Here is a 108,420-nt window from a genome sequence, read left to right on the forward strand (position 1 = left end):
CCTTCAGCATCAGTCCTTCCAATGAATATTCAGAGTTGACTTCCTTTAGGATTGACTGATTTGATGTCCTGGCTGTCCAAGGGACTCTCAAGAGCCTTCTCCAGCACCACAGTTTAAAATGTGGTAACATGCATAATTTTTGAAAAGTTCTTATCAATGAATAAAGACAAAACACTCAAATAGTAAAATGGACATAGGATCTGATTAGGCAATTCCACACACACACAAAATCAAAAGCTCCATTAAAGACTGGAACTATTTGATTTAGGACCCTAAAAGAGTCCAGTATACAGCAGTCAGTCTAATTGAAGGAACACACAAACACATGCAAACATTAACTTACAAAATAATATTCAATCTTACTCTTGAAAGAAATGCAAAAAAAAAAAAAAAAAACGAGAGAGATTTTTAAAGCATTAAGTTGGCAAAGACTAGGATGATTCGGCAATATTCATGTTGGTGAGAGCAGTGGAAAAGCCACTGAAAACTTTACCTTTCTGATGGGTAAATCATCTAGAATACACACATATTTGACCCACCAATTTCACATGCAGGAATTTATCCTAAAGAGATAATGGGGGGACTTTGCTGGTGGTCCAGTTGCTAAGACTCTGCAGTCCCATCTCAGAGGGCCCAAGTTCAATCTCTGGTCAGGGAACTAGATCCCACGTACTACAACTAAAAGACCCTGCATGCCACAACTAAGGCCTGGTGCAGTCAAATAAATAAATATATTTTTTAAAGGGATAATGGGAAGAGAGGGGTGAGTTTAAGAATAGCTATATAAAGATATTCACTACTGGGATGGTTATTTTTCTGTCCCAGCTTAATTGGGCCACTGGGTACCCAGCTATTTGGTTAAACATATTTCTGGGTGTCATGAGGATGTTTCTGGATATGACTGCCATTTGAATCAGTAGACTGGGTAAAGTAGATGGTCCTTCCTAATGTTTCATCCAGTCCCTAAAAGGTCTGATAGAATAAAAGGATGAGCAAGAGAAAAGCTACTCTCTCTGCCTATGGCCTGCCTGCCTGCTGGTTCTCAGGCATTCCACAGGATTTCTTGGGATTTCTCAGCCTCTATAATCACATGAGCCAATTCTTTATAAAAATTTTTCCATGTGCGTGTCCCCTTGTTCTGTTTCTGTGGAGTTGTTCAGTCACCCAGTCATGTCTGACTCTTTGCAACTCTTTGCGAAAACTGCAGCACGCCAGGTTTCCCTGTACTTCATCATCTCCCAGAGTTTGCTCAAATTCATGAACATTGAGTTGATGATGTCATCCAACCATTTCATCTTCTATTATCCCCCTCCTGCCTTCAATCTTTCTTAGCATCAGGGTCTTTTCCAATGAGTCGATTCTTCTCATCAGATGCCCAAAGTATTGTAGCTTCAGCTTCAGCATCAGTCCTTCCAGTGAATATTCAGGGTTGATTTCCCTTAGGATTGACTGGTTTTCTGAAGAACCCTAACCAATATAAGTACAGTATTAGCAATACAAATGAAAAATGAGGAAAGAATGGGTATCCTCATCAAAAAGTGGTAAATAATTTTTTATCAAATGGACTACTTGAGAACTGTTTACAGAAATGATGAGATTAACATGAACTGACATGGAAAGATGTCCCCAAAATATTGAATTTTTTTTAAGGAGCTCACTGGACAGTATGTCCACTGTGATTTCACTGATATAAAATTGTGTATCACATACAAGAGTGTGTGTGTTTATGTGTGAAATGGGACAGGATGTTCAGTAAAAAGCAATTTATCTCTGGGTGACTGCATTTTGGATGATTTTTACCCTCTTCAAATTCTGTATTATTTGTATTTTTCTTCAATAAACTCTATCAGGAAAATCAATAAAGCCAGTCTCTTCCATTAAAAAAAAATCATGGTGCAAGAAAAGAGAGAGATGGCTGTACTGGGAGGAGAATTTGGGTAAAAGGAGAATTTGCAGTAGTTGTTATTTTACAGCAGGAGAAATGAGAATGGTGTCGGGGGAAAGAACCAGAAGGGGATGAAAGACTGAGCGCCGCAGACCAAGCAGGTTGAGTGTGTCCAGGGGATGAGCTGGTTCCTACCCTCCGGCAAGGCAGATAAGAGCCTACAAATGTAAAAATAATTCCCGATGAGTGACACCGGAGCTGACTAAAGCAGAGGAACGCTGCCAATGGCAGGGATCTGGAAAGTAATGCAGGAGAAGATGCTGCCACTTCCAAGGTGGGTCAGGTTTCTCAGCGCAGACAGATGGGAGGAAAAGCAATACCCGCTCAGGGACTGTCAGGCTTGTCAGATCAACAGGGTAGAATCTGGGGTTCAAGGAGCAGCGGGCGATAAGACTAGGAAATTAATGTGGCGCTCGCGGTAAAGAGGCTTTGAAGAGGCTGAGAGTCGGGACCATAATGCCGGGGGTATTGTAGGCAGCACAGTGACCCCACTCCTAACAATGTCCAGACATACAAATCCAGCCGCTGCTTGTGGGATTTGCAGATTGAAGGAACTTGACCACGGAGGCAGGGAACACCCAGTGAAAAGGTTAACGGGCCAGAGATGTGAGCTAATGTTGTGAATTAAAATGGTAGCAACAGAAGTAGAGAGCGACATGAAAAGCACGGCGGAAGGCGTCTACACGCGGTATGAACCATGCAGCATTAAAAACCACAGGAAGCCCAAACAGGACAAGGCTGACCTGATTCTATGAAGCTCTGCCGTTAACCATGTTGCATTTAGAATTTTACTCAAATCTCACATTTTATAAACAGATGTTTCCTCCTCTACTTCTGTAACTTATTTCTGTGCTGAATATAAGACAGTGAGGCAGGAATAGGGCACAGTTCTCCTAAAGGAAATCTGAAACCTGAGAGACGGCCTTAGAGCTGAATTTACAATAATCACTACCCGTGAGGGAAAAAATAAATTGACCCAGAACTGGGAGGTGTTGGGGGGTATGTGTGTGGAGGAATTGAAGGGATGGAGGTGGGGAACAGTGAGACCAAGGGAGGAAGAATCAAGAAGAAACATGTCTGTAACACAAATTTTTATGCTATGCCTTGGAAATTTTCAGAAAGTACTACTAAAAAATTCTAAATACAGCTTAAGTGACCAGAGAAACATTATAAAACCCCTTAGGTTGGCTAGAAAAAGTCATAGCCACTCAGAAAAATGAAAATAAAAAATTTAATTCTAAGCAAGCTTCACATTCAACCATCAAAATAGAACATATTTATCATGCTTAAATAAATAACATCTCAATATTTATAAATAACATTGGTACGAACACAATTTTTGCTCTGCTAATTTAAACAGATTTTATACATTTCCTCATAGTCTGTTCTCACTTTTAAATAAAAGATTATAGGTAATACAAAATATTTCATTAAACTTTGACTGAAAAAAAAAAATCCAGACAGGTAAGATAGGCACCCTCTTCACCAGGTAAAATGTGAATTTTTAGACTCCCTGATCAGAACTTCAAAAGTCTTCTGAGAGTGAAAGGGTAAACTATTTTAAAAAATCATCTGTCAATCCTAAAGCCATACACGTGTGGCATGAGTCACCTAGGGGTTTTCAGAAGGCTTTTCTGCCATCAGCGATGTCTCCTCAGATGGCTGGTGGGGGCGGGGTGGGGTACTTGTGGTGGTGAGGGGAGAGCTTAGGAAGTAAAGAATACGGAAGAAGAGACACACTGCCTTGGGAACTCTATCGGGGCAACAGAAATTTTTACAGCTATTTTAAATTCCAAAATATGTTTGAAGGTATGAGTAAAGTTTCAAACTAAGGGAATTTCCAGGTTTTGCAAAAATATATACTTCCCGCTCAAGCCTCAGAAAGCTACAGGGATGAGGCCTCCAACAAGCTTTCAGAAGTTATACCCACAGGAGGCCTGAGCAGCAATGATCTGCCCTACACAGAGAGAGCTCTTGCTCACCCATTCATCTTTGGCAACTGTTCCAATCTTTTGAAGAATCCACCTTTCAAGTTACTTGGTTATTTGTATACTAAGCATTACAACCTCAGCTCTAGAATCACAAAAATCTGTGGGCCTTCCATCTCAACTTTTGATCTTTCCACACAGCAAGTTCTTTGATAAACACGGCATAAGCACTGTGGCTGACTCTATAAGAGTTTAAAATACCAAGACAGCATCTGGTAATAGTTGAGGAATCCATTAAGATATCACAAGTATAATGCTCACTTCCACACACATATAACTAAAATTGGAATACAGAGATTAGCATGGCCCCCACGCAAGGATGATAAGCAAATTCTTAAGCAGTCCATATTTTGGGGGGGGATTAGCAGATACAAGCTACTATATGTATAAAAGAGATAAACAACAAGGTCCTACTATATAACAAATGGAAGTATATTGAGTATCCTGTAATAAATCATAATGGAAATAAATGTGAAAAAGAATATATGTGTGTGTATATATATTCAGATATATACATATATATCTGAATCATTGGGCTGTACACCAGAAACTAACATATAACATTGTAAATCAACTACATACTTCAATTAAAAAAAAAATCACAGATAAAACACGAAACAGGATTCACAATACCTAATAAGAATGAATGAAGTAATTTCACTCACAAAGCAAACTCCAAATCAACTCACCAGCAAGTGTCTGGTATATTCAGAAGGGAAAAATAAAAAGACTTGCCAATTGTGTTTATAAATAATATACCTTGTATATGATAATATAAATATCAACTGATTATAGTTTTTCTCTTAGAGATCTCATGGATGAAGCTTAATTGACTAACCTTAGAGTATCATATTGATTAATAAAGTTGTTGAAACTTTACCTCTTGGGAAAAAATATTTTAATAAAGCCAATCAATAGCTTTTTAACATAAAGATCTCTTACAAATTGAAACTATACAAGAAAGTGAATACTTTCCCCAAAAAAAGAATTGTCAAGGAATACAAAGGCATTTCACATACACAGAGAAGAAAAATAAACACAAGAGCTAAAAACATATACAAATGTTCAGTTTTCTTCATAATCAAACAATGAAGATATAATTCTTACCTATAAAATTGAAACTAAAATAAAAAATTAAGAGGGAATTAATTCTGGTGGTCCAGTGGTTAGGACTTCAAGTTTCCATTGCCTGGAGCAAGTATTTGATCCCTGGTCAAGGAATTAAGATCTCATAAGCCACAATGCAGCCAAAAAACAAATTTAGAATAATCCCTAATGACAAGAGGACAAGAAAACAAACTCTCACACATCACTAGTGAACATTTCTGGAGGGCAATTTGGCAATATGTGTCAAAAGCCTTAAAAATAAAAACAAATGCCTTTTGAATCAGCAATTTCATTTCTCTTCAAGGAAAATAATGAGATGAGGGAGTTCCCTGGTTAGCCTAACAAACAGTTGGTATTCCAGGCTTTCACTGCCATGGGCCCAGATTCAATCTCTGGTCAGAGAACTGAGATCCCAAAAGCTGCACGGCACAGCCAAATAAAAAAAGAGTGAGATTAACATACAAAAATGTTTATCAAAGCATTTCATGTAAAAGCGACAATCTGGAAGCCACCAGATTCAATGTAGTTCTCTTTTAGATATAATGATGTTAAAGCGAAGTGAAGTGAAGTCGCTCAGTCGTGTCCAACTCTTTGCGACCCCGTGGACTGTAGTCTATCAGGCTCCTCCGTCCATGGGATTTTCCAGGCAAGAGTGCTGGAGTGGATTGCCATTTCCTTCTCCAGGGGATCTTCCCAACCCAAGAATCGAACCTGGGTCTCCCGCATTGCAGGCAGACGCTTTACCGTCTGAGCCACCAGGGAAGCTCTGATGTTAAAAAGTATGGGCAAATGCTCGTGATATATTATTAAAGGGAAAAGTTACAGATAACATTGAAAGTATGATCTTAATGTTGTCTACAAAAAACATATAAGGGTATGTACCAATTCAGTTCAGTTCAGTTGCTCAGTTGCGTCCAACTCTTTGCGACCCCATGAATCGCAGCACGCCAGGCCTCCCTGTCCATCACCATCTCCTGGAGTTCACTCAAACTCACGTTCCATCAAGTCAGTGATGCCATCCAGCCATCTCATCCTCTGTCATCCCCTTCTCCTCCTGCCCCCAATTCCTCCCAGCATCAGAGTCTTTTCCAATGAGTCAACTCTTCGCATGAGGTGGCCAAAGTATTGGAGTTTCAGCTTTAGCATCATTCCTTCCAAAGAACACTCAGGGCTGATCTCCTTCAGAATGGACTGGTTGGATCTCCAATAGGTGGAAGGATTGAAGACTTATCTCTTTTTCTGCTAATTTTTACACTATCTACTTTTCTTTTTTGTCTGTGCAGCATGGCTTGTACGACCTTAGTTCCCCGATCAGGGATTAAACCTGGGCCCTTGGCAGCAAAAGCGTGGAGTCCTAATCACTCGACCACCAGGGAAGTCCCACTATCTACTTTTCCAATGAATATGTATTAGTGTTGCTGGCTAAGTACTTTACCCATAACAAAACAGTAAAGTGGATATTATTATTATTCTCAATTTACATATGAGGAAACTGAGGCACACAGAGGTTACATCACTTGTCTAAGATCACACAACTAGTACATCATAAAACCAGGATTTGTCCTAAATTGCCCTAGCTCCAGAGTATGATCTCTTAACCACTTTGCAATGACACACCTTTAAAAAGTAATTTCAAGTAAAATGTCAGATAATCTTTAATTACATGCACTACCAATTCTTAAAGAAAGAGGATATCTTTGTGGGCCAGAATTTTCAGAGCATATTGGGAGACAGGTGGTGAGGCTGGATGTTCTCTCCTGTCTCACCAGGTTGTCCCTTCTTTTTTCAGGTTTTCACTAAAGATTATCTGAAAAGTCACCTACAGTATTTACTCCTGTATCACCATTCTCCCTACCCTCAACACACACCCACACACACATACACACCCACACACACACACACACACACCCCTTGGCTTTTAGGAATAGGAAAGAAATTTTCAAGGAACTGTCATGGTCTGGGAAGGGAGGAGAAGAGTGGTACCAAAGTTTGAGATTTTAAGAATGCTGTGTATATGCGAGTGCACGTGTGTGTGTGTGTGTGTGTGTGCGTGTGTGTGCATGTGTGTGTGTAGCCCACCAGGCTCCTCTGTCCCTGGGATTCTCCAGGCAAGAATACTGGAGTGGGTTGCCATTTCCTTCTCCAGGGGATCTTCTTCCCAACCCAGGGATCAAACAGGCATCTCCTGCATCTCCTGCACTGGCAGGCAGATTCTTTTCCACTGAACCGCTTAGGAGGCCTCCAGGTCTCCTGGGTCCCCCCAAAAAACTCCTAGAGGTCTTATAACAGAGTAGGACTTTGCAGTGGGGGCAGGAAGGCCTTCCCATATACAAAAGCCCTTCTGAATCCCGTCTCTCATTTGTAGAAAAGCTGTAGTCTCCCAGGCCTCCCTGAGTCACGAAAGAGCAGGATTAAGCAATTAATGATTAAGATAAGAGAGTCACAGAATCTTCAGTTCCTCCCTGAAGGACATAGATAACAGTGTCTGAGGCACATTCCTCAGTTGCTTTGCGTATACTATAACTGCCACCAGAGGGAAAAAACTAACCATGGGATGACCAGACTGTAGCCATGACCTCAGTTGCTCTGTCTTGGGCAGTACTGAGTCTGTGGCTTGCACAATTCCAAGAACAGGCCTCAAGGAAACAGGAGCACATCAACCCTAGGGTTGAGGATAAACTGTGCTTAAAATGATCACGGTGACGCTGATTAGACTACTGCAGGACCAGTTTAGAGATGATCATCGTTGTTGACTATGCTGTTCTGCAAGTATTTGGCACCCTCACTGTCAGTGAGCCCACCAAAATTCTCCTTTAAAAACTTTTGACTTCTAACTGACAACTGGGAGGTGATATGGGGGAATGCAAGTCCATCATCTCCCCAGGTGCTGGCTTCCTAAATAAAGCCTCTTTTTTCACCAGCCTTGTCTCTCCAACATTGACTCCAGAGCAACAAGCAAGCTGAACCAGAGTTTGGTCCGGGCTCTGGCTAGTAACAGTCTACCTAGACATATTAACTCACAATCCAGCATAAAATAAAGTATTTTTCATTTCCCTCATAAACAAAAATGTATACTAATTTTCCCCTAAGGAAGTTACAAAGTCGGTTAGATTGAAGCGATGTCAATTCTTGGAAAGGTGTTGTTAAAATGCAAAAGACTCGGACTTCCCTGGTGGGCCAGTGGTAGGACACTGTATTTCCCCTGCAGAGGGTACAGGTTTGATCCCTCGTCCGGGAACTAAGATCCAAGGGCTGCATTCACGGTCTAAACATAGGAAAAAATATTTTTTTAATTAAAACACAAAAGACGCATGACAAACAATGGTGCGTCACGTGTGCATAGGCAAGATTAAAGGACTATTTCCTGTGCATCGTGTGACATTCTTGCTCTGGCCTCCAAACAAAAGCTCGACAGATATAAGTGCTCGTAGATAATATTCTGAGCCATATAGGACACACTGAGATTTCTGTAAGGGTGCACGGATGATCAAGTTGCAAAGGACTAAAGAAAAGTTTTCTGTGTGTCGGAAGAAAAAATATTACTAATCAATATAAAGCAAGCTCCAGCCATCTGTTGTTCTAAATTAGACACTCGGTCAGGTTACAAAGAAGTGAAGTTCTGCCAATGAAAGTAGGAATTTGGACTACTAGATAAAATATCACCACTAGTGATGAAATTACCTTACTAAAGAACAATGACAGCTTTTTAACTTCAGGGATCAATAATGGTTCTCCTCAGTTACAGTTCATAAAGGAGTATTTTATTCTGCTATCCCAAAGCTTATTAAAGATGAGCCACTATTACTAGAGGACTGTGATTTTACACCTAACATAAATTAGATTGACCCATATCTCCAGTAGTATGTCACTCAGTCGTGTCTGACTCTTTGCAACCCCATGGACTGTAGCCTACCAGGCTCCTCCCTCTGTGGGATTCTCCAGGCAAAAGTACTGGTGTGGGTTGTTATTTCCTTCTCCAGGGGATCTTCCCGACCCAGGGATCAAACCAAGGTCTCCCGCATTCCAGGCAGACGCTTTACCCTCTGAGCCACCAGGGAACCCCAGTATGTAGATACATATTATCAAACATTTGTTTTGCAAAAGTGAACCTAAAAAAGATTGCCTTACCAAGGAATGAGACTAGTTAATATGAGCTCCTTCAGTTATAAAGATTTATCCAAAAACAATTCGTATGAAACCCCAAAGACCTCAAATAACAAAAGCAATCTTGAGCAAAAAGAACAAAGCTAGAGGCGTCCCTGGTGGTCCAGTGGTTAAAAATCTGCCTTGCAATGCAAGGGGCACCAGTCTGATCCCTGGTAGTGGAAGATGTGATATGCCTCAGGGCAACTAAAAGCCCGGGCCACCACAACTACTAAGCCCTCCTGCCCAGAACCCATGCTCTGCATCAAGAGAAACTCCTGCTCACTGCAACTGGAGAAAAGCGATGGATAGCGATGAAGACCCAGCGAAGCCAAAAATAAATCATAAATAAAAGAATAGAATATTTTTTTAAAAGGGCAAGAGATAAAAAGTGTTGGCAAGTATGCAAAGAAAAAGGGACCCCTGTACATTACTGGTGGGAATGTAAATAGCGACAGTCACTATGCAAAACTGTACAGAGGTGCCTCAAAAAAATAAAAATAGAACTATCATACGATCCAGCGATCCCACTTCTGTGTATACATCTGAAAGAAACAAAATCAGTATCTCCAAAAGATATTTGTACTCCCATAATCACTGCAGCATTATTCACCATAGCCAAAGTATGCGAGCAACCTAAGTGTCCACTAATGGATAAATGGTTAAAGAAAAGACACACAACACACAGTGGAATAAATTTCAGCCTTGAAAAAGGAGGAAATCTTGTTATTTGCAACAGCATTAATGAACCTGGAGGGCATTATGCTAAGTGAAATAAGCCAGAAAGAGAAACACAAATACTGCGTGATCTCACTTGTGCATGGAATCTTAAAATTTTTTAAATTATAAATAAATAGATAAATAGCCAAACTCCTGGGACAAGAGGTTGCCAGGAGGTAGAGAGTGAAAGCAATAATGAGAGGTCAGTAAAAGGGTACAAACTTTCAGTTATAAGATGAATAAAGTCTGTGGATCAAATAATGTACATGGTGACTATGGTTGATAACACGTATAACTGAAATTCACTGAGTAATAGGACTTAAACGTTCTCACACATACAAAACATGTAAGGTGATGGATATGGTAATCCTTTCACAGTGTCTATGTATATCAAATCATGATGGTGTACACTTTAAATATCTTACCAAAAAAATAAAGTACAATTTTGTCAATTATACCTCAACGAAGCTAAAGGAAAAAAAAGAAAAAAGATGGAGGTGGAGGTAGACAAAATGCCTCATAATGTTAATACTGGTTTCTGATTGAAGAAAGCTTCCTGAATCACAATATCGTACACCTAAAGCTAATGAAATATTGTAAAACAACTATATTTCAATTAAAAAAGAAAAGAAAAACATAATTTAATCATTTTTACCTTTCTTGGCAGAAAAAAAGAAAGCTTATGAAACACCTCCCCTATCTCCTCTCCCAACAAAGACCCCACTAACATGAGAGAAAGAGAATAAAGATAAGCCACATTAAAGAACAGAACATGGGTGTGTACTGAGTCACTTCAGTTGAGTCCAACTCTTTGCGACCCTATGGACTGTAGTCCAGCAGGCTCCTCTGTCCAAGGGAGTCTCCAGGCAAGAATACTGGAGTGGGTTGCCATGCCCTCCTCCAGGGGATCTTCCTGACCCTGGGATTGAACTCGCCTCTTTTACATCTCCTGCACTGCAGGTGGGTTCTCTACGAGGAGCACCAGCTGGAAGGTCAGGAATAGAACATGGAGTGGCCAAAAGCAAAGGAGAGATTTCCACAGATACGGAAGTCGGAAAGCCAGGGGAAAAGCAGTGACCGCTGTATCGGGGGATGGGGAAGACGCCTCAGCTTGGTGTTTACAGAGGGGGACACTTGTTGAGGTTTGGGACTTAGAACCACTTGGTACTGGAGTGGACACAAACACAAATTGGGGAGAAACTGAAAGACCACATACAGTTGTATGTGGCTAGCGGTGGCGCATTCGCTCTGATTCATGATGACCTCTGTCTCAACCATTTTAGTACTAAAACCTAAGCACATCCACAGACGCACTCAGGGGAATCATTCCCAGGCTGAGGTGAGGGCAGAGAGAAGATGCGCACGTCCTGGCCAGGCCCCGCCCACGAGCTCTCACCAATGGGCAGTGAGCGCAGTACTGGGCTTTCTCTACCAGCCGCCCCTTTTACTCCGCTAAGGTTTCTTTCCGCCTTTATTTCATGTCCAGTTAAACAGTTTTGACCCAAAATGGCTTACAGATATATGTAAGTGATGACAGTCAAGGTGCTGCAAAAGTGCCTGAGGCATCGTGGAGAAGGCAAAGAATGAAATTCAAGACCAGCACGTAGTCAGGAGCTGGTGGAGATATCTCTTACATATCACAGGGAAGGGTAGATGGTGTCTGCAAGAATTTGTGACTTCAGGAGCATCCTGCCAAGAACGTATCCAAATGAATTATGCATGACCACCCTGTTTATAGGGTTCACTGGTGGCTCAGATGGTAAGGGAGTCTACCTGTAGCACAGGAGACCCAGGGTCAATCCCTGAGTTGGGAAGATCCCCTGGAGAAGGAAATGGCAACCCCCTCCAGAATTCTTGCCTGGAAAATCCTATGGGTGGAAGAGCCTGGTGTGCTACAGTCCATGGGATTGCAAAGAGTCGGACACAACTGAGCCACTTCACTTTACACTTGACTTTACCCTGTTCATGCTGATTCATTTAGCCCTGACATTTCTCAACTGCATGTTGAGCTGAAAGGGTGGGTCATGATTACAAAGAGTCAATGCCCCAACTCCAGGTACTGTCAAACATCGACTCTCACAAGATGGGATACAAGGAGTTTCCTTCAAATTTTCTCACTTTTTATGAAATATTCGACACATATAAAAGATTATATATTTACTATATATAAGGAATGAAGATCATAATAAAACTCATTTCCTAATTTTAAAAATAGGATACAACCAATGACAATATTCTTTATGCTCCACTCCAAGTATATCCCTAAAGTGTAAGCACTATTTGAATATTGTGCTTTGTTTTTTTTTTGCCTTTATGATGGTTTTGCCACATAATGTATATAGATTGCCACTAAATGTATATAAAAAAACAACCTGAATTAGTATCCTTGGAGATTAAAGAAAGTATTATAGAAGAGGCTAAAATGAAAAAATAATTAAAGAACATAAGAGATTTCTTGGAAATAAAACTACTATTGACAAAAAGCATTTTTTAATTCAATAGAAGGAATGAAAGTAAGGTTTAAAAATCTACCAAGAAATACAACCAAAAGACAGAGACAGAAATAGAGACAAAAGAGTTAAGCAAAAAGAGTCTCAATTCAATAGGTCTTCTCCATATCAGAAGTTTTAAAAAAGAAAACAGGTTAAGAAGAAAGGTGAATTATCAAAGAAATGATGGAAGAAAATTTCCCAGAAGTGAAGGGCATGAGTCTCTGTATTGAATGGGACAAGCACTCAGCACAATGAATAGAAAAAACCAATTACATCAAGTGATTGACATTTCAAAATTATCCAGATTCATTAGCTGGAGAAGAAAGTGAAGTGAAAGTCTCAGTCCTGTCCGATTCTTTGTGACCCCATGGACTATAGAGTCCATGGAATTCTCCAGGCCAGAATACTGGAGTGGATAGCCATTCCCTTCTCTAGGGGATCTTCCCAACCCAGGGATCAAACCCAGGTTTCCTGCACTGCAGGCAGATTCTTTACCAGCTGAGCCACCAGAGAAGCCGAGATAGAGAAGAAAAGATCATTTTAAAAAGATAATAAGATCCATTTCTTTTTTCTCTTCTTCCACACCCCTCTGGAATGGATTTGATATATATCAAACTTATAACCATTTGAATGCGCAAAAGCAGGTGTCCAATCAATTACACTAAAAGCTTCAAGTAAAGGTTAGAAGTAAACAAGGTGCAATTTATTGCTAATGTTAAGTAGTGGGATTTGGTGAGTTTATACAGCACTAAAATAAAGTTAGAAGCTATAGCTATAAATAAAAGCTAGTCTTGGAAGGGATCAATGTTCTTCACTTTTCTAGTCCTGTTTCCCACAAGTTGAAAGACCTTATGCTTATATTTTGTGAAGCAAGATACTGAAAACTAAAAACTCATCTTGGTGATCAATACATTGAGTGCCTGTGTACTTTTCTGTGTTTTAAAACATCTCTACAAATAATTAAAAGGTTCAAATAACAAAAGATCAAACGGAAGAGTCTGTTGTAGGAATTGCCCAAAGACTACCTTTTTTTGTTTGATTCAACAGACCTTACTCTATCTCTAAATCAAAATGCTGCATATGAAATAGGAAAGACAGAACACAGACGTGTGAAGCCCACTCCAATCAGGACTTCAGAGTACTGGTATTTCATAAGCAATTTAGTCATCATAATGAGTCTCTGTGGTTCTATATCCTACAAATGCTTTTAGCCTTTACCGGGCAGTCAGTTCACTCCAGGTCTTTACCTGGTAGCACAGAGACATCTTTGTTACTAAGGCAGGCAGACATAAGCCAACAGGGAGCTTGTATTACGTGTCTAGAAAGAACTGTTCATTATTCACCCATCTCTGCCACAGATAAATTTCAATAACCTTGATTCTGCAAAACAGCCTGATCCCAAATGAACACAAACACTGCAAACTTCTTTCACTGTATTTTTGAAACTAGCAACCAATTACTTCTAATGAGCCTGTAGAGTGAGGTGGAATACACATATATTAGTTCTTAGTTTTATTTTTATGATATTAATTGTATGGAACAGAGTGTGACAACTACTCAATTTATCAGACAAACTTCCAGGGGTATAAAGATTCAATAACATTATTTCTAACACTGTACTCACAAGAGTTTATATTGGATACTGCTCTCATTTCTGCAACTGTGTGAAGTCCTGTATGAGAGTCAAACTATAACACCTTAAGGTGCTTAGACTATTATCCTATTTTAACAATGTTCCTAATTTTTCTTTATGAAAAAACCCAAAACATCTTTATTTAACAAATACTGAATTACAAGTGAATATGGGTTATTAAAAAACTTTTAATCCCATGTGGTATTTATACAATGGAATATTACTCAACAATAAAAAAGAATGTAAGGTTGTAACTGTTGCTCCTTGACCTGTGTACAGGTTTCTCAGGAGACAGGTAAGGTGGTCTGGTACTCCTGTCTCTTTAAGGATTTTCCACAGTTTCTTATGATCCACACAGTCAAAGGCTTTCGAGTAGAGTAGCCAATGAAGCAGATATTTTCTGGAATTCCCTTATTTTCTCTATGATCCAACAAATGTTGGATCTTGGTTCATACACTGTTGAAGCCTAGCTTGAAGGATTTTGAGCATAACCTTACTAGCATGCAAAATGAGTGCAATTGTATGGTAGTTTAAACATTCTTTGGCACTGCCCTTTTTTCTTTGGGATTGGAATGAAAACTGATCTTTTCCAGTCCTGTGGCCAATGCTGAGTTTTCTAAATTTGCTGACATATTGAGTACAGCACTTTAACAGTATTATCTTTTAAGATTTTAAATAGCTCAGCTACAATTCCATCACTTACACTTGCTTCATTCGTTGTGATGCTTCCTAAAGCCCACTTGACTTCACACTCCAGGATGTCTGTCTATAGGTAAGTGACCACACCATCATGGCTATCCAGGTCATTAAGACCTTTTCTGTATCGTTCTCCTATGTATTCTTACCTCTTCTTAATTTCTTCTGCTTCTATTAGGTCCTTACTGTTTCTGTCCTTTATTGTGCCCATCCTTGAGTGAAATGTTCCCTTGGTATCTTCTAAATTTCTTGAAGAGATCTCTAGTCTTTCCCATTCTGTTGTTTTCCTCTATTTCTTTGCATTGTTCACTTAAGAAGGCTTTCTTATCTCTCCTTGCTCTTCTCTGGAACTCTGCATTCAGTTGGGCATATCTTTCCCTTTCTCCTTTGCCTTTCACTTCTCTTCTTTCCTCAGCTATTCGTAAAATTTAAAGCATTAGCATTGGCTTTACATCTGGATATAAGTTGATTCAATAAAGCCACGAATCTCATACTTCATACCACAAAATCACTTAGGTAACTATATATCGTTCTACAAACAGCACATAATAAAAACTATAGCACAAATTTATAACCTTTCATAAGTCATTTCATCTCACCAACTTTATTATCTGCTATCAACTGATACACTCTCCACACTACTCACCTTCACCCGGGTTCAACTTGTTTTCTCTTCTTTATATAGTCTTCCTGCTTCTTAGCACATGTTCTTCTGTCATTTCTAGTAAAATCTCCTACTTCACATAAAGGCTTATGTGGTATCTGAAATGCCCACATTTTAGAATTTAGGATCCATCAATTAAGATAAGTATCTCAGGGGGCTTTCCAAGTGGTCTGATGGTTAAGACTCCATGCTGCCAATATAGGGGGCCAGGGTTCCCCCTGGTCAGGGATCTAAGATCCCACAGGCCGCACATGGTGGCCAAAAGATTAAAAAGTTAAAAAAAAAATTTTTTTAAGACCAGTATCTCAAAGGCATGATTAAGTTGAAGAAAAATCTACTAATAGATGTATTTGGATAATGGTTTTAGACAAACATAAAGATAACAAAATGTTATCTTGAAAACTCTTAAAAATATTAACTCATTAAGTGCAAAGTAGGCATTTAGTAATGTTTAACTTTGATGACATGCCTTGTAAGATATGCAAGCATTTGAAAGATACTGATTTGCAAACTGATTTGCAGGTTTCCCAAAAGGATGACATTTATTATCCATCCAACTTATGGCAGCCAGTCCCCAAGATCCATACCTCCTATATTCACGCCCTTGTGGAATCCTCAACAATGAATCAAGACTGGATCCATGTGACCCATAGAACATGGAGAAGATGAGAATCCACTGCAGCTTCTATCTAAATCTCTTGGATTGCTCACTCAGGGGGACATCAGCTGCCATGCTGTGAGGACATTCAAGCAGCCACACAGCAAGAACTGAGGGCTCCCACCAACATGCCATCCCCAACATGCCAGCATCTTGGGCATGACCGAGTGAGCGAGCATCTTAAAGTAGATCCTCCTTGCACTCGGATGACCATAGCCCCAGCTAAATCTGTCTGCAGTCTTACTGAGAGACCAGAGTCAGAACTTCTTGGCTGAATCACTCTCTAATTCCTGACTGACAGACTTTGAGAGACAATAAATAACTACTGCTGTTTTAAGCTGCCAGGTTTTAGGGTGATTTGTTATACAGCCTTAGTAACTAGAATATAACCTAGGCCTAATCTTCAATGCTGTCCTTCATGAGTGATCCTGACTCTTGATGAAAATGTATGTGATTATGGTTCATGATTTATGTAACCAGCAGTCAAGAAGCCCATAAGATAAGTAGTAAAGATTCTGATAGATAGGCAGTAAAGAAAAGAAAGGAGTAGAATATGTGATGGGCTGAATTGTGTTCCCCACAAAATTCATATGAAGCTCTAACTCCCCATACTAAGGAGGTGGCTGCAATTGGAGACACAAACTTTAACAAGGTAACTAGGTTAAAACAAGGCCATGGAGGCAGGCCCTAATAGGGCACCATTGGGTAGGACACCTAGGACTGGTGTCCTTATAAGAAAACAAAGAAACACCAGGAGTTCACATGGACAGAAAAAAAAATATGTGAAGACACAGCAAGAAGGCAGCCATCTGCAAGCCAAAGAGAGAGGCCTCAGGGGACACCAGATCTGCAAATACCTTGATCTGAGACATCCAGCCTCCAGACTGTGAGAAAAGAAATCTCTGTTGTTTAAGATACTCAGCCTCTGGTGCTTTGTTATGGCAGCCCTGACAAACTAATACAGAGGGGAAGCTGAAGGTGTTAGTCGCTCAGCCATGTCTGACTCTTTTGCAGCCCCATGGACTATAGCCTGCCAGGTTCCTCTGTCCATGGAATTCTCCAGGCAAGAATACTGGAGTGGGTTGCCATTCCCTTCTCCAGGGATCTTCTGGACCCAGGGATCAAAACTGGGTCTCTCACATTGTGGGCAGACTCTCTACCGTCTGAACCACCAGGGAAGCCCCCCAGAGGAGAAACCCATGGATTAAAAAGAAAAAAAGACTTAAGAGAACATAAGAAAAGCATTTTAAGGAACAATACTAAATCATAGTACTTAAAGTTGTACACTTGGACAACAGAGGTACAAAAAAGCACAAGGAAGTGATTACTATAACAAATAATCCAGGCAGCCTACACATGTAAAGTGTAGGCTGCCTATATATTCTAACATGCACTATTTCAGGTCCCACAGATTAAATTATACCAGTCCTCCAACAACAAGGTTCCAATCTCACTAGCCACTGTATATTAACTTTGAAAAACTACATGAGGTACCAATTTCACTAACAGCTCTCCAGTCTACAAATCACTCTGTAATTAACAGAAGTGCATCACAATTGGTGACCAACTGCATCACATCCTTCCAAGTCTGCCAGTGATCAGTCACTGGTCACTTGTTACTCAGTTCACACAGACAACAAACCATGTAACAGTGTGTCTCCTTGTCTCCCAGTGAAAAGTCCACCTAATAGCTTACCAAAATGAACAAGTAAAAGAGGGAATTAGCCAACAAAGAAGAAAGTGAAGCCAAGAAATGAAAAGAGGTAACATCGGAAGTGAAATTTGAATGGAATAGGACAGAGACACAAAATAAATGGCTGACCATGGTAAGTTGACACAGCTACCACCTGAAGACTTCAGGTGTGGAGCCAGAGGAACTCAAAGAAGGGCACTGATCACCATAAATTAGGAAAGTGTGGAGATGAAAGGATGAAGAAATGACGCTGCAAAAACTTCACATGAACGGAACTCCTGCAAACACTTCACGACACTGAAAGCGCAAAGGATAAAATACTAGAAACTGATCCAAACTTCGACAAGAGCATGAACGTTAATCAAGGCATAGAAAAGATGCTTGTTGTAGATGCAAACTAATATACAGAGGATGGATAAACAAGATCCTACTGTAGAGCACAGGGAGCTATGTACAATATCCTGTGCTAAGCCATAATGGAAAAGAATATGGAAAAGAATGTATACACATATATACATGTGTATATAGGGCTTCCCTGGAGAAGGCAATGGCACCCCACTCCAGTACACTTGCCTGGAAAATCCCATGGACAGAGGAGCCTGGTAGGCTGCAGTCCATGGGGTCGCTAAGAGTCAGACACGACTGAGTGACTTTACTTTCACTTTTCACTTTCATGCATTGGAGAAGGCAATGGCAACCCACTCCAGTGTTCTTGCATGGAGAATCCCAGGGATGGAGGAGCCTGGTGGGCTGCCGTCTATGGGGTCGCACAGAGTCAGACACAACTGAAGTGACTTAGCAGCAGCAGAAGCAGCATAGGGCTTCCCAGTAGCTCAGACAGTAAAGAATCTGCCTGCAATGCCGGAAACCTGGGTTTAATCCCTGGGTTGGAAAGATCCCCTGGAGAAGGGAATGGCTACCCATTCCAGTATTCTTGCCTGGAGAATCCCATGGACAGAGGAGTCTGTATATGTTTGCATGTATAACTGAGTTCCTTTGCTGTAGGAGAAATTAACACAACATTGTAAATAAACTATACATCAATAAAATAAATTCTGAAAAGTTGCCTGTTCTGTATCATAAGTTATAGGATGGGAAAAGGCAAACCAAACTACCCTTGATAAGATTTTACAAAGAAAATAAAAGTCTAATATTCAATGTTGCTAATGTTTTAAGTTACAGTTTACCAAACTTTGGTATTTTAAAATTTCCCTATACAACTGTAACAGACAGTAAAATAGTTTTTAATGTTTTGGCCAAACATTTAAAGGTCCTGCTAAAATCAAAATTTTCCCCACTGATTATTAAGATAGCCTATCAGGGTTTCCTTGGTGGCTCAGATGGTAAAGAATCTGCCTACAATGCAGGAAACCCAGCTTTGATCCCTGGGTTAGGAAGATCCCCTGGAGAAGGAAATGGCAACCCACTCCAGTATTCTTGCCTGGAGAATCCCTTGGACAGAGGAGTGTGGAGGGCTATGGTCCATGGGATTGCAAAGAGTCAGACACGACTGAGCAAATAATACTAGGGATCAGGGTTTCAGCATGCTCTATTTTCTTTATAGCACCACAGCTCAGGCAAGATGGCCTGTAGTTAATTTGGAAGGAGAGAGGGAGTTATGATTGAGATGCAGCCCAAGGAGGGGCTCCTGGGGTGACTTGCAAAGTTTGACTTCCTGACTAGAGTGGCTCTTGTAAAGGTATTTGGCTTATAATAATTTATTAAGGTGAAAAATGGTTTTGTGACTCAAACCCATAGGGGCAGGGGACTAGTGAATGAGGACCCATCTGAAGCACTGGGCCATTGGTCACCTTTCTAAAAGAAAAGAAAAAAAAAAGCCACAGAAGTAAGAAAGTGACTTGGCAGAAGGCACAAAGGCTTTGGTCAGATGTGAAACTGGAACCTAAGTGTCCTGGCAGCCAGGTCACACTCTTCTCTTTAAAGCCTGCCAGTCTCCCACGAAGCAGACTTCTCCTGAAGGGCATCTGTACTGTCCATTCCCAGGAGAAGTCATTCAGCCAGGCATGAATGTGAAGGCCTGGGGCTTTAAGATACATCACCTAATGCTAATCAAAAAGAAAAAGACAAATCCGTAGGAAGGCGGAAAGTCACTGACCTTAACATTTTTCTTCCTGAGTTATTGTTTAGGTAGAGATTAGGCTTTGCAGAGAACAGTAACACAGTTTGGCCTCCCTAATCCTAGGGCAACAATACACTCAAACTTAATGAATGCCATTTATTCTGTGGGGCTGAGACAGTGCTGCTGTGGATTTAGGTGTCTGGTTGTTGTTTAGTCACTAAGTCATGTCTGACTCTTTTGCAACCCCATGGACCATAGCCCACCAGGCTCCTGTATCCATAGGATTTCTCAGGCAAGAATACTGGAGTGGGTTACCATTTCCTTCTCTAGGGGATCTTCCCGACCCAAGGACTGAACCTGTGTCTCCTGCATTGGCAGGCAAGTTCTTTACCAATAAGCCCCATGGTATCTGGTTAGGTTATAATCAATACTTGGTCGTTCCTTTTATTTTTTTTTAATTAAACAAAAATTTTTTATTTTATATTGGAGTATAGTTGATTAACAATGATGTGTTAGTTACAGGTGTAGAGCACAGTCATTCAGTTATACCTGTACAAGCATCCATTCTTTTTCATCTTTCCTTTTAGATTGATTACTATAACATAGAATTTTCCCCCTCATTTAAATACCCTAACAGCCTCTGACATTTCTTTTTTCATGCAAAATCCATCATGGCTTTTATCGGCTTACTGATTTGGGGAACATGTTTTCTCTCCACTGTATGCACAACTTTCATTTTGAATAACAAAAAGTATGCCTTATATAACTGAGATATCAACCTCCATCCAGTTTAGCTGGCTAGTAAATTCAGAGCAAATACTCCAAGTCTCTTTAAGATTTACCTGCTTACCCTCAAAGTTAATGTCTCTGACACTAGGAATTCCAAAGGCAGGGGGAGAGAGAGGCGTAATTAGAAAGTGCACAGACATCCTGGGACAAAATCTGGTAGAGTATTTCAAGTTCTATTTTTAGATGCACAAAAGCATGGTCACTTTTAACACAGCCAGTCAGTTATAACCACAGTGTTAGTGTTTATGAGTCATTAAATACCAAGGGAAGCATTTAAATTTGTGAATTCTGGATTTAAAAAGACAGAAATGCACTAAGCATCAAGACGGTTAGCTTTTAGTATATCAGAATAATCCATTTTTAAAGACGGAAGCCTTATTTTTTTTTTTTCAAAATGGCCTTTTCTCAAGAGCTTAGTAATAGGAAGGAAAGAAATTCTGGTATGGAGAGATAAACCTGCTGCATCTTTTGCAGGGAAGAAAAGGAATGATCTAACATCATTTTAATAAAAATAGAAGGTGGTTATTTACTTCGCAACCTTTTGAGAATCTTATTCCTCTACGGTATTCCTACGTTCTGGGCAGTGCTAGGCTCCCTTAAAGAGGGTATATTTTGAATGATTAGTAATTCTGATCATATAGTAAATATCCCAAGTCTAAGGGAACTCATTATTGAAAGGAATCCTTTGATAATCTTACATAGGATTCTTTAAATCCTTATTAGCATATGTTTTTGAGGTGTTTCCCAAGACATCTCCCAACAGGAAGGTATCTAATTAGTTGCAAGTGCCTCATTGGATGATAAAGTGTTTACTTTTCTTACATTTCAAAGTACAAAATACCCTGGCTTACATCCAATCAACCATCCAGGATTTATTTCAGCAGGGTAGCAAAGATGGAAAATGTTTCAAGGCACCTGACCCTCAGTTTTAAAACTGCTTTTGAACAGCAACACAGCTCCACTCATATTAAATATTGATAGTGTGAGGTTCTTCGATTCCTCAAGTTTTCATTTTTCTAGTTTTTGTTTCTGGAGGTTTTTTTTGAGGGGGGGGTTCCTCACTTTTTTCCCTATGGTATAAAAACCCAACAGGTGCCAGGGGATTTTGCTATTATTCATGACTGGCTTTACAGCTCTTTACTGTACTAAGTTTTTGAACAGCAAATGGAGGAAAACAAAGGCTTCAGTGAGCAAGCCATTCATTAAGTATCAGGTAACCTAGGACAATACATTCTGGAGATTAAGGAAATTATAAATAATTAAATAAGCATCCATTCCTAAAGCGCCTATAAAACACCTGCACTTAGATTCTTCCTCTCATGGTAACCTCTTCTGCTACTAACTTTTATTTTGATTTTAAAAAGAGACAGCTAACCCAGGGATTTAATGCTAATTTTAGCTTTAATTTGTTCCCTTTTAGCATCAAGAGGCATACGGAGCTCCAATGTAAACCAGTCACTTTTTCTGAAGCCCCAGTGCCAACGTCCCTATCATTATTTCTATTTGGAAGCAAGGCACCAGATGGCTGTATAGGTGCGGTCAGGCAGTGAATGATTTGATTTCTATGATAAGCCAACGGCCGGGTCTCTCTGCACGTGTTCAGAATGCTGATGACTAATGCCACTGGGCATTCCCCTCTCGGTTCCAAGCTCACCTATCTAGCAGGCAAGGCTTCAGTTCTGGGGTGAGTCAAGAAGCATATTTGTAGCTACCAGAGAAACTATTTTTAGGGAACCAAAGACAAGTTGCCACAAGGGTCTTAGTTACTCAAGGTCCTCCATCAAAATCTGGGGTGCTTGTTACGCCTGCATCTCCCTGGATCTGCTCAATCAGGACCCTGAGGAATCAGGGTGGACATCATTGAACCGTAATAGAGTTCCCAGATGATTCTTACGCATGGTGAGCTGGAAACGGATTGATCTAAAGACTGGAAGACAGACTGGCAGATTGCTAACTAGAAGATCAATTGAGTAACTTACGTGAGATCACTTAAAATCTACTTTAGATTCTCGATAGGTAGGTTTTATTATCCCCACTATGATGGTAAACTGTGGGCCAGAGATTAAGTAAATCCTAACTAGGATTCCCTTCTCCAGGGGATCTTCCCAACCCAGAGATGGAACCCAGGTCTCCTGCATTGCAAGAAACTTCACAGTCTGAGCCACCAGGAGAGTCTAGCAGAGTCACCTCAAACCAAGTTATACTGATTTTTTAAATATTTTATTTTTACTTATTTATTTATTTGGCTGCTTGGGTCTTAGTTGTGGCATGCAGGATCTTCTAGCTATCCTTAGTGGTGACATAGGAAGTCTTAATAGCAACGTGTGGGATCTAGTTCCCCGACCAAGAATGGAACCAAGTTCTCCTCCATTGGGAGTTAAAGGTCTTAGCCACTGGACCACGCGGGAAGTCCCCCAAATTATACTAATTTAAGTCTAGTGAAAGGGTTAGCAAACTTTCTGTAAAGGGATAGTAAATAAATACATTACATGTTGCGGGACATGCGGTCTCTACGACAATTACTCAACTCTGCCAGTATAGTATGAAAGCAGCCACAAACGGGATGGAAATCAAGGGTTTGGCTATGTTCTAAAAACTTTACAAAACAAGGAGTGGGCTAGACTTGGCCCATGGCTATAGTTGGCTGACCTTTGGTCTCAGTTCAGTTCAGTTCAGTTGCTCAGTTGTGTCCGACTCTTTGCGACCCCACGAATCGCAGCACGCCAGGCCTCCCTGTCCATCACCATCTCCCGGAGTTCACTCAAGCTCAGGTCCATTCAGTCGGTGATGCCATCCAGCCATCTCATCCTCTGTCGTCCCCTTCTCCTCCTGCCCTCAATCCCTCCCAGCATCAGAGTCTTTTCCAATGAGTCAACTCTTCGCATGAGGTGGCCAAAGTACTGGAGTTTCAGCTTTAGCATCATTCCTTCCAAAGAAATCCCAGGGCTGATCTCCTTCAGAATGGACTCGTTGGATCTCCTTACAACTTTAGTTTCCATTATATTTTCACACTGCTTATTTACATCAAGCCAAATGCCAGGCTGTAAGAATCACAAGCTGGAATCAAGATTGCCGGGAAAAATATCAACAACCTCAGATATGCAGATGACACCACTCTCATGGCAGAAAGTGAAGAGGAACTAAAGAGACTCTTGATGAGGGTGAAAGAGGAGAGTGAAAAAGCTGCTTAAAACTCAACATTCAAAAAACTAAGGTCATGGCATCTGGTCCCATCACTTCATGGCAAATAGAAGGGGGAAAAGCGGAAGTAGGGACAGATTTTATTTTCTTGGGCTTCAAAATCACTGTGGACAGTAACTACAGTCATGAAATTAAAAGACACTTGCTCCTTGGAAGGAAAGCTATGACAAACTTAGTGTATTAAAAAGCAAAGACATCACCTTGCTGACAAAGGTCTGTATAATCAAAACTATGGTTTTTCCACTTACTACTAGTCATGTATGGATATGAGAGTTGGGCCATAAACAAAGCTGAGTGCTGAAGAATTGATGCTTTCAAATTGTGGTTCTGGAGAAGACTTTTGAGAGTCCCTTGGACTGTAAGGAGATCAAACCAATTAATCCTAAAGAAAATCAACCCTGAATATTCATTGGAAGGACTGATCCTTTGGCTACCTGATGCGAAGAGCTGACTCACTGGAAAAGACCCTGATGCTGGGAAAGACTGAAGGCAAAAGAAGAGGATGGCAGAGGATGAGATGAACTCAACCAACTCAATGGAGATGAATTTGAGCAAACGCCAGGGTATAGTGGAGGACAGAGAAGCCTGGTGTGCAGTCCATGGGGTTCCAAAGAACCAGACATGATTTAGTGACTGAATAACAAAGAGCAAATAAGTAAAAGCTGCACTTAATTTATGACTGTGTAATATAGCACATGGTGAAGACTGCTTTTTTTTTTGGAAGAGGAAAATTTTCATACTTGCCTATTGCCAGCAGCTGGAAGTAAATTATTACAAGAACATTCATGAACCCAGTGAGACATGCATATTCTTGTTCTTGGCTAATCTTCCTCTGTTCCATCTTTCTCAACTGTGCGATTCTCTAGGGAGTTGGATGGCTCTGAATAAATAAAATACACTTCATTCCCTAATAAATGTATGAAACTAGATGGTTTAATCCTATTTCTATTTACTCAAGAATTATGACAAAATTGTTTCCTGTAGGAAGGTCTCACCCACACCTTATACTACAAAGACATAACACTTTATGTATAGCTATTTGGAAAGTGAGAAGTAAATCATATGAAGCAGTTACACTGAACTGACCAGTTAAAAGACTAGCATATTAATATAAAAGATGGCTACTTAGCCATCAAAGAGCTCTATTCCCCTTTTAAATTAAATCACTATTGGTCAGAAGCAGCTGTCCACCCAGGCACATATATTTCCCAGCCTCCATAAATTGAAGTGGGGATTTGAACTGGTTCTGGCCAATGGAATGTAAGTAGAAGTAATGTTTTTACCTGCTGGTGGAGGGAGTTATTCTGGTATGCCTTTCCCACCTTCTCTTCACCCCTGTAGTGAACTGGAAATCACCTTGTTCATGACGGTATAATAAGATGGAAGGACCCTTTATCTGCGAATCACTTGAAGAAGTGCTAACCAGGAGAGCTGCTGAACCAGGTATAACCTATTTGGACTTCGGGTGAGATGGAAGTAAACTTTTACTAGCTTAAGCCACTGAGATTTGGAAACATTTGTTACAGCAGTTAGCCTACTCTAACAGAATATACTTGAGTTGAATAAATGAGTCAAGTCACAATTTATTGAAGGATTTCTAAGACGAATGCAAAGATTAAAGAATCACATGTATAAGAAAAACTTGCAAGTTACAGTTTTTCCCATTTGTGCAATCCATTTATATGAGTTACTAACCAGTCTGAGCTCATTTTCCTAGGCCCCCGGCTCGGGGTGCCTTCCTTCCCCATGTTGGGACACCTCACTTCTGACTTCGCCTTCTCGCCCCCGCCGGGCGGTGGAGGCGATTGGCCCGGAGGGCCAGAGCCGGGCTGGGTTGATCCTCGGAAGTGGATGAGCTTCCTAGGGCCTCCTGGTGGGCAGGGGATCGGACCGGGGGGTTGTGCCCGGCGCCGAGGTGTGGCGACTTCCCCCGTGCCCCTCGCCCTACGACTTGTGCGGAGGGATGGCCTACTGTGCGCCGCAGGTTGGAGTGGGGCCGGTGCCCCCAGGCAGCCTGGAGACCCCTCAGCCAGAGGGCGAGGCGGGAGCCGGGGTGGAGAGCAACTCCGAGGGGGCCTCCCCGGACCCCTGTGCCGCCCCCGCAGGAGCCGCGAAGCTGGACAAGGAGAAGCTGGAGCCGAACCCTGAGGAGTCCCAGGACATCAAAGCTCTTCAGAAAGACCTTGAACAATTTGCCAAGCTCCTAAAGCAGAAGAGGATCACTCTAGGATATACCCAGGCCGATGTGGGGCTCACCCTGGGGGTTCTGTTTGGAAAGGTGTTCAGCCAAACGACTATCTGCCGTTTTGAGGCTTTGCAGCTCAGTTTCAAGAACATGTGTAAGCTGCAGCCCCTGCTGCAGAAGTGGGTGGAGGAAGCCGACAACAACGAGAATCTGCAGGAGATAGGCAAGGCAGAGACCCTTGTGCAGGCCCGAAAGAGAAAGCGGAGTATTGAGAACGGAGTGAGAGGCAACCTGGAGAGCATGTTCCTGCAGTGCCCGAAGCCCACCCTGCAGCAAATTAGCCACATCGCCCAGCAGCTCGGGCTGGAGAAGGACGTGGTCCGAGTGTGGTTCTGCAACCGCCGCCAGAAGGGCAAACAATCGAGCAGTGACTACTCCCAACGCAAGGATTTTGAGACTGCTGGGTCTCCTTTCGCAGGGGGACCCGTATCCTTTCCTCTGGCGCCAGGGCCCCATTTTGGTACCCCAGGCTACGGGGGCCCTCATTTCACTACACTGTACTCTTCGGTCCCATTCCCTGAGGGTGAGGGCGTTTCCCTCGGTGTCTGTCACCGCTCTGGGTTCTCCTATGCATTTAAACTGAGGTGCCTGCTCACCCCAGGAATGGGGGGCAGAGGAAGGGGAGAGGTAGGGAGAGAACCCTGGGGTTTGTACCAGGGCTTTGGGATTAAGTTTTTCATTCACTAAGAAAGGAATTGGGAACACAGTGGGTGTGGGGGCAGGGAGTTTGGGGAAACTGGTTGGAGGGAAGGTGAAGTTCAGTGATGCTCTTGACTTTAATCCCCACATCACTCATCACTTTGTTCTTAAATAAAGAAACCTGGGACCTAAAAAAAAAAAAAAAAAAAACCAGTCTGAATGACTAGGGAGTTCTATTTATTAAATAAATTCTGATACCTAACATCTTTTATAACAATGCATCATTGCAATAGCTCACCTAAACCACTGGATACTCCATAAGGTAGACTGTATTGTATGATACGTTTATTATACATTTGTAACACAAAGTGTAAACCAGAAAACAATCTGAAATTAAATTTGCATGCTCCAGGGCAGAATCTACTGAACCTCAGTCATTCAGAACCACTTCCTGAGTTTTCCATAGCTGTGTACCTCAAGTATTATTTTCTTCCTATTTTTCCAGCATCACTGACTCAATGGATATGAGTTTGAGCAAATTCTGGGAGACTGTGAAGGACAGCGAAGCCTGCTGCTGCTGCTGCTGCTAAGTCACTTCAGTCATGTCCGACTCTGTGTGACCGCATAGACAGCAGCCCACCGGGCTCCTCTGGTGCGCTGTAATTCATGAGGTCACAAAGAGTCAGACATGACTTAGCAACTGAACAATAACAACTTCTCCAGAGAGTCTGAGTCCCGCTCAGTCCCACTCAGTTCCACTTCTGCCCACTGGAGACTTGAAGATGGTTTACTCTGGGGCTACTTGAGGATCCTGGACTTTGTAGGACACAGGAGAGAATGGCTGGAGACTCAGGGAAAAGAACTATTTAGGCTTCTCCCAGGTTTGACCAGAAAGAAAGCCTCTGGAGCCTGGTAAGGGGAAAAATACACCAGAAAACTGAAAGGGGCTGACACCCAAGTGAAAAAGCTTGTTATGGGGTGGGAAGAGCTCTATTAATTAGATTTAAATTATATTTTCTTGTAGTGCTTACTATTTTGGGGTTAGGGAATCATTTGAGAATATAACGAAAGTTGTGGAATGTTTCCCCTTTCATATATACAAATGAGCATTAACTGCTCACACCTAAATTCTGGAAGCTGTTAGAGCCTTTGCAGTCCATCAGTCCTGAACCTCAGGTTAAGAATCCCTAGTTCCTTGTTGTTGTTTAGTCTCTAAGTCATGTTCAACTCTTTGCAACCCTATGGACTCTTACCTGCCAGGCCCCTCTCTCCATGGAATTCTCCAGGCAACTGGAATGAGTTGCCATTTCCTTCTCCAGGGAATCTTCCCGACCCAGGGATTAAACCCAGGTCTCCTGAATTGGTAAATAGATACTTTACTGCTGAGCCATCAGGGAAGCCCAGGAATCCCTATTATAGTGGGAGATTTAAAAGCTTCTCCTCAGGTTGATACAGCAATCTACTAATAAATAACGCAGACTCTTCCCTATGCAAGAGAGAACACAGCTATTCCTTCATCTCTTCTCCTATGACTGGGGATAAGGAGGAGGAAGGAAAGAGAGGTAATGTCACTCTCAGGCTCTCCTGGCTATCCTGCACTGTCCCTAACCTCTATGCCTTGGTGTGGTACAGCAGTGGGGCACCATCAGTGGGATATTTGTTTCTTTGTTTCTTTTTTAAACTTTATTTTGAGAGAATTCTCTGGTGGTCCAAGGTTAGGACTCTGTGTTTCCACGGCAACAGGCACCGTTCTATCCCTGGTCAGGGAACTAAAATCCTGCATGCTGGGTGGCATAGCCAAAAAAAAAGAAAATAGAAGAAAACCCTTATTTTGAAACAATATTACTTTCTCACATAAGTTGCAAAAAAAAATAGTACATGAACCTCAAAGACATGACAGTAAGTAAAATAAGCCACACACAAAAGAAAAAACACTGTATGATTCCACTTATATAATGCATCTAGAGTAGTCAAATTGACAGAGGAAGAAAGTAGAACAGTGGTTACCAGGTGTCTGGGGGAGATGAGATTGGGGAATTATTGTTAAGTGGATACCCAGTTTCAGTTCAGGATGATGAAAGTCTCTAGAGACTGATAGTGGTGATGGTTACACAACAATGAGAATGAAACTGATGCCACTGAACTGCATATTTAAAATACTATTGAAATGGTGAGTTTTATGTCAACATTCAGAAAATGAAGATCATGGCATCTGGTCCCATCACTTCATGGGAAATAGATGGGGAAACAGTGGAAACAGTGTCAGACTTTATTTTGGGGGGCTCCAAAATCACCATAGATGGTGACTGCAGCCATGAAATTAAAAGATGCTTACTCCTTGGAAGAAAAGTTATGACCAACCTAGATAGCATGTTGAAAAGCAGAGACATTACTTTGCCAACAAAGGTCCGTCTAGTCAAGGCTATGGTTTTTCCAGTGGTCATGTATGGATGTGAGAGTTGGACTGTGAAGAAAGCTAGCGCCGAAGATGCTTTTGAACTGTGGTGTTGGAGAAGACTGTTGAGAGTCCCTTGGACTGCAAGGAGATCCAACCAGTCCATTCTAAAGGAGATCAGCCCTGGGTGTTCTTTGGAAGGAATGATGCTGAAGCTGAAACTCCAGTACTTTGGCCACCTCATGCAAAGAGTTGACTCATTGGAAAAGACTCTGATGCTGGGAGGGATTGGGGGCAGGAGGAAAAGGGGACGACAGAGGATGAGATGGCTGGACGGCATCACCAATTCGATGGACATGAGTCTGAGTGAACTCTGGGAGATGGTGATGGACAGGGAAGCCTGGCGTGCTGCAATTCATGGGGTCGCAGAGTCAGACACAACTGAGCAACTGAACTGAACTGATGTCATGTACATCACAATAAAAAATAGTACAGAGAGTGCCCATGTACCCTATCTCCCAACAGTAATGTCTTACATAGTGACGTCGCTCAGCCATGTCTGACTCTTTGCGACTCTGTGGACTGTAAGCCTGCCACACTCCGTCTAAGGGATTTTCCAGGCAAGAATACTAGAGTGGGTTGCCATTTCCTTCTCCAACTGTCTTACATAACCAGAGTACAATTATCAAAACAAGGAAATGGGCATTGGTGTAATACTATTAACTACAGAACTTACTTGGATTTCACTTTTCCCATGAGCTCAGGGTATGTGTGTGTGTGTGCATGTGTGTGTGTAGTTCTATGAATTTTATCACATTACATAACTATCACCATAGTCAGAGTACAAAACTGTATCAAACCTCCACTTTACAGATTAGGAAACTGAGGCAGTTTGACAATTAAGTAAACTGTCAAAAATTTTACAACCAATAGGTGCCAGAACCAGGCATCTTACCCAGTAAGATCAGCTCTGAAGTGCATGCCTCTTAATCAAAGGTTAACCAAAACTGTAAATACAGGGCATAACTAGGATACTCAAATGCATCCATATATGTGTATTCAAGAAGTCTGTTCTGTGGTACTTGAATATTTTAGACTATATATGGCATAATACAAAATAGTACACAATGCATTTCAGCATTGTACCTAAACTGGGTCAAATCCAGAATTTCATGCTGGGACTTACTATTCACTTAGTATTTTCTAGCTAAAAAGTAACTTTAAAGACTGGCATGAGACATGTTACCCTGACAAAGGAAGAGAAAAAATTTAGCTTTGTGAAAAACCTGAACTGAAATTTTCCAAGTCAAATTGTTCATGATTTGGTTTATTTTTATCCTCAATAATAAATTCAAATCACTACCATTTAACCATGATAAAATAGGCCCATCTCATGTTATTACATTTTTACCTCCTATTAAGCAAATATTTTAGTTACTAGAATATCTAAGTAGTTCCACTATGGGAACAAAGTTTTTTTTTAAATACATATGATTAACACTGAATTTTCTTGTGTGATTTTACAGCTTTTTATGAATACCTGATATGTTTATTTTTATGATCATAAACTGAATATATGTTCATTTTAAGAAGTCTAAAATTTCTGTAAAGATGCAAAGGGGGGAAAAACCCAATACTTCCCAAAATTGTCACCTGGAGGCAATTTCCTTGTATATCAAATTTCTGTGGGACTTGCCCAGAGTTAAAATAAAATGCTGACATTTTCAAAAACTGAAAACTCTAATTTACAGAAATAAGAGTATAAATTTTCTGACCTTGGAATCAGGTTTTAAAATAGTATGGTATTTTGGGTTTATATTCCCGAGTGTGAATACAGGCATGAACAGTCTGAAAGGACTTAACACAGTAAGCGACTGGAGCTCATAATAAAAGAAGCCCTCAGGTTACGTCAAATTAACAGTCTCATTAGTTCTCTCTGCTCCACAGATCATCAGTTCAATCCAACGGCATCTACCTTCAGAAGTGTGGAAGAAAAAGAATGTTGATTTTACCCTGTGAATATGAATAATTCACAGAACCATACATTTTTTAAAGCAATATTTTGGTCTAGTCCCCTCAGTGAAGAGAAAACTGAGGCTCTCAGAAACTGTCTAGAGCTCTACAGTGAGCTGGCAGCCTGGACCACACCATATTCCCTGATGTCCTTCCATCCTCCCCAAGGCCCCGGACATGCCCCTCCACCCAACTCAACAAGATGATGGAGAGCAAGATTCCTAGAGCTGACGTGGGAAACTAAGAGAGAGCTAAGTTCTATTTTCACCTCTTATCTACTTAATATCTGTAAGGAAAATTGACCTTATTCTTTTGTATTTATTCCTTTTAGAAACATTACTCAAAGCATATGTCCTTTACCAAAAATCAACAACAACAAAAAAACCTTGCTAATTTTTTAGTTATTAATACTAGTTTAGTTTAGTTTTTAGGCCTGGCGTGCTGTGATTCATGTGGTCGCAAAGAGTCGGACACGACTGAGCGACTGAACTGAACTGAACTGAGTTTACTTTGGACTACTTTTCCACTTTTTATCAATAAACTCCCAAATTTAAATTAAATCTTTTCATCCTTACATACCTCTTCCTAATTGTATATGAAGATATTAAGATTTCCCAGATGGTCAACAGACACATGAAAAGATGCTCAACATTGCTAATCATCAGGGAAATGCAAATCAAAACCACAATGAGATATCATCCCATGCCTGTCAGAATGGCGATCATCAAAAAGAAAACAAATAGCAAATGTTGGCAAGGATGTGGAGGAAAGGGAACCCTTGTACACTGCTGATAGGAATATAAATTGGTACAGTCAGTATGGAAAACAGTATAGAGGTTTCCCAAAAAGCTAACAATCGAACTACGGTGTGACTCAGCAATTCTACTCTTGGGTATTTATCTGAAAGACACAAAAAACTAATTCAAAAAGACACATGTACCCCAATGCTCATAGCAGCCTTATTTACAACGGCTGTCAAGACACAGAAGCAACCTGTGTCCATCAGCAGATGAATGGACAAAGAAGATGTGCAACACACATACACACATACACAATGGCATATTATTTGGTCATAAAAAAGATGGAATTTTGTCATTTGCAGCAACATGGATGAACATGGAGGACGTTATGCTAAGTGAAATAAGTCAGGTAGAGAAAGACAAATACTGTATGATAATCACTTAGATGTGGAATCTAAAAAATACAACAAACTAGTGACTAAAAGTCGGACACGACTGAGCGACTTCCCTTTCACTTTTCACTTTCATGCACTGGAGAAGGAAATGGCAACCCGCTCCAGTCTTCTTGCCTGGAGCATCCCAGGGACTGGGGAGCCTGGTGGGCTGCCATCTATGGGGTCGCAGAGTCGGACACGACTGAAGCGAGTTAGCAGCAGCAGCAGTGACTAAAACAAACAAAAAAGAAGCAGACTCACAGATACAGAGAACAAACTAGTGGTTACCAGTGGGGACCGGCAAGTGGGGAACGGAGAGGCAGTATAGAGGGAGGGGACTCAGAAGTACAAACTATGAGGTAAAACATAAGCTACAAGAATGTATTGTATAACATGGGAAATATGGCCAACATAATAACTATATAATAATTATAATAACTTTAAATAATTTTTATAATTATTATAATATATAATTTATAATATATTATAATATATAATTATTTTATAATTATTATAATAAGTATAATAACTGGCCTTCCCTGGTAGCTCTGTCAGTAAAGAATCTGCCTGCAGTGCAGGAGACCCGGGTTGATTCCTGAGTTGGGAAGAGCCCCTGGAGAAGGAAATGGCAACCCACTCCAGTATTCTTGCTTGGAAAATCTCATGGACAGAGGAGCCTGGTGGGCTACAGTCCATGGGGTTGCAAGAGTTGGACATGACTTAGCAACTAAATCACCATCACCATGAATGGATAAAAACCTTTTAAAAAAAGTAAAGCATTTCCTAAAGCACTTTGTGGCTAATATCAGATTCTAATAGTTAAATTGATGCTCAAACTTTCTGACTCTCAATTTTCTTTTTTTTAAAAATAATTTTATTTATTTTTGGTTATGAAGGTCTTCGTTGTTGCCTGTTGCTTTCCCTAGCTGTGGCACATGAGCTTAGTTGCTCCTTGGCTCAATTTTCTTTTAAGTAAGAGTTGCAGGCAAAAGGAAGGAAGCAATTCATTCTAACCCACATTTCAATATCTACAATGTAGTTTTATACTTTATACCCTAAAACCATAAGACACTGAGTATTATCTATGAAAATCATGAATCACTATGTTGTATACCTGAAACTAACATAATATTGTTAAGTCAGCCATAAACATTTTTTAAAAAAGATGTTCAGTATTAAATATAATCTGCCTAACCAAGGTAAGATATGAAATTGTTATTTTTTTTAAAAGGGAGCAATATGTTAAAGAAAAATAATGCTGATAATCTATAGATAGGCATGAAATGGAAAAACAGAATAATCAGTTCAGAAGAATCAAATAGTTTCCCACACACACAAACATACCCAAATTTTATAGAGGGGGAAAAAACCCTCAACATGATAAACCAAAACAAACAGAAAAAAAAATTTTAAGGTCAATTTGGAAGTATCACCTGCGCTTCTGTACAGGCTTCCCAATGGTAAATGACTGAAGAACGCAACAATAATAATCTACAACTACACTAAGGAAACATTACTATGATGAATGTATTTTTGAGCGTATTCTTCAAAGTTGTTAAAATATCACCCGGTCCTAGCTTAGAGTTGGGGTCTGGACAAGGAAAGGACAAGGGAAGAAAGTTCTATTTCTTAAAAGGAACTATGACAGCCATCTGTGACATCGTTATCCAAGTCAGCCTTTCCTTGGAAGACTAACAAATATCTCTTATTGATAGGCATTATCATGGGATGCTCTGCAATTTAATAAAAACCATATCATCTGGGCTTCCCTGGTGGCTCAGTGGTAAAGAATCCGCCTGCCAATGCAGGAGACATGGGTTCGAATCCGTAATCCAGGAAGATCCCACCTGCCACAGAGCAACTAATCTGGTGTGCCAGAACTATTAAACCTGTGCTCTAGAGCCCAGGAGCCGCAATACGGAGCCCAAATGCTATAACTAACTAATGAAGCCAGAAGCCCTAGAGCCCGTGCTCAGAAACAAGAAAAGCCGCTGCAATGAGGAAGCTGTGCGCTGCAACTAGAAATTAGCCCAGCATGCCACAAGAAAAGCCCTGTGAGCAGCAATGAAGACCCAGCAGAGCCAAAAATAAATAAATACAATGAAAAAAAAATATGTATCATCTGAAAAGATTATCTGCCTCTCTGTGCTAAAAGTACACACAGAAATTAAATCCTATTTGAAACATTTCCCAGCCTATCACCTATGTTCAAACTTCCCAAGACATAAGACAACCACACCCCCTTTGCTGCTAAGTCGCTTCGGTCGCATTCGACTGTGCAACCCCATAGACGGAAGCCCACCAGGCTCCCCTGTCCCTGGGATTCTCCAGGCAAGAACACTGGAGTGGGTTGCCATTTCCTGCTCCAATGCATGAAAGAGAAAAGTGGAAGTGAAGTCGCTCAGTCATGTCCGACTCCTAGCGATCCCATGGACTGCAGCCCACCAGGCTCCTCCATCAGTGCACTAATATAGGCTCAGTCCAAACCAGGGCTCATGGTGGTCACTGAAAATGAGTATTCCAAAGATGGTCTAAATAAAATCAAAGATCATCACAATAGTAAATCAGAATTTTCTGTTTGAAAAAACAATAAATCATCCTATAATGTAAACTAGTTACATCATAGTTTATTTGCTAACAGAGGTTTCGAGCACCCACTATTGTTAAATATGGGCAGCGACATATACCCATCACTGGACACTGATTTGGTACTATTTATAATAACAACCAGGCTTCCCAGGTGGCGCTAGTAATAAAGAACTCGCCTTCCAATGCAGGAGACCTAAGAGACGCGGGTTCCCTGGGTCAGGAAGATCCCCTGGAGGAGGACATGGTAACCCAATCCAGTATTCTCGCCTGGAGAATCCCATGGACAGAGGAGCCTCGTGGTCTACAATCCATAGGGTCACAAGAGTCAGACACCCTTAAAGCGACTTAACACTCACATACATAATAAAAACCATTAAAACAGCTACTATTTCTTGAGACTCCATTGTGTTCCAGGTCTTTAAAAGGTGGTTTTATGTACATTATCTAGTTTAATTCTCTTAAAGCGTCTTATGAGGAAGGCTCTAGCCAACTCTATTTCATATAGGAGAAAACCAAGATGCAGCCCACTGCACACAGAAGCTATAGTGTGTGTTAGGTCGCTCTTCTGATTTTCAAGGCAAGAATCCTGGATTAGGTCACCATGCACTCCCCTAGGGGATCTTCCTGACCCAGGGATCGAACCCAAGTCTGTCGGCATCGCCTGCAGGGCAGGCAGATTCTTTACCCACTGAGCCACCTGGGAAACCCACACAGAAGCTTAACCTGGGGCTTTTTCAGACAGACACCTTCCTTAGTTAACTGGTTTCTCCTGGGTGGCGGGTTTTATCTTAGACCAACAATTCCTCAACTGTTCACCAAGGCACTGGGAGTGCTGTAGCAAATTCACAGGGACAACTCAGGATTTCTGAAAATTTCAAGGGAAACACAGTGTACTCAACACGCTGGACGTTGAACCTACAGGCTGGTGGAGTTCACAGTTTCCAAATCAGATCCTATCACATTCCTACCAATGACACTGTAACTCTGCAAAGCATGGGTTTTCAGTGGTTGCTGTGATAAAAAGTGAGTGCTGCAGAAAAATTAATGTGGGACAGGAAATGAGACTGTGATCCAATCAGATCCCAAGTGTGTGTGTGTGTGTGTGTGTGTGTGTGTGTACACACACATCCCATCTGAAACTGGTTATTTAAGAATGATATAAATTTTTTTCTCTTAGTTTATGTGTGTCATTTTTCTTCAAACAGCTTCTATGTTGTTAGGATATAAATACTTATTACGTTATTTCAACCTAACTACTTACTAGCTACCAAAAACTAGGGGCACTGTGAAAAAATTACTGAGATACAAAGGGCACCATGAACCAAGTTTAGGAATCTCGTGATTAACCAAGAAGTGACTGAATGTGTACAATTCACAGAGGAGAGCTGTGAGTCAACCCAAAGAAATAAAAAGTCCCGAACACAAACATCACAACCAGAAAAAGAAGAATTTAGGTTAAAACCTTTTTTAAAGGTCACTTTCAGTTGGCTTAATCCTTCAAATCCCAATACAATGTCCTCTGGATAATTGGTATTTTTTTTAAAGACTTCTAAAACACAGGCGTGCAAATTACTGTTTTTCCAATTCTTAGAGACTCAAGCAAAGCTTTCAAAATTATAGCCTCCAAGCTATGTTTGAAGAGACTGGGCCTCCCCCATACAGACAGAACACACCCGCGGAGCCTTGCCAACGAAACCAGGGGGCAAAGCGTGACAGAGAGACTGCTCACCCCAGCACTTTGATACTTTCAGCTTTTTTGTGGTTTGCATCTTACTCTCAATATCCTGCTTTTAAGTTCTACAGGCTCCAGGTTCCTGTGAAAATGGTTATTTAGAAACTTGCCTTCCACAGAGTTTCTCATATCAGATATTAAGTGTGAAAAGCAATGGGGAAATAGACACAAAAGCCAGACTAGTGGTTCCTCTGGGAGATAAAAGAGAAGCGGAATGCCATGGGGAGGAGTGCTCGGGGCTGCAGGTTTCTAAGGATGCTCTGGCTCTTCAGCTACCTGGGTGTGTCTTCTGGTCTTATTTTTTAATTTGCACTTCTCCATTTGTTGCTTTCTGGAATGCACGCTATAGTTCACAGTGGCGGCCCCAGAATTTCAGCATATGCGTGCCCTGGGAGCTGGATGTGTGCCTTGTCTCTAAGCAGAGTTGTCTCTAAGCAAACTGTCTGCTTTTACTTGGATTATGTACTTATCTGGAGAGGCTGATGGGTCTGAGTGAGAAGCGAAGGTTAATTTTTGGTGCCCCTACTGAACCAGGAGTTAACAAATTGGTATTTTGTTATCACCTTTGGTTTATATCTCCCAATGTGCCATCAGTTGTTTTCCTGGGTTGTTATTCCCTTCCACCCTTCTTCCTCTCTCCCCTCATTTATGACCTAGAGTGCAGAAAACTCTTCTAATTAGAATGCTTAATTTTTTAAAAAATTCTTCATTTACAATATATTAAGCAGCTGCTAAGGATGATGGAAGATAAACAGGTGTAGTCAGCAGGTAGGACACCAGGAGAACCAAGGTTGCTATTGCTATTTTAAGGATGGGACCCCCTCTCCCCAGAGACCATCAGTACACTGTGGGACCACCATGGCCCCAGGTGTGTTTGTATTCATTGCCCAAGTTCTTCCCACTAACATTGGCCTAGTAGATGTTACCTAAACGTGAAATGACTATCCTCATCCACAGGCTCACAGAAAGGACGCCCACCGTTCCAAGAGCTCTATGCCAAGCTTTTCACTCACATTTAATTTCTACAACAGTACTACCAGGCTATGTACAAATACACCCAGTTTACCTGAGGCTTAAAAAAGTGAATTTTTCAAAGTCACACAACCTAACAAGACTCATCAAGACTCAGTCTCATAAACCCAAAGGGAACTTCATCCACCACCACTAACACCATCTCATCACGCTTTAGGGAAAACATGCTTGACCCGCTTTAGGAAATTGAAGCCCCTCTCTGGTAACAAGTAATAGACGCCACTTCCCCTCCCCCTCCTCAAATCTACCGGAAGCACCACACCGAAATTTCCAAGACAAGTGTCTGGGAACTGATGTCTCAATTCAGACCAAACAACGTGCTCGCTTCCTCGAGCTCTGGGACATGCCACTTGCTAACTCTTTACAGAGCTTAATTCCGGCCAGAACGGAGCTCCTCCGGGCAGAATAGCCCCCACGGTCCGGAGCCTGCGCCCCTTTGCGGTCCTCGAAGGGGTGAGGGAAGGGACCAGACTGCAGGCACGTCCCAGCCAAGTCCGGTCACTCCGAAGCCGACCGCAGGCCCGGGGACGGCGGGGGCCGCTGGCCACCAGAGGAGACCCTCCTCTTACGCCCCAAGACTGCCGGGTCTCCGCGTCCGGAATACCTGGGGACCCCTGTTCCCCTCACACACACACCCCGACCACCACCACCACTTTCTACAAACTCTTTCAGCTCACTGGAGCAAGAGGAAGGGGACGTACAAAGGCAAGAAAGCTCTCTGCCCCCTCCCCCAAGTTCTATATTCTAGGGAAGCAAATGAAGGAAAGCGACAAGGGAGGTGCCCGGGGGAGGACCTTCCCCCCTCCCAACCTCAGGCGACGGCTTCCCCGGAGGCCGCAAGAAAGGCGGCATCGCGCTGGGTCTGGGACTCTGCCCTAAACAGACAGCGATCTGGGGGAGCCCCCACCCGCGACATCGTCCTCCCCGGATCAGAGCCCCCACACACACACCGGGAGGAGGGGGCGCCGGCCCTTGGAGAAAGAGAGGTCTGGAAAGGACCCGGCGAGGTCACACAGTACCTTTCTCTCCGCGCCGCAGGGTCCGATGCTGACGACAGGGTGGGAGGCGAGGGGATTCGGTGGGCACGGGTTCTCGCTGGCTCCGGCGGCCCCTGGGCCTCGGCGCCGCCCAGCGCCGCCGCCTCCTGCCGCCGCTCGCCGGGCTGCGCTCGCCGCTCCGCAGGTTACCTGTGGCCGAGTCGCCTCGCCCGCCGCCCGCTCGGCCCTCCGCCCCGCCCGCCCGCGCTCCGAGGCTGGGGCCGCAGCGCCCCGCAGCGGCCGGTTCGGGCGCGGCGGCGGCCCGGGGCGAGGTGGGGCCCCCCAGCCCTCCCGCCGGCCTCGCTCTGCAGCCAGCTCCCTGCCCCGCCGCCGCGCCTTCGGCGCCTGCCGAGAGGCCTCCTTATCAAGAGGGAGAGAAGCCAGGGCATGCAATTGGATGAGGTTTTCCGAGCCTAGGTTGCCAGGTTTGTTAGGAGGGAGAGGGGATTCGGGAGGAGAAACCATCCTTCAACCTGTGGCCAAGTGTGTATTTCAGTGTATTCGTAGTTCACTTAGCTGAGATGTCTCAACGGAAGCTAGACAACAATGATGAAAGATCCAGATTCATTAGAAAGCTGAAGAGAAGAAAGGAAGCCTTTATTCCAAACAACTTGTCGGTTAGTAGCTTGTCGGAAGCATCTTTTAATGAAATAGGAAGCACTGAATGGTCCAGCCTCCTATATTCAAACCATGCTTTACACACTATTAACTCGGTCTGTTTTTGTCTGTTTTTCAGTTACTTCTTCCGTGTCTAGAAGAGTTCCCTGAACACAGCGAGCGCTCAATAAATTTTTGTTGAATGAATCTATGAATGAGTAGGAAGGATCTCATTCAACCTTTTGAAGAAGTGTGACAGGTATCTACTCTCTGAACACAGGGAGATGGAGAGGGAGGTAAAACCCCAGGATGGAGTTTCCGGCTTACCTGAGCTTAATTTTAACCGGATTTTTTTCGTATTCCCTCTGAAATAGACCTGGGGAAAAGAAACGTGGTGATCTCCTACGTTTTCTTAAGATATGTGTCTCCCTCTCTCCTTCAGGGAACATCAATCAGAATGAATCTAAAAAGTACTGCGCACACCAGGTAAGAGTAAGTGCCTGATTTTCTTCCAACTTCCGAACTTCCCCAATCCCAAAGTCATAACTAGAATATTACTCGGCAGGATGTGAAATCTCTTCTGAGTGTCCTTTGGCCTTCTTCAGATTTGTCCCCATCCCTGTCATTCCCCATTATGAGCTATTAGAAGAATACATTACTTTTCCTTGCCAATCAGCTCTGAATTTCTCTCCAGGTAGGTCACCAGTAAGGGCTAGGTGATCCCCCAAGGTCAAAGTACCCATTACCTTTCAGTGTGATTGTTTCTTTCTTACACTTTTCCAAATTAAAGGCTTTTCCAAGCTAGTCCGTTGAATAAACATCCAGAGATACAGAGTGCTCCATTCCTCCAGGAGGCTTTTATGAGATCACCACAGAGTAGAGATGAGATGGAGTTTGAAGTTGCATTCCTGGGCAGTCAGAGCAATCGCACATTAATCCTGCTGAAAGGAACAGAAGCCAGTCTGTAAGACGTTCGAATGCTCCTGGGAGCTGACTGGTCTGCAGTTCTTCCCAGACCTTCAGTTCAGTTCAGTCACTCAGTCGGATCCAAATCTTTGTGACCCCATGAGTCGCAGCGCGCCAGGCCTCCCTGTCTATCACCAACTCTCGGAGTTCACTTAATTAATGGGAATCCTTGGCAGAGGGACCTCATGAGAGCCAAAGCAGACAGTGGGTGAGCTGTTTGGAGATCATGCTTTCTTGTTTCCAAGTCAACACACGGTCTTTGGGCATCTCATGAAAGGAGAATCCTAAAGCTCCCTGTGTGTGAGGAAGGCTAGCAGCCTGCAACTTTGTTCTGCCTCTCTGTCCAGTTCCATCACAGCCAACCTCACACATCCACCTCACTACCTTCTCCTTCTGCTTCATGAGGCAAAGTTTGGCTCTACCAATGATAGCTTTTACTACTCTGTTAGAATATTGTTCTTGTTCAGTTGCTAAGTCGTGTGCTACTCTTTGCAACCTCATGGACTGCTTCAGACCACTATTCTGCCTTCCATTCCTGAAACTGCCCTTGCTAAGGCTTCCCACTCAAGAAAATTTATAAATGCCCCCTCTACAATCATACTCTCTTTGTCTTCCAAAGGAAACGGCCATCCATAATTCTGTGTTAATAATTCTCTTACCACAAATATATGCAGCCCTAAATACTACACTATTCAGTTTTGCCTATTTTTGAACTTTTTTCTAAGTGGAATCATTCGTCACCATTCCAGTTCAGCTTGCTTTTTTTCACTTAGCATTCTGTTTCTGAGATTCAACTCTTCAGTTCCTCTGTTATGTGGTATTTCATTGAGAGAAGATATCATAGTTTATTTGCTCAGGTTACTTTCAGACAGTGTGTTGGACATTGTCCCAGTTTTTACTTTTGCACACAGTGTTGCTATGAACATTCCTAAATATTTCTTCTGAGGTATGTGTGCAAGAGTTTTTAAAATACATATTTGGGAGTGGAATTGTTGGGTCTTAAGGTACAAGTATGTTCAAATTTACATCCTAGGTAATGGCAATGGTTTTCTAACTCAGTTGTACCAATTTTAATTCATGCAGTGAGGTATGAAAGCCCCCCGACTCTACATCTCTGCCAGTGCTTGTTTTTCCTGTAGGTGTGAAATGATTTCTTACTGTGATTTGTGTTTCAAATACAAATTTGTAAATCAAATACTGTGATTTGCATTTCTCCAATTATAGGTATAATTGTTCATCTTTAATGTTTACTAACTATTCTTGTTTTCTCTTTTGTTAATTTCTCATGTCTTTTGCCCTAATTTATGGGTGTTGAGAAATCCTTCTTGGCTCCAAGGATATAAAAACATTCTCCCATATTTTCTTCTGAAAGTTGTAAAGTTTTGCCGTTCACATTCCATCTGAAATTCAATTTCTCCTCTCATTCACAGTGCCAGAGCTATCTTATAATGGTTTCCAAATATCTATGGGTCAGTTTTAGGTGCTCTGTTTTGTTACATTTCCTATCCCTATGCTGGTCACATACATCCTGAAAAACCTATGTGTTTTTTATATTGGAATATAATTGCTTTACAATATTGTGTTACTTTCTGCTGTACAACGAAGTGAATCAGCTATGTGTACACACATATCTCCTCCCTGTCAAGCCTCCCTCCCACCCCTCTCCATCCCACCCCTCTAGGTCATCACAGAGCACTGAGCTGAGCTTCTTGTGTTATGCAGCGGCTTCCCACTATCGATCTGTTTTATGCGGGGTAGTAAATATATGTCAGTGCCACTCTCCTAGCTTGTCCCACCCTCCCCTTCTCCACCTTGTGTCCACATGTCTGTTCCTATGTCTCTGTTTCTATTCCTGCTCTCCTAATAGGTTTGTGTGAACCATTTTTCTAGATTTCATATATATGTGTTAATATACGATATCTGTTTTTGTGACTTACTTCACTCTGCTAATGACAGACTCTAGGTCTAACCATATCTCTACAAATGACCCAGTTTCATTCCTTTCTGTGGCCGAGTAATATTCTGTTGTATCTATGTACCACATCTTCTTTATTCATCTTACGTTTGCACACAGACCCTGAGTTTTGAATTCATAGCAAACGGGTTCCAGCAGCTCAGGTCCCTTTCCATTGCTTCCCACAAAGTATGCCTCTCTGGATGGAGAAGGCTGAAACTTCAGTGGAACCTAAATACCCTTTTCTTTGGCTTCCTTCTTTTTCTGATCATTTTCCTTCACATATTTCAAGAAGCTATCTCAACTCGTGGGTTGCATAATATGTTCAATACATACATTAATTCTATTGGCAAGAATCTTGCCATTAACCTGTTTGTTTACAATACCAGTTTTGCCATTGAGAACCTTTGCGGGGACATTCCCTTTTTGAACAAGGTTCATTCTCTTGATGTCTACAACATCATCTTTCTTGTAGATTCGCATGGCTGTGGCCAAAGGAATGACTTCCGTCTTCTAAAAGGTATACAAAAAGATGCCTCGCCTCTTTCCCTTTGGATTGGTCATTTTGGTCAATACTGGAAGCTGAAAGTCTGCACATCTTTTCATGTGCTTATTTGGCACCCCTGCCTCTTTGGTGAAACATCTCTTCATGTCTTTTGCATATTCCTAATTGGAATATTTTTTACTGTTGAGTTTTGAAAATTCTTTACATATTCTAGACGTTTAGTCCCATGTCAGGTATGTGGTTTCTGAATATTTTACTCCACTGGTTCTCTTAACAGACTCTTTGCTGAGAAAAAGTTTTTAATTTTGTATTTTTTCCTTTATAGATAGTACATGCTTTTAGTGCCACAATCCTGTTGTCTTTTTTCCTATCTTATGAGGCAATTAAACACTTACAGTACCCTGTGGAAGAGGAGTGATGGTAGTGGGCATCCTTCTGAGTTTCTGATCTTAAGCTACTGGTTATCTGATTTGTCTCTCTTGCTCACTTTCAGTTATGAAGGTAAAGGGACTGTGTTTATCAGTTTAAAAGTGTTTGGCTGCAAGAAAGAGCATGCTTGTCTAGAGCAGTTTAAACATGTAAAAACTTACATAATAAAATATCCGGGCCTAGATTCTTTATTATGCTACTATACCACCTCATTACTGGCTTTTGTTTTTGGCTTGACATCTAAGCAGGAAAAAGGGACAGCGCTTCCCATTGTGTTTTAATTTGGGAACAAACTCTTCTCAGCTGCGCCTTAAATTTATTTCTCCTTACATGTCATTGATCACAACTGGATCCCAGAAATGAGGAGGTGATTATTATACCCAGGGTAAACAATCATGATTCAGCCTCTGTGCCTGGGCTTCTTTCAGTGGCTGTGTTGATACTCAAGAGCACTTAGGGATATCAAACTAAAGGACAAAATGGTAGGGGATTATGCCACCCACAATCTCTGCCTGACATTTGTTTGACTTTGTATTCCCTGTGCCTGGCCACGTGAAGCAAATAGTAGGTGTATTTGGAAGTTTCTGTTGATCTTATCTCCTTTTGCTCAGAACTGCCTCCCCACTCATGAAGGTAGGCCTTTGCAGCCACAAGCTACGCCCTCCGCCCTAATGGGTTGGACCATTCACTCAGCATATTTGTTGAAACTGGACCACCACCGGGCTACCATATTACACAGAAAATACAATGTAAATGGTGTACCTAGAGATTCTGACTGCTGTGTTAGGTGCTGAGAACAAAACAGCACAAGCAGTGGTCCTGAGGTCTAGTGTCCTCAATCAAATGCTAAATTATAGCTGAGATATGTGCCCTGAAGGAGTAGCAGTATATAGTATTCTTTGGAAGGAATGATGCTAAAGCTGAAACTCCAGTACTTTGGCCACTTCATGCGAAGAGTTGACTCATTGGAAAAGACTCTGATGCTGGGAGGGATTGAGGGCAGGAGGAGAAGGGGACGACAGAGGATGAGATGGTTGGATGGCATCTCCGACTCGATGGACGTGAGTTTGAGTGAACTCCGGGAGATGGTGATGGACAGGGAGGCCTGGTGTGCTGAGATTCATGGGGTCACAAAGAGTCGGACACAACTGAGCAACTGAACTGAACTGAACTGAACTGAAAGTATGATTGGGCCATTAGGAGTGGACCACTGGCCCAAACTCAATAAGATGTTTTTATATATATGTATAAGGAGATTCTATTAATCATTATGATAAAGATCAACTACCCAGTAGAAAAATGAGTGTATGACCATGGGTAAATCATGTAATCAATTTCCCAACTTATAAAACTTTGACAGTCAAGCACCTCTTTTCTTGTTTGTTTGTCTTAATTAATTTATTTTTTATTGAAGGATAATTGGTTTACAGAGTTTTGTTGTTTTCTGTCAAAACTCAACATGAATCAGCCATAGGTATACATATATCCCCTTACTTTTGAACCTCCCTCCAATTTCCTTCCCCATCCCACCCCTCTAGGTTGATACAGAGCCCCTGTTTGAGTTTCCTGATCCATACAGCAAATTTCCATTGAATTCTGTGCACACCTTGCTGCATATAGGACCTTAGTTCCTTGACCAGGGATCAAACCCATACCCCTGCATTGGAAGGCAGAGTCTTACCCACTAGACTGCGGGGAAGTCCCCCAACCAGATTTTCTTGCCTAGGAATCAAAGATAATAGTTAAAACTTATATAGTGCTCACCTTTAAAGGCAAGGCTTCCCTGGTAGCTCAGACAGTAAAGAATCTTCCTGCAATACGGGAGACCTAGGTTCGATCCCTGGGTTGGGAAGATCCTCTGGAGGAGGGCATGGCAGCCCACTCTAGTATTCTTGCTTGGAGAATCCCCATGGACAGAGGAGCCTGGTGGGCTAAAGTCCATGGGGTTGCAAAGAGTCAGACAGGATTGAGCAACTAAGCACAATCCTATTGAGGTATATAACATTAACAACAGTTGCGAGATGAGGAAATCAAGGCACAGAGAGGTTAAGTTTCTTGATCCAAGTCACACAGCTGGTTAGTGTTGGAGCCAGGATTCAAACCTGGATAGTCTAGCTCCAGAACCTGAGCCCACTATCACTGGGCCTGAAAGGTGAGGCAGCCATCTCCTGCCATCTGGTGGGAGAAGCACAGAAAGCCAGTTTTCATGTAGAGAGACAACAGAGGACAGAAAGTAAAACCCAAGTTCCCTTTCAAACGAAGCTTTATCTCCTGAAATATCCTGAGACGTGTTTCCTGGGATCCTCTGAATATGGCATAACTTCTGAATTCACCAATACACTATGTACAGCATTGTGATTCAAAATTTTTATAGTTTATACACCATGTAAAGTTATTACAAAATATTCATTCGCTCTGTTCCCTGTGCTATATAATATATCCTTGTAATTTATGTATTTTATATGTAGTATTAATAGTTTGTACCTCTTAATCCCGTGCTCCATCTTGCCCCTCCCCCATTCCTCGCCCCAGTAACCACTAGTTTGTTCTCTGTATCTGTGAGTCTGTTTCTGGTTTGTTATACTCATTCATTTATTTTTTGGATTCCACATGTAAGTGATGTTATACAATATTTGTCTTTGGATTGATACTGTTTGGGACTTTCTAATTCCCAGACTTGGATATCTATTTCCTGTCCCAGGTTAGGAAAGTTTTTTGCTCTTTTTATTCAAATATGTTCTCTCCCTTTTCTCTTTCTCTCTCCTCCTTCTGGGACCCCTATAATGAGAGTATTAACATACTTGATGTTGTCCCAGAAGTCTCTTGAGCTGTCTTCATTTCTTTTTATCCTTTTTTTTTTTGGTTCAGCTTCAGTGATTTCTACTACTCTATCTTCCAGCTCACCAATATGTTCCTCTGTGTTATCTATACTACTACTGATTCATTCTGATTTTTTTTTTCTGGCCTCGCCTCATAGCATGTGGGATCTTAGTTCCTCGATCAGGGACTGAACCCAGCCCAGCCCCCCTGCAGTGGAAGCTGGGCGTCTTAACTACTAGACTGCCAGGGAAGTCTCCCTTCTAATGTATTTTTCATTTCAGTTATTATATTTTTCATCTCTTGTGCTTCTCTTTTATTTTCTAACTCTTTGTTAAAATCTGACTTCTCACTCTGTCCATCCATTCTCCTCCCGAGTTCTTGCATAATCTTTAACATCATTACCTTGAACTCTTTCTCAGGTAGATCGCCTATCTCCACTTCACTTATGTTCTCCTTCTGGGGTTTTAACTTGTTCCTTCATTTGGAACATGTTCTCTATTGCCTCATTCTGCCTAATTTGCTGGTTTTACTTCTACGTACCTTCTAGGTTGGTTTTGTTTCCTGACCTTGGAGAACTGGCCCTTTTAGGAGATGTCTTATGTGTCCAAGCAGTGCACTCCCCTCTGGCCACCAGGCTACATGGTCTAGGGATTCCCCCTTTGTGGTGGGCTGATTACTAGGGGCGGTCTGGTAGGCATGGCTGGCTTCCAGTCTGCTTGATGGTCAGGCCCTGCCTTAGATAGGGTCTGGCTCGTGAACTGGCTGGAGAACCCCAGTAAGTCTTGGGGCTAATGCAGGCACACCGATGGCAAAGTTGGATTCTGGGATGGGTGGTTGTGGGGCTAGTAATCCCAAATTTAGTGCTGGTGGGAGGGGCCAGTTCCTGACCTGGGTGCTAGCACGTCCCAAAGCTGGTGCTGGCCACTGGTTAAGTAGGGCTGAATCCTGGAGTGGCTGGCTAAGGAGTCGGGTATCTCAGAGCTGATACTAGCCTGATGGTGAGTGAGCTAGTGCCAGCTCACCCAGGGCTAGTGCCAGCTCCTGGGTGGGTAGCACCAGCTCCCAGATGCTCTGGCTGTGGAGCCCTGGGAGGTCCCAAAGCTGGTGTCAGCCCACAGGAGATGGTCCTGGATCCCAGGACCCTGGATTGGGGACCCAAGGTGTCCCAGAGCTGGAGCTGGCCTGCTGGTGGGCAAGGCTAGAGTCTGGAGTCCAGGTGTCCTGGGGCTGGTGTGTTGGCCATGTCCTGACGAGGCAGGCTGTGGGACTGTGGTCCTAGGCCTTATGTCCACACTCTGGTGGATGGGGTTGGGGTCTAGGAAATCCCAGGACTGGTTCTCACCTACTGAGGGGGTGAAGCTGGGCCCCAGGGATAGTGCCAGCCCACCAGCAAGCCAATCCAGGTCCTGGGGTCTCTAGCTACAGGGCTCAGGGGTCCCAGAGCTAGTATTGGACTGCTGGTAGGTTGGCCGGGTCCTGCCATGGCAGGCTGCAGGACTCTGGTGTTCCTGGGTCTTTGTCCGCCCACCAGTGAGTGCAGCCAGGACTGGGAGTCTCTGGCTGCAGGGCCCTGAGAGTCCCAGGTTGAGCTCCTGTGACTGGTGTATGGGGCCAGGACCTGGGTCCTCTGTTGGACAGGACCATGTCCAGGGAAGCTGTGGGTTCAGGGGCTCTTAAGGCAACCTGACCGCTGGTGGCCAGGGACACAGCCTCAGGTAGTTGCTGGGCGTAACATCCCAGTACTGGTGCCTCAGGCTAATGACTGGGGACTGGTAGAGTGCTGAGGCTAATAAACTAGAGGGAGGAGTCCAAAATTTCTTGCCAGCACTAACATCCACATGGTAGAATGAGCACCCCAAAACGCCTGCAACCAGGGTCTGTGTTCCCAGAATGAGTTCTAGTTTCCTCCTGCCTCTCTGGGAGACTCTCCAACATTGGCAAGTGGGTCTGACCCTGCCTCCTTTCAGATTACTGCTCCTGCGCTGGGTCCCAGAGCAGGTGAAACTTTATGTGTGCGCTTTAAGAGTGGAGTCTGTATTTTCCAGAGCCCTCTGGGTCTCCCAAAAGTAAACACCACTGGCCTTCAAAGCCATACTTTCTGGGGCCTCATCTTTCCCATGCAGGACTCTCAGGCTGGGGAGACTGATGCGCCTCAGTTCCCTCTTCCCTTGAGGAGACCCTCTGCAGTTGTAATTGCTCTCCCGTCTGTGGGTTGCTCACCCAAGGGTACGGGTCTCCACTGTACTGCAACTCCACCCCTCCTACCTGCCTTGTGATTCCTCCTTTGTATCTTATGGAAGGTCTTTTCTGGCAGGTTCTGGTGTTTCTCATCAACATTGTCTCTTTGAATACTTGTAATTTTGGTGTGTCCTTCAGAGGAGGAGGCCTTACAAATAGCTGTGAAAAGAAGAGAAGCGCAAAGCAAAGGAGAAAAGGAAAGATATACTCATTTGAATGCAGAGTTCCAAAGAATAGCAAGTAGAGATAAGAAAGCCTTCCTCAGTGATCAATGCAAAGAAATACAGAAAAACAATAGAATGGGAAAGACTAGAGATCTTTTCAAGAAAATTAGAGATACCAAGGGAACATTTCACGCAAAGTGAGTGAAAGTGAAGTCGCTCAGTCATGTCCGACTCTTTGTGACCCTGTGGACTGTAGCCCTCCAGGCTCCTCCATCCATGGGATTCTCCAGGCAAGAACACTGGAGTGGGTTGCCATTTCCTTCTCCAGGGGATCTTCCCAACCCAGGGATCGAACCCAGGTCTCGTGCATTGCAGGCAGACGCTTTAACCGCAAAGATGTGCTCAATAAAGGACAGAAATGGTATGGACCTAACAGAAGCAGAAGATATTAAGAAGAGGTGGCAAGAATACACAGAAGAACTGTACAAAGCAGATCTTCACAACCCAGATAAACACAATGGTGTGATCACTCACATTCACCTAGAGCCAGACATCCTGGAATGTGAAGTCAAATGGGCCTTATGAAGCATTACTATGAACAAAGCTAGTGGAGGTGATGGAATTCCAGTTGAGCTATTTCAAATCCTAAAAGATGATGCTGTGAAAGTGCTGCACTCAATATGCCAGCAAATTTGGAAAACTCAGCAGTGAGTGGAAAAGGTCAGTTTTCATTCCAATCCCAAAGAAAGGCAATGCCAAAGAATGCTCAAACTACTGCACAATTGCACTCATCTCACACGCTAGTAAAGTAATGCTCAAAATTCTCCAAGCCAGGCTTCAGCAATATGTGAACTATGAAATTCCAGATGTTCAAGCTGGTTTTAGAAAAGGCAGAGGAACCAGAGATCAAATTGCCAGCATCCGCTGGATCATGGAAAAAGCAAAAGAGTTCCAGAAAAACATCTATTTCTGCTTTATTAACTATGCCAAAGCCTTTGACTGTGTGGATCACAATAAACTGTGGAAAATTCTGAAGGAGATGGGAATACCAGACCACCTGACCTGCCTCTTGAGAAACCTGTATTCAGGTCAGGAAGCAACAGTTAGAACTGGACATGGAACAACAGACTGGTTCCAAATAGGAAAAGGAGTACGTCAAGGCTGTATATTGTCACTCTGCTTATTTAACTTATATGCAGAGGACATCACGAGAAATGCTGGGCTGGAAGAAATACAAGCTGGAATCAAGATTGCCAGGAGAAATATCAATCACCTCAGATATGCAGATGACACCACCCTTATGGCAAAAGTGAAGAAGAACTAAAGAGGCTCTTGATGAAAGTGAAAGAGGAGAGTGAAAAAGTTGGCTTAAAGCTCAACATTCAGAAAACTGAGATCATGGCATCCGGTCCCATCACTTCATGGGAAATAGAAGGGAAACAGTGGAAACAGTGTCAGACTTTATTTTGGGGGGCTCCAAAATTACTGCAGACGGTGATTGCAGCCATGAAGTTAAAAGACACTTACTCCTTGGAAGGAAAGTTATGACCAACCTAGACAACATATTAAAAAGCAGAGACATTCTTTGTCCACAAAGGTCTGTCTAGTCAAGGCTATGGTTTTTCCAGTGGTAATGTATGGATGTGAGAGTTGGACTATAAAGAAACCTGAGCGTGGAAGAATTGATGCTTTTGAACTGTGGTGTTGGAGAAGACTCTTGAGAATCCCTTGGACTGCAAGGAGATCCAACCAGTCCATTCTAAAGAAGATCAGTCCTGGGTGTTCATTGAACAGACTGATTTTGAAGCTGAAACTCCAATACTTTGGCCACCTGATACAAAGAGCTGACTCATTTGAAAAGATCGTGATGCTGAGAAAGATTGAGGGCAGGAGGGAAAGGGGACGACAGAGGATGAGATGGTTGGAAGGCATCACCAACTCAATGGACATGGGTTTGGGTAGACTCTGGCAGTTGGTGATGGATAGGGAGGCCTGGTGTGCTGTGGTTCATGGGGTCGCAAAGAGTCAGACATGACTGAGCGACTGAACTGAACTGAACTAAGAGGAGGTGAGCTCAGGGTCTTCCTACTCCACCATCCTGGAGACTCCTTCATTCTTGAGGATTTTAAATAAGGTCATTTGTCTTGGAGAATTTGCTTGTGTGTATCATTGCAGTTAGGGTAACTGTCCCAGCGAAGGAAGGGGTTGTCAAATCCAAACTGATCTACAAACATGGAGCTGTTAGAACCTCTGTTTGGCTGACTCTACTGTCCAGAGCTTTCTACTCTCATGTTATGGCACCATTGATGTCAGAAGCTTATCCTTAAAAGTCCATATGAATAGAAAGTTAACTTTTTATGGAAGTCGATATGTAGCCATTCTGTCTCACTAGTTTGGAACTTTTACAAATGTCATCTTTAGTTCATTCATGGCTTGTAGTTGGAAAAATTCATGGTTTATACCAAAGGCAACATGATAAACATCCAAAAAATGGCCAAAATTACAAGATTAAGGTAGCTTTCCCTGTGTCAATATAGGGTAACTAGAATGTTAGAAATCAGGGACCTTCATTCACCTCCCATCCCTCAATCCTGCTCCTATCTGGGTCTTAACTTTTTTGATAAATGGCACTACCATACATCTAGTTACTCAAATCAAATATCTGGTAGTAATCATTTCACTGAACATTCATGTTAATTAGGCTTTCAATAAATTCTGATCTATTCTATCTCCAAATTTATATAAAATTTATCTACTTCTTTCATTTTCCACTTCTCTATTCATTTCATTTATGAACTGCTAAAGTGATCTGTTATTTATGTTTCCATCCTGAAATCTACAATCCATTTTTCCCACATCAGCCAGAATATGTACATCAGTTATTGGCTGCTGTGTAACAAACCAACCCATGTGTTAATAGCTTTAAAAAAACCAATTATTTTTATCAATATTTGCTCATGATTATGTGGGTTGCCTGACATGGTTCAGTCAGAATAACAAGCCTGTGTTTCATGCAGAGTGAGCTGAACTTGCTCATGTGGCTGCAACTGGGGCTAGAGAATCTAGGAGGGTGTCACCACATGCCTGGCCCCTCAGACGGATGGCTGGAATGCTGGGGCCTCTTTACTCCTGTGCTCTGGCATCTTTCAGGGCCTGTCTGCCATGGGCCTCTCCAGGAAGCTAGCCGGGACTTCTTTTCAAAGGGGCTCAAGGCACCAAGCAAGTGAAAAAGAGAAGTAATATGGTCCTTTATGGCCCCATCTCAGATGTCGCACAGTGTCACTCTCACTTTTGCTGCATTCTATTGGTTAAGGCAAGCCACAGAGCCTGCCCACACTTCAAAAGAGGGAAAACAGGCGGGAGGGGTGGCAGAGTCACATTTGCAGAGGGTATGTGGGATGACAGGAGAAGGCGATGGCACCCCACTCCAGTACTCTTGCCTGGAAAATCCCATGGATGGAGGAGCCTGGTGGGCTGCAGTCCATGGGGTCGCTAAGAGTCAGACACGACTGAGCAACTTCCCTTTCACTTTTCACTTTCATGCACTGGAGAAGGAAATGGCAACCCACTCCAGTGTTCTTGCCTGGAGAACCCCAGGGACGGGGGAGCCTGGTGGGCTGCCGTCTGTCTATGGGTTCACACAGAGTCGGACAGGTCTGAAGTGACTTAGCAGTAGCTTAGCATGTGGGATGACATGATGGTTGTGGCCATCTTTGGAAACAATCTACCAGCGTGAACGTTTAGAAAGGTAAACCATGCATTTCACCTCCCTTCTGAAAACTCTTCAGTGCTTCTGTGGCACTTGGAATAAAATCTAAACTCTTTATCCTGGTGGAAAAGACTACCTGTTTCTCAGCCTACCGCCCTCCTCCTCTCTCATCACATTGACATTTTGTCCCTCCAATACCAAACACTTTCACTTCTCCTTGGTTTTTCCAACCGTGGAGATACCTTCCAGGGGAACACGCTCCACTCTGACTTTCACTTTGCTCTCTGTCTCTTTTTCGTGGTCATCTCAAATGTCAGCTTCTTTATTTATTTATTTAAAATTTGGCTCTGCCTGGCCTTATTAGCCACACATGGTATCTTTGATGTTGCATGTAGGAAACTCTTAGTTATGGCACATGGGATCTAGTTCCCTGACCAAAGATCAAACCTGGACTCCCTGCATTGGGAACTCAGAGTCTTAGCTACTGGACCACCAGGGAAGTCACCATCTCTGAAAAGTCTTCTCTGGTAACCCCATCTAAATCAGGCTGCTGCTTTCATCCCCAGTTCCTCTCTTGCCTCTCTCTGTTTACCTCCTTCGAAGTACAGCCCTAAAAGTATAATTGTCTTTATGTTCATTAAAAAAATATTTGTAGACTATTAAAAGAGATGAAGTTATCAAGTAGAAATCTCTATAATGGCTACAAATATGTTTGCACATTAAAGCAGTGTGTTTCTCTCTGTGGAGGAAAGCCAAGAGACTCTGGGTGGGGTGGGAGGAGAGACTAACATTTCACTGGATATTCTTTTATGCTGTTTGACTATTTACCATGTGCATGTTCATATAATATCAAAACATTACTTTAATAAAATATAATTTTATAATATATTTTATAAAATATAATAAAAAATAATGGTTTGCCTCAGTGGAAATGATTTATAACAATTGCATCAGAGAATCAGCTGTCTTAGGAGAACCAGAGACTCTGAGGTATCCTCTTGAAAAATTTGGCTTTCATAGATAAGCAGGAGTCCAGCAAGATTCTATAGATGGGTCTTTCCTTTGCTTCAAGAGAGAATTAATGGCTTTAAATACCTATTTTAAAAGAAAGCCTGAAAAGCTTTCAACATGTAAACCCCAGGAACCAGGCGCAATGCCATCAGATGCCTCAGAATACCCTAAGATGCAGGCTGCCTGTTGCATATAATTGCTTGCCCTATTCAGGACTGCAATTATTCTGCCTAAATTGTACGGGTCTCTTTTAAATAGCTCTTATGTTCCTTGTCACAAGGCATCTAACCGGTAACAGCAAAATAATTCACTAAAATAAGGGCACAAACTTCTGGCCTTTAAAATTCAAATTTTAAACAAAAATAACATTTAGATGTTTATACTTTAACTCAGCATATAAACCAGATAGGGAACAAAATCATTTGCTGTTGGTGTTCCTAATAAAAGGTCTGATGATGGTCAACAATTTTATTATGACAAGTAATTTACTAATGAAGCTTTTCAATTTTTCTTTTTTTCCTTCCTTTCAGTGAATTCTGTAAATTAACGGCCTGAAACGACAGACTCATTCTTGAGTGTCTATGTGTGTCTTGCGTCTTTACCTAGAAGACTGGGAGCCAGCTCTTCCCCTTTCTCCTTTTCAGTTTCAGGCCATAATGTAACTGACTTTAGCTTTAGGTTGTTAAATAGGAATAAGATCTAGTGGCCTGCTGCATTCCAAAATAGTATCACCATCTACTTCATGTGGTACCTTGGGAAAATTTTTCTTATCTGTAAATTAAGAACAATAATATTACTTAAAGGGAATATTTTGAAGGTCATGTTATTTTGGAAGAGTGCCTCTTATTCATGGAAAACAATAAATATTAGTTGGAAAATTTTGGCAAAAGACAAAGCTCCTCTTTCATGATGCTATAAAGTTAAAGAGTTTTTTAGAAAAGGTTAGCAAAAATGTGTGCTAAGTTGCTTCAGTCATGTCCTACTCTCAGCAACGCTATGGACTGTAGCCCACCAGGCTCCTCTGTCCATGGGATTCTCCAGCCAAGAACACTGGAGTGGGCTGCCGTTTCCTCTTCCAGGGGATCTTCCCATCCCAGGGATCAAACCCACGTCTCTTGCATCTCCTGCATTGGCAAGTGCGTTGTTTACCACCGGTGCCACCTGGAAAGCCCTAGAAAAAATAGAATAAGCATTTAATAATCATTATACTATAGTCCCTTCACATCTTCAGGCAGTCCTGAAGGGATGAAGACCTGAGGGGCATCATCTCTTGCGTGATGCACTCACGCTCAGCCTCGTAGCGCCCTTGGAGTGCATACTTCATATTTTACCTCACTGTGGCATTTCCCAGAGCTCAGATTAAGTAGAAAAATGTGACTTCTGCTTCTTCCTGAAATTTCTCTCCAAAACATGCCAGGTCTGTGCAGAGACTATTGTGTAACTTCCTCCCTTCTTTTCTTTCATTCATTTCATAAACATTTATTAAGTACCTATCAAGTATATGGCAACCTGCCATGGTTACATACAGCAGCAAAAACTATGAGTACCTTCAGAGACAAATCCTCACATTCCTGAGAACGCTCTCCCGGGGAGACAGCACGGAGCCTGAGCTCCCAGCCAGAGTGATGAAGGCGGTAGCCTATTCACTGAGGAGATCCCACACGGAGTGTCTCAAAGGCTTTCAGTGTTTAGTGTCTTTCATTAAAAAAAAAAAATCTTTTGGTGGTGCTGTGCTGCATGTGGGATCTTATTCCCTGACCAGTGACTGAACGTGCACTCCTCTCTGCATTGAAAGGTCGGAAGCTCAACTTGACCACCGGGAAGTCCCAGTGTCTTTCCATTTTTATTTAAATTCTGAAAGAAACCATACATACTTACTTTAACAATTTAAAAACTTCTAAGATATTTTTCAACCTATTTCTTTTTTTAATTCATTTTTTATTGAAGGATAATTGCTTTTCAGAATTTTGTTGTTTTCTGTCAAACCTCAACATGAATCAGCCATAGGTATACAATATCACCTCCCTTCTGAACCTCCCTCCCATCTCCTTCCCCATCCCACCCCTCTAGGTTGATACAGAGCCCTTGTTTGAGTTTCCTGAGCCATACAGCAAATTCCCATTTGCTAGCTATTTTACATATGGTAATAAAAGTTTCCATGTTACCCTTTCCTCAACCTGTTTCTTATTTGAAAGCTGACAGTATTGAAATAAGAAAAGCAATAAAGATTTTTCCTGTTCTGTTTGCTCAAACTTCATCAATACTGTACATTTCTGAAGCAACAGTGAATCTGTTTGTTTATTTATTTGTGGCTGCGCCGGGTCTTTGATGCCACGTGCAGGCTTTCTCTAGTTTCAGGGAGCAGGGGCTACTCTGCCATTAGGCATGAGGGCTCAGTAGCTGTGGCACACGGGTTTAGTTGCTCCAAGGCATGTAGATCTTCCCCGACCAGGGATTGAACTTGCACCCCCCACATTGGTAGGCAGATTCTTAACCACTGGACCACCAGGGAAATTCCAGGACAGTGAATTTGAATCTCTTAAACCTTTATATATGGACATCAGTTTGAGTAAACTCCTGGAGTTGGTGATGGACAGGGAGGCCTGGCGTGCTGCGATTCATGGGGTTGCAAAGAGTCGGACATGACTGAGCGACTGAACTGAACTGAACTGAAACCTTTATATGACTCTTATCTACCTTTGGGTGGAGCATAAATGAGAATTTGACTTTTGATTTTTTTTCACTTTTCACTTTCATGCATTGGAGAAGGAAATGGCAACCCACTCCAGTGTTCTTGCCTGGAGAATCCCAGGGATGGGGGAGCCTGGTGGGCTGCCGTCTATGGGGTCACACAGAGTCGGACATGACTGAAGCGACTTAGCAGCAGCAGCAGCAGCAAGAAAGTTCTAATTCTCAAATGTTCTATTGAGAATAGTGCTCCAATCTACTGCTAGTGTTCTGTAAACCCCTCTTGCAGGATCTCTCCCTTGAGGGAAGGGAGAGGACCCTCAGGTATCTTGTTCTTTCTAGGTCTCAGGCAAAGAAGGGCTTTTGGCTTAGGAATTGTCCTGACTGAACCCCTGGGTCCCCAGGGCACACACACTCAGCAACCAGCCCAAAGGATGTCCTACCTGTCTGGACCAAGCCAGACCTTGGACTGGCTTCTGGACTTGTAGAGCCTTCTGCAGTTTGAATCAGGCCAGCTTAACAGTTCCTCTGGCTGGTGATTTGTTCTGGGATAACTGGAAGTCTTAAACCCAGTCTGTAAAAGCCTTCCTCCCAGGTACAGAGGAAGATGTGAATTAAACAGAGTGGATGAAAATAGACTAGGAAAATTGCCCCTAAATAATTTTCTCTGATAAGAGAAAATAGAGCCTGCTTGTGCTGGGTATACTTCTTGCCCTCACCTCACCACTTGAACCCACTGTCTGCCCTCCCTACCCTATCTCTGTGTCCTGGACTAGGTTCCAGGCTCTCCAGCCCTCTGATATCCAGTTGGCTTTGGCCAATGGAAAGCTCTTGGAGGAGATTGGAGAATGGGATGGGAGAGAGGTCAGGGTACTCCTTCCCATTGCTGCTAAGTTGCTTCAGTTGTGTCTGACTCTGTGCGATCGCATGGACAGCAGCCCACCAGACTCCTCTGTCCCTGGGATTCTCTAGGCAAGTATACTGGAGTGGGTTGCCATTTCCTTCTCCAATGCATGCAGGCATGCTGAGTCGCTTCAGTTGTGTCCGACTCTGTGCAACCCCATGGACAGCAGCCCACCAGGCTCCTCTGTCCAAGGGATTCTCTAGGCAAGAATACTGGAGTGGGCTGCCATTGCCTTCTCTGGCTTCTTCCCATTGCTGTCCCCTTAACACAGTGTGGCTCCGGCAGGGGCTGCTTCCTCATCAGCTATAGCTCCTGTTTGGTGTCTCTTGTCCAGGACTCTTCTGTTACACCTACTAGTTTAGGGGTGATAATCTCTTCTCACTGTTACTAATCCCTGTGTGGATTCCTAAACTCTGTCCACATCCTAGTAAATTGTCCCTTTTAATTTAAAAAGCCTTTTAAATTAAAATATTTGCCTGTGCCATCTATTTTTCCCCTGGGAAGGACTTTGAAACAGCCATACATGTTTCATACATACTGCCTCCACCTGGAAAATCCCAGGACCTTTCCCAATTAGAAGCAGCCACCTCGTAGAAGGTGTAACCACATCCACCTATAGTTACTACAAAATCCAGGACAGGAGCCGTGAATTGGTAGACTGGGATTTCTTCCAGGGCAGGAACACTGTGCTGAGCCTGCATGGCGGCCCCCACCCTCACCGCTGAGCCCAGGTCCCTAGCATAGAGTAGGTCCTCCATCCGAATTCCCTACAGAGGCAGCACCCGGAGGCCCTCAGAGCCTCCAGCCTCAGCTCTCTTCCTCCTCTTCTCTCTCACACCACCTGCTGAACTGCTGGCACCTGTGGGATCTGGGTCACCCTGCTGGCCAGCCGGTTTCCTTCTCCTTGTGTTTGACAGAAGGAAGTTCATCCACGTGATTTTTTGCAGTATCCAGAAAGGGGGGGGGGGGGGGGGCGGGTACAGTTTGTCCTGTGGTGAAAAGCTTGCAGAGGAATGCAGGTTTTAGTCTTAGCCCCACACTGCTGCTATTCCTATGCGAGAATTGTCTCCCCTCGCCACTTAACCCCTTCTCTCTCCCCCCTCAAAAAAAACCTTGAAACATTTTATTTTGGATTTGGAATTACACCCTATGCAACAATGAGATAGGAGGAGATGGCTATGAATAGCCTCTTAGTGTATCATACACCTGAGACCTTCCCCCAAACGCTGCAGAGGAATTATTCAGGCTAGTCATCCACGAGGCATGTTATTTTTTCAGAAATGTTTATAGCTGGGTAGGCCTGCTTAGTGACTACAGTAGGTACGTTTTCTCTGCGGGAAGCACTTTGAACCGCAAATGCGCACTAAAAGGCAATTGCCATGGAGACAGCGCCTCCTCTGCGGTGCATTTCTCCCGAGTTTTCTTCTTGGGGCGCTTCAGCATCCGCGGGGTGGGGTGGTCTAGGCATGCGGGTCTGAGAGGTGTCTCGGGCGCAGCAGCCTTGGGCGGGGGGAGCCCGCTTGGGACTGGAACCCTCGCCCAGGAGTGAAAACTGGAGAAGGCCGCCCAAGGTGGGGTGTGTGTGTCGAGGTGGGCGGGGAGAGGTCCTCCGGCTGTGCGGGCCGCCGGCTCCCCTGCCTGTGCGTGGACCACGTGCAGGAGGGGCGCTTGGGGGCCCCGGGCGCGCAGCCGCGGTGGGTGACTGCGCCGGGTCCCGGGGCCCCGAGTACCCGGCGTGTGTGTGTGCGCTTCTGGGCGGGTGGAGGGCCCCGCGCCGCCTTGCTCCCCCTTGAGTGTGTGTGCGCGGCCTCGGCCCAGCGCCCCAACGATCGGTGCCTGCACCGGGGCAAGCGCGCTCGCGCCCGTGCGGGGTGTGAGTGTGTGTGTGTGTGTGTGTTGTGTGTGTGTGACTGTGTGTCAGGTGACTTGGGTCACGCAGTCTCTCTCTCCCTCCTCGGGGGAGGAACTGCCGCGCTCCGGCTGACTCCTCCGCCGGCGGGCGGGAGAGCGGGCGGGGCGAGGCGGGGCGGGGCAGGGGGCTCCGGGCGCGCTGGGAACCGCGGGACCCAGACCTGGACCCGACCGCCGCGGGGGGAAGCGCGGTCCCCGTCTCCGCCCACGGACCTCGGGACAAAACCTCATTTAGAAATAGGTTGCTAACCGCAGGCCAGGAGGTTTGGCCGAACCCCCACCACCAGGGACCCCCGTCGTCCCCGGGACGGCCGGCCGTGGGCGCGATGAGCCAGGTGCTGGGGAAGCCGCAGCCGGAGGAGGAGGAGGACGACGAGGAGGAGGATGAGCTGGTGGGGCTAGCGGACTACGGAGACGGGCCCGACTCCTCGGACGCCGAGCCGGACAGCGGGGCGGAGGAGGGAGGTGAGCGTCGGGTCCCCGGCTCGGCCCCCCGCCGGGAGGCCCTCCGCCGGCACTCCCGCCGGGCCGGGCGCGCGGGCCGCGGACTTGGAGGGGATCCAGGAGAGCGGAGTTTCGCGGTTGAGGTCGGGAGGGGCGCCGGAGGAGCTGTCGCGAGCTGCAAAATGGGGGAGCCCGGGTGCAGGCAGCGGCGGGGGGACCGGGATCGGTGAAGAGGGCAAAGAGGAGGCGTTTGGACTGGAGGAACGCGCGCTCTCGGGCAGGTCCGAGCTCTCCGTAGGGTCTGGGGGTTGGGGAGAGGAGGGACCGCCCGGCGCGCCTGGGACCTCTCCCTGAATGCTGCTATCGAAGCCGGGGTCAGATGTCATGGCTAAAAAAGGCAGCCGGCGGCAGCGTGACTGGCAGGTCGTCGGCAGCTGCGGGTGTCAGTCTTGCCCAGTGTCGCCGCGGGAGGGGTCCAGGGGCCGGCGTGGCGGCACCGGTGGAGCGGCTGGGGGATGCGCCCAGGTGATAGGGGAGTCGCCGAGTGGCCGCGGGTATCCGGAGATCCAGGCAAATAGGGTTGTTAGGACACCTTATCTCTGCTAGGTGTCACCACCTGGGCATGGCAGCGCCTGCCCTGGAGTGAGCGCGGGGCGGGGAAATACAGGGCCACTTAGAAGCAAACTCTTGTTTCCTTTTCAAAAAGCGGGATTTAGCAATTGGCCAGCCTGTGGGGGCTTCCTGCATTTTATTATTAAAGCCTAAGGAAGTTGAGAGCCTTTTAGGATTCCAGAAAGATTTATCTTTTTTGTTTCCCTCCAAAGCGAGGAAAAAATCCTTTATTGTAAGGTCATTTGGAAAGGTCAGTAGAATAAACACAACATCTAGGTGAAATTGTCAGCTTCCTAAAGAAAGAACTTAGAATGTTCACTTTAAAGAAATTGTAGGAGGGATTAAACAGTACTTTCTTGACTTGATTTTGAAGAACCTGTTTTGAAAATTCATTGAACTTATTTTAATTTCTCCATAAACAAAGCCTTTCTCTTGGGGGTGGGAGGGCAGTTTTCAATATTTTACTTACTGTAGGTGCTACTTTGAATGAATCAGAAAAGGAAGAAAGTTAAGTCTTGAGCCTGATAGATGAGAAAGGAGCTTTCCAAGCCACCCTTTTTCAGGGTGCTGGTCCCTAGAGATGTTTTGTGCTAATTCTTCAATTGCTTAAACTTCTGTGCACACCTGTGCACCTCTCTCTTCTGTATTCCGCATAATTGGTCTCACAGTCTAGCAGGTGGCCACATTTTTGTAGATAAAGGCTTTCCACCCTTTTGTTGGAGTCTCTAGGGCTACTTTTGGTAATTAAATTGTTCAGTCGCTTCATTATTATTCAAATTGCATTTGTCAGCTCCACCCCTAGATTTTTAGGAGGTTCCGGAGAGATTCGGAATGGAAATGTATTTGCAAGGTATTTGAAAGGGTAGACGCGCAATAGGGTGCAATTGTGATCCTCTGAAAGAAAGGAAAAGAAATGAGACTATATTGGGGAAGAAAAACCCTGTAATTTGATATTGTCCTGAGGGCCAGAGACTGGGATCAGGGAAATGCTTGGGGCCTGTTTGTTTTTCCTGCAGTTCTTTAAAGAGGCACTTTGCATTTTTGATTTGGGGACTTGCAGTGAAATTAACACTTTAGCTGAGGGAAAGGAATTTCCTGAAGGAAGGGCTACCCCAGAGCCAGATGTAGGATGCGCCCCACTGCTCCTAACCCAAGGTAAACCCACCTGTAACTGATGTTTCTGTATCAGGATCTTCCCTTGTGAGTTCTTGGGATCAAACTGGAATCTTGCTAATAAAAGCACGGAGTATATTTGTGTGGTGAGAGAAGCACACATTCCTGAATGAAGCCTGGCCTCTCTCCACCTGATTCTGCTGTGCCATGGTTTGTTCTCTGAAGATTTCCTCCATTATCTAGGGCTCCTGTTCTTTCCAAGTGTTGCTGGCTTGATTTGGGAGTTTAGGCCTGAATGCAGAATCTCTATCAGAACATTTGCTTTTTCAGTCAGCAGTTCTAGCAAGGACTGTCCCTGACAACTGTCATGCCAGCTGATGTGGTCCTTGGGAGTCGGGATGGGGGTGGAGGCTGGGAGTCCTGACCTCTGCTCCTGTGTTCTTCCTTTCTTGAGGCAGCAAGGTGTCACCAGGTGGTCATTCGGATTTCTAATGAGCCCTGGGCCCTGTGTTGCCTTATAACCCTGTGTTATTTGGTATTTGGGGTAGATATTACATTTACAAACTCCAGTAGTGGAAAGTGGGGGTTGGAGAGGAGGACTTATTTTCTCTGAGAAAAGATGAATATGGTGCACTTTGAACCATGAGCAAATCATTTCTCTAATGAATTCCAAACCTTCCTAATGGACTTGGTGTGGTGCCTGAGCTTCACAGTGACGTGGGGCTTTTTCCATGAGGTTTAGAACTCTGCCCTGGTGTGTGGGATGCAGGTCTGACCAGCATTGCTATGCAAAAGAATGTGATTGAAGGTGGGTTGTATGATTTTTATTTGCCCATGGTCTTAAAAGAAACCCTCCCATCTTATTTTTAAACCGAGTTGCCTCGTACATTTTACTACATTATGCTAAGTTTAAAAATGTTAGTGCAGCTAAGGTGAGCCTTAAACTAAACTACTTTGGCTTACACTCCACATTTTATTCATGAATAGCAGGAGTGTTCTTAAGTACTTTAGTTCTGTTAAGGATCGATTTGGCCACTTCTGAACCCTCCCCGCCTGCCCCCCGCCCCCCCCCCCCCTCCCCCGGCCTTTCAGGGTCCTTAATTAGAGATAAGATGAGTCTCACCTTCAACCCCCATGCTTCAGATAAAACTCCAGAGAGAGGAAGCAATAATTAAACCATTTAAAACAACTGCACCAAAAATAATGGTTTATTTTATTCTTTTATTTTTAGACACAAATGGACTTTAAGTCTTAAGTAAATTACAGTGCTTTAAAAACTATAATAATAAGGAAGGCAATTAAATGATCATATTTAATCCGAAAGTGAAGTTATTCTTTCCCAAAGTCTCTCCCAATTTTTAAGGAAAATTTGGCTAAGACGACTGCTCACCCACAGTACAGCTAAGTGTGGTCTTGTTTCCATAGCAGCCCGTGTACTCTCTCAGGGTCTGAGGAAGTGACAGTTTAGGTGGTTACAGGAGACACAAAAATCCAGGGTCAGCAGGTGATACTTCCCTGATTGGTATAAAAGTGGTGAATCTGGCAATTCTACTAATCATTAGTCAGCTTTTTTTTCCTTAAAATAATATTTTAAACTATTAATGAGTTATTTCTCCTCATTGTTTCTTGAGAGTAAGTAGAATTGTTCTGATCTGAATCCATGGCTGAGATGCCAGGGGACTCTTTTGCAGCCACAAGGCTGGAACTGAGCGAGATTTAGCATAGGGTCAGATTCATGGAAATTTAAGTCCCTTCTCTTGTCCGTAACAACTTGGGTTGACTACAGTCCTGGCTAGAGCTAATCTCCTCTGGTTCTGAAAATACAGATATATGTAAGTGTTGGAAGAGATGGAAGCCTCGAATAATTGAAAATGATGTGACCAAGGTCACACCTTAGGCCCAGAGCTTATTCAAATACACATAGAGAGTGTATTTTTATATCAGATATTTGTGAACATGTCTCAGTGATTGCTGGTGTCATAGAATCTTGATCCTCTACGTTTACCAGAAATCTCTCCCATTTTAATATTAAAACAGATTTGGGGTAGTCTAATGGGGAAAAGATGCAGTAACAGCGAGTTCTGGAGTTCTGGATAAGGGATGTGGCTCAGAGTTTGAAGGATTATCTTTTTCTGTCTGGGGTGCTGGGTCTCAGAGTTCACTCAGTTTTATACAGTCTCACAACTCCCATCCCATAATTTCACTTCCACAGTCACGTCTGCCCTGCTCATTTTTCTTTCTTCTTCTCTACCTCTTTTATTCATGTATTCCTTACCTTTTTCTTTTTTTTTTTTTTTTTTTTAAGGCAACTCTTGGGACTTCCTGACAGTACAGAACTTAAGACTCCATGCTTCCAACGCTGGGGATGTGGGTTTGATCCCTGGTTGGGAAACTAAGATTCGACATGCCACAAGGTGCTACAAAAAAAAATTTTTTTTAAGAAATTTTAAAAAATGTAGAAAGACAACTTTTAAATTCTCAAAGAAGGCTTTAAAGCTCTCCTGTGACAGTGACTTTCCCTGGTTCTGCTGTGACATGCAAGACAAATGGGGGTTTTTCACTTCTGACCTAAAGCACCCAGATTGTGGGTGGACTTTCTCCTCTTGGGGACCTCTGGGGAAGACTCCAGCTCTGTTTCTCCGTGTGTGAAATAAACTTGATCACTCTCAGAGTGATAGTTTGGGGGGAAAAAGAAAAGCTCACAAGAATACTTTTCCTTTCTTGCAGAAGCATGGGTAGGTCAGAACACATTAGAGATATGTTGTTTGTTTTCTTATTTTGGCTGGGTCACATGGCTTTCGGGATCTTAGTTCCCCCTCCAGGGATTGAACCTGGGCCATGGCAGTGAAAGCACAGAGCTCTAACCACTGAAGCACCAGGAATTCCCAGGAATGTTATTAAATACATATGTAAAGGAAATATTCATGTGTGGAATCATGTTTTTTAGTTACCTGCCAGTGTGATGTGAGAGGATTTGAGAACAATTTGATCTTCACATATAAATAAAAATCACCTTCAAAAGCCTTTCTGCCTTTGAAAATATGTATTCTGATTGAATTTAGTTTTCCTTACGAAGTAGTTAATCAGAGTAAATCTTCATCATTTTTTGCATATTCTCTTATTAACAATACTACTCATATATTGAATTCCTGCTTGGGTTGGAATTTCTTACTGGACTTCTGGGTCTTGAATGTGCAAATAGTTCCACTGATCAGAAATATAAAGGACTACAGATAATGATGCAAATAGAAGCAGTCCCGAGGCCTTTTCATAAAACCATAAGTGTGTATCAGTAGAACCTTAAGCCCTTGTGGACCCCACAGAATACTAATAGCAAAGACATTCTAACTTCCTCAAGGGTGATTGAGCCTCTCACTGGTCACATTCCACAAAAGACCCTCTCGTTACCTAGGCTTGGGCTAAGGGAGAAAGAAAAAAGAACAGTGGGGCTGTGTGTGTGTGTGTATACACTCTAACAGAAACTGATAGCGGAGATAAAGGCTCATGGGCTCCGATACATGTATGGGCATTTACACAGCTAGTAAGTGGGCAAGCTTGGATCTGAATCCCAGTCTGGCACTAACGGGCTTCCCTGATGGCTCAGTGGTAAAGAATCTGCCTGCAATGCAGGAGACCCAGGTTCGATCTCTGGGTCGGGAAGATCCCCTGGAGAAAGGAATGACAACCCACTCCAGTATTCTTTCCGGAGAATCCCTTGCACAGAAGAGCCTGGTCGGCTACAGTCCATGGGGTCACAAGGAGTCAGACACGACTGAGCGACTAACTCCACTCCACTCTGGCACTAACACAGTATTTTTTCAACCATTCCATTTGCTACCACTATCCTTTTGTTAAATCTTTGTTTTATTTTCCAGTTTTGAGTCTGTTCAAAGGTGTCACCTCTTGGAGAACTTTCCTTAATAATAATAGCTCTTAGTTGTCATAGACATCAGAATTTAGGAAATGGGTTTCATACAATGCCTTGTCCTCCCCAAGAAGTCAGGTCAACCCTGTCAGAACCTCAGTTCCCATTTTCCTGATTTCTGGTCCCTTCTTTGTTGTGAACGTTCCCAGCCCACAGGATCGGTCAGATGTGGCCCCCCACGCAGCCCAGCCCCCAAGTCCCTGATCCATCTTTCTCTCTCTCTAGTTTTTGACAGGGCTGTGCCACTTCGGGGTTAAGTCGTTAACCTGAAGGTGTTAAATGCTGACAACGGCCCAGTTAGATAACTCCTCCTCATAATGCTACCCCTTGGGTTACTGAGTTTCCCTGGGATCCCCAGTGGTCTAGTTACAAAGCTCCGTCTGCTGTTTGTAAAATTGGGTATCAGGACCCAGTGGAAGATAGGTATGTTCAGTGCCTCTGATCACAGTGGATAAGCTTTACTTGGTCATAAAACTCACCCTCTTGATACCTAAGTGCTGGCTGTGCCAAAGTCAGATGTGGAGTTTCTTCTTAAAGTTTCAGTTCACATTCTGCTCACTTTCTTTTCTTTTTAAAAAAATATCTTTGGCTGCACAGCACAGCATGCAAGATCTTAGTTCTGCAACAAGACCCCAGTGGACGCATGGAGTCTTAAGCACTGGACCACCAGGGAAGTCCCATCAATCACTTTCATTTCATCATCCCAACCAGTGAATGTCTATTGAGTGTTTTATTATGGTAAACACTGAGGGCTGAGTTTTCACATCTGACAAAGGATGAGTGTTATCAATTTAAGGATTAGAGATGACACTGTGTGCTTTGTAGGTGGTCTGTAAATGCTAACTTTTAGTGATAAGAGGTTGGAACAGGTTGGTTTGAGCCATTTCACTGTGAACAAGGCTCAAACCTCTCCAATGTGCCCTCACCCTCAGCCAACAAGATAGGGGGAAAATGGACCAACAAAGCATAGACCATCTCAGCAACCTGCATTACCATTTTAAACCTTCCTGCATCTTCATAGTTGTATGCCTTCTGAGGCCCCAGTCTTTTTCTCATCTGAGCCATAGGCCAGTAGACACCCTGGACTCAATGACTTCAGATCCCTGTTCAGCCTCTTTGCCTTTACAACTTGGTAAGTGGGCCCTTGTTCACTTGATCTTCCAGTTGGGAAACTGGGATTACTTTCTCCCTTGTCCCCTGTGTTCAGAAGATCACTGAGTATTATTGAGTGAATTTAAGCTTCTCGTGGATCCATTCTTTCTGCCCATTTCCAAATTCGTCTCATTTGTGTTTCTAGAACAACCTCCTTCTCATTGTCAGGGAGGAAAAACTCTTAGGTTCTTAACTGGAGTCCTGCAAATTAAACTGACAAACGATATGAACAAGAGAAAAATAGGTTTAGTTAAGTACTGATGCATTCAAGTTCACAAAAAATTCAACTCAAGTAGGGAGTTAGAATTTGGGACTTATATACCATCTTAAGAGAGGAGGAGGAGAGGTAGAGGGACACTTCTGAGAAAAACGACTTCAAAGGGGATGGGGGAAAGGGGTTTGGTGACATTGTTTGGGTGTAGCCAACTTCTTTTTGTCTCTGTCTCCAAAAAAAGATGAGAGTTGCTCCTGGGGAGGAGATTTTTGACAATTGAGTTCTTTGGAGGAGGATCTGCTTTGCGCAAAAAAGGGATTTCAAGAACTCCAGTGCCTTTAGCTCAAAATAATCTTTTCAAGCCATAGTGGCTTATTCTAGAAGTCTTCACAGCCCCCACGCTGACGCCCTTGAGTGGAGTGAGTCTCTGGAACGCGCGTCCTGGTCATGTTGTGCGTGTGTGTCTGTTGCTCAGTTGTGTCTGATTCTGCGACTGTGTGGACTGTAGTCTTCCAGGCTCCTCTGTCCATGGGATTCTCCAGACGAGGATGCTGGAGTGGGTTGCCATTTCCTTCTCCAGGGGCTCTTCCCGACCCAAGGAATGAACCCGGGTCTCCTATGTTACAGGCAGACTTGTTACTGACTGAATCACCAGGGAAGCCCCTGATCCTGTTAGTCTCTACTTAAAAATCCTTAGTGATTTCCTCATCGCTTTCAGAGTAAAATCCAGAGTTCCCTGCATTTCATTCACAATTTAGCCTGTTAATCTACCAACTAATTTATTTAATGGTATTTATTGGGCTCATGGACTTCCCTGGTGGCTCAGATGGTAAAGCGTCTGCCTGGAATGCAGGAGACCTGGGTTCGATCCCTGGGTTGGGAAGATCCCCTGGAGAAGGAAATGGCAACCCACTCCAGTACTCTTGCCTGGAAAATCCCATGGACAGAGGAGCCTGGGAAGCTACGGTCCATGGGGTCGCAAAGAGTCAGACAGGACTGAACGACTTCACTTTATTGGGCTCATACCACGTGCTACCAAGTTTTTGCCTGTGTATATATAAGACAAACAATAAACAAATCAAGACAAACATAAAGTAAAAAGATACTTTTGTATAGTGAAGTACTATGAAGAAGACACAGGGATATTAGGAAGTGGTTGGGGCCCACTGAGGCAAGAGAAGGTGAAATTGCCCCTGGGCTGGTTGTGAGGAAGAGCCAGGTGAGGCCTGGGGAAAGCCAATTGAGTGGAAGCCCGAAGGTGAGGAAGCAGAAGGCCAGTGTGCCTGCAGGACGGGGAACTGGTAGGGAGGATGAACCAGGAATGGGATGAGAGGTGAGCCCACCTAGGGCCTTTTAGGGAAAGAAGGTATTTGAATTTTATTCTAAGTTCTATGGGAGGCCTTTGGAGAGTGGGCAGGCTTTTCTTGTCTTTAAACTATGTTCCTTAAACTCCAGGAAGGCCAAATTTCTTCCTGGCACGGCCTTTCCCTCGTTCATCTCTTTTATGCCTCCTCTCCTAGAAGACTCGGGTGATTTCTCCAGGGAGCCTTCTCGCTGAATCCGTAACTCCTAGATAGCAGTGCATTGTAAAGCTGTCAGTTTTTCTCGTCTATTTTCCTCTCTAATCACTAAGAAATGAAGTTTTTCTTTGTGTCTGCAGCCCCTGGCTCAGCCCTGTCGAACTTGGCAGACATTCAGGGAACCTTTATGAAACCGGAACAAACTGCCCTCTTGTAAATTTCACCTCACTCTGGCAACTTCCTGCAAACCCCCACCTGCATTTTTAAAGAGCCCTTTCTGGGGTCCCAGCTCTAGTCCCAGGTTTTTTCTGTAGTTCCTTTCTGATTTTCCTTAAAATACATAAGGAAATACATAATGGCCCTCTCATTGCTCTTTTCCAAGCAGCTCTCCTTCATTCTCTTTAATGGATCACTTTCCTCAGGTGATTCTTCTCAAACTTAAGCAAGTGGGTGAAGCTCAGGGAAATGTGATGGGTGGAGGGCAGCCCTCTGCAGGAGACCCCCGGGTGTTTCCTTTTCTGATGTGAGCTCCTGACTACCAGTCCCAGAGTAGAACAAGATCCTCTGAGAAACCCCATAGGATTTCAGAAGCCAGGGATATTTGAGAGAGTGGGGGAGGATTAGAAGGAAAATTTTTGCCAGCAGGCTTTTCTTTTTTTGGCAGAGCCACGAAACATGCAGGATCTTAGTTCCCTGAGCCGGGATCAAACTTGTTCCCCCTAAAATGTGGAGTCTTAACTACTACACCAGGGTAGTCTCGTCAGCAGGCTTTTCTGATGTAAGAAACCTCCCCTGAACAACAGCAGTGGCATACGAAACTTTTGACTGTGGGTCCACAATTTAAAAAAATGCATTTATATTGTGAAACAGCACCCACCTACGTATAAGTAAATTTAAGAGTTTCCCTAGCAGCATTTACTCGTGTCATGCGAAACACACTCTGGTATTTTCTAGTCTTCTTTTGTTTTCGTTGCAGTTTTAGTTGAATGCCAGCTGGTTGGCGGCTAAGACCCTGATGAGGGCGCTAGTACATACCAGTCCTGTGACCTTGGGCCGGTTCATTAGCCCAAGTTCCTCAGGGGTAGAACAGACTTGCTTTTCCTCATTGGGTGGGTAAAGTTTGTAGACATGTCTAGTGAGGTCCCTGGCACGTGGTGTATTACTGTACATGCCAATTAAATATGGACTTCCAAGGTGGCTCAGTGAGAAAGAATCCACCTGCCAATGCCAGAGGCTTGGGTTCGATCCCTGGACTGGGAAGATCCTCTGCGGTGTGTGTGTGCCCAGTCGTGTCCAGCTCTTTGCGACCCCAGGGGCTGTCGCCCACCAGGCTCCTTTGACCACGGCATTTTCCAGGCAAGAATACTTGGAGTGGGTTGCCATTTCCTCCTCCAGAGGATCCTCCTGACCCAGGGATTGAACCCGTCTCATCTGTCTCCTGCATTGGCAGGTGGATTCTTTACCACTAGCGCCACCTTGGAAGCCTACCCTGGAGTAGGAGATGGCAACCCACTCCAGTATTCTTGCCTGGGAAATCCCATGGACAGAGGAGCCTGGTGGGCTATAATCCTTGGGGTCACAAAGAGCTGGGCACGACTTAGCAACTAAACAACAATAGTTAAATATGAAAAAATACATCTGCATGGGGGTCAGTGTAGGGGTCTCTACAGAGTTGATGGTGTTCTTGCTGATCTGACTCACCATTTCCCAGCTGTTTATAGTTGGCGGCGCATGCTTGAATTTGGCCAGGAAAAGGAAATACTTCCAGCTGTGTGTGTATATTATAACCATATGTATATTTCACTTCCCAGCCACTCTGTATATGTAAACACTCATACACATTCCCTCCCCTTTCCACAATGGTCTCTATCTATCACCTCCACATTCTCCCAAGAGGAAGAGAGCCAACCTGCAGGGCAGCGCTGTCGGTGATCATGCCACATAGAGTCTGGCAGACCCTGCTGAAGAGAAGTTAAAATCTGCACCCACATCCAGCAGTATAAACTGAGAAGAGATGAAGACATTTATAAGCACTGAAATATTTTTGTGGTTGTACATAATTTAATGTGATGCACCTGTTTTATATTTTGAGAAACTTATTCTTCTATTTTAAAAAATTAATATGCAACTGTGCTTTTCTAAGAAAAACCATACTATTCTGTTACTTTTTGTCTACCTCTCTCTCACCAATCTCCCATGTCTGCCTTGTCTGGAATTTTAGTTTCCAATTTTTTATTCCAAAATATAAAATCAATACTTATTGTAAATTAATAGATTTCAATAAAATTTGTCTTCCATTGCTTATTGCATTTCACCATATTTGAGTGTATTTTCTTTTAGGAGTATATCCTTGAGTAATTCTTTCAAAGAGATTAAGTAGGCAGTAAGCTTTCAGAGTCCTTCGATGTCTGAAAATGTCTTTTTTTTTTGGCTGCACCAGGAGCCTTGCAGGATCTTAATTCCCAAATCAGGGACTGAACCCTGGGCCTCCCAGCAGTGGAAATTTAGAGTCTTTACTACTGGACTGCCAGGGAATTCCTGGAAAACATCTTGCTACACTTGTTGCTCTCCTACATTTGAGACATACTGTGACTGGGTATATAAATCTGGGGTGAAAGATATTTTCCTTCAGTCCTTGACATATGATACTCTCCTGTTCTCTTCTTTCATTCATGTTGTTAAGAAGTCTGATGTCTTTATGAGTCCTTTGTAGGTAATAGTTTTCCTCTTTTCATAGTTTTAAGTTTTATTATTATCCTTGATGTTTTGAGAAGGAAATGGCAACCCACTCCAGTATTCTTGCCTGGAGAATCCCACGGCTAGAGGAGCTCAGTGGGCTGCAGTTCATGGGGTCGCAAAGAGTCGGACACAACTGAGCGACTTCACTTCACTTTGATGTTTTGAAGTTTTACTATAATTATTCTTGGTGTGGGGATGTTTTTGTTTAAATTTCTCCTTTTTACTTTGTGGGCATGTTCATTTTAATTGGAAAAGGATTATCTATTTAGTTTAGTATTGCTTTCCCCCATATTCTGTAATTTTTCTTTTTGGAACTTGTTTGAAGAATAATGGGACTTTTCGAATTTCATTCTTGATGTCACTTTTACCTTTACTTCAGACTTTCCATTGTCCTGTCCCTTTGTACTGTGTTCTGAGAGACTGACTTTCCAGTCACTAATGCTGTGTTATCTGCTTATTCTGTTTTTCAATGCATGTATCCTCCCCTCCGGCCAATTATGTTTCTATTTCTGAGATTCATTAAGACCCTTTTCCATAACTGCTCTTTTTCTGAACTGTCCTTGTTTCGTGACTGCCACATTTCTAACTTTGTCTGTTTTCTGCATTTTTCTTACAGTGTTGGTTTATTTTCTTGATCTTTCACTGGGTTTCATACTTGGTCTTTTATTTTTGTCAGTCATGAAGCTGTTTGTTTTTTTTTTAGTTGGAATATATTTCACATACCATAATATTTGCCTTTTCAAGTATATAGATCAGTGGTTTTAGTATATTCACAGAGGGATACAAACGTCACTGCTATTTAATTCCAGAACATTTTCATCACTCCAAAGAAAACACATAACCATTAATGGTCACTTCCCGTTTCCCCCGCTCTCCAGCCGCTGGCAACCACGAAGTACCTTCTGTCTTTATGAATTTGTCTGTTGTGGACTTTTCATATAAACAGAATCAAACAATTTGGGACCTTTTGTGTCTTCTTTCATTTAGCATAACATTTTCAACATTCATCATGTGGTGGCACGAATCAATACTTTATTCCTTTTTAATGGCTGAATAATATTCCATTATGTGGGTATACGACATTTTGTTAATTCATATTTCAGCTGATGGCCATTGGATTGTTTCCACTTTTTGGCTATTATGAGTAGTGCTTCTGTGAACACTCATGTACAGATTTTTGCTTGGACATATGTAAGTTCTTCTAGGAGTAGAATTGCTAGGTCATATGGTGACTCAATGTTTAAGCTTTTGAGGACCTACCAAACTGTTTTCTCAAAGCACACCATTTTATGTTATCACCAGCAGTGTATGAGAGATCCCATTTCCTGACATTCTCACCAACACTTGTTATTGTCAATCTTTTTTAACCCATCCTAGTGGGGTATGATGTGGCATCTCATTTTTTTCATATGCATTGCCTTTATGACTAATGATGTTGAACATCTTTTCATGTGTTTATTAGCCATATGTGTATCTTTGGAGAAATGTCTATTTAAATCCTTTACACATTTTAAAATTGGATTATCTTTTTATTGTTGAATTGTAAGAGTTCTTTATGTATTCTGGATACTAGACCCTTCTCATACATATGGCTTGCAAATGTTTTCTCCCACTCGGTGGATTGTCTTCACTTTTTTGATGTGTTCTTTGAAGCCACAAGGTTTTAAATTTTGATGAAGTCCAAAATTGTTTCTTTGAGGCATAATTCAAATAAACAAGCATCTCTTTAGCAAACACTGATGATCTGGGCAAAGAAGGACTTTACTCTGGAACGCTAAGATGGATTCTTCCCCTGTGCAGTCTGTTCCAGGAAGCCTCTAGTCTTTACACCCTAGAGCTCCTGCTTGTGATGGGGAATTGCCCGGGTTTCCTGGCCCTCTGAGATGGCGTGAGAGATGGTGATGCAGCATTTTTCAGGGTTTTCCACTTACTGAAAGCTGGCCGCTTGATGAGGGAGGGATGGGGTTTGCGCTTTCTGTATTTGAAAAGGTAGTATTGTCTGTGGATCCTAAATCATGTGTAAGGCGGAAGTGAAACTCCTCTCACTAACCACTGTGACAGCCTCTCACCTTCCTTCTTGTTTTGTGGTTTTCCCAGTTCTGGACTTTAGCGACCCCTTCAGCACGGAGGTAAAGCCGAGGATCCTGCTCATGGGCCTAAGAAGGAGTGGCAAGTCATCCATCCAGAAAGTCGTCTTTCATAAAATGTCTCCCAACGAAACTCTGTTCTTGGAGAGCACGAACAAGATCTGCCGGGAGGACGTTTCCAACAGCTCCTTTGTTAATTTTCAGATTTGGGACTTCCCAGGACAGATTGACTTTTTCGACCCTACCTTTGACTATGAGATGATCTTCCGAGGAACAGGAGCACTGATATTTGTCATAGACTCCCAGGTAAGGCTCCATCTCGGTGTCTGGTGGGACTGCAATGCCCCTCCTCCGCTACGTTGACACAAGTTCCCTTGCGATCATTTGGGTTTGGGTCTTAGGGTCAGGAATAGGCATTTCTACCAGACTAGCATTTCTCGGTTGTGGCTGTCTGGCTTTGGAAAGGGGAGGAAAAAATCTCCCTTCACACAACCCTGACCAACAAGCAGTGTTTGGGAACTGTGTGCTCTCAGCAAGCCTAAAGAGGACCTCCCAGAGGGAGGGGACCACCGTGATAGCCAATGAAAGCAGCTGTGTGTTCCCCCTCTGCTTCTCTTGGCAGGTATCTCTAAAAGATCACAGGTTCTCTGCAACAAAAATACATGATTATCTACATTTTAAAGTGTTTGCTATGGCCTGTGAAGATCAAGTTCTCTGAGTGTGGACATTTTTCTTCTGAATCAAACTATTGCAGTTCCTACTAGTATACCGTTAAGGCAGCATGACTAGTATGTATTTTAGAGGTAACTAAATACAAAATGTGAAATTTGAGATACATATATTTTTTTCTACTCCATCTGTGTATCTGTGCTTGACTAAGGGTTTAGCATCAATTCTGTTTTTGGTTTCTGTTTGTACTGAAAACCTTGTTCACGTAAGGTGGATATGGGGTGATTTTTGCTCTAGCATTTACTCAGTTATTTAAAGTCCTTCCAAGTTGTATCCGCTAGGTTACCTGATTTTCTATCACACACAAAAATATTTTTTTGTGGTTTACCAGTAGACAGTCCTGATTGTGTTTTCATTTTAACTTTGCTGAAAGCAAAGAATTGGGAGCTGCTTGGCTGGAAAAGAACCTTATCACCCAGGCTTGAAAGTCACTCACTCTATTGGTATTCAGACCAGCCTTCTGAATGGTCTCTTTGGTTCCCTGGGCCTTTCTCCCGTGAAGTGGGGGACGGAGCTGATGGTGTAAGGGCAGGAGGAGAGGGAGACAGCAAGACTAAAAATGCATCTCAGGCAGGTGGTCTTAGAAAAAAGCACAGGTAGCAGACTGGGACATTGACAGTTATTTTTTCAAACTATTCCACGTGCGGTTGCTCTTAGAAAGTGTCCCCAATGGTGGGCCAGCCAGAAGGCCCTCCTGAGGGCTCTCTTTTGCAGCTGTAGGGAATTAAAAGTCCTACAGCAATGCCCTAAGCCAACTCTAAGCTCAGGTCTCAATGTCTGCCTGAAACTGTAGGCCTGCAAATGGACAGGTGGGGCTGAGCCTCTTGCGAGCCCATTCACGTTGGGGAAGAACGGCTATGAAGACCATTGGTCATAATGGTTCTGAGTCCACGCTTGCAGAACTATTCTCGGACAAGACTGCTCATGCCTGAGAGCATTGTAAACTCACTCATGGATCGAGGTGCCTGTTTAATATAATAATGAAATTTGCAACTCAGCCTTTTAGTTCCAAGTGACTGCACGGTGAACTTGTGGAGCTGTGGGAGCATGGCCAGATGGTTTGAAGTTCTTTTTCTCCTTTGTGTGTGGGGTAGTGGACTAGGGAGGCTGTCCATTCCAATATCTGCTCCATGGACAGCCATGCCTCTCTTCCTGTGGGCCCATCCAGAGATGCACGCCTCCAGCACCTTCACTAGGTCCAGGCGCTGCTGGGGGCCACACTTTCCTGGCTGTCCTGCTCATCCTGACCTGTTTCCCGGCCCATCTGTGGTTTTGGCAGTATCCCCTTCTTCCTGTCTCAGGCTGGCCAGCACCATAAGTCAGGAAGCTTGAAGCCCAGGCAGGCAGGCGGTGAGCAGGCCACTCACTGTGGGGAGGCTCCGGGCTGTCAGGCCCCTCTGTCTCCTCTAAGCTCCCTTTTCTCCCTGGGTCTTGCAGCTGCTGCACTGGGTAGCAGCAGCAGTGGCCCTGCCCGTGGGTAAGTAGATTCCAGCCCTGACTCATCACTTCAGGACTGTGGCTCAGGAAGCACTTAACATCAGTATCAGATTGTGTACACATACAATTTACATTTATGGAATTTGAATTGCCAGTGCAACTCTGTCTCAGGTGTTGATAATACAGCTTTAATGTGATAAAATAGGTACACTTGCCAGTTTTTTCATTGTTTAGGGTGTTTTTATTGCCTCAGTAATCTCCCTTTTTTTGGTTTGTTTGAAGTATAGTTGATTTACAAATTGTATTAGTTTCAGGTGATATATATTGAAGAATATATATGTATATATTCTTTTTCAGATTCTTTTCCTTATAGGTTGTTATAAAATCTTGAGTATAGTTCTTTGTGCTATACAGTAGGTTCTTGTTGGTTATCTATTTTATATACGGTTAAGTCGCTTCAGTCATGTCCGACTCTGTGCGACCCCATCTACGGAAGCCCACCAGGCTCCCCTGTCCCTGGGATTCTGCAGGCAAGAACAACGGAGTGGGTTGCCATTTCCTTCTCCAGTGCATGAAAGTGAAAAGTGAAAGGGTAGTCGCTCAGTCGTGTCCGACTCCTTGCATCCCCACGGACTGCAGCCTACCCGGCTCCTCCGTCCATGGGATTTTCTAGGCAAGAGTACTGGAGTGGGGTGCCATTAGTGTGTATATGTTGGGCTTCCCAGGTGGCGCCTGCCAATGCAGGAGATGCAAGAGCCATCAGTTCGATCCCTGGGTTGGGAAGATAGTTTGGAGTAGAAAATGGCAGCCCATTCCAGTATTCTTGCCTGGGCAGTGCCATGGACAGAGGAGCCTGGTGGGCCCCAGTCCATGGGGTCACAAAGAATCGGACAGGACTGAGCCCACACACTAGACACACTAGTGTGTATATGTTAATCCCAAATTCCAAATTAATGCCTCTCCCTCCCACACTTGGCAGTTTTTATTTTCTATTTTTAATTTTTTGGGCCGATTTTTTAAATTGTAGCTGTAATTTGGTTTTAATTTAACCTGAGCATGAAAAGTGGACTTTCAATAGGGGTTGGTAAATGTGTACTTTGTTTTATTTCTTGGCTTGTTGGGTTTTGTTTGGGCCATTGGGTTTTGTTCTGGCCACAGGGCAACAAAATGCATAAGTGTAAGAAATACATCTTTCTAAGTTACACTTTTTAAAAGGTAGGGAAAAGCATTGTTAAAAGTGGTCATTTACTAAAAATAAGGAATATTTAACTTCTTCAACGAAGCAGTTTCCAAGTCTGCCTAATAGACTCTTCTGTTGGAAGCAAACTGTTAAAAATCACATTTGTGGGAATCTTTACTTGATGTGATTGCAGACACTAAACAAAACCGAACTTGAGGAAAGGCTCAGCAACTCTTGAAGGTCACCGCAGTAGTCTAAGCAGTACTCTGTTTGTCTGACACCTCCTAGTTTTATTTTTCGCTTGTGAATTCCTCACAATCACCGGATTGCCAGATATATATATCACCAAGGAGAAAAATGTGTCCTCTCATTATGTTGTAAAATAGAAGAGAATGAAGGCATCAAGAGTGATTGCCCATGAACTACCCAAGTGACACTGCCCGCCCTGGGCAGCCCACAGAATGTAGCATGTCTCCAGGGCCACCCTTGGCCCCCACCCCAGGAGCCATTTCTTTTTCTTTTCTTAATAATTTTATTATTTGGCTGTGTTGTGTCAAACAGAGCTTCACTGCCCCTCTGGCTTTTCTCTAGTTGCAGAGATTGGGGTGGGGGCTTCTCATTTCAGTGGCTTCTCTTGTAGTGGAACGCGGGGTCTAGAGCGCAGCCTCAGTAGTTGTGGTATACTGGCGTAGTTGCTCTGTGGCCTGTGGGATCTTCCCAGATGAGGGATTGAACCTGTGTCTCCCACACTGGCAGGTGGATTCTTTACCATTGAGCCACCAGGGAAGCGCCCCCACCCTGCCCCGGGAGCAATTTCACAGGTGCTTGGGATCCAAACTAGAGTGCTGGCTTAACTCATGTGGGTGATTGTGATTGTGACCTGCCTGTAATTCCTAGATCTAATTTTAGAATAGAAGCCAGGCAATGTGTTCTTCCTTTTTTTTTAATTTGTTGTAGAAGATAATAAGCACAATAGGAGAAAAAATCACTCACTGTCTCTCTGCTCTAGTAATCAAATATTTTCTTCTTTGTCATGTCATTTTTTAGCTCTTAGAGATCTGTGCCACTTCATCAGTTTGCTGGTAGTCAGACTATTTCATGTGCTTGGCAGGGAGGTTAAAGGAATGATTTCTAATCTTTTGAGATCATGATACACTCTTGACCTTGGCTGCTTCTGCTACAGACACATGGCCCTTAACTCCTCTCTTCAGTTAAGACATAACCAAGAACACTTGTTGAAGTGTGTAACTTCCATACAGTGAATTGCACTCATTTTTTAACCAAATATTTATTTGGCTGCATCAGGTCTTGGTTGCAACATGTTGGATCTTGCATTGTGTGCGGCGCTCGGGCTCTCTAATTGTGGCGTGCGGCTCACTAGTTGCAGCACACAGGTTTAGATGCTCCAACACACGTGAGATCTTAGTTCCCTGACCCACGTGCCCTGTACTGCAAGGCAGATTCTTAACCACTGGACCACCAGGAAAGTCCCAAATTACATTCATTTTAAGTGCACAGTTCAACCACTATACACCTTCTAACCATCTTCTAACTTGAAGAATGTTTCCACCACGCTGAAAGCTTCGTGTCCTTTCTCAGATGTACCCCCTGCCCAGGTTCCAGCCTCAGGCTGATATGATATGCTTTCTGTCTCTATAGAATAGTTTGCCTTGTCTAGAATTTCTATATGTGGAATTGTACAATCATAACTTTGTTTTTTATCTGAGATATTATAATATATTAAGAAAGTGCCCCAAATTATTAAACTAGAATTTCTCCAAAACGCTTAGCCCAGCATCCAGTCCCTGGAGGAGGAAATGGCAGTCCACTTCAGTATTCTTGCCTGGAGAATCCCATGGACAGAGGAGCCTGGTGGGCTACAGTCCATGGCGTCGCGAGAGTTGGACATGACTAAACCACTACACAGCGTCCAATGTTTGTTCTTCATTTTAAACAACTCTTTAGAGTGTGAAGGATGAAAATGACTGGTCTTTTTCTCCCTTCATAGTTTCCTGTTAGTATCTTAGTATTTTGATTTATCTAAAGACTGGGGATACATTTTTTTTCTTTAATGGGCAAAATATTTTAATAGACACATGGCCAAACCAGAGATACAGTTAGCAAGTGAGCACATGTAAAGATGCTCAAAATCACTAGTTATTAGGAAAATGCAAATCAAAACTACAATGAGATACCACCCCATGCCAATCAGAATGGCCAAAATTGAAAAAGACAAAAACAAACCAACCAACTGGTAATACCAAGTGTTAGGAAACACGGAGAACAGCTGAAACTTCTACACTGCTGGTAGGAATGCAGAATGGGACAGCTACTTTATTTTTTTTTTTAACTTTTTATTTTATATTATAGCCGATTAACAATGTTGTGATAGTTCCAGGTGGACAGCAAAGGGACTCAGCCATACATACACATACATAGGGGTACATTTTTATTAATTAGTTTCGGGAATACAAGAATGCCCCAAACATCCCCTGTTTTATTGGCTTTTCTTCATTTGTCCAGATTTGGAGTCAGAATGAGGGGGTGAAAAGTCCTTTAAATTTTGTTCTGGAGATCCCTTTCCTTTTTGCTATAAAAACAAGACCTATTGGGGGATTCCCTGGTTTTCCAGTGGTTAGGACTCTGAGCTTCCACTGCCAGGGTCACAGGTTTGATCCCTGATTGGGGAACTTGATCCTGTAAGCAATGAAGCCAGGGGAAAAAAACCCCAAAAAACCGAGACATATTTGTACCCTTAGGTTGGCAGTAATGAAGAGATCTGACAACCCTGGGTGCTGGTGAGAGTCTGGAGGAGCAGGGGTTCTTACATGTTATCTAGTCAAGTTCAAGGTGCTCAATCCCCTGACCCAACAAGCCTGACTTCAGGGTAGGCCCTAAGAAACTCACAAACAGGCACAGAGATTTGTGTGTGAGACTGGCCACATTGTCATCTTCTGATCTAACACATAACTGGAAACATTCTGAATGTCCATCAGCAGGCAAGTCAGTGACAAACTATAGACCATCCACAGTGGAATTTTATAGAACTATTCATAGGAATCACGCATTAGTTATGTGCTTCAGCAAAGGTGAATCTCACATAATGGGCACGAAGAAGGCAAACTGTAATCCACAGGCAAGTTGATATTGTTGTAAATTTTTAAATAATGTAAATTAATTCTGTATGTTGTTTAAGGATACGTAGGTATGTCTTGATAGTAATGTATAAAGAGGTGAGTGATGCTAAAGGCAGAAGTCAAGATACTGGTTACCTCTGGAAGATGTGGGGTAGAGTGATGGGCTCGGCTGGCAGGATGGGGAGAAACATGGGGCTTTGATAGCTACTGTTTGATTTCTTAAAAAGAGAGATGCATACACACAGGCCTTCATTGTGTTATTTTGGGTATCATCTGTAGAACAAGAAAAAAACAGCGTTGTGTTACTTCGGGCAATTACTGTAGACCAGGGGTCAGCAGACTTTTTAAAAAGGCTCAGATGGTCATTATTTTAGGCTTTGCAGGCTGTTCTATCTCTGAGGAGTTTCTACAGAGGAAAACCACTCAACTCTGCCCTGTGCTCCCAAAGTAGCCATCGACCGTGTGTATATCAAAACATGTCGTGGTCCTTAAATACATTCAGTGTTTGCCAATCATACCTCAGTAAAGCTGGGGGTGGGGTGAGGTGGGAGACTGTGGAAGGCAGCCCAGAAGGCTTCGGCAAGAAGCCCCAGAGAGGCCTCCCTGACATGCCTGTGCTTTCTTCCCAGGACGATTACATGGAGGCCTTGGCCAGGCTCCACCTCACAGTGACCAGAGCCTACAAAGTCAACACCGACATCAACTTTGAGGTGTTTATTCACAAAGTGGATGGTCTGTCAGATGACCACAAAATTGAAACCCAGAGAGACATTCATCAGAGGGCAAATGATGACCTTGCAGATGCTGGGCTAGAAAAAATTCATCTCAGGTGAGAACAGAAATGCCTCAGGAATCATTGGAGTCCCAAAGTCATCATGAGTAGTTGGCACGGACAGTCACTGACCTGTGTACCCTGTTTTGTGCTGTAGACATCAGGATAGTATTTGGGAAAAGTGAGCTTTGCGTGTGCTAACTGCAATCTTTCAGAAAAGTGTTGGGGTTATAAAAAAATTTTTTGACCAAAGATCAAAGCTAAGCCTTCCTCATATGAAAAACCCATACACTGCATCCAGGAAGTTAATCGATGCTGAGGTTTACTATTATAGGTAGTATCTATAATCATAGGGAATCCTCTAAAAAAAAAACCGAGTAGAAATAAATATTCACAGAGGAAAGCCACTTCTCTGTAATTTTTGTGGGGTAGTATGCATCATTCATTTGGCAAATTAAAAAAATGAAAAGATTAGATACTTCAGTATCAATAATGTAACTGCTGTGAGAGATGTGTATAAAGATAGTGCAGATGCTCTTGGAGAATGTAAGGAAGCTGATATAGGCACATGCATCTGCATTTTTAAGCCTTCTGGTCCAGCCAGTCAGCAGACTAGGCACAGTTCTTGCTTTGGAGGAGTTGGACAGAAACGTCTTGTTAAGATATGTTCTTTTTTTGGCTGCACTGCATGGGTTCTGGGAACTTAGCTCCCCACGCAGGGATTGAACCCTGGTTCTTGGCAGCGAAAGTACAGAGTCCTAACCACTGGACCGCCAGGGAATTCTCATGTTCAGTTTTTACCTAGGTGGTTTTGACTTCTGAAGGGGCTAGAATGTGTGTATAAGAGCTGTAGTAATTACAGAAGGCATGATACTAGTGTTATGACATAGTCTGAACAGCCTATTCCTCAGTCAGAGGTAAAAAGTGATGGAATACTGTTTCGTCTTTCAGCTTTTATCTGACAAGCATATATGACCATTCAATATTTGAAGCTTTTAGCAAAGTAGTTCAGAAACTGATTCCACAACTTCCCACCCTGGAGAATTTGCTAAACATCTTTATCTCAGTAAGTAAATAATATTATCCCATTAGTCATTCGCAGAATTTAAGAATAACATTGCAAGAGTGAAAACGATCTTATTTCTACTTGGTCTGACAGTACTTCAAGGTATCTGAAATATTACATTTGAAGATTGTGCTTACATACTGTTTTAGGTCCATTAAAATTTAACTCCCAGAACAGTTCCTATACTTCACTGGTATAGTCGGAATGTTTATTGAAGTTGTAGGCAATCATTCAGTGTTAATAGAGTCCTGTCAGAGGTAGAGGGCATAAAAGTTGATTTTGGCTATAAGATACATGATGTTGAATTTTTAAAAATCTGTTTAACACTGTGAATAAATGATATGGTGGCTGGCTGAGTCCTAAAAACTACCAGCTCAAAGTAGAATTACCACAGACCTTTAGTTGTATCCACATTGATTCTCACTGCACAATTTTGAGTTTGTTTGTTTAGACTTTTAAAATCTACTTTTTAATTTAAAATTAGTAAAATTTGTGTGATAATTCCCGTTTTCATTTCTTAAGTCCATTATAAAGATGTTCATGATAATGAGGTTTAAATTGTAATAAAATGGAACGACCGAAATTTTTGCTAGTTCGTATTTGAGACTGAGGATGTCATATCATTTTATGTAACCATGTCATGCTCTAAAACCACCTATCTCTTTAAGGCAGCATCTCCTTCTTGTTTCAGAATTCTGGAATTGAAAAGGCGTTTCTCTTTGATGTGGTCAGTAAGATTTACATTGCAACAGATAGTACCCCTGTGGATATGCAAACGTACGAGCTCTGCTGTGACATGATCGATGTGGTCATTGATATTTCGTGTATTTATGGGTAAGTAGAACATTCTGAAAGGCTACCATCAAGCACATTTCTCTTTTGTAACCCTTGAGGTATTTTGAATTTACTTATTTGATCTTAATACTTTTGTTTGAAATGATTGAGATCTATAAATACACCATTTAGTATGTGATAATAATAATAAAAAATTGTTGAGTAAATGCCTGGGCATTATGCTGATAATTTCATTGCCTATATATACCATTGAATTCTTCACTATTCCATGAGGTGAGAATTACTATTCCCATTTTACAGATAGGGAAACTGAGGTTCAGAGTGGTGAAGTTTCTAACCCCAGCTCACACTATCATTAAGGAACGAAATTAGTACTTGAACTCGTCTGATTCCTAGTTCCTCTCTTGAAAAATCTGTCACGTATCATAATGTCATGTATACTTGAGGGAAAGTATTAGGATCCTTGGGTTTCTACATAAATATGTCATATTAACCATAGTTCTGTTACCTTCTTTATAATAGGAAATAATGGCTGGATTTTTTTTTTCCCAGTATACTTTTGATTGTCTTTTGCTGTGGGTAGCAGAGAACTATAAAACTAAGCAAACAACATTACCTGCTTAATATTACAGCCTTAACCTTCTTAGAAAACTGAACTTCTTGTACATATAAAAGAATACAAAATAAGGAATGAGGAAAATTGATTTTGTTACTGGACACAGAAATAATTCCCCATAATAGTAAATTTGTTGAATTCAGGATTTTGTACAGAGTGAGTGGGTATGAACTGTCTTATTAAGGCATTAGGTTGTTGCTGCCTGTTTATATCGGATCTCATCCGATATCATCTCACAGTCATTGATGGGGTAAAGCATTTCTTCATCTTTCTCTTTACTCACTGGCCTGTGGCCTGCTTTATGCAGCTTTCTCTGCCAGCTTCTAGGGAGCCTTGGTCTCACCACTTTTTTCTTCCATTTAGTTCACACTCTTTCTGTTAACTGTTACACATACATGCCCACCCACAGTCCCTTCCCTTATGAAACAGGGAAACTGATCCATACCTCTCAGGACTGTAGTGAGGATGAAATATCATTAGGTCGCCCCTGGTGGACCCCAAGTGTATCTGCCATTATTATTATTTTTAATTATTTAAAACTTTTTTTAAAGTTTATTTATTCATCCAAGCCATCTAAGCCATCTTAGTTGCCTGACCAGGAATTGAACCCGGGCCCCTTGCACTGGAAGCGTGGAGTCCTAACCACTGAACCACCAGGGAATTCCTTATTATTATTATTAAACACTGCCTTCCGGCTTTAGAAATAGACCTTATTTCCCAAGACTGCTGCCTTGCAATATTCTCTTGTTTTTAAACTGTTAAGTGGATGACCTTGAAATAGTCATGGAGGATGAAAGTATCCTGATTATAGTTTAGATGACTGTCATAATCAAATAACAATGAATAGCACAATTAATCTGGCACATACTTAATGATGTGTATAATCATTATTTTGCCTTATGGTAATTAGACATAAATGGTAAGTTGTTCATGGAAACAGTGTTAATCAGAGTTACTTTTATCCAGCTCAAACACACACTGGGAAGAAGGGGCTGGGCAGAGGAGGGAGCAGGGCTTTATTGGCAGATTGTTTTCCTGTGGTGGAATGCAGTGTGCCTGGGAACCTGCCCTGTTCAGTAAGAACCAGTATGGGTCTGGGTCACAAATGGGGCATACGTTCTGGGCTTTCTTGAGACTGTTTGCTAGAGTGGCCACGAGCCAGCCCAGGTGACCTGCAGAGGGTGGCTGAGGGTGTATGCCACAGCCAGGAAGCAGTCAGCCCTGTAATTGGAGACCCTAGAGGCAGGTGAGCTGGTCTGCTCAGGAATCTCAGCTGGGATTCTGAAAACACACAGTTTCAGATAAGGAAAAGGTATATGACATCCTCCTTTGTCTATAAACAAAAGATACATAACTGGATATATCAGTGTCTTCAAAGGGCCCAGTTTTGTTCACAAAGGTCATATCAATAATGATAGTGGCAGTTAACATTCATTATACATTGTATATGCTCTTAGCACTATGCTTAGTGTTATGTATATATTATTTCATTGCATTAGGAAACTTTGAAGTAATCACTGCTAATATACAATGAAGAAATCGAGGCTCAAAGAAGTGACTCAATTTACCCAAATTTATACAGTAAAATAAGAGAGCTGGGATTCAAACCCAAGTAATTTGTTTTTGCAGGCCACACCTTTTCTTAAATATTTATCTTTTTATTTTGAAAAAAATTGCAAATCTATAGAAAATATGCAAGAATAGTACAATGAACTCCGATATACCCTTCTCTGGGATTCACCAGTTTTTAGTGAGCCATATTTGCTTACTCTTTTTCTAATACAGTTGGCCCCCCATGTGAGTTCCACATTGACAGATTCAACCAACCAGTGAATTGAAAATATTCAGAAAAATATTCCAGGAAGTTCCCAAAAGCAAAACTTGAACTGGCTGCATGCTGACAACTATTTCTATAATATTTACATTGTATTAGACATTTTATGTCATCTAAAGATAATTAAAAGTGTATGGGTGGGGAGGAGGAGTGGGATTTCCCTGATGGTCCAGCAGTTAAGACTCTGGGCTTTCACCGCACAGGGCATCGGTTTGATTCCTTGTCAAGAAACTAAGATCCCACATGCCAAAAGGAAAGTAAAAAATGGGAGAGTGTGTGTAGGTTTGGGCTCTCCAGGTGGCACTACAGGTAAAGAACCCACCTACCAGGGCAGTTAGACACAAGAGACACAGGTTCGATCCCTGGGTCAGGAAGATTCTCTGGAGGAGGGCATGGCAACCCACTCCAGTTTTCTTGCCTGGAGACTCCCTTGGACAGAGAAGCCTGGTAGGCTACAGTCCATAGGGTTGCAAAGAGTTGGACATGAATGACACAACTTGGCATGCATGCATGCATGTATGTAGGTTATATGCAGATACATAATGATGCAAATTAGCATGCCCGTGTATAAGTTATATGCAGATACATAAGGAACTTGAGCATCTTTGGATTTTGGTATCTGCTGAGGGGAGTCTTAGAGCCAACCCCAGGCCCTAAGCCTGCTCCATAGGGATGACTGTACGTACACATTTGTTTTTGCTGAACCATTTGGGAGTAAGTTATAGATCATGATCCTTAGACTATAGTTGTTAATACTTGAGCGTCTGTCTCTTAATAACAAGGACATTTTCTTACAGGACCAAATTAAGCCTATTTAACATGGCTTCATGACTCTACGATCTAATTTAGAATCCTTTGTTAAATTTTATCAGTAGTCCCAATTTTCTCTTTTATTGCAGTTTTTTTCCCCAGATGAGGGATCTAGCCCAGCACTTGGTTGCCTCTTCAGGCTGCTTTATTTTGGAAAAATTCTTCACCCCTTCTTGGTCTTTCATCAGGCTGTGCTTTGGATAGCCTGGTTATTCTGTCACGAAAAGCAGGAAGCCCTCATGGGCCATGGAGAGGAGAACTAACCTCCATCTGTCACCTGTGTTCTTCAGGTGCATGGAGAGTTCAGCCACCTGGTGTGTCAGTAGGAAATTGACCATCATACACTGTGTACATTCTTGTGATTGGGTGTTTCTGAGATACTTAGCTGAAAAGCACTTTAAGTGTAGACTCCCTATCGGTACGATTATCATTCTTTGTGATAATCCGGTCTTGTTGCTGGGTTACAAATTGTAGTTCTTAATGGTCAAATATGTTTTGGTTTCTGTTCTCATTTAGCCTCAAAGAAGATGGAGCAGGAACCCCCTATGACAAGGAATCAACAGCCATTATAAAGCTGAATAATACAACAGTTCTTTATTTAAAAGAGGTGACAAAGTTTCTGGCTCTTGTGTGCTTTGTCAGAGAGGAAAGCTTTGAAAGAAAAGGTAATTTGTGTGTGTGTGATTTAAATGAAGCATTTCTGTTCAGACGGATACTGCCTTTCCTGCTTGTTGAATGTGGGTGGACAGCAGCCGTGCCTCTGGAGGCTTCCAGACTTCAGTCACAGGCTCGCCTGGCTTCTGCCCCCATCAGTGGGGTTTTGGGATCCGTGAACCAGCCTGCCCTCTAGTGATGCCCCTGCCGTGCGGTGATAGTGGAGGGGCCTTAGGTTTTCTGGGAGTGAGGCTAGCTGGGATGTTATTGCCTGGCTATAGAGTCCCTTACCCCAGGGAGGGCCCACAGCCTACAGGGAGGGCCCACAGCCTACAGGGAGGGCCAACGCCTCCCTCTTGGTCCACACCTCTAGAAGGTTTTAGAGATGCTGTGACCACTTGTCCTCCCTATGTAAAGGATGAAACTCATACAGTCTTAAAGCTAGACTTTTTTAAACTTCTGTTCAGCCCTTGTCCATTCTTTAGTCCTAAAATACAGGGGTGGCATCATGATTCCAAAAAAGGAAAGATACGAGTATACTTAATAACATCACCGAATATTTTTTAGGACCAAATTGAGTTTTATTTTGAAATAAAAGCAATTAACCTCTTAAAGATACTCATATTCCCTGCCCCCCCGTCTAAACTGGGAAATATCAGCTTACTGATGTAGTTAAGAATTTTTGCTAGTAATCAGGAGATGATTTACCCAAATGGAAAAGGAAATGGCAACCCACTCCAGTATTCTTGCCTGGAGAATACCATGGACAGAGGAGCCTGGCAGGCTGCAGTCCACGGGGTTGCAAGAGTTGGACATGACTTGGTGACTAAACCATTACTCTAAATTCCCAATAGCCTTTTTTTCTTATAAGCAATGCATGTTCATTATTTAAAAATGCTTTGAAAACTTAAAGTATACAGAGCAAAATAAAATCACTGAATTTCACCATCTTAGAGCTGAACCCTGTGTTAAATTTCTGGAGTTTTCTTACTCCTTTTCTCCCTTCCTGTCACCTTTTCTTCTGTTATCCCCTCTTTCCTCCCTTTCTTCCAACAAAACTGGTGCCATTTTGTCTATATAGTTTTTTATCCTTTTGTTTTCACTTATTTGTACCCTGAAAATTTTCTTAATTCTTTGGAACATAAAAGCATAATTAAGGTTTATATTACTTTTCTGTTAAAAAGTAGTAGATTCATTTAGAAAATTTAGAAATAATGAGCAAAAAGGAAATAATTATTGGTAAGTTTCTCACTCATATCACATTAAACTTGTTTGCTTTTTAGGGTGGCTAACAGTCCATCACTTCATGGGAAATAGATGGGGAAACAGTGTCAGACTTTATTTTTTGGGGCTCCAAAATCACTGCACATGGTGACTGCAGCCATGAAATTAAAAGATGCTTACTCCTTGGAAGGAAAGTTATGACCAACCTAGATAGCATATTGAAAAGCAGAGACATTACTTTGCCGACTAAGGTCCGTCTAGTCAAGGCTATGGTTTTTCCAGTGGTCATGTATGGATGTGAGAGTTGGACTGTGAAGAAGGCTGAGCGCCAAAGAATTGATGCTTTTGAACTGTGGTGTTGGAGAAGACTGTTGAGAGTCCCTTGGACTGCAAGGAGATCCAACCAGTCCATTCTGAAGGAGATCAGCCCTGGGATATCTTTGGAAGGAATGATGCTGAAGCTGCAACTCCAGTACTTTGGCCACCTCATGCGAAGAGTTGACTCATTGGAAAAGACTCTGATGCTGGGAGGGATTGGGGGCAGGAGAAGAAGGGGATGACAGAGGATGAGATGGCTGGATGGCATCACTGACTCGATGGACATGAGTCTGAGTGAACTCCGGGAGTTGGTGATGGACAGGGAGGCCTGGTGTGCTGCGATTCATGGGGTCACAAATAGTTGGACACGACTGAGCAACTGAACTGAACTGAACCATCTCCATTTGCCTGGGACAGGGAGGGGGGGTTCCTGAGAAAAGGGACTTTCAGGGCTGAAACTTGAAAAGTCCCAGGCAAATGCGATGAATCAATCACCCTGGCTTTATAAAGAGCTTGATGCTTTGCATATGCAGGAAGTGGTTCGCTTGGTTTTTGCTGCCTTAATCTCAGTGGTGAGTCCTGGTAGTGTTGCTGACGGTCGACGCTTACTGATTGATTTGTCCTTGTGTTGGTGTCTGTCTGCATTTTCTTGGATCATCTTTGACTGCTCTGGCAGAAAGGGGAGGGTGGAAAGCAGAAGTGGGATTCTTGGAAAGGAAGGTGGTTAAAAAATACAGCCATCTGGGCCCACCACTGAACAACTAGAATAGAGTTCCTGGGAGAAGAGCCTGGAGTTTGCTCATTTTATAAAAATGTCCAGGATGCTTTTAATGTGCAGCTATGACTGAAAATCACTGAACCTATAGAAGGATATGGGACCATCCCTTAACTTTGTATGGGGCTGAAGATGGTGCTTATTCTGTTCATGTCTCTGTTCCTATATTTTTCGACTGCCTTTTATGAAAGAGTGAAATAAACAGCACTCATTGTATACTGTTCCTTTAAAAACCTCAGTTGTGAATTTTCACTTTTAAAATTCCAAATGCAGCAGGTTTCCTGTTAGTTCTAAACATACACAGATGAATAAGTTGACATGTGTCAGGGATCATCAGTAGTCTCTCTCTGAAATTTCCTAGAGTTGAGTTCTCACTGAGCCAAAGCCCTTTAGCTAAGCTTTCTGCCTAAGGCAGTTACTTGCACACATAGGTAGAGAGTTTTGAGGTGGCTTTCACATATCTTACTCAAACTCTCACTAAATAAAATCATGTCTTTGGTCCATGTTTCTTTCTTTTTTTGAAGTTCATGTTTTATTTGGAAAATGGTTCTAAGAAATAAAAGTGAAGAAGTGGGGAAATAGAGAAGGGAGGGAGAAAAACTATCTTCAGTTTCAGTTCAGTCTCTCAGTCATGTCCGACTCTTTGTGACCCCATGAACCGCAGCACGCCAGGGCTCCCTGTCGATCACCAACTCCCGAAGTCCACCCAAACCCACGTCCATTGTGTCAGTGATGCCACCCAACCATTTCATCATCTGTCGTCCCCTTCTCCTCCTGCCCTCAATCTTTCCCAGCATCAGGGTCTTTTCAAATGAGTCAGCTCTTTGCATCAGGTGGCCAAAGTATTGGAGTTTCAGCTTCAGCATCAGTCCCTCCAGTGAACACCCAGGACTAATCTGCTTTAGGATGGACTGGTTGGATCTCCTTGCAGTCCAAGGGACTCTCAAGAGTCTTCTCCAACACCACAGTTCAAAAGCATCAATTCTTCCACACTCAGCTTTCTTTATAGTCCAAGTCTCACATCCATACATGACTACTGGAAAAACCATAGCCTTGACTAGATGGACCTTTGTTGGCAAAATAACGTCTCTGCTTTCGAATATGCTGTCTAGGTTGGTCATAATTTTACTTCCAAGGAGCAAGCGTCTTTTAATTTCATGGCTGCAATCACCATCGACAGTGATTTTGGAGCCGAGAAAAATAAAGTCAGCCACTGTTTCCACTTTTTCCCCATCTATTTGCCATGAAGTGATAGGACCGGATGCCATGATCTTCATTTTCTGAATGTTGAGCTTTAAGCCAACTTTTTCACTCCTTTGACTTTCATCAAGAGGCGCTTTAGTTCTTCACTTTCTGCCATAACGGTGGTGTCATCTGCATATCTGAGGTTATTGATATTTCTCCTGGCAATCTTGATTCCAGCTTGTGCTTCTTCCAGCCCAGCAATTCTCATGATGTACTCTGCATAGAAGTTAAATAAGCAGGGTGACAATATACAGCCTTGATGTACTCCTTTTCCTATTTGGAACCAGTCTGTTGTTCCATGTCCAGTTCTAACTGTTGCTTCCTGACCTGCATACAGGTTTCTCAAGAGGCAGGTCAGGTGGTCTGGTATTCCCATGTCTTTCAGAATTTTCCAGTTTATTGGGATCCACACAAAAGTTTTGGCGTAGTCAATAAAGCAGAAATAGATGTTTTTCTGGAACTCTCTTGCTTTTTTGATGATCCAGCGAATGTTGGCCATTTGATCTCTGGTTCCTCTGCCTTTTCTAAAACCAGCTTGAACATCTGGAAGTTCATAGTTCACATATTGCTGAAGCCTGGCTTGGAGAATTTTGAGCATTACTTTACTAGCGTGTGAGATGAGTGCAATTGTGCAGTAGTTTGAGCATTCTTTGGCATTGCCTTTCTTTGGGATTGGAATGAAAACTGACCTTTTCCAGTCCTGTGGCCACTGCTGAGTTTTCCAAATTTGCTGACATACTGAGTGCAGCACTTTCACAGCATCATCTTTTAGGATTTGAAATAGCTCAACTGGAATTCCATCACCTCCACTAGATTTGTTTGTAGTGATGCTTTCTAAAGCCCACTTGACTTCACATTCCAGGATGTCTGGCTCAAGATGAGTGATCCCACCATCGTGATTATATGGGTTGTGAAGATCTTTTTTGTACAGTTCTTCTGTGTATTCTTGTCACCTCTTAATATCTTCTGCTTCTGTTAGGTCCATACCATTTCTGTCCTTTATTGAGCCCATCTTTGCATGAAATGTTCCCTTGGTATCTCTAATTTTCTTGAAGAGATCTCTAGTCTTTCCCATTCTATTGTTTTCCTCTATTTCTTTGCACTGATCGCTGAGGAAGGCTTTCTTATCTCTCCTTGCTATTCTTTGGAACTCTGCATTCAAATGGGTATATCTTTCCTTTTCTCCTTTGCTTTGCGCTTCTCTTTTCACAGCTATTTGTAAGGCCTCCCCAGACAGCCATTTTGCTGCTTGGCATTTCTTTTTCTTGGAGATGGTCTTGCTCCCTGTCTCCTGTACAATGTCACAAACCTCCATCCATAGTTCATCAGGCACTTTGTCTATCAGATCTAGTCCCTTAAATCTGTTTCTCACTTCCACTGTATAGTCATAAGGGATTTGATTTAGGTCATACCTGAATGGTCTAGTGGTTTTCCCCACTTTCTTCAATTTAAGTCTGAATTTGGCAATAAGGAGTAATGATCTGAGCCACAGTCCGCTCCCGGTCTTGTTTTTGCTGACTGTATAGAGCTTCTCCATCTTTGCCTGCAAAGGATATAATCAGTGTGATTTCGGTGTTGACCATCTGGTGATGTCCATGTGTAGAGTCTTCTCTTGTGTTGTTGGAAGAGGGTGTTTGCTATGACCAGTTCGTTCTCTTGGCAGAACTCTCTTAGCCTTTGCCCTGCTTCATTCATGACCAAATTTGTCTATTACTCAGGTGTTTCTTGACTTCCTACTTTTGCATTCCAGTCCCCTATAATGAAAAGGGCATCTTTTGGGGGTGTTAGTTCTAGCAGATCTTGTAGGTCTTCATAAAACCATTCAGCTTCTTCAGCATTACTGGTCAGGGCATAGACTTGAATTACCGTGATATTGAATGGTTTGCCTTGGAAACGAACAAAGATCATTCTGTCGTTTTTGAGATTGCATCCAAGTACTGCATTTCGGACTCTTGTTGATTGTGATTGCTACTCCATTTCTTCTAAGGGATTCCTGCCCACAGTAGTAGATATAATGGTCATCTGAGTTAAATTCACCCATTCCAGTCCATTTTAGTTCGCTGATTCCTAGAATGTCGATGTTCACTCTTGCCATCTCCTGTTTGACCACTTCCAATTTGCCTTGATTCATGGACCTAACATTCCAGGTTCCTATGCTGCTGCTGCTGCGTCGCTTCAGTCGTGTCCGACTCTGTGCGACCCCATAGATGGCAGCCCACTAGGCTCTTCTGTCCCTGGGATTCTCCAGGCAAGAATACTGGAGTGTGTTGCCATTTCCTTCTCCAATGCATGAAAGTGAAAAGTCAAAATGAAGTTGCTCAGTCGTCCCCGACTCTTAGCGACCCCATGGACTGCAGCCTACCAGGCTCCTCCATCCTTGGTATTTTCCAGGCAAGAGTACTGGAGTGGGTTGCCATTGCCTTTTCCACGGTTCCTTTGCAATATTGCTCTTTATAGCATCAGACCTTGCTTCTATCGCCAGTCCCATCCACAGCTGGGTATTGCTTTTGCTCCGTCCCTTCATTCTTTCTGGAGTTATTTCTCCACTGATCTCCCGTCGCATATTGGGAACCTACTGACCTGGGGAGTTCCTCTTTCAGTATCCTATCTTTTTGCTTTTTCGTACTGTTCATGGGTTTCTCAAGAAAAGAATACTGAAGTGCTTTGCCATTCCCTTCTCCAGTGGACCACATTCTGTCAGACCTCTCCACCATGCCCACCCGTCTTGGGTGGCCCTACATGGCATGGCTTAGTTTCATTGAGGTAGACAAGGCTGTGGTCCGTGTGATCAGATTGCCTAGTTGTCTGTGATTGTGGTTTCAGTCTGTCTGCCCTCTGATGCCCTCTCTCAGCGCCTGCCGTCTTGCTTGGGTTTCTCTTACCTTGGACGTGGAGTATCTCTTCATGGTTGTTCCAGCAAAGCACAGCCACCACTCCTTACCTTGGACGTGAGGTAACTCCTCTCGGCTGCTGCCCTGACCACTATCTTCAATGGCAGCTTTATCCTCACTGCTTTTTAAAAATACTTTTAAAATGCTTTTTATCATTTAAATTTTTTTTCTTTTATTTCTTTGGCTACACCGTGAGGCATGCAGGATCATAACCACTGGTGCACCAGGGAGTTCCCTTATGCTCACTTCTGCTGAGGGAATCTCGGAGAAGCTATGTGTGCAAAAAGCTTAGAATCACCCCCTTTGGATATGCAAGATGGCAACTTTGTCCACCAGCTCTCATACCCCATCACGAGGGGTACCCTCAGAGGCTTTTATTCTTATAGCCCTAGTATCTGTCTGTGTGCCAAAGAAAGCCTCCAGCAGAAAAGAAATGCCCATACCTGGGCTTACTTCGTTCTTTCTGGCTCTTTCTCGGTCTGTTCTGGAGGAAATGGTCTCTTCGTTTTGTTCCACGGTGGTCACTGTCACTGCAGAAGCAGCAGAGGGCGCCACTCAGAGGGTTTCCTGCTCCTGGAAGTTGAGATGGTGTTTCTTAACAGTGCACTTGCGGTTAGTTATATGACTGTTTTGAAGCATTCCTTGCCTTGGCTGGAATCCCAATCCCATTTTTATGTATTTATTTATTTTTGTGTGTCGGGGCGGGGGGGTCGGAGCTCTGGAAACATCACCTGAGTGGATGGAAATATTCTGGGGACTAGTTATTTTAATAAGTTTAAAGGTAGTAAACTTTAAACTTCCTGATCCCTGGGTCAGGAAAACCCCTGGAAAAGGGGAATGGCAACCTATTCCAGTATTCTTGCCTGGAGAATCCCATGGACCGAGGAGCCTAGCAGCCTATAGTCCATGGGTCGCAAAGAGTTAGACACAACTGAGCGAGTATCACTTCCACTTTCAAAGGTAGTAAAGGGAACCCACTGCCTTATCCTAACTGGTATATACATAATACTGCTCTCAATACTTTTACATGTTAGTCCTGATGACCTGAAATGTGCTCAGGACTTGGATTATATCTTATTCTATTTTTGTATCATTAATTTCTGAAGACGCAAGAAAATTCTCGCTTACTATTCACTGTTTAAAATTTACTTAGTATTGAAACACTGAGATTGTCATTGGTTGTTGAATTTCTTAGCTCAGAGTTGACCTGAGGCGATGATAACCCCTCTGAAATCAGGGACTTTGTTTTCCCTAGGGATTATGACAGTAGCTTAAATATTTCCTGAATATCTTTTCAGTAAATATTGATTGATGGGTATTGTGACCTGGAGATGTCAGCTAACCTCCAAGTCAAGGTCTGCCTCCATTCAGAGTCAATTTAATAATGCCTTTTGGGGAAAAGATACTAATAAATATTTCACTGAAGGTATATCTTTATTGTTCTTAAAATTTTTAATTCTGAAAGATTTTTTAAAGCAGCAGTTGAGTTGTTTCTTCAAAACTTTGGGGTCATAGACACTTTTGAAAATGTGGTATATACTCTGGAACCTTTCCTTTGTAAAAATATATATTCACAAGACTTTGCCTGCAATTCCTGAAGCTCAGCTGCAAACCTTCTAGGGAAGTCTATGGACCTTATGTTTTCTTCTCTACCGCCCCCTACTGGCATTTCCTCACTATGGCTGACTGGAAAAGGCTTCTAGCTGGCACTGAGAAATATTTTTTTCTTCTTCTCCAGGGCTGATTGACTATAATTTTCATTGCTTCCGGAAGGCCATCCATGAAGTTTTTGAGGTGAGAATGAAAGTGGTGAAATCGCGAAAGGTTCAGAATCGGCTGCAGAAGAAAAAAGGAGCCACCCCCAACGGGACGCCTAGGGTGCTGCTGTAGGTGAGGTTTCAGGAACATCTTTTGAAATCAGACGTTTCAATGAAGCTGCTGCTATGTGTTGCACTAAAGGAAGAGGAGGAAGGAGATTGGGACGCAAGACATACGTTTGTTGTAAAAAACTCAAGGAAGAGGAAGGAGGAGATTGGGACATATGACATATGTTTGTTGTAAAACAAAAAAAAAATCCTGCCACCCTTTCTTTTAATCTTCTCTTTTTTAAATAAAGTAAGCACTTTGAAGCAAAAACTTGTATATTAACAATGAAGTGAAATCTACTGTAACTTCATTACACAAATGTAAACTTTTATGGTCTGTAGTCAGAAAAAAATCCTGTGTGCGTACTGCCAGGAACTGTATATATTTTGCACTTATTTCTTTTTCTCATGAAACTAAACTTTGATAAAACAACTTTTCTAAGCTTTGTTCTGTCCTTGGTGTCTAGGACATGCATACTGAGTCCGTATCTATGGGGCAAACGGAAATTAATCAAAAAGTGATGGATTAGCAATGACTTTTTTAAGCATGGGAATCTTTGCTACCAATTGTTGAGAAAAATCATTTTTCCATGGAGGAACAGCTTGGAGCAGCAAGCTCCAGGAGCAATAAGACCTGTCCCCTGTTTATAACGGATATAAATAGAAGTTTTATAGAATAATATTAGCACCAAACTTACCTAAACATTTCTATAGCTGTGAGAGTACTTCCCTACCTGACAGTTTTTATAAAGCTCTTTACCTCAACAGACATCTCTAAAATCATTTTATATAGAGAGGTTATTTCTTTCTGCTGTGTTATTGTTGTCCTTTGGGACCATATTTCCAAAATGGTGCCGATCACTGGAGAGAAATTGGAATGTTGCTGAATTGCAGGGTTTCTGAAGGCTTTTCTGTACCTGCCACCCAGGCTAAAGTAATATCAGAAGCTACATGGTTTCCCAAATGGAGGTGACTGGCAACTGCAGATTTAAAAATGTATCCTATACAATTTTTCACCTCTGGAATGGGCCTCTTGCCATGCAAGAATCCAAATGTTCATTTAGGACCAGTTTCTTTTTTTTTTTTTTCACATTGCTCCACAACCACGGCAATATTTCAGTTCTCTGCCACAGAACTGAATCCTGGTGGGCACATTGTCACCTCTGAGTCTGCTCAGCTGTGACAGTGTGCCTCATGGACTCTGCTTGTCCCCCCTTACGACTGAACTAGGGCTCAGCTCGCCAGCAGCATGCTCTGCATGGCTAAAAAAGCCGTCCTGAAAACTGCTAAAGGGCAGTAGGCGAGGGTGACCAGAGGAGGCATTATAGTTAGCTGTGTGTCTGTTTCTATGAAATTCTTCCTCTTAAGTTTACTTTAGACCAACAGCAAGTGAAGAGATTCAAATCTACCCCCATCCCAAACCATTCCAACTAGATAATTCTAGGTCTATCCCAAGGCTCAGTGCCCTAAAGCATGTTGGCGGGTATTAGAAAATATTCATATGCATATATTTTTAGCAGAGCCTCGTAGGGATAGCAATGCTGAGCCTAGCAAAAATGGATAGTTCCTAAAACAGCTTTTCTGTGAGACTGTCCGTGGCTTCTTTCTATCCTCTCCTTGTCCATTCTTCCCAAGTCCTATTCCTTTGAGGCTGGAAACTGCAATTTAAGGTGGTAGCTGATTTAAAGTTTGCGCCCTCCCAAGGATCTGTGCATTTTGGAAGGAAATTTGTAAAAATCATGAAGGTGCCCTAACTCCCTTCCTCATGATTCCTGCTCAGAAGCACTGTGTAGGATCCCAGGGCTCCAGGGAAGTCTTTTTCCTACTTTCCAAACCTATAACCTGTTGGACCTTTGCCAGCATGGTACCTGGAGGCTATTCTTACAAATCTAATTCTTTAATATTTTTTACACAGTGTTTCTTTCTGAATACGCAAATACAGAATCACTTTTCTAAAACAACTTTATCCTCAAGATAGAGACATTTGCCTAACTGGTAAATCACACATTTATTAGGTATATATATTATTGTAGCTAGGTGGAGCTTCCATTTTTAAGCTGGGTATATGATGGATTTTGTTAAAATGTGCCTTAAATGCCTACTACTTCAAGAGCAAATGATTCTTTGAGGGAAAGGCAAAGTTAATGCTATGGCATCAGACCCAAGTTCATGGTAGTAAGTGCACTCTTTGATTAATGACACTGATATATAGACTACTGCCTCAAAGCCGTCAGCATGACGATGACCTCTTAGTTAAAGAAAATGTAGGAGTTACGTCTAAGCATTCAATTTCTGAAGTCTGTGCTATTGGAATCACAAAATCTCTTCAATTCCTTTTTCACTTGTTTTTGATATGGGACTTAGCTTTCTTGTGTGTGATTACTTTCATGTCTCAAATCCACTGCTATAAATACATATAAGTATACAAAATAATGTGTAAATATGAAGCTCAAATACATGGCTATGGTGACTGCTCTGGAATATTTCTGCTCATTTTCAAAGGTTGAGAACTTGACCTAGAGGTTTTCCGGGCAATTAGAACTTATATGTGGGGGTGAGACTCTGAATTATCATCTTTGTTTAGTTTCAGTAATATAGATTAACATATATGGCCAGAGTGGCATATTTGGTTTTTTTTTTTCAGAGTGGCGTATTTCTGATGGAATAGATGTTAAAAACTGGTTGACAGTCACAGACAGTACTATTTTGTGAATATAATATATTTTGGACCCTTAAATATAAAATGAATAAAAAAAAACAGCAATATTGTTATGTACGGGTTATATGTGAACTGTTTAAAATATATTCAAGAAAAACAGCTGAATTGTCTTGATTATTAAAGTATGGTATGCATTCAATTCATGCAGACTGGATGTAATTTGTAATCAAGTATAATATTCACTGGGCTTCCCTGGTGGCTCAGTGGTAAAGAATCTGCCTGCCAACACAGGAGACTCAGGTTTGATCCCTGGGTCGGGAAGATCCCGTGGAGAAGGAAATGGCAATCCACTCCAGTATTCTTTCCTGGGAAATCCCATGGACAGAGGAGCCTGGCTGGCTACAGTCCATAGCATTAGAAGAGTCAGACATGACTTAGTGACTAAACAACAACAATACTGCTCAGTATTATGTTTTACTTGAGCAGCATGTTATTTATAACCATTGTTAAGCCATTGCTTTCAAGAATATTAGCTGCCAGTTTAAAAGCACGTGTCACGTGCTCATGATTTGGTAAGGATCTCATTTTATTTCAGGCATATTCCTAACTATCTTTCTGGGATCAGAATGGCCTCTTTCCTGAAAAGGAAGCATGGTCTTTCACGTTTGTGAGGTTGTGTATATTGTGCATGCGTATCACTGCTTCATCAGACCTGTTGGTTTCTTTAGATCAATGTGTTTGTCCTAATTAACCAGCTCTCATGTTAGGGAAATGAGGATAAATTTCTCTTTTTAGGTTGGATTTACTTTTTTTTTTTTAACTCATCTCTCCATGGGGCTGCCCAGGTGGCTCAGATGGTAAAGTGTTTGCCTGCAATGCGGGAGACTTAGGTATAGGTTTGATCCCTGGGTCGGGAAGATCCCCTGGAGAAGGAAATGGCAACCCACTCCAGTACTCTTGCCTGGAAAATTCCATGGACGGAGGAGCCTGGTAGGCTACAGTCTATGGGGTCGCAAAGAGCTGGACATGACTGAGTGACTTCACTTTTATCTCTCCATACTTTGGCTATAGAACTTAATTCAGTAAACTTAAAGATTTTGATCCTTGCTGCTCTGGCCCTAATCCCCAGCCATCTAAAAATTCTTTACCTAACAGTGTACCTTTTGATTCTTAGTAAGATTCCACTGTATAATGACTTCACAAGTCCACTCAGAGTTCCCCAAATAGGCTAGCATAAGATGTTATATATGAAATCCTGTTTCTGATTGGAAAATCTAATCTGAAATAACTACTTCCAAGGTTTTTAATCAGCCCTGGGATTTCTTTGGAAGGAATGATGCTAAAGCTGAAACTCCAGTACTTTGGCCACCTCATGCGAAGAGTTGACTCATTGGAAAAGACTGATGCTGGGAGGGATTGGGGGCAGGAGGAGAAGGGAGTGACAGAGGATGAGATGGCTGGATGGCATCACTGACTCGATGGACGTGAATCTGAGTGAACTCCGGGAGTTGGTGATGGACAGGGAGGCCTGGCGTGCTGCGATTCATGGGGTCACAAAGAGCTGGACACGACTGAGCAACTGAACTGAACTGATACTGAGTATAGGGGAAAGAAAATGTTGTCTTTAACAACATTATGAAATACGAATAGATAATGAGTGCACACAATATGCCGTGCTCTGCTCTTAAGTGCTTTTACATAATTACCCTCATAAACCCAAGAAGTGGGTACTGTTATTCTATTTTACAGTTGAGGCAACTGGGGCCAAAGAGATTAAGTGACTTGGTTAAGATACTGCTAGGAAGGCACGAGGCCTGGAGTCTGACCTAGGAATCCACTCTGTCAACTACTGCTCTAAGTACCTCACCAAATGTCCCTTAAAATGCCCTCATTTTGGGAATTCCGATGGTCCAGTGGTTAGGACTCTGTGCTTCCGGTGCAGTGGGCAGAGTTTCCATCCCTTGTTGGGGAATTAAGGGCTTCCCTTGTAGCTCAGTCGGTAAAGAATCTGCCTGTAGTGCAGGAGACCCGGGTTCGATCCCTGGGTTGGGAAGATCTCCTAGAGAAGCAAATGGCAAGCCACTCCAGTATCCTTTCCTGGAAAATCTCATGGACCGAGGAGCCTGGTGGGCTGCAGTCCATGGGGTTGCAAAGAGTTGGGCATGACTGAGCAACTAACACTTACTTACACTTACATGCCAAGAGGCCAAAAAAAAAAATTCCCTGCTTTTATGGATAGAGAGAGGGACTTGAAGTTCAGGGTTTCTGCTGCATGGGCTTATGAAGACTGACATGCTGAGGGGTTTATATACACAGGAATCAATAGGTACAGTCTTCTAGTGTGCTTCACTTGAAGGAGAAGCTCAACAAAGATGCTTTTTTTCTTCCTAATCCATTAAATAATTCTAATGCCCAAAATAATATTAACAGAATTTAAATATCAGAAAATGTAAATACTTTTTATAGCCATTCGATTTTTTTTTCTTTTTTTGCAGTGAGGGGAGCTGTGTGCAAGGCTTGTGGGATCCCTGAGCAGGGATTGAACCTGGGCCACGTTAATAAAAGCGCTGAGTCTAACTACTGGACCACCAGGGAATCCACAAGCCTTTTGATTTTTTTAAGAAGCAATAGTATATCAAGCTTTAAGAAAATCAAGAGAGAATAAGCCTTTGATCTTAGTTGTATTCAATCTTTACCTTGATTTTGTAGTATATGTTATAACAAAACACTGATCTGGATGAAAATTCTAAAAGATACATTTCAACCCTTATCCTTCAGACCTATATTTAAAATTGCCACTAACGTAACCTTTGCTGGACTCTTCTATAAGAGGAACCTCAAATCTAACATGTCCAAAATGAACTGGCTTGTTTCTTTACTAAATCTTGTCTCCCTGTGATGATGTGACCATCCTCCTCCCTTCCCTGCCAGATACTTGGGTCTCTCTCTCTCTCTCTCTTTTTTTTTTTCCACAAAAAGCTTTGTTGTTTCCATTTGGTCTGAGGCTTGGGAGATTGCTCCAGGGTGGTTAGAAAGCTGCCAAATAGCTGCAGGAAGAACCCCTAACACCAGAGGGCCTCCTCAAAGGCAGATGGACTTGAGGCTCCTAGTTCTGCTTGGAGGGTGAGTCTTTCCAAGAGATGCTCATCAGCCCAGCCTGGGGACCAGCCAGTCTGGGGAGATCAGTAACATGGTTGCCATCTTCTTGATGCGTTTCACCTGCTTATCTGGAAATAGGGGCAGAACCCAGGGCATGCAGACCCAAAAGCACTTGAGGTAGTTTCTTTTCCATGAGAATGGCAGCTATCTAGGCTCCTGGGTTTTACCTGCCCTCATCCTGGGGAGGCTTTTGCACCTCCCGGAAGAGGGTCCAGCCATTGTACCTGTTTTGCCTTTTAAGAGGTACTTGGTGCCTCTTCTTGAAAAGTTTGTGGAAAAATGACCCTCGCCCACCAGAGCCGCATCGTCACCATTCAAAATAGAAGCCCGGAGAGAGGGAGGTGTGGGAGGCCCGTAAAGGCACGTTGACCATGTTCTCCATCTTGGTATAACAGCTCTGATGAATCTGGGAGCTCACAGCTAATTGGTAATAAAGAACTAAGCTCAGAAAATGGTGTTGGCAGGCCCTGGAGGCCCAGGGTAACTGGCTGATTCCAAAGGTTGTGACTGGAAAAGAGGTTGGAGGCTGGAGCAAAGGGCATCCCTGGGTCTGTTCTGTCCAAATATTATTGAAGAGAGATCTGAGGGACCACCAAGCACACTGCTGGAACCTCGTTCTTGACTCTTGCCTCTGACTCACCTCCAGGCAATCCCCCAGTCCCTTCAGCTCAGCCATACAAAGGTCTCCCAAATCTCTCCTCTCCATCTCCCTCCACTACCCTGGTCGAGACCACCTTCTCCTCATATTTAAATCTCAGCGCCCTCTCCCACTGTCCCTCTACCTCAGCCACCCATCCATTCCATTCTCCACACCAGACCTGGACTGACCACCTAACCACACTTCTGACCACATCACCGCTTGCTTATTAACACCCTTTGTAGATTTCTACTACGAATAGCAGTCAAACTCCTCAATGACATTTGCAAGACCCTGTCTGCCCAGTCCAGACCCCTTCTCCAGCCTTGGTTCCTTCCCCCTCAACAGAGCTGCTCTGGTGGCTCATTCCTTTATCAGTCATTTTCTGAGATATAATTTTCTTTCATTCAATGATAATTGATAGGATATCTATTATATGCCAGACCTTGTGCTTAGTAAAATAGCTCAAAGACAGACACTGATGATGCAAGGATTTTGATATCTGAAAATAATAGAAAATAAGCCACTTTTAGGCCCTGCAAATGTCAGTATTTGCAACCACAGTTGTATTGAATCTTACATTCTCCAGCAAAGACCATAGAGGGCCATAAACAGCATCTGAGAAGTTGAGTTGTTTTTCTAAGAGCAGACCAATAGCGATACCTAATATATTATTAACATAATATATCATTAATCTTCTGTAACTATTACGTTGGCCAAAAACTTCATTCAGGTTCCTGAACAAACTTTAGCCAACCCAGTAAATATAAGAAATAGAATGTGAAAGTAAAAATGTTTACTAAAGTAGTACCTTCCCTTGTAATTGAGAAAAGAGGTACATTATCTTAAAACTGTGTTGTGTTACTTTAATGTTCACACTTTTCTAACTTAATCCACATGGAAAGTCAACATGATTTCCGAATTAGATTTAATAAAGTTTATCTTACAGATAAACTTAAATTTTTTACTTTAATAATTTTTTTATTTATTAAAACAAAACTTTTATTTTAATAAAACATTTATAATACAGAGCTTTTCAATCTGTTGTACCAGGAACTGTGAGTGCTGGCCAAGGTGATGTTTATATCCTCCTAATATGTTGATATGAGTTACAGTGGAAGATGTGAGGCAACGCTGATGTAGGAAATAAGGCTAATAGAGAGCTTTTTATTTATTTATTTGGCCGCACTGTGTGGCTTGTGAGATTTTAGCTCCCCAACCAGGGATTGAACCTGCACCCTCAGCAGTCTTTATAGAACATTATGCTTTTTAGTTTCAATAAATGATTTATAGTTAAAGCTGAGATGGAGTTTGGTCCTCAGTGTTCAATCTTGAAAAGAAACTATTTTAAAAAGCAGAATGACCTTGTGAATTCATACCCAAAGCAATGTTTGAATGGGATGCTTAAAACTGCCATAGGACAGAACTGTAGGAGTTAACCCTTTATGAAATTCATTTTTACAATAAATACAATTTCACATTGCAAACTATCATGCCCTCATACTTGCAAATATTACTTTTTAAAAATCTCTCATTAAGTACTGTCCTGTTTACTTCCAAGGCATTATAGTGTTTTTCTCTTTCCTTTATACAAAAAAAGATCTCACAATCCACTCTTGGGTCATGGCCTGCCATTTGTAAGCACTGCTAGAAGAGACCCACTGAGAAGATCAAAGATACCTGAGGATTTTCTTTCTTACCTAAAATATTTTCCTTCTCTCTTTTAAGATCTTAACAAATGTAGGGAAATTCTGAGGAAGTTCTTTAATTTTTCTTTCATTTGATCCAGGCCTTCCGCTGTGTGGATCAGAAAAATTTCACTTTTGCTGTCAGTGGAGATTTTACTGCATCTCAGGAGCCATTTGTTAAACAAAGGACAGGTGTTTTGTTCCCTTGCATATTCACAATCTCCACAAGTAGATATTCTTGTATTTCTAATACCTTTGTAAGAAGCTTACTACTAATGACTTCCAGTGCTTGTTCTCTGAGGTCATAACCTCAGGAATAATTAATAAATATGTCTTCACCATTTTCCCCTGATTCTGCTAGGTGGCCTTTATAAGAAATTTATAAAAATGTATAAGAAATTTGTCTCATTGCTTGAGGTCCTTTCAAGAGATAGTGTCTTCTTGGAGTATTTTTTTCAAAAAGGACAAAGACAAAATATAAGGCAACTCTCTTCTGAAGAATGATATTTTGGGGAAAAGTTTGCTTTCTATCCTGGCATATATGGTGTATATTTCCATTTAAGAACAGTTGCACCTAAAGCCCACTTCAGCTTCTGAGGAAGTCAGACTGGCCCAGCTGTTTTCTCACAAGATGCGATAAGGCAGACAAAGTATGGGATACTTTGGTTATTTTATGGTTATTTTGGATACTTTTATGGTTATTATGGATACTTTTGGTTATTTTATGATGAAAGAATACATCGTAGGGAAGTCCAAGACCACTTTTTTATTTTTGAAGAGGTGGATGACTTGGTTATTATTCAAAATTTGCCTATAATTGTAAAGAGAATTTTACCAGGAAGCAGGTAAGGTTGTTTGTTCTAAAGGCGTTAATATTGTCTAATGTTCTGTGGCTGTAGAATTACTGTGAGTTCCATAATTCTTGTATGCCTTGAGCATCGTCAATAGAATGTTTCACATGTCTATGGCCTATGATTTTTTTTTTTTGAAAGTTTGTGGATGCTATAGTGGTAAATAAAACATAATTTTATTTAAAAGTATTGAACTTTAGATAGTGGGGTGGTTTTTTGGTCATTTTGCATTTTCCTAATGAATAGGAACTGAAAATTCTGTGAATGTAGAGAGCAGAGTTCTCAGCTATTTTGAGTGATCTGTAGCTGACCAAGTGTTATCCCTCAGCAAGTGGCTAAAAGGAGTCCAGAGAATGACAAATTGGGGAGACAGGATATAAGACACAAGGAAAAAAGGCATAGACTGAGGGGCAGAGGGACAGTGCCCAAAGAGCTGTTAGGAAAGGACTCGAGGTGCGAGGGAGAAAACACGGCTGTGCCTGGCTCTCCGGCTGCCATCATGAAGGACCTCTCACCCACGAACACCAGTTTTATCTTAGCTGCAGGTGCTTCCTGTAGGGCCAAGTTTAGCAAATGAAAGATCTCGTGTCAGACTCATCAGTTCATCAAAACTAAGGAGTAAGAAATAAAGTATTGTCATTTTTGTTGCTGTTTTTAAAAGCACCTTTATTTAAAAAAAGAAGAAATGCAATCATGCAAATAAAGCAAAAGCACAATTCTAAGCAGGTTTGCTTTTCCTCATCCCTAATAGCAAGAGCTGTAGTCTGGGGGGAGATGTCAGACAAACTCAAAGATACAGTAGCAAATTAGGTTTTCAAGAAAAGACATGATTTTTAAGAAAGTCAGTAAAAATGATTTTAATAATGTTGCAAACAACTATGAGAAAATGTTTCTTTGCTTAATAATGGGGAAAACTTTTTTATATATTTACTTGGCTGCACTGGGTCTTAGTTGCAAGACACAGGATCTTCAGATGCACCATGCAGGAAATTTAGTTGCGGCATCCGAAATCTAGTTCCAGGCCCCCTGCACTGGGAATGCGGAGTGTTGGCCACTGGACCCTCAGCGAAGTCCCAGGGAAAACTTTTTGAAATGTGGTGCAAGTCATCTGGTGGAAGGAATCTACTGCACTAGTATTGTAAGCACTCCCCTGGTTTCAGGCATACTCACTCGATACCTCTCCAGAATATTTTCTTCTGGGATATGATATTAGAAAACTGTTCACATAGAACGAGCAGGGAAGACATATTTTGACTATAGCAGAAATTAAGAAAGAAAAAACAAAGAAGCAGTTTTCTCCTGGATCCCTCGACTGGCCACCAGATGGTAGACAAAAACAAAACTATTACGCCTGCAATGCAGTAAGGTGAGGCATGAAAGCAACAAAGAACTCCTTTCTGGCTGACATTTTTGTTTAGGTAACCAGAGTTTAAACGAGTGCCCCTGATAACGACCAACATCTCCTAACATTAATACCAGCCAGCAAATTAGTACCATATTAACCACTACAAAGGGGAAATCCTGGGGGAAGAAAATTGGAAAATCTATGGCAGTTTCTTTTTTTTTTAATGAGAAATCAAAACCTCACGAACTATTCAAATTAATAAAATGTTTATAATAAAGTCCATATATGGCTTTTTGAGATTTTTTTCAATTTGCATTATATACTAGGAAGACACTGACATAAAATTTGTCAGTTCAAACTGTTAATTCAACTAAGTTAAATTTTAAAGATCTAATTGGCTTTATTGAATGATTCATGAATTGGGCAGTAGCAAGCAGAAAGGAGTTCCAAGGAGCTGTACAAAATGGAAAGCCTTAACAGGCAGAATTGGGGAACGAGTGCATCGCTTCAGTTTTAGATAACCTACCTGTTGGTATGGCAGGGGACTATGTGGAAGGTTACCTCGTTGGTGCTGACCAGAAAATTCGAGGCTGACCAGTTAAGAAGGCATTCTTGGAGGAGGTTGTAACTGCAATTAGGTTGGGTATTGAATATTGGTTTGCTGATGGGGGGCTTAACACAAGTGACTCCATTTTGGGCCTGCCATTTCTTTTTTAACTATACAAGTTATAAGCACTGCTGCTTCCAAAACAAGTGATCAATCCAGTTAGCTGATGACAGATATTTTTAGCATAAAAAATTAACAGAATTTCAACTGTGTTATACCTATGCTTCCTAAACAAAGGCTAAAGGTAACTACATTACAGTGTTAATCATGGTCATTTCTGAACAGGAGAACTATAGGAGAGTTGTATTTTATTCATATTCCAATATTGAACAACAATCATGTTATTACTTTTATGACCAGGAAAAAAATATTTCCGGAATTCCCTGGTGGTCTAGTGGTTAGGACCCCTGTGCTTCCACTGCAGGGGGCTCAGGTTCCATCCCTGGTCTGGGAAATAAGATCCCGCATGCCCAGCAGCGTGGTCAAAAGAAAAAAATTCTAAAGGCAGATTCAAACAGTTACTAATATGGGAAGTGATGGAATGAAGAAACAAAAGAAAAACACTCAAGAAATAAAAGTGCAGCCAGAAATCAGAGTTCTAGTTCCTCCTCAAGGGAGATAAAACAATATATCTTTAGTCTTTCTATAGGAACTAAGGCGCCCCACTCAGGTGGAGGATGGTAACTTCAGTCAGTCAGTTCAGTCCATCAGCTGTGTCCAATTCTTTGCTACCTCATGGACTGCAGCATGCCAGGCCTCCCTGTCCATCACCAACTCCTGGAGTTTCCTCAGATTCATGCCCATTGAGTCAGTGATGCCATCCAACTATCTCATCCTCTGTCGTCCCCTTCTCCTCCCACTCTCAATCTTTCCCAGCATCAGGGTCTTTTTCCAATGAGTCAGTTCTTTGCATCAGCTGGCCAAAGTATTGGAGTTTCAGCTTCAGCATCAGTCCTTCCAATGAATATTCAGGACTGATTTCCTTTAGCATGGACTGGTTGAATCTCCTTGCAGTCCAAGGGACTCTCAAGAGTCTTCTCCAACACCACAGTTCAAAAGCATCAATTCTTCGGTGCTCAGCTTTCCTTATAGTCCAACTCTCACGCTTTGACTAGACGGACCTTTGTTGGCAAAGTAATGTCTCTGCTTTTGAATATGCTGTCTAAGTTGGTCATAACTTTTCTTCCAAGAAGCATCTTTTAATTTCATGGCTGCAATCACCATCTGCAGTGATTTTGGAGCCCCCCAAAATACAGTCTCTCACTCTTTCCATTGTTTCCCCATCTATTTGCCATGAAGTGATGGAAGCACATGCCATGATGTTAGTTTTCTGAATGTTGAGTTTTAAGCCAACTTTTTCACTCTCCTCTTTCACTTTAATCAAGAGGCTCTTTAGTTTTTCTTCACTTTCTGCCATAAGGGTGGTGTCATCTGCATATCTAAGGTTATTGATATTTCTCCCTGCAATCTTGATGCCAGCTTGTGCTTCATCCAGCCCAGCGTTTTTCATGATGTACTCTGCATTTAAGTCAAATAAGCAGGGTAACTTCAGGCTGAGCACGAGATTCCTGGTGCACCACCCTGTTACCTCACCACCAACCAATTAGAAGAAAGTCACACACCTGGGAGCCCTAAAACTCCTCAGAAAATCATCTGGGAATTCATGTTTTTTTGAACAGGAGCCACTCACTCTCTTAGCTTGGCCCTTGCAGTGAACTGTTCTCTGCTCCAAACTCTGACGTTTTGGTTGTCTGGCCTCACTGTGTCGGGCACATGAACTTGCAATCAACAGCAGTTCAAGAATACCTCTGAGGTTCTAAGAAGTATGTTCCTCTTTTCAAATGGTAGGGAAGAAAGGCTTTACATGAATATAAGACAAGAAAGACAGCTTGATTCCTTTTTATTGCAGTGAAAACAATCCCAGTTTCAGAGTCAGAAGACCTGGACTTGAATCAGGGTCCTTCCACTTTCTAGATAAGTAGCCTTGAATGTAAGTCAATGAAACTTGAAGAACCTCTGTAAATTGGATTTCAAAGTATTCAAATCAAGAAATTAATAAAAATCTAGAAAACTTTTTATCAATATGATAAAAAAAAATGTCAGAAAGATATGTCAACTGGAAAAAAATGCACATTCTAAATGTTGAGAATTCTGTTTTATTTGGTGGCCTTACTGAGGACTTTAGCCTAGGATGCTGCCTCTCAGGTATCTCTGAGGAGTCGTTCCAAATTGGTAAGAGAGGAGCCAGGATATACAGGAGTTCTTGCTGAGAAAAAAACCAACCAAACAAAAAACGTAAAAAAACATGTAGTTGAACATCAAAAGATTACTGTTAATCACAAAAATGCAGGTATCTCAGGTTAATGATTTTAGTGCTTTTCTACCTATGAGAAGATGCAAAAGTCTGGACTCTGAAATTATTCTGTCCCCTCTCTAGGGCCAGTATCCTGTTTTACTTTATCCTGAATTCCCCTCAGGGTGTACCTTCAACGGGCAACTGCCACAGCTGATGGCAGGCAGACATCCTTTGTTTACTGAAATGGCAGGCAATATTTTTTGGGGCCACAGATAAGAACTTTTAATGTAATTGAAAACACGAAGAATTTAAGCTTGAGTTCTCTGAGACCTCAATTGTCTTCATCTGTAAAATGGGTATAAATAACCCATGTCACTACCAGTGAAAAGGCACTACTTTTCCTGTATGAGTTCTTGGCTGAAACCCCTTGCAACAGACAAATGAACAAAAGAAGAAACAAGCTGAGTAACTCCCTGAGTCACTACCAAAGATTAATAGTATCTTCAGCTACAGACAGAAGAAAGCTGTAGGGGGATTGAAGGAGGCCAGTAATGAAAGGGCACAGGGAAACAGGGGTAAAGGTTGTTTCGAAGATTTGTTAGTACCTCCTCCATCAACTTCCTCAGACACTGGTGGCTCAGGCCACAAAGAATCCACCTGCAATGCGGAAGACCTGGATTCGATCCCTGAGTTGGGAAGATTCCCCTGCAGGAGGGTATGGCAACCCTCTCCGGTATTCTCGCCGGGCAAATCCCCTTGAACAGAGGAGCCTGGTGGGCTACAGTCCAGGGGTTGCAAAGAGTCCATGGGGTCGCAAGAAGACACAACTGAGCGACTAAGCACAGCACAGCAAAAAAAATGTTTTAAAAAACGTGAATTTCCCTTCAGTTCAGTTCAGTCGCTCAGTAGTGTCCGACTCTTTGCGATCCCTTAGGAAACGATAAATTATACTCTATTTTCAGAGATTTTCTTGTGCCTGCTCTTTCTCAAAAATATTCAGCTCAAGATAATCCTTATGCCAAAGAGGTATATTTTGGGGTGGCATATTGTTACCTTTCAAAAAGAAAGTTTTCTATTTTTATATAACAAAATAAAATTTGCCCAGCCTGGTTAACCCTCTTCATTCCACATAGAATTCTCTCCTTCCCTCTTCATCCTCTCCGTCGTCCCAATCCCCCCTCTTTTCCTAAATCCTTGTCCCTTTTTACGTCTTTTTCGTGACGTCAGTTTCTACAATGAAGCCCGAAATGTGTTCTTTGAGGGGATACCTTTCATATATGTATGCTTCCGAACCCGATTCAATTCTTTTTAAAAAATCTCCCCAAATGCTTAACTAACTGCCTTGCACCCAAGCATATTTGTCTGGGGAAAAAAAAATGTTATAAAAACCCTTCTCATTCTCTTATCACTGGATTTCTCCTTTCCTGCTTAACTGTTTCCACCTCAAACAGCTACCGATCCGA

At 42.6% G+C, this 108,420-nt stretch overlaps 1 protein-coding gene, 1 non-coding gene and 1 pseudogene across 2 annotated transcripts; all 3 read left to right on the forward strand.

Annotated features, from left to right (window-relative positions):
* The first annotated feature begins 25,555 nt into the window (after positions 1–25,555).
* Positions 25,556–26,637, forward strand: LOC128053474 (POU domain, class 5, transcription factor 1-like; annotated as a pseudogene).
* A 32,053-nt stretch (positions 26,638–58,690) lies between these two features.
* Positions 58,691–96,577, forward strand: RRAGD (Ras related GTP binding D). The gene is made up of 7 exons (XM_052645488.1): positions 58,691–59,026; positions 72,378–72,673; positions 79,480–79,679; positions 80,574–80,688; positions 81,380–81,522; positions 85,260–85,408; positions 93,589–96,577. Exons 1-7 carry the CDS (start codon positions 58,888–58,890, stop codon positions 93,738–93,740), a joined length of 1,194 nt encoding a protein of 397 aa, XP_052501448.1. The 5' UTR covers positions 58,691–58,887; the 3' UTR covers positions 93,741–96,577.
* Positions 66,833–66,904, forward strand: TRNAS-GGA (transfer RNA serine (anticodon GGA)). The gene has a single exon. It is a non-coding gene; the product is annotated as a tRNA-Ser (tRNA).
* Positions 96,578–108,420: the final 11,843 nt, after the last annotated feature.

The sequence above is a fragment of the Budorcas taxicolor genome, chromosome 9 (assembly GCF_023091745.1).
Source record: "Budorcas taxicolor isolate Tak-1 chromosome 9, Takin1.1, whole genome shotgun sequence".
NCBI classification, from domain to species: domain Eukaryota; kingdom Metazoa; phylum Chordata; class Mammalia; order Artiodactyla; family Bovidae; genus Budorcas; species Budorcas taxicolor.

What these genes read in the sequence shown, in the direction of transcription:
- RRAGD (XM_052645488.1), top strand. Translation starts at nt 58,888, where the DNA reads ATGAGCCAGGTGCTGGGGAAGCCGCAGCCGGAGGAGGAGGAGGACGAC. An exon ending in GATATTTCGTGTATTTATGG is followed by an intron (nt 81,523 to 85,259) that starts GTAAGTAGAACA and finishes GTTCTCATTTAG; the next exon opens with CCTCAAAGAAGATGGAGCAG. An exon ending in GGAAAGCTTTGAAAGAAAAG is followed by an intron (nt 85,409 to 93,588) that starts GTAATTTGTGTG and finishes CTTCTTCTCCAG; the next exon opens with GGCTGATTGACTATAATTTT.